At 49.2% G+C, this 121896-nt stretch overlaps 2 long non-coding RNA genes and 2 pseudogenes across 8 annotated transcripts; 1 reads left to right on the forward strand and 3 right to left on the reverse strand.

Annotated features, from left to right (window-relative positions):
• The first annotated feature begins 53445 nt into the window (after positions 1 to 53445).
• LOC309805672 lies at positions 53446 to 106815 on the forward strand. Of its 5 annotated transcripts, none has more exons than XR_014294282.1 (6): positions 53446 to 53636; positions 99030 to 99106; positions 99645 to 99762; positions 104183 to 104425; positions 105182 to 105717; positions 106635 to 106815. It is a non-coding gene; the product is annotated as an uncharacterized lncRNA (long non-coding RNA). The 5 variants fall into 5 exon arrangements; XR_014294283.1 differs by lacking the exon at positions 106635 to 106815 and adding an exon at positions 54785 to 54881 and having other exon boundaries at positions 105182 to 106615; XR_014294284.1 differs by lacking the exon at positions 106635 to 106815 and having other exon boundaries at positions 104186 to 104425; positions 105182 to 106615.
• Positions 90251 to 112556, reverse strand: LOC309805683. Its single transcript, XR_014294288.1, has 3 exons — positions 112252 to 112556; positions 104207 to 104401; positions 90251 to 91264 (listed from the first exon to the last, which is right to left on the reverse strand). It is a non-coding gene; the product is annotated as an uncharacterized lncRNA (long non-coding RNA).
• Positions 91181 to 97111, reverse strand: LOC309805665 (putative ATP-dependent RNA helicase DDX28; annotated as a pseudogene). Its single transcript, XR_014296172.1, has 2 exons — positions 95232 to 97111; positions 91181 to 91267 (listed from the first exon to the last, which is right to left on the reverse strand). The product of XR_014296172.1 is annotated as a putative ATP-dependent RNA helicase DDX28 (transcript).
• Positions 112557 to 114900: 2344 nt separating the features above from the next.
• On the reverse strand, positions 114901 to 116413 carry LOC309801926 (phosphoethanolamine/phosphocholine phosphatase-like; annotated as a pseudogene). The gene is made up of 2 exons: positions 116167 to 116413; positions 114901 to 116121 (listed from the first exon to the last, which is right to left on the reverse strand). The product of its transcript is annotated as a phosphoethanolamine/phosphocholine phosphatase-like (transcript).
• Positions 116414 to 121896: the final 5483 nt, after the last annotated feature.

A 121896-nucleotide genomic window follows, 5' to 3' on the forward strand; every position in this document is an offset into this window, starting at 1 on the left:
GTGGCTGTGGCTGGGGCTGGGACACGGGCTGGGACTGCGGCTAGGGCTAGGGATGGGGCTAGGGCTGGGGCTGGGGCTGCGGCTACGTTTAGGGCTAGGGCCTTAGGAATAGGGTCAAGACCTTACTTGAGGACTGTGTCAGGGCAAGGCCTAGGAGGAGCATAAAGGCCTCTGTAGGATCAGCATCAGGGGCTGGGGCTGCGGCTCGCGCTGGACCTGGGGCCTTAGTTAGAAATAGTGTCAACGCCTTAGTTACCACATTGTCAGGGGAAGGCCTAGGAGGATCACAAGGGCCTCTATAGGATCAGCGTAAGGGGCTAGAAATGGGGCTGGGGCTGGGGCTGGGGTTGGGGCTAGGGTTGGAAAGCAGCTGCGGCTAGGGCTGGGGCTGGGGCTAGGGCTGGGGCTGGGGCTGGGGCTAGTGCTGGGGCTGGGGCTGGGGCTGGGGCTGGGGCTAGTGCTGGGGCTGGGGCTGGGGCTGGGGCTGGGGCTGGGGCTAGGGCTAGGGCTGGGGCTGGTGCTGGGGCTGGGGCTGGGGCTAGGGCTAGGGCTGTGGTTGGGGCTTGGGTTCGAGCTGGGGCTAGGGCTGGGGCTGGGGGTGGGGCTGGGACTGGGGCTAGGGCTGCGGCTGGGGCTGGGGCTGGGACTGGGGCTAGGGCTAGGGCTGCGGCTTCGGCTGGTGTTTGGGCTGGGGCTGGGGCTAGGGCTGAGGCTAGGGCTGGGGCTGAGGCTGGGGCTAGGGCTGAGGCTGGGGCTAGGGCTGGGGCTGGGGCTAGTTCTGGGGCTGGGGCTGGGGCTGTGACTGGGGCTAGGGCTGGGGCTGCGGCTGGGGCTGGGGCTGGGGCTGGGACTGGGGCTGGGGCTGGGGCTGGGACTGGGGCTGGGGCTGGGCCTGGGGCTGGGGCTAGGGCTGGAGCTGGGCTGAGGCTAAGGCTAGGGTTGTGTCTGGAGCTAGGGCTGGGGCTGGGGCTGGGCCTGGCGCTAGGGCTGGGGCTGGGGCTGGGGCTGCGGCTAAGGCTAGGGCTGGGGCTGGGTCTAGTGCTGGGACTGCGGCTGATTCTAGGGCTAGGGCTGGGGCCAGGGCTTGGCCTCGGCCTCGAGCTGGGGCTAGGGATGTGGCTGGGGCTGGGGCTAGTGCTGTGGCTGGGGCTGGGGCTGGGGCTAGGGCTGGGGCTGGGGCTGGGACTGCAGCTGCGGCTAGGGCTGGGGCTGGGGCTTGGGCTCGGGCTGGGGCTGGGGCTAGGGCTGGGGCTGGGGCTAGGGCTGGGTCTGGAGCTAGGGCTGGGGCTGGGGCTGGTGTTGGGACTGGGTCTGGGACTGGGGCTAGGTCTGGTGCTGGGGCTGTGGCTGGGGCTGGGGCTGAGGCTGGGGCTGGGGCTGGGGCTGGGGCTGAGGCTAGGGCTGGGACTGGGTCTGGGACTGGGGCTAGGTCTGGGGCTGGGGCTGTGACTGGGGCTAGGGCTAGGGCTGGGGCTGGGGTTGAGGCTAGGGCTGGGGCTGGGGCTAGGGCAGGGGCTAGTGCTGGGGCTGGGACTGGGGCTGGGGCTGGGGCTTGCGCTCGGTCTAGGGCTGGGGCTAGGGCTGGTGCTAGGCCTGGGGCTGGGGCTAGGGCTGGGGTTAGGGTTGGGGCTGGGACTTGGGCTGGGGCTGGGCCTGGGACTGGGGCTAGGGCTAGGGCTAGGGTTGCGGCTACGGATGGGGCTTGGGCTAGTGCTGGGGCTGGGGCTGGGGATGGGACTGGGGCTAGGGCTAGGGCTTGGGCTGGGGCTAATGCTGGGGCTGGGGCTGGGGCTGGGACTGGGGCTGGGGCTGGGGCTGGGGCTGGGGCTGGGACTGGGGCTGGGGCTGGAGCTGGGCTGAGGCTAAGGCTAGGGTTGTGTCTGGAGCTAGGGCTGGGGCTGGGGCTGGGCCTGGCGCTAGGGCTGGGGCTGGGGCTGCGGCTAAGGCTAGGGCTGGGGCTGGGTCTAGTGCTGGGACTGCGGCTGATTCTAGGGCTAGGGCTGGGGCCAGGGCTTGGCCTCGGCCTCGAGCTGGGGCTAGGGATGTGGCTGGGGCTGGGGCTAGTGCTGTGGCTGGGGCTGGGGCTGGGGCTGGGGCTGGGACTGGGGCTGGGACTGCAGCTGCGGCTAGGGCTGGGGCTGGGGCTTGGGCTCGGGCTGGGGCTGGGGCTAGGGCTGGGGCTGGGGCTAGGGCTGGGTCTGGAGCTAGGGCTGGGGCTGGGGCTGGTGTTGGGACTGGGTCTGGGACTGGGGCTAGGTCTGGTGCTGGGGCTGTGGCTGGGGCTGGGGCTGGGGCTGGGGCTGAGGCTAGGGCTGGGACTGGGTCTGGGACTGGGGCTAGGTCTGGGGCTGGGGCTGTGACTGGGGCTAGGGCTAGGGCTGGGGCTGGGGTTGAGGCTAGGGCTGGGGCTGGGGCTAGGGCAGGGGCTAGTGCTGGGGCTGGGACTGGGGCTGGGGCTGGGGCTTGCGCTCGGTCTAGGGCTGGGGCTAGGGCTGGTGCTAGGCCTGGGGCTGGGGCTAGGGCTGGGGTTAGGGTTGGGGCTGGGACTTGGGCTGGGGCTGGGCCTGGGACTGGGGCTAGGGCTAGGGCTAGGGTTGCGGCTACGGATGGGGCTTGGGCTAGTGCTGGGGCTGGGGCTGGGGATGGGACTGGGGCTAGGGCTTGGGCTGGGGCTAATGCTGGGGCTGGGGCTGGGGCTGGGACTGGGGCTGGGGCTGGGGCTGGGGCTGGGGCTGGGGCTGGGACTGGGGCTGGGGCTAGGGCTGGGCCTCTGGCTAGTGCTGGGACTGCGGCTGCGGCTAGGGCTGGGGCTGGGGCTTGGCCTCGGCCTGGGGCTAGTGCTATGGCTGGGGCTGGGGGTGGGGCTGGGGCTTGGGCTAGGGCTGGAGCTGGGCTGAGGCTAAGGCTAGGGCTGGGGCTGGGGCTAGTGTTAGGGCTGGGGCTGCGGCTACGGCTAGGGCTGGGGCTGGGACTGGGACTGCGGCTAGGGCTGGGGCTAGGGCTGGGGCAGGGGCTAGGGCTGGGGCAGGGGCTAGTGCTGGGGCTGCGAATGGGGCTGGGGCTGGGGTTGGGGCTTGGGCTCGGTCTAGGGCTGGGGCTAGGGCTGGGGCTGGGGCTGGGGCTGGGGCTGGGGCTTGGGCTAGGGCTGGAGCTGGGCTGAGGCTAAGGCTAGGGCTAGGGCTGGGGCTGGGGCTGGGGCTGGGGCTGGGGCTGGGGCTAGGGCTGGGGCTGGGGCTGGGGCTAGGGTTGGGGCTGGGGCTAAGTTTAGGGCTAGGCCCTTAGTTAGGAATAGAGTCAAGGCCTTACTTAAGGACAGTGTCAGGGCAAGGCCTAGGAGGAGCATAAAGGCCTCTATAGGATCAGCATCAGGGGCTGGGGCTGCGGCTCGCGCTGGACCTGGGGCCTTAGTTAGAAATACTGTCAAGGCCTTAGTTACCACATTGTCAGGGGAAGGTCTAGGAGGATCGCAAGGGCCTCTATAGGATCAGCATAAGGGGCTAGGAATGGGGCTGGGGCTGGGGCTAGGGCTGGGACTGCAGCTGCGGCTAGGGCTGGGGCTTGGGCAAGGGCTGGGGCTGGGCCTAGGGCTGCGGCTAGGGTTAGGGCTGGGTCTGGGGCTAGTGCTGTGGCTGTGGCTGGGGCTGGGACACGGGCTGGGACTGCGGCTAGGGATGGGGCTAGGGCTGGGGCTGGGGCTGCGGCTACGTTTAGGGCTAGGGCCTTAGGAATAGGGTCAAGGCCTTACTTGAGGACTGTGTCAGGGCAAGGCCTAGGAGGAGCATAAAGGCCTCTGTAGGATCAGCATCAGGGGCTGGGGCTGCGGCTCGCGCTGGACCTGGGGCCTTAGTTAGAAATAGTGTCAACGCCTTAGTTACCACATTGTCAGGGGAAGGCCTAGGAGGATCACAAGGGCCTCTATAGGATCAGCGTAAGGGGCTAGAAATGGGGCTGGGGCTGGGGCTGGGGTTGGGGCTAGGGTTGGAAAGCAGCTGCGGCTAGGGCTGGGGCTGGGGCTGGGGCTAGTGCTGGGGCTGGGGCTGGGGCTGGGGCTGGGGCTGGGGCTAGGGCTAGGGCTGTGGTTGGGGCTTGGGTTCGAGCTGGGGCTAGGGCTGGGGCTGGGGGTGGGGCTGGGACTGGGGCTAGGGCTGCGGCTGGGGCTGGGGCTGGGACTGGGGCTAGGGCTAGGGCTGCGGCTTCGGCTGGTGTTTTGGCTGGGGCTGGGGCTAGGGCTGAGGCTAGGGCTGGGGCTGAGGCTGGGGCTAGGGCTGGGGCTGGGGCTAGTTCTGGGGCTGGGGCTGGGGCTGTGACTGGGGCTAGGGCTGGGGCTGCGGCTAGGGCTGGGGCTGGGGCTGGGCCTGGGGCTGGGGCTGGGGCTGGGGCTGGGGCTGGGGCTGGGGCTGGGGCTGGGGCTGGGGCTGGGGCTTGGGCTCGGTCTAGGGCTGGGGCTAGGGCTGGGGTTAGGGCTGGGGCTGGGGCTGGGGCTGGGGCTGGGGCTAGGGCTGGGGCTGGGGCTAGTGCTGTGGCTGGGGCTGGGGTTGGTACTGGGGCTAGGGCTGGGGCTGGGGCTGGGGCTGGGGCTAGGGCTGGAGCTGGGCTGAGGCTAAGGCTAGGGTTGTGTCTGGAGCTAGGGCTGGGGCTGGGGCTGGGGCTGGGGTTAGGGCTGGGGCTGGGGCTGGGGCTGGGGCTGGGGCTCGACCTGGGGCTGGGGCTGGGTCTGGGGCTAGTGCTGGGGCTTGGGCTGGGGCTGGGACTAGTGCTGGGGCTGGGGCTAGGGCTGCGGCTTAGCCTGGGGCTGGGGCTGGGGCTGGGGCTGGGGCTAGGCCTGAGGCTAGGGCTAGGGCTGAGGCTGGGGCTGGGGCTGGGGCTGGGGCTGGGGCTGGGGCTGGGGCTAGTGCTGGGGCTGGGGCTGGGGCTAGTGCTGGGGCTGGGGCTTGGGCTGGGGCTGGGGCTGGGGCTGAGGCTGAGGCTGGGGCTGGGACTGGGGCTGGGGCTGGGGCTGGGGCTAGGGCTGGGGCAGGGGCTAGTGCTGGGCCTGGGACTGGGGCTGGGGCTGGGACTGGGGCTGGGGCTAGGGCTGCGGCTAGGGCTGGTGCTCGGGCTAGTGCTAGGGCTGGGGCTGGGGCTAGGGCTAGGGCTTGGGCTGGGGCTAGAGCTAGGGCTGGGGCTGGGACGGGGCTAGAGCTAGGGCTGGGGCTGGGACTGGGCCTGGCGCTAGGGCTGGGGCTGGGGCTGCGGCTGCGGCTAAGGCTAGGGCTGGGGCTGGGGCTGGGTCTAGTGCTGGGACTGCGGCTGATGCTAGGGCTAGGGCTGGGGCCAGGGCTTGGCCTTGGCCTCGAGCTGGGGCTAGGGATGGGGATGGGGCTGGGGCTGGGGATGGGGCTGGGGCTGGGGCTGGGGCTGGGGCTAGTGCTGTGGCTGGGGCTGGGGCTGGGGCTGGGGCTAGGGCTAGGGCTGGGGCTGGGGCTGGGACTGCAGCTGCGGCTAGGGCTGGGGCTGGGGCTTGGGCTCGGGCTGGGGCTGGGGCTAGGGCTGGGTCTGGAGCAAGGGCTGTGACTGGGGCTGGGGCTGGTGTTGGGACTGGGTCTGGGACTGGGGATAGGTCTGGGGCTGGGGCTGGGGCTGTGACTGGGGCTAGGGCTAGGGCTGCCGCTAGGGCTGGGGCTGGGGCTGAGGCTAGGGCTGGGGCTGGGGCTAGGGCTGGGGCTAGGGCTGGGTCTGGGGCTAGTGCTGTGGCGGGGGCTGGGGCTGTGGCTGGGGCTGGGACTGCGGCTAGGGCTGGGGATAGGGCTGGGGCAGGGGCTAGGGCTGGGGCAGGGGCTAGTGCTGGGGCTGCGAATGGGGCTGGGGCTGGGGCTGGGGCTTGCGCTAGGGCTGGGGCTAGGGCTGGGGCTGGGGCTGGGGCTTGGGCTAGGGCTGGAGCTGGGCTGAGGCTAAGGCTAGGGCTGTGTCTGGAGCTGGGGCTGGGGCTGGGGCTGGGGCTTGGGCTCGAGCTGGGGCTGGGGCTGGGGCTGGGACTGGGACTGGAGCTAGGGCTGGGTCTGCGGCTGGGAGTGGGGCTGGGAGTGGGGCTGGGACTGGGGCTAGGGCTGCGGCTTAGGCTGGGGCTGGGGCTGGGGCTAGGCCTGAGGCTAGGGCTGGGGCTGAGGCTGGGGCTGGGACGTGGGCTGGGGCTGGGGCTGGTGCTGGGGATGGGGCTGGGGCTCTGACTGGGGCTAGGGCTGGGGCTGCGGCTGGGCCTGGGGCTGCGACTGGGGCTAGGGCTAGGGCTGAGGTTAGGACTGGGGCTGGGGCTGGGGCTGGGGCTGGGGCTGGGGCTGCGGCTAAGGCTAGGGCTGGGGCTGGGTCTAGTGCTGGGACTGCGGCTGATTCTAGGGCTAGGGCCGGGGCCAGGGCTTGGCCTCGGCCTAGAGCTGGGGATAGGGATGGGGCTGGGGCTGGGGCTGGGGCTAGTGCTGTGGCTGGGGCTGGGGCTGGGGCTAGGGCTAGGGCTGGGGCTGGGGCTGGGGCTGGGGCTTGGGCTCAGGCTGGGGCTGGGGCTAGGGCTGGGGCTGGGGCTAGGGCTGGGTCTGGAGCTAGGGCTGGGGCTGGGGCTGGTGTTGGGACTGGGTCTGGGACTGGGGCTAGGTCTGGTGCTGGGGCTGGGGCTGAGGCTGGGGCTGGGGCTGGGGCTGGGGCTGAGGCTAGGGCTGGGACTGGGTCTGGGACTGGGGCTAGGTCTGGGGCTGGGGCTGTGACTGGGGCTAGGGCTAGGGCTGGGGCTGGGGTTGAGGCTGGGGTTGAGGCTAGGGCTGGGGCTGGGGCTAGGGCAGGGGCTAGTGCTGGGGCTGGGACTGGGGCTGGGGCTGGGGCTTGCGCTCGGTCTAGGGCTGGGGCTAGGGCTGGTGCTAGGCCTGGGGCTGGGGCTAGGGCTGGGGTTAGGGTTGGGGCTGGGACTTGGGCTGGGGCTGGGCCTGGGACTGGGGCTAGGGCTAGGGTTGCGGCTATGGATGGAGCTTGGGCTAGTGCTGGGGCTGGGGCTGGGGATGGGACTGGGGCTAGGGCTAGGGCTTGGGCTGGGGCTAATGCTGGGGCTGGGGCTGGGGCTGGGACTGGGGCTGGGGCTGGGGCTGGGGCTGGGACTGGGGCTGGGGCTGGGGCTGGGGCTAGGGCTAGGGCTGGGGCTCTGGCTAGCGCTGGGACTGCGGCTGCGGCTAGGGCTGGGGCTGGGGCTTGGCCTCGGCCTGGGGCTGGGGCTAGGGATGGGGCTGGGGGTGGGGCTCGACCTGGGGCTGGGGCTGGGGCTAGTGCTGGGGCTTGGGCTGGGGCTGGGACTAGTGCTGGGGCTGGGGCTAGGGCTGCGGCTTAGCCTGGGGCTGGGGCTGGGGCTGGGGCTAGGCCTGAGGCTAGGGCTAGGGCTGAGGCTGGGGCTGGGGCTGGGGCTGGGGCTGGGGCTGGGGCTAGTGCTGTGGCTGGGGCTGTGGCTGGGGCTGGGGCTAGGGCTAGGGCTGGGGCTGGGGCTGGGACTGCAGCTGCGGCTAGGGCTGGGGCTGGGGCTGGGGCTTGGGCTCGGGCTGGGGCTGGGGCTAGGGCTGGGTCTGGAGCAAGGGCTGTGACTGGGGCTGGGGCTGGGGCTGGTGTTGGGACTGGGTCTGGGACTGGGGATAGGTCTGGGGCTGGGGCTGGGGCTGGGGCTGGGGCTAGTGCTAGGGCTGGGGCTGTGACTGGGGCTAGGGCTAGGGCTGCCGCTAGGGCTGGGGCTGGGGCTGAGGCTAGGGCTGGGGCTGGGGCTAGGGCTGGGGCTAGGGCTGGGTCTGGGGCTAGTGCTGTGGCTGGGGCTGGGGCTGTGGCTGGGGCTGGGGCTGTGGCTGGGGCTGGGACTGCGGCTAGGGCTGGGGATAGGGCTGGGGCAGGGGCTAGGGCTGGGGCAGGGGCTAGTGCTGGGGCTGCGAATGGGGCTGGGGCTGGGGCTAGGGCTGGGGCTGGGGCTGGGGCTGGGGCTTGGGCTAGGGCTGGAGCTGGGCTGAGGCTAAGGCTAGGGCTGTGTCTGGAGCTGGGGCTGGGGCTGGGGCTGGGGCTGGGGCTCGAGCTGGGGCTGGGGCTGGGGCTGGGGCTGGGGCTGGGACTGGAGCTAGGGCTGGGTCTGCGGCTGGGCTTGGGGCTGGGAGTGGGGCTGGGACTGGGGCTAGGGCTAGGGCTGGGGCTTAGGCTGGGGCTGGGGCTGGGGCTGGGGCTAGGCCTGAGGCTAGGGCTGGGGCTGAGGCTGGGGCTTGGACGTGGGCTGGGGCTGGGGCTGGGGCTGGGGATGGGGCTGGGGCTCTGACTGGGGCTAGGGCTGGGGCTGCGGCTGGGCCTGGGGCTGCGACTGGGGCTAGGGCTAGGGCTGAGGTTAGGACTGGGGCTGTGGCTGGGGCTGGGGCTGGGGCTGGGGCTGCGGCTAAGGCTAGGGCTGGGGCTGGGTCTAGTGCTGGGACTGCGGCTGATTCTAGGGCTAGGGCTGGGGCCAGGGCTTGGCCTCGGCCTAGAGCTGGGGATAGGGATGGGGCTGGGGCTGGGGCTGGGGCTAGTGCTGTGGCTGGGGCTGGGGCTGGGGCTAGGGCTAGGGCTGGGGCTGGGGCTGGGGCTGGGGCTGGGGCTCGGGCTGGGGCTGGGGCTGGGGCTAGGGCTGGGGCTGGGGCTAGGGCTGGGTCTGGAGCTAGGGCTGGGGCTGGGGCTGGGGCTGGGGCTGGGGCTAGGGCTAGGGCTGCGGCTTAGGCTGGGTCTGGGGCTGGGGCTGGGGCTAGGCCTGAGGCTAGGGCTGGGGCTGAGGCTGGGGCTGGGACTGCGGCTGGGGCTGGGGCTAGTGCTGGGGATGGGGCTGGGGCTGTGACTGGGGCTAGGGCTACGGCTACGGCTGGGCCTGGGACTGGGACTGGGGCTAGGGCTAGGGCTGCGGCTTAGGCTGGGGCTGGGGCTGGGGCTGGGGCTGGGGCTGGGGCTGGGGCTAGGGCTGGGATTCTGGCTAGTGCTGGGACTGCGGCTGCGGCTAGGCCTGGGGCTGGGGCTAGGGATGGGGCTGGGGTTGGGGCTGGGGCTAGTGCTATGGCTGGGGCTGGGGCTGGGGCTTGGGCTCGGGCTGGGGCTGGGGCTGGGGCTGGGGCTTGGGCTCGGGCTGGGACTGGGGCTAGGGCTAGGGCTAGGGCTGAGGCTAGGACTGGGGCTGGGGATGGGGCTAGTGCTGGGGCTGGGGCTGGGAGTGGGGCTAGGTCTGGGGCTGGGACTGGGGCTAGTGCTGGGACTGAGGCTGCGGCTAGGGCTAGGGCTGGGGCTTAGGCTGGGGCTGGGGCTGGGGCTGGGGCTGGGGCTGGGGCTGGGGCTAGGGCTGGGATTCTGGCTAGTGCTGGGACTGCGGCTGCGGCTAGGCCTGGGGCTGGGGCTAGGGATGGGGCTGGGGTTGGGGCTGGGGCTAGTGCTATGGCTGGGGCTGGGGCTGGGGCTGGGGCTGGGGCTGGGGCTGGGGCTGTGACTGGGGCTGGGGCTGCGGCTGGGCCTGGGACTGGGGCTAGGGCTGGGGCTGCGGCTGGGCCTGGGGCTGGGACAGGGGCTAGGGCTAGGGCTGCGGCTTAGGCTGGGGCTGGGGCTGGGGCTGGGGCTAGGCCTGAGGCTAGGGCTGGGGCTGGGACTGGGACTGGGGCTGGGGCTGGGGCTAGTGCTGGGGCTGGGGCTGGGGCTGGGGCTGGGGCTGGGGCTAGGGCTGCCGCTAGGGCTGGGGCTGGGGCTGGGTCTTGGGCTCGAGCTGGGCCTGGGGCTGGGGCTGGGACTGGGGCTAGGGCTGGGGCTGCGGCTGGGGCTGGGGTTGGGACTGGGGCTAGGGCTAGGGCTGCGGCTTAGGCTGGGGCTGGGGCTGGGGCTAGGCCTGAGCCTAGGGATGGGGCTGAGGCTGGGGCTGGGAATGGGGCTGGGGCTGGGGCTGGGGCTAGGGCTGGGGCAGGGGCTAGTGCTGGGGCTGGGACTGGGGCTGGGGCTGGGGCTGGGCCTGGGACTGGGGCTAGGGCTAGGGCTGCGGCTAGGGCTGGTGCTCGGGCTAGTGCTAGGGCTGGGGCTGGGGCTAGGGCTAGGGCTGGGGCTGGGGCTAGGGCTAGGGCTGGGGCTGGGACTGGGCCTCGCGCTAGGGCTGGGGCTGGGGCTGGGGCTGCGGCTAAGGCTAGGGCTGGGGCTGGGTCTAGTGCTGGGACTGCGGCTGATGCTAGGGCTAGGGCTGGGGCCAGGGCTTGGCCTTGGCCTCGAGCTGGGGCTAGGGATGGGGATGGGGCTGGGGATGGGGCTGGGGCTGGGGCTGGGGCTGGGGCTAGTGCTGTGGCTGGGGCTGGGGCTGGGGCTGGGGCTGGGGCTAGGGCTAGGGCTGGGGCTGGGGCTGGGACTGCAGCTGCGGCTAGGGCTGGGGCTGGGGCTTGGGCTCGGGCTGGGGCTGGGGCTAGGGCTGGGTCTGGAGCAAGGGCTGTGACTGGGGCTGGGGCTGGGGCTGGTGTTGGGACTGGGTCTGGGACTGGGGATAGGTCGGGCTGGGGCTGGGGCTGGGGCTGGGGCTATTGCTGGGGCTGGGGCTGTGACTGGGGCTAGGGCTAGGGCTGCCGCTAGGGCTGGGGCTGGGGCTGGGGCTAGGGCTGGGGCTAGGGCTGGGTCTGGGGCTAGTGCTGTGGCTGGGGCTGGGGCTGTGGCTGGGGCTGGGACTGCGGCTAGGGCTGGGGATAGGGCTGGGGCAGGGGCTAGGGCTGGGGCAGGGGCTAGTGCTGGGGCTGCGAATGGGGCTGGGGCTGGGGCTGGGGCTTGCGCTAGGGCTGGGGCTAGGGCTGGGGCTGGGGCTGGGGCTTGGGCTAGGGCTGGAGCTGGGCTGAGGCTAAGGCTAGGGCTGTGTCTGGAGCTGGGGCTGGGGCTGGGGCTGGGGCTGGGGCTCGAGCTGGGGCTGGGGCTGGGGCTGGGGCTGGGGCTGGGGCTGGGGCTGGGACTGGAGCTAGGGCTGGGTCTGCGGCTGGGCTTGGGGCTGGGAGTGGGGCTGGGACTGGGGCTAGGGCTAGGGCTGCGGCTTAGGCTGGGGCTGGGGCTGGGGCTGGGGCTAGGCCTGAGGCTAGGGCTGGGGCTGGGGCTGGGGCTGGGACGTGGGCTGGGGCTGGGGCTGGGGATGGGGCTGGGGCTCTGACTGGGGCTAGGGCTGGGGCTGCGGCTGGGCCTGGGGCTGCGACTGGGGCTAGGGCTAGGGCTGAGGTTAGGACTGGGGCTGTGGCTGGGGCTGGGGCTGGGGCTGCGGCTAAGGCTAAGGCTAGGGCTGGGGCTGGGTCTAGTGCTGGGACTGCGGCTGATTCTAGGGCTAGGGCTGGGGCCAGGGCTTGGCCTCGGCCTAGAGCTGGGGATAGGGATGGGGCTGGGGCTGGGGCTGGGGCTAGTGCTGTGGCTGGGGCTGGGGCTGGGGCTAGGGCTAGGGCTGGGGCTGGGGCTGGGGCTGGGGCTTGGGCTCAGGCTGGGGCTGGGGCTAGGGCTGGGGCTGGGGCTAGGGCTGGGTCTGGAGCTAGGGCTGGGGCTGGGGCTGGGGCTGGGGCTGGGGCTGGGGCTAGGGCTAGGGCTAGGGCTGCGGCTTAGGCTGGGTCTGGGGCTGGGGCTGGGGCTAGGCCTGAGGCTAGGGCTGGGGCTGAGGCTGGGGCTGGGAATGGGGCTGGGGCTGGGGCTAGGCCTGAGGCTAGGGATGGGGCTGAGGCTGGGGCTGGGAATGGGGCTGGGGCTGGGGCTGGGGCTAGGGCTGGGGCTAGGGCTAGGGCTGCGGCTAGGGCTGGTGCTCGGGCTAGTGCTAGGGCTGGGGCTGGGGCTAGGGCTAGGGCTGGGGCTGGGGCTAGGGCTAGGGCTGGGGCTGGGACTGGGCCTGGCGCTAGGGCTGGGGCTGGGGCTGGGGCTGCGGCTAAGACTAGGGCTGGGGCTGGGTCTAGTGCTGGGACTGGGGCTGATTCTAGGGCTAGGGCTGGGGCCAGGGCTTGGCCTCGGCCTCGAGCTGGGGCTAGGGATGGGGCTGGGGCTGGGGCTGGGGCTGGGGCTAGTGCTGTGGCTGTGGCTGGGGCAGGGGCTAGGGCTAGGGCTGGGGCTGGGACTGCAGCTGCGGCTAGGGCTGGGGCTGGGGCTTTGGCTCGGGCTGGGGCTGGTGCTAGGGCCGGGTCTGGAGCTAGGGCTGGGGCTGGGGCTGGGGCTGGGGCTGGTGTTGGGACTGGGTCTGGGACTGGGGCTAGTTCTGGGGCTGGGGCTGGGGCTGGGGCTGGGGCTGGGGCTCGGACGGGAGCTAGGGCTGGGGCTGCGGCTGGGCCTGGGGCTGGGACTGGGGCTAGGGCTAAGGCTGCGGCTTAGGCTGGGGCTGTGGCTAGGCCTGAAGCTAGGGCTGAGGCTGGGGCTGGGGCTGGGGCTGGGGCTGGGGCTGGGGCTGGGGCTAGGGCTGGGGCTAGGGCTGGGGCTGGGGCTAGGGCTGGGGCTAGGGCTGGGGCTAGGGCTGGGGCTGGGGCTGGGGCTAGGGCAGGGGCTGGGGCTGGGTTTGGGACTGGGGCTAGGGCTAGGGCTAGGGTTGCGGCTAGGGATGGGGCTGGGGCTAGTGCTGGGGCTGGGGCTGGGGATGGGACTGGGGCTAGGGCTGGGGCTGGGGCTAGGGCTGGGGCTAGGGCTGGGGCAGGGGCTAGTGCTGGGGCTGGGACTGGGGCTGGGGCTGGGCCTGGGACTGGGGCTAGGGCTAGGGCTGCGGCTAGGGCTGGTGCTCGGGCTAGTGGTAGGGCTGGGGCTTGGGCTAGGGCTAGGGCTCGGGCTGGGGCTAGGGCTAGGGCTGGGGCTGGGACTGGGCCTGGCGCTAGGGCTGGGGCTGGGGCTGCGGCTAAGGCTGGGCCTGGGGCTGGGTCTAGTGCTGGGACTGCGGCTGATTCTAGGAATAGGGCTGGGGCCAGGGCTTGGCCTTGGCCTCGAGCTGGGGCTAGGGATGGGGCTGGGGCTGGGGCTGGGGCTACTGCTGTGGCTGGGGATGGGGCTAGGGCTAGGGCTAGGGCTAGGGCTGGGGCTGGGACTGCAGCTGCGGCTAGGGCTGGGGCTGGGGCTTGGGCTCGGGCTGGGGCTGGGGCTAGGGCTAGGGCTGGGGCTGGGGCTGGGGCTGGGGCTGGTGTTGGGACTGGGTGTGGGACTGGGGCTAGGTCTGGGGCTGGGGCTGGGGCTGGGGCTAGTGCTGGGGCTGGGGATGTGACTGGGGCTAGGGCTAGGGCTGCCGCTGGGGCTGGGGGTGGGGCTGGGGCTGAGGCTAGGGCTGGGGCCGGGGCTAGTACTGGGGCTGGGACTGGGGCTGGGGCTGGGGTTGGGGCTTGCGCTCGGTCTAGGGCTGGGGCTAGGGCTGGGGCTAGGGCTGGGGCTGGGGCTAGGGCTGGGGCTAGGGCTAGGGCTGGGACTGGGGCTAGGGCTGGGGCTGGGGCTGGACCTGGGGCCTTAGTTAGAAATACTGTCAAGGCCTTAGTTACCACATTGTCAGGGGAAGGTCTAGGAGGATCGCAAGGGCCTCTATACGGTCAGCATAAGGGGCTAGGAATGGGGCTGGGGCTGGGGCTGGGGCTAGGGCTGGGACTGCAGCTGCGGCTAGGGCTGGGGCTTGGGCAAGGGCTGGGGCTAGGGCTGCGGCTAGGGCTAGGGCTGGGTCTGGGGCTAGTGCTGTGGCTGGGGCTGGGGCTGGGACACGGGCTGGGACTGCGGCTCGGGCTAGGGCTGGGGCTAGGGCTGGGGCTGGGGCTGCGGCTAGGTTTAGGGCTAGGGCCTTAGTTAGGAATAGGGTCAAGGCCTTACTTGAGGACTGTGTCAGGGCAAGGCCTAGGAGGATCACAAGGGCCTCTATAGGATCAGCATAAGGGGCTAGAAATGGGGCTGGGGCTGGGGCTGGGGTTGGGGCTAGGGTTGGAATGCAGCTGCGGCTAGGGCTAGGGCTGGGGCTGGGGCTGGGTCTGGGGCTAGTGCTGTGGCTGGGGCTGGGGCTGGGGCTGGGGCTGGGACTGCGGCTAGGGCTGGGGCTGGGGCTGGGACTGCGGCTAGGGCTGGGGCTAGGGCTGGGGCAGGGGCTAGGGCTGGGGCAGGGGCTAGGGCTGGGGCAGGGGCTAGTGCTGGGGCTGCGAATTGGGCTGGGGCTGGGACTGGGGCTTGGGCTCGGTCTAGGGCTGGGGCTAGGGCTGGGGCTGGGGCTGGGGCTGGGGCTGGGGCCGGGGCTGGGGCTTGGGCTAGGACTGGAGCTGGGCTGAGGCTAAGGCTAGGGCTGGGTCTGGAGCTGGAGCTGGGGCTGGGGCTGGGGCTGGGGCTGGGGCTGGGGCTTGGGCTCGAGCTGGGGCTGGGGCTGGGGCTGGTGCTGGGGCTGGGACTGGAGCTAGGGCTGGGGCTGCGGCTGGGCCTGAGGCTGGGACTGGGGCTAGGGCTGCGGCTTAGGCTGGGGCTGGGGCTGGGGCTGGGGCTAGGCCTGAGGCTAGGGCTGGGGCTGAGGCTGGGGCTGGGACTGGGGCTGGGGCTGGGGCTAGTGCTGGGGATGGGGCTGGGGCTGTGACTGGGGCTAGGGCTGGGCCTGCGGCTGGGCCTGGGGCTGGGACTGGGGCTAGGGCTAGGGCTGCGGCTTAGGCTGGGGCTGGGGCTGGGACTGGGGCTGGGGCTGGGGCTGGGACTGGGGCTGGGGCTGGGGCTAGGGCTGGGGCTCTGGCTAGTGCTGGGACTGCGGCTGCGGCTAGGCCTGGGGCTGGGGCTGGGGCTTGGGCTGGGGCTAGTGCTATGGCTGGGGCTGGGGCTGGGGCTGGGGCTGTGACTGGGGCTAGGGCTAGGGCTGCCGCTACGGCTGGGGCTGGGGCTCGGGCTCGGGCTGGGGCTGGGGTTAGGCCTGAGGCTAGGGCTGGGGCTGGGACTGGGGCTGGGGCTGGGGCTGGGGCTAGTGCTGGGGCTGGGGCTGGGGCTGTGACTGGGGCTAGGGCTAGGGCTGCCGCTACGGCTGGGGCTGGGGCTGGGGCTGGGGCTAGGGCTAGGGCTGGGGCTGGGGCTGGGGCTTGGGCTCGAGCTGGGGCTGGGGCTGGGGCTGGGGCTGGGGCTGGGGCTGGGACTGGGGCTGGGGCTGGGGCTGGGACTGGGGCTAGGGCTAGGGCTGCGGCTTAGGCTGGGGCTGGGGCTAGGCCTGAGGCTAGGGATGGGGCTGAGGCTGGGGCTGGGAATGGGGCTGGGGCTGGGGCTAGGGCTGGGGCAGGGGCTAGTGCTGGGGCTGGGGCTGGGGCTGGGGCTGGGGCTGGGGCTGGGGCTGGGCCTGGGACTGGGGCTAGGGCTAGGGCTGCGGCTAGGGCTGGTGCTCGGGATAGTGCTAGGGCTGGGGCTGGGGCTAGGTCTAGGGCTAGGGCTGGGGCTGGGGCTAGGGCTAGGGCTGGGGCTGGGACTGGGCCTGGCGCTAGGGCTGGGGCTGGGGCTGCGGCTAAGGCTAAGGCTAGGGCTGGGGCTGGGTCTAGTGCTGGGACTGCGGCTGATTCTAGGGCTAGGGCTGGGGCCAGGGCTTGGCCTCGGCCTCGAGCTGGGGCTAGGGATGGGGCTGGGGCTGGGGCTGGGGCTAGTGCTGGGGCTGGGGCTGGGGCTAGGGCTAGGGCTGGGGCTGGGACTGCAGCTGCGGCTAGGGCTGGGGCTGGGGCTTGGGCTCGGGCTGGGGCTGGGGCTAGGGCTGCGGCTGGGGCTAGGGCTGGGTCTGGAGCTAGGGCTGGGGCTGGGGCTGGGGCTGGGGCTGGGGCTGGGGCTGGTGTTGGGACTGGGTCTGGGACTGGGGCTAGGGCTGGGGCTGGGGCTGGGGCTGTGACTCGGGCTAGGGCTGGGGCTGGGGCTGAGGCTAGGGCTGGGGCTAGGGCTGGGGCAGGGGCTAGTGCTGGGGCTGGGATTGGGGCTGGGGCTGGGGCTTGCGCTCGGTCTAGGGCTTGGGCTAGGGCTGGTGCTAGGGCTGGGGCTGGGGCTAGGGCTGGGGCTAGGGTTGGGGCTGGGAGTTGGGCTGGGGCTGGGACTGGGGCTAGGGCTAGGACTAGGGTTGCGGCTAGGGATGGGGCTGGGGCTAGTGCTGGGGCTGGGGCTGGGGATGGGACTGGGGCTAGGGCTAGGGCTTGGGCTGGGGCTAATGCTGGGGCTGGGGCTGGGGCTGGGGCTGGGACTGGGGCTGGGGCTGGGGCTGGGCCTGGGGCTGGGACTGGGACTGGGGCTGGGGCTAGGGCTGGGGCTCTGGCTAGTGCTGGGACTGCGGCTGCGGCTAGGGCTGGGGCTGGGGCTTGGCCTCGGCCTGGGGCTGGGGCTAGGGATGGGGCTGGGGGTGGGGCTGGGGCTGGGTCTAGTGCTATGGCTGGGGCTGGGGCTGCGGCTGCGGCTGGGGCTGGGACTGGGGTTGGGCTAGGGCTAGGGCTGCGGCTCGGCCTGGGGCTGGGGCTAAGTTTAGGGCTAGGCCCTTAGTTAGGAATAGGGTCAAGGCCTTACTTAAGGACAGTGTCAGGGCAAGGCCTAGGAGGAGCATAAAGGCCTCTATAGGATCAGCATCAGGGGCTGGGGCTGCGGCTGGGGCTGGACCTGGGGCCTTAGTTACAAATACTGTCAAGGCCTTAGTTACCACATTGTCAGGGGAAGGTCTAGGAGGATCGCAAGGGCCTCTATAGGATCAGCATAAGGGGCTAGGAATGGGGCTGGGGCTGGGGCTAGGGCTGGGACTGCAGCTGCGGCTAGGGCTGGGGCTGGGGCTTGGGCAAGGGCTGGGGCTGGGGCTAGGGCTGCGGCTAGGGTTAGGGCTGGGTCTGGGGCTAGTGCTGTGGCTGTGGCTGGGGCTGGGACACGGGCTGGGACTGCGGCTAGGGCTAGGGATGGGGCTAGGGCTGGGGCTGGGGCTGCGGCTAGGTTTAGGGCTGGGGCCTTAGGAATAGGGTCAAGGCCTTACTTGAGGACTGTGTCAGGGCAAGGCCTAGGAGGAGCATAAAGGCCTCTGTAGGATCAGCATCAGGGGCTGGGGCTGCGGCTCGCGCTGGACCTGGGGCCTTAGTTAGAAATAGTGTCAAGGCCTTAGTTACCACATTGTCAGGGGAAGGCCTAGGAGGATCACAAGGGCCTCTATAGGATCAGCGTAAGGGGCTAGGAATGGGGCTGGGGCTGGGGCTGGGGCTGGGGTTGGGGCTAGGGTTGGAATGCAGCTGCGGCTAGGGCTGGGGCTGGGGCTAGGGCTGGGGCTGGGGCTAGTGCTGGGGCTGGGGCTGGGGCTGGGGCTAGTGCTGGGGCTGGCGCTGGGACTGGGGCTGGGGATGGGGCTGGGGCTTGCGCTCGGTCTAGGGCTGGGGCTGGGGCTGGGGCTGGGGCTAGGGCTGGGGCTGGGTCTGGGGCTAGTGCTGGGGCTGGGGCTGGGGCTGAGGCTGAGGCTGGGACTGGGGCTAGGGCTAGGGCTGCGGCTGGGGCTTGGGATCGGGCTGGGGCTGGGGCTAGCGCTGGGGCTGGGGCTGGCGCTGCGGCTGCGGCTGGGGCTGGGGCTAGGTTTAGGGCTAGGCCCTTAGTTAGGAATAGGGTCAAGGCCTTACTTAAGGACAGTATCAGGGCAAGGCCTAGGAGGAGCATAAAGGCCTCTATAGGATCAGCATCAGGGGCTGGGGCTGCGGCTGGGGCTGGACCTGGGGCCTTAGTTAGAAATACTGTCAAGGCCTTAGTTACCACATTGTCACGGGAAGGTCTAGGAGGATCGCAAGGGCCTCTATAGGATCAGCATAAGGGGCTAGGAATGGGGTTGGGGCTGTGGCGGGGGTTGGGGCTAGGGCTGGGACTGCAGCTGTGGCTAGGGCTAGGGCTGGGCTGGGGCTGGGGCTGGGGCTCGGGCTCGGGCTGGGGCTAGGGCTGGGGCTAGGGCTGGGTCTGGGCTAGTGCTGTGGCTGTGGCCGTGGCTGGGGCAGGGGCTAGGACTGCGGCTGGGGCTAGGGCTGGGGCTGGGGCTGGGCTAGGTTTAGGGCTAGGGCCTTAGTTAGGAATAGGGTCAAGGCCTTACTTAAGGACTGTGTCAGGGCAAGGCCTAGGAGGAGCATAAAGGCCTCTATAGGATCAGCATCAGGGGCTGGGGCTGCGGCTGGGGCTGGACCTGGGGCCTTAGTTACAAATAGTGTCAAAGCCTTAGTTACCACATTGTCAGGAGAAGGCCTAGGAGGATCATAAGGGCCTCTATAGGATCAGCATCAGGGGCTAGGGCTGGGGCTGGGTTTGGGGCTAGGGCTGGGACTGCGGCTGCGGCTGGGGCTGGGGCTACGGCTGGGGCTGGGTCTGGGGCTAGTGCTGTGGCAGGGGCTGGGGCCACGGCTGGGGCTAGGACTGGGGCTAGGGCTGGGCCTGGGCCTGGGGCTAGGGCTGGGGCTGGGGCTTGGGCTGGGGCTGCGGCTAGGGCTAGGGCTACGCCCTTAGTTAGGAATAGTGTGAAGGCCTTAGTTAGGGTCACAGTCAGGGCCTTACTTAGGGTTAGCGTCAGAGCCTACGTTAGGTATAATGTCAGGGCATGAGTTAGAAGTAGTGTCAGGGCCTTAGTGAGGGACCGTATCGGGGCCTCGGATAGGACGAGCGTCAGAGCTTTTTTTATGTATAATGGCAGGGCCAGAGTTAGGAGGACATCCAGTCCCTTAGGGACACTGTCAGGGCCTTAGTTAGGGACAGTATCACAGCCTGAGTTCTTAGTAGTGTCAAGGCCTGAGTTAAGGACAGTGTCAGGGCAAGGCCTAGGAGGAGCATAAGGGCCTCTGTAGGATCAGGATCAGGGGCTGGCGCTGGGGCTGGGGCCTTAGTGAGAAATAGCGTCAAGTCCTTAGTTAAGGACATTGACAGGGCAAGGCCTAGGAGCTTCATAATGGCCTCTGTAGGATAATCATCTGGGGCTGGAGCTGGTTCTGGGGCTGGGACTCGGGCTAGGCCTGGGGCTGTAGCTGGGAAACTCAGTCATGGTTCCAGAAAAAGAAAACGGGATCAGAATGGAAAAAGACATTTTCATACCGTTCGGACAGTAGGTGAAGGTTGAAGTGGGGCTGAGTATTAAATTATAATGTGGACATCAGGATTTCTTCATTTAGGGGTTATGTGCTGGTGCCTTGGGCAAAACACACTGAGCATTTTGCGTCAAGTGGCAAATGTGAGTACTTTTTGACATTATTGCAACTTTTCTGTACATTTTAAATGACTGGAAAGTAAATTACTTTTCTAGACAACCATGTCAGGATCATGCCAGAAAATCAGAGAAGACAGACATCAAATTTTTCTTATAGAGGCCAAGACTTACCCAGACCACGTTCAACCAAATTTGTGATACTTATTTCCCTTGTAGGAGTCCGCACGGTATTAAGAGGCACCGTGGGAAGAGTGTATTAGTAGCTACCATGTCGTGGGTCCTGTGGATCACCTGGGGGGCAGTAGAAACGGTGAGATTTTAGTCTTGCAATTTTTCACATGACTTCAAAAAATATGTTTAAAACTAAATTCAGTAAAGTTGCAAAATATGCACTCAATATACACAAATCAGTTTCGTTTCTATACACTAATAATGAACCACCAGCAAGAAACATTAAGAAAACAATCCCATTTACAATTCCATCCAAAAGAACGAACTATTTAGCAATAAATTTAACCAAGGACACGAAAGACCTATACTCAGAAAACTATAAAGCACTCGTAAAGAAACTGAAGGCACAATAGGAAACAATATTCCATGCTCATGCGTCAGAAAAATTACTATTATTAAAATGTTTGGGAGAGGGGGAAGATGGCGGAAGAGTAAGACACGCAGATCACCTTCCTCTCCACAGATACATCAGAAATACAGCTACACGGGGAACCACCACTACAGAACACCTACTGAACGCTGGCCGAAGACCTCAGACCTCCCAAAAGGCAAGAAACTCCCCACGGGGCTTCCCTGGTGGCGCAGTGGTTCAGAGTCCGCCTGCCGATGCAGGGGACATGGGTTCGTGCCCTGGTCTGGGAAGATCCCACATGCCGCGGAGCGGCTAGGCCCGTGAGCCATGGCCGCTGAGCCTGCGCGTCCAGAGCCTGTGCTCCGCAACGGGAGAGGCCACAACAGTGAGAGGCCCGTGTACCGAAAAAAAAAAAAAAAAGAAAAGAAACTCCCCACGTACCTGGGTAGGGCAAAAGAAAACAGAATAAACAGAGACAAAAGGATAGGGCCGGGACCTGCACCCGTGGGAGGGAGCCGTGAAGGAGAAACGGTTTCCACACACTAGGAGCCCCTTCGCGGGCGGAGACTGCGGGTGGCGGAGGGGGAAAGCTTCGGAGCCGCGGAGGAGAGCACAGCCACAGGGGTACGGAGGGCAAAGCAGAGAGATTCCCGCACGGAGGACCGGTGCCGACCGCCACTCACCAGCCCGAGAGGCTTGTTCTCCTCACCCGCCGGGGCGGGCGGGGCTGGGAGCTGAGGCTCGGGCTTCGGTCAGAGCGCACTGGCGGCGTGAACACAGCCTGAAGGGAGTTAGTGCGCCACGGCCGGCCGGGAGGGAGTCCGGGGAACAGTCTGGAGCTGCCGAAGAGGCAAGAGACTTTTCCTTCCCTCTTTGTTTCCTGGTGCGTGAGGAGCGGGGATTCAGAGCGCCGCTGAAAGGAGGAGCTCCAGAGACGGGCGCGAGGCGCGGCTGAAAGCGCGGACCCCAGAGACGGGCGTGGGACGCTGGGGCTGCTGCCGCCGCCACCAAGAAGCCCGTGTGCGAGCGCAGGTCACTCTCCACACCTCCCCTCCCGGGAGCCTGTGCTGCCCGCCACCGCCACGGTCCCGGGCTCCACAGACAACATCCCCGGGAGAACGCACGGGCGCGCCTCGGGCTGACGCAACGTCACGCCGGCCTCCGCCGACGCACGCTCGCCCCGCCTCCGTGCCCCTCCCTCCCCCGCGGCCTGAAGGAGCCAGAGCGCCCGAATCAGCGGCTCCTTTAACCCCGTCCTGTCTGAGCGAAGAACAGACGTCCTCCGGCGACCTACACGCAGAGGCGGGGCCGAATCCAAAGCTGAGCCCCGGGAGCTGTGCGAACAAAGAAGAGAACGGGGAATCTCTCCCAGCAGCCTCAGAAGCAGCGGATTAAAGCTCCGCAATCAACTTGATGTACCCTGCGTCTGTGGAATACCTGAAGAGACAACGAATCATCCCAAATTGAGGAGGTGGACTTTGAGAGCAAGATTTATGATTTTTTTCCCCTTTCCCTCTTTTTGTGAGTGTGTACGTGTATGCTTCTGTGTGAGATTTTGTCTGTAGACCTTTGCTTTCACCATTTGTCCTAGGGTTCTATCCGCCCGTTTTTGGGGGGTTTTGTTTTTCTTACTTAAAAAATTTTTTCTTAATAATTCTTTATTTTAATAACTTTATTTTATTTGACCTTACTTTATTTTCTTTTATCCTCTTTCTTTCTTTCTTTCTTTCTTTCTGCTTTTTCTCCCTTTTATTCTGAGCCGTGTGGATGAAAGGCTCTTGGTGCTGCAGCCAGGAGTCAGTGCTGTGCCTCTGAGGTGGGAGAGCCAACTTCAGGACACGGGTCCAAAAGAGACCTCCGAGCTCCACGTAATATCCAACGGCGAAAATCTCCCAGAGATCTCCATCTCAACACCAACACCCAGCTTATCTCAATGACCAGCAAGCTACAGTGCTGGACTCCCTATGCCAAACAACTAGCAAGACAGGAACACAACCCCACCCATTAGCAGAGAGGCTGCCTAAAATCATAATAAGTCCAAGACACCCCAAAACACACCACCAGACGTGGACCTGCCCACCAGAAAGACAAGATCCAGCCTCATCCACCAGAACACAGGCACCCTCCACCAGGAAGCCTACACAACCCACTGAACCAACTTTAGCCACTGGGGACAGACACCAAAAACGACGGGAACTACGAACCTGCAGCCTGCAAAAAGGAGACCCCCAAGCACAGTAAGAGAAGCAAAATGAGAAGACAGAAAAACACACAGCAGATGAAGGAGCAAGATGAAAACCCACCAGACCTAACAAATGAAGAGGAAATAGGCAGTCTCCCTGAAAAAGAATTCAGAATAATGATAGTAAAGATGATCCAAAATCTTGGAAATGGAATAGAGAAAATGCAAGAAACATTTAACAAGGACCTAGAAGAACTAAAGATGAAACAAGCAACGATGAACAACACAATAAAAGAAATTAAAAATACTCTAGAAGGGATCAATAGCAGAATAACCAAGGCAGAAGAACGGATAAGTGACCTGGAAGATAAAATAGTGGAAATAACTACTGCAGAGCAGAATAGAGAAAAAAGAATGAAAAGAACTGAGGACAGTCTCAGAGACCTCTGGGACAACATTAAACGCACCAACATTTGAATTATAGGGGTTCCAGAAGAAGAAGAGAAAAGGAAAGGGACTGAGAAAATATTTGAGGAGATTATAGTTGAAAACTTCCCTAATATGGGAAAGGAAATAGTTACTCAAGTCCAGGAAGCACAGAGAGTACCATACAGGGTAAATCCAAGGAGAAACATGCCAAGACACATATTAATCAAACTGTCAAAAATTAAATGCAAAGAAAACATATTAAAAGCAGCAAGGGAAAAACAACACATAACACACAAGGGAATCCCCATAAGGTTAACAGCTGATCTTTCAGCAGAAACTCTGCAAGCCAGAAGGGACTGGCAGGACATATTTAAAGTGATGAAGGAGAACAACCTACAGCCAAGATTACTCTACCCAGCAAGGATCTCATTCAGATTGGATGGAGAAATTAAAACCTTCACAGACAAGCAAAAGCTGAGAGAGTTCAGCACCACCAAACTAGCTTTACAACAAATGCTAAAGGATCTTCTCTAGGCAAGAAACACAAGAGAAGGAAAAGACCTATAATAACAAACCCACGCACATATGGTCACCTTATCTTTGATAAAGTGGCAGGAATGTACAGTGGAGAAAGGACAGCCTCTTCAATAAGTGGTGCTGGGAAAACTGGACAGGTACGTGTAAAAGTAGGAGATTAGATCACTCCCTAACACCATACACAAAAATAAGCTCAAAATGGACTAAAGACCTAAAGGTAAGGCCAGACACTATCAAACTCTTAGGGGAAAAACATAGGCAGAACACTCTATGACATAAATCACATCAAGATCCTATGTGACCCACCTCCTAGAGAAATGGAAATAAAAACAAAAACAAACAAATGGGACCTAATGAAACTTCAAAGCTTTTGCACAGCAAAGGAAACCATAAACAAGATGAAAAGACAACCCTCAGAATGGGAGAAAATATTTGCAAATGAAGCAACTGACAAAGGATTAATCTCCAAAATTTACAAGCAGCTCATGCAGCTCAATAACAAAAAAACAAACAACCCAATCCAAAAATGGGCAGAAGACCTAAATAGACATTTCTCCAAAGAAGATATACAGACTGCCAACAAACACACGAAAGAATGCTCAACATCATTAATGATTAGAGAAATGCAAATCAAAACTAGAATGAGATATCACCTCACACCAGTCAGAATGGCCATCATCAAAAAATCTAGACACAGTAAATGCTGCAGAGGATGTGGAGAAAAGGGAACACTCTTGCACTGCTGGTGGGAATGTGAATTGGCACAGCCACTATGGCGAACAGTATGGAGGTTCCTTAAAAAACTACAAATAGAACTACCATATGACCCAGCAATCCAACTACTGGGCATATACCCTGAGAAAACCATAATTCAAAAAGAGTCATGTACCAAAATATTCACTGCAGCTCTATTTACAATAGCCCGGAGATAGAAACAACCTAAGTGTCCATCATCGGATGAATGGATAAAGAAGACGTGGCACATATATACAATGGGATATTACTCAGCCACAAAAAGAAACGAAATTGAGCTATTTGTAATGAGGTGGATGGAGCTAGAGTCTATCATACAGAGTGAAGTCAGTCAGAAAGAGAAAGACAAATACCGTATGCTGACACATATATATGGAATTTAAGGGAAAAAAATGTCATGAAGAACCTAGGGTTAAGACAGGAATAAAGACACAGACCTACTAGAGAATGGACTTGAGGATATGGGGAGGGGGAAGGGTAAGCTGTGACAAAGTGAGAGAGTGGCTTGGACACATATACAGTACCAAACGTAAAACAGATAGCTAGTGGGAAGCAGCCGCGTAGCACAGGGAGATCAGCTTGGTGCTCTGTGACCACCTAGAGGGGTGGGATAGGGAGGGTGGGAGGGAGGGAGATGCAACAGGGAAGAGATATGGGGACATATGTATATGTATAACTGATTCACTCTGTTATAAAGCAGAAACTAACACACCATTGTAAAGCAATTAGACTCCAATAAAGATGTTAAAAAAATGATTCTTTGGCAAAATCCTGCACCTTGCTGCTACTTGTTCATTCCTCATTGCTTTCAATTCCTAGCAAGTATCTTTGCAAGGCAACATGGACATTCACACCTGTATGACGCTGTTTCTACAGAAGGCCCTGACACTGCCCCTAAATAACGGCCTGACACTGGTCCCAAGTATGGACCTGATCCTGTCCATAACTAAGGCCCTGAAGATGTCCCTCATGAAGTCTTTGACACTGCCCTTAATAAGCCCCTGACACTGTCCCTAGCTAATGGCCTCAGCTATAACTTACAAAGTCCCTAACACTATCCCCAGGACGCTGACACCCTCCCTGAGGCTTTGATGCTGTCCCTTAGTGCCTAAGCGGTGACAAAATAACACCCTGATTCTATTACTAAGGCCCTGAATATATCCCCAAGAAAGTCTCTGAAGTGTCCCTAACTAACGGCCTGAACTGTCTCTTACGAAGGCCCTCAAGTGATCTCTGAGGGCCTGACAACACTGTCCCTAACTAAGGCCCCGTTGCTGGCCCTAACTAACGTCCTGATGCTGAACCTAACTGAGGCCCTGTTGCTCTTCCTAACTAAGGCCTTGATGCCCATTCTACCTGAGGCCCTAAAACTGTCTGTAACTAATGACCTGACTCTTTTCCTAACTAACACCCTCATTTTGTCCCTCATTAATGCCCTGACACTGGTCGACACCACAGCCCTGATGCTGGCCCAATCTAAGGCCTTGACGATGTCCCTAATAGTCTTAGATGTCCCTCACCGTTGTCCTGACCCTGTCCCTCACCAAGGCCCTGACCCTCTTCCTAACTAAGGCCCGGATGCTGTCTCTACCTCAGAATCTGAAATTCTCATGTCCCGACTCTCCCTAACATCCTGATGCTGCCCCTAAGTGAGGCCCTGACACTCTTCTTAACTAAGGACTTGCCGCTGTCCCCACCTAAAACCCTGACACTGTCTGTAACTAATGACCTGACTCGTTCCCTAACTAACACCACAGTTTAGGCCCTACCTAACACCCTCACACTGGTTCTAATTATGGCCATGATGCTGGCTCTAAGGCCCTGAAGAGACCCCTAAGTAACAGCCCAAACTGTGTCTAGCTAAGGCTCTCACGTTCTCTCTAACTGAAGCACTGACACTGTCCCTAACTTAGGCCCTGATGCTGTCCCCTATAGTCTCAGCTGTCACTAAATAATGCCCTGATCCTGTCCACAACTAAGGCCCTGAATATGTCCCTAAGTGCATCTCTGACGATGTCCTTAACAGCCTGAACTCTCTTCAGGTTATCTCTGAGGCTCTGACACTGGCCCTTCCTAAGGCCTCACCCCGGGGTTGTCCCAGGCTGCTGGGCAGTTTTCTCTTGTCCGCATCTCTGGCCAGCTGCCTGCCATTGGCCACTCTTAAGATTCTGCGATGCAGTGGTCCCACGTGGGATGTGCCTGTGTAGGCTCACCTGTGGGAGGAGAGTCATGGCCACTCCGCCCTCCAGGGGACTGCGGCTCAGGGTAGGAATCTCTCAGCCAGTGTCTGGAGAACGGGTTCTGTGTCCTTGTTTGTTGTAAATCCCTTGGAGTTACCTCTAACATTTTTTAAATGGATATCCCCCTCAGGATAATTTGATAATAATTTGATTATATCAATAACCAAATTACTGATAAATAATATAAATTACTTACCACATAAAAATTCAGGAATGACATTATTAGAATGAGCAGGAAAACACCGGATGCCCCCCACCCCCAATGATCTATTACTTGCAGGATTTAAAATTCTAATGAGAAAACACTCACTCTCCTCACCCTCTTGGGTGTCAGCACAAGGCGGGAATCAGCTGCATCCCTTATTTATCCCTCTGATTTTCCAGAACCTTTCCTTCAAGGAGAAATCTCTGGGCTCTGCGGGAGCTGTGAGTGGTGACCATCAGGTAAATCTGAGACTGAAAAGCAAGAGGAAAAGAGATAGAGGAGGAGATGAGAATCGGTGATGGGGAGAAGCAGGGGCATCCCCGTTCAATCGCAGGCCGAGGGTCTGGGTTAATCTCCAACGAAGCTAAGGACCACCAGGATCTGGCCCCACTGGCCTTGTCACCTGGTGTGGGGACTGGGGACAGCCAAACCACCATGGCCACTCTCAGAGAAATAAAGAAGGTGGGAGGGCACCCCGAGAGCCAGATTGAAAATGGTCATGCTGTGAGATAGTAAGATGCCCTTTTCAGAAAAGTGAAGACTGTTCTCTTGGCTCTCAAAGACTTGCAAATACTCTGTGTCCTTCTGGAGGCATGCTGAAGGCTTCAGCCTTTGAGGGCAGTAATGGGAGTGCATCGGGGCTCAAAACCATCCAGCACTCACTCACTCCTTGAGGGTGCCGAGGATGACCAGTGACCACCCCTCGGGTGCCGTGGGGCCTGAAATTCCCTGATCACCGAGGAGGGGAGGGGCCGCACAGACACTCCACTGGACCACCGGGGGCTTGGCCGGTGGGCTACATACAGTCCTTTATCAGATACATGGTTTGCAAACACCCTGCGCCATTTTGGATGGTGGATTATCTTATTCCTTGCTCCTTTTATACACAACTCCTTTTCATTTTGAGGAAGTCTAATTCATCTATTTTGTCTTTTGTTGCTTGTGCTTTCGGTAGATCTAAGATATCATGACCAAATCCAAGGTCATGAAGATTTACTCTTATGTTTTCTTCTACGAGTTTTATAATTTTGGCTCTTGCACCTAGGCCTTTGGTCCATTTTGTGTTGATTTTGTATATGGGGTGGGGGGAGGTAAGGGTCCAACTTTACTCTTCTGCATGTGGGTATCCAGTTGTTCCACTACCTGTGCTAACCGTTTGGGAGAAAATACCTGCAAATGATGCGACCAACAAGGTCTTAATTCTAAAATATACAAACGGCTCATACAGCTCAAAAAAGAAAAAAAAATCAAAAAATAAGCAGAAGGTCTAAACAGACATTTCTCCAAAGACATACAGATAGCCAATAGGCACATGAAAAGATGCTCCACATCGCTAATTATTAGAGAACGCAAATCAAAACTACAGTGAGTTATCACCTCATAGTGGTCAGAATGGCCATCATTAAAATGTCTAGAAAGAAATGCTGGAAGGGGTGTGGTGTACTATATACACTACTGGTGGGAATGTAAACTGATGCAGCCACTATGGAAAACAGTACGGAGGCTCCTCAAAAACTAAAACTAGAATTACCATATGACCCAGCAATCCCACTCCTGGGCACATATCCAGACAGAACTATAATTCGAAAAGATACATGCACCCCAGCATTCACAGCAGCACTATTCACAATAGCCAAGACATGGAAGCAACCTGGATGTCCCTCAGCAGAGGAATGGATATAGAAGATGTGGTACATATATACAACGGAATATTACTCAGCCATAAAACAGAATGAAATAATGCCACTTGCAGCTACATGGATGGACCTAGAGATTATCATACAAAGTGAAGTAAGTCAGACAGAGAACAACAAATACCATATGATATCACTTATATGTGGATTATAAAGTGAGACCCAAATGAACCTATCTACAGAACAAAAACAGACTCACAAATAGAGAAAACAGACTTGTGGTTGTCAAGGGGAAGACAGGGGAGAGGGATGGATTGGGAGTTTGGTATTAGTAGATGCAAATTATTATATATAGGATGGATACATAAGGTCTTCCTGTACAGCACAGGGAACTGTATTCAATACCCTGTAATGAACCATAATGGAAAAGAATATGAAAAATATGTACATATGTATGTACGTATATATGAATCACTTTGCTGTGCAGCAGAAATTAACACAACATTGTAGGTTAACTATACTTCAGTATCAATTAGTTTGAAGGCACTTTTATAAATTAGGTCTTAGTTCTCTTGTCCTTTCATCCTGGGACAAATGTATAACAGAAACTAACCTGGATTACTCCCGGATGAACTCATATCACACAGACCTTTAACTGTTGAACAAACCGTGAATACCAGTTACACCAGGGGATGTCCTGATCCAATATGAAGCTTGTAAACCTTGTAACAAGCCTGCAGAATCCACTAAATTTGGAAATTCAAACTGAAATGAAGCCACCTATCCCATGACTTCTCCACAACTAGTTATACAACATCAATTGGAAACCATATACAATCAAATGAATGTAGACAGAAACAACTATAGCCTTCCTTTTTTTCCCTTTCAGATGAATACGGTATTTAAGGTGATGTCTTGGGCCGTTTCAGGGTGTTACTCCATTTCCTGGGTATCTGCCATGCACACAGGAGGTACACATGTTAGTTAACTTGTTTGTGCAACTAAATGAAGGTAGTTAATACCACAAAACTGTATACATAAAGTGAATTAAATGCTAAAGTCGTGTTTTGTATTTTTAATGACAATGAAAAAAAAACTGTAGCACTGATATTTGTTACAAAAATGAACGTTAAAAACATTCTTAGTGAAAAAAGCCATACAGAAAAGGCCCCCTAGATCCCATACTCATCTTATCTTGTCTGCTTCAAATCCATCAAGGTTGTCCAAATGAGGGAGAAACTCAGTCATGGTTCCAGAAAAAGAAAACGGGATCAGGATGGAAAAAGACATTTTCATACCGTTCGGACAGTAGGTGAAGGTTGAAGTGGGGCTGAGTATTAAATTATAATGTGGACATCAGGATTTCTTCATTTAGGGGTTATTTTTATGTGCTGGTGCCTTGGGCAAAACACACTGAGCATTTTGCGTCAAGTGGCAAATGTGAGTACTTTTTGACATTATTGCAACTTTTCTGTACATTTTAAATGACTGGAAAGTAAATTACTTTTCTAGACAACCATGTCAGGATCATGCCAGAAAATCAGAGAAGACAGACATCAAATTTTTCTTATAGAGGCCAAGACTTACCCAGACCACGTTCAACCAAATTTGTGATACTTATTTCCCTTGTAGGAGTCCGCACGGTATTAAGAGGCACCGTGGGAAGAGTGTATTAGTAGCTACCATGTCGTGGGTCCTGTGGATCACCTGGGGGGCAGTAGAAACGGTGAGATTTTAGTCTTGCAATTTTTCACATGACTTCAAAAAATATGTTTAAAACTAAATTCAGTAAAGTTGCAAAATATGCACTCAATATACACAAATCAGTTTCGTTTCTATACACTAATAATGAACCACCAGCAAGAAACATTAAGAAAACAATCCCATTTACAATTCCATCCAAAAGAACGAACTATTTAGCAATGAATTTAACCAAGGACACGAAAGACCTATACTCAGAAAACTATAAAGCACTCGTAAAGAAACTGAAGGCACAATAGGAAACAATATTCCATGCTCATGCGTCAGAAAAATTACTATTATTAAAATGTTTGGGAGAGGGGGAAGATGGCGGAAGAGTACGACACGCAGATCACCTTCCTCTCCACAGATACATCCGAAATACAGCTACACGGGGAACCACCACTACAGAACACCTACTGAACGCTGGCCGAAGACCTCAGACCTCCCAAAAGGCAAGAAACTCCCCACGGGGCTTCCCTGGTGGCGCAGTGGTTCAGAGTCCGCCTGCCGATGCAGGGGACACGGGTTCGTGCCCCGGGCCGGGAAGATCCCACATGCCGCGGAGCGGCTAGGCCCGTGAGCCATGGCCGCTGAGCCTGCGCGTCCGGAGCCTGTGCTCCGCAACGGGAGAGGCCACAACAGTGAGAGGCCCGTGTACCGAAAGAAAAAAAAAAAAGAAAAGAAAAGAAACTCCCCACGTACCTGGGTAGGGCAAAAGAAAACAGAATAAACAGAGACAAAAGGATAGGGCCGGGACCTGCACCCGTGGGAGGGAGCCGTGAAGGAGAAACGGTTTCCACACACTAGGAGCCCCTTCGCGGGCGGAGACTGCGGGTGGCGGAGGGGGAAAGCTTCGGAGCCGCGGAGGAGACCGCAGCCACAGGGGTACGGAGGGCAAAGCAGAGAGATTCCCGCACAGAGGACCGGTGCCGACCGCCACTCACCAGCCCGAGAGGCTTGTTCTCCTCACCCGCCGGGGCGGGCGGGGCTGGGAGCTGAGGCTCGGGCTTCGGTCAGAGCGCACTGGCGGCGTGAACACAGCCTGAAGGGAGTTAGTGCGCCACGGCCTCCGGGGAACAGTCTGGAGCTGCCGAAGAGGCAAGAGACTTTTCCTTCCCTCTTTGTTTCCTGGTGCGTGAGGAGAGGGGATTCAGAGTGCCGCTGAAAGGAGGAGCTCCAGAGACGGGCGCGAGGCGCGCCTGAAAGCGCGGACCCCAGAGACTGGCGTGGGACGCTGGGGCTGCTGCCGCCGCCACCAAGAAGCCCGTGTGCGAGCGCAGGTCACTCTCCACACCTCCCCTCCCGGGAGCCTGTGCTGCCCGCCACCGCCACGGTCCCGGGCTCCACAGACAACATCCCCGGGAGAACGCACGGGCGCGCCTCGTGCTGACGCAACGTCACGCCGGCCTCCGCCGACGCACGCTCGCCCCGCCTCCGTGCCCCTCCCTCCCCCGCGGCCTGAAGGAGCCAGAGCGCCCGAATCAGCGGCTCCTTTAACCCCGTCCTGTCTGAGCGAAGAACAGACGTCCTCCGGTGACCTACACCCAGAGGCGGGGCCGAATCCAAAGCTGAGCCCCGGGAGCTGTGCGAACAAAGAAGACAAAGGGGAATCTCTCCCAGCAGCCTCAGAAGCAGCGGATTAAAGCTCCGCAATCAACTTGATGTACCCTGCGTCTGTGGAATACCTGAAGAGACAACGAATCATCCCAAATTGAGGAGGTGGACTTTGAGAGCAAGATTTATGATTTTTTTCCCCTTTCCCTCTTTTTGTGAGTGTGTACGTGTATGCTTCTGTGTGAGATTTTGTCTGTAGACCTTTGCTTTCACCATTTGTCCTAGGGTTCTATCCGCCCGTTTTTGGGGGGTTTTGTTTTTCTTACTTAAAAAATTTTTTCTTAATAATTCTTTATTTAAATAACTTTATTTTATTTGACCTTACTTTATTTTCTTTTATCCTCTTTCTTTCTTTCTTTCTTTCTTTCTGCTTTTTCTCCCTTTTATTCTGAGCCGTGTGGATGAAAGGCTCTTGGTGCTGCAGCCAGGAGTCAGTGCTGTGCCTCTGAGGTGGGAGAGCCAACTTCAGGACACGGGTCCAAAAGAGACCTCCGAGCTCCACGTAATATCCAACGGCGAAAATCTCCCAGAGATCTCCATCTCAACACCAACACCCAGCTTATCTCAATGACCAGCAAGCTACAGTGCTGGACTCCCTATGCCAAACAACTAGCAAGACAGGAACACAACCCCACCCATTAGCAGAGAGGCTGCCTAAAATCATAATAAGTCCAAGACACCCCAAAACACACCACCAGACGTGGACCTGCCCACCAGAAAGACAAGATCCAGCCTCATCCACCAGAACACAGGCACCCTCCACCAGGAAGCCTACACAACCCACTGAACCAACTTTAGCCACTGGGGACAGACACCAAAAACGACGGGAACTACGAACCTGCAGCCTGCAAAAAGGAGACCCCCAAGCACAGTAAGAGAAGCAAAATGAGAAGACAGAAAAACACACAGCAGATGAAGGAGCAAGATGAAAACCCACCAGACCTAACAAATGAAGAGGAAATAGGCAGTCTCCCTGAAAAAGAATTCAGAATAATGATAGTAAAGATGATCCAAAATCTTGGAAATGGAATAGAGAAAATGCAAGAAACATTTAACAAGGACCTAGAAGCACTAAAGATGAAACAAGCAACGATGAACAACACAATAAAAGAAATTAAAAATACTCTAGAAGGGATCAATAGCAGAATAACCGAGGCAGAAGAACGGATAAGTGACCTGGAAGATAAAATAGTGGAAATAACTACTGCAGAGCAGAATAGAGAAAAAAGAATGAAAAGAACTGAGGACAGTCTCAGAGACCTCTGGGACAACATTAAACGCACCAACATTTGAATTATAGGGGTTCCAGAAGAAGAAGAGAAAAGGAAAGGGACTGAGAAAATATTTGAAGAGATTATAGTTGAAAACTTCCCTAATATGGGAAAGGAAATAGTTAATCAAGTCCAGGAAGCACAGAGAGTACCATACAGGATAAATCCAAGGAGAAACATGCCAAGACACATATTAATCAAACTGTCAAAAATTAAATGCAAAGAAAACATATTAAAAGCAGCAAGGGAAAAACAACAAATAACACACAAGGGAATCCCCATAAGGTTAACAGCTGATCTTTCAGCAGAAACTCTGCAAGCCAGAAGGGACTGGCAGGACATATTTAAAGTGATGAAGGAGAACAACCTACAGCCAAGATTACTCTACCCAGCAAGGATCTCATTCAGATTGGATGGAGAAATTAAAACCTTCACAGACAAGCAAAAGCTGAGAGAGTTCAGCACCACCAAACCAGCTTTACAACAAATGCTAAAGGATCTTCTCTAGGCAAGAAACACAAGAGAAGGAAAAGACCTATAATAACAGACCCACGCACATATGGTCACCTTATCTTTGATAAAGTGGCAGGAATGTACAGTGGAGAAAGGACAGCCTCTTCAATAAGTGGTGCTGGGAAAACTGGACAGGTACGTGTAAAAGTAGGAGATTAGATCACTCCCTAACACCATACACAAAAATAAGCTCAAAATGGACTAAAGACCTAAAGGTAAGGCCAGACACTATCAAACTCTTAGGGGAAAAACATAGGCAGAACACTCTATGACATAAATCACATCAAGATCCTATGTGACCCACCTCCTAGAGAAATGGAAATAAAAACAAAAATAAACACATGGGACCTAATGAAACTTCAAAGCTTTTGCACAGCAAAGGAAACCATAAACAACCATAAACCCTCAGAATGGGAGAAAATATTTGCAAATGAAGCAACTGACAAAGGATTAATCTCCATAATTTACAAGTAGCTCATGCAGCTCAATAACAAAAAAACAAACAACCCAATCCAAAAATGGGCAGAAGACCTAGACATTTCTCCAAAGAAGATATACAGACTGCCAACAAACACACGAAAGAATGCTCAACATCATTAATGATTAGAGAAATGCAAATCAAAACTAGAATGAGATATCACCTCACACCAGTCAGAATGGCCATCATCAAAAAATCTAGAAACAATAAATGTTGGAGAGGATGTGGAGAAAAGGGAACACTCTTGCACTGCTGGTGGGAATGTGAATTGGCACAGCCACTATGGCGAGCAGTATGGAGGTTCCTTAAATAACTACAAATAGAACTACCATATGACCCAGCAATCCAACTACTGGGCATATACCCTGAGAAAACCATAATTCAAAAAGAGTCATGTACCAAAATGTTCACTGCAGCTCTATTTACAATAGCCCGGAGATGGAATCAACCTAAGTGTCCATCATCAGATGAATGGATAAAGAAGATGGGGCTCATATATACAGTGGAATATTACTCAGCCACAAAAAGAAATGAAATTGAGCTATTTGTAATGAGGTGGATGGAGCTAGAGTCTGTCATACAGAGTGAAGTCAGTCAGAAAGAGAAAGACAAATACCGTATGCTGACACATATATATGGAATTTAAGGGGAAAAAATGTCATGAAGAACCTAGGGTTAAGACAGGAATAAAGACACAGACCTACTAGAGAATGGACTTGAGGATATGGGGAGGGGGAAGGGTAAGCTGTGACAAAGTGAGAGAGTGGCTTGGACATATATACACTACCAAACGTAAAATAGATAGCTAGTGGGAAGCAGCCGCATAGCACAGGGAGATCAGCTTGGTGCTTTGTGACCACCTAGAGGGGTGGGATAGGGAGGGTGGGAGGGAGGGAGACGCAAGAGGGAAGAGATATGGGAACATATGTATATGTTTTACCGATTCACTTTGTTATAAAGCAGAAACTAACACACCATTGTAAAGCAGTTATACTCCAATAAAGTTGTAAAAAAATGTTTATTCTACCTAAAGCCATCAACAACCAGTGCCTGGAAAACTAGACACCGGACTCCAAAGAACGACAGTGGTCACCATCTACACTGCATATAAAGCTAACTAAAAGCACACAGTATTCCACATTAAACTCTTTCTCTCCTGAGTCCCCTGAAGATGCACCCCACCCAGCCAGCAGTCAGTTGCACAGGAAGATTCTCCACACTTGCTCATTTTTTCCTCTTGTGGAGTCTCCTCACCAGTGGCTCCTGAGAAAACCCAGCTCCTGTCAGTGTGGACAATGCCTCATGTTCCAGAAACCTAAGCCCTGACAGGAGACAAAGCTCCCATCTGCTTGTCACAGAGCAAAGTCTGTGGGCAGGGTGCACCTGTGCCCCCAGGGTCAGACAGGTTGGTTTGGCGCCCCCTGTGGGACGTGAGAAAAGTGCCGGGAGTGCCGCACTCACAAACCCAGAGGCCTCATCCGGAAGGCAGTTCTGCTGTATATACTAAGTTTGGAAATCCAAACTGAAATGGAGCCAAGTGTCTCACTGTATCTTCTCTAAAATTGGTTAAGGAGCAATTAATTACAAACCATATGTAATGAAATGAATGTAGACACAAACATTACAACTTAAACCAAAATTCACTCAAAATTGCCCATAGAGAAATTTAAATTACCAAACTATAAAAATCCTAGACAAAAAAAGATAATCTACATGACTTTGGGTCTGGTGACCTTATTCAGAAAACAGGAAGACAAACCACAAACTGCAAGAAACTATTTCCAAAACACATATCTGTTAAAGGATTTGTACTCAAATTATGTCAACAGTGCCATTAAAATTTAGTAAAGATTGAAACACACACCTAGCCCAGGAAGATAAACAGGCAGTAAATAAGCATACAAGAATATACTCAAGATGCTGGTGGAATGCATGTACAACCAACTTTGGAAGACAGTTTGGCAGTTTTTTCCAAATCTAAAAAGTCTCACCTTAGGATCCAAGAAGTGTACCTCTTGTATTTAGACAACTGCTTTGAAAAACTGTGTTCAAACCAAAACTAGCATCAAGTAATGCACAGCAGCTCTATTCATAATGGCTAAAAACTTAAGATATCAGGATGTCCTTCTGTAGATGAATTCATAAGCAAATTAGGGCACATACATGTCAAGGGGAGCAGAATACACCACCCCAAAATATGCCTATTTGACAAAGGGATTATTTTGGACTGATTAACTTAAGAAACAGCAGACCCAGGAGAATCTTTCAAAACCAAGTAGATGGCTTCCCTGGTGGCACAGTGGTTGAGAGTCTGCCTGCCGATGCAGGGACACGGGTTCGTGCCCTAGTGTGGGAAGATCCCACATGCCGCGGAGTGGTTGGGCCCATGAGCCATGGCCGCTGAGCCTGCACGTCCAGAGCCTGTGCTCCGCAACGGGAGAGGCCACAACAGTGAGAGGCCCATGTACCGCAAAAAAAAAAATAAATAAATAAAGTAGAATCTGCCCTTTTAGGAGGTAAATTTCCATTTATTAAGGATATCTCCATTTGTAAGGGTATGTCCCTCTTTGGACCAGGAATTGAAAGATGACTAAATATCAAGAAAAGTTTGTTGGGACTTCCCTGCTGGTCCAGTGGTTAAGACTCCACACTCCCAATGCAGGGGACCAGGGTTCAATCCCTGGTCAGGGAACTAGATCCCACATGCTGCATTTAAGGAACCGCATGCCGCCACTAAAGATTACACAGGCTGCAACTAAGACCCAGTGCAGCCAAATAAATAAATGTTTAAAAAAAAAAAAACAAAGCTTGTCAATGAAATAGGCCTGGATGTAAATCTGTGTAACAACCATACCCTTGTTTACTGGGCTTTGACTAATAACATCCCTTAAATGGCTTCCTCCATTCCCTAACATCTTTCTTTTGTTCTCAGCAGAAGATAGCATTTAAGGTAATGGCTTGGGCCATTTCAGGGAGTGACTCAGTTTTCCTGGGTATCTTTCAAGTATACAGGAGGTACGCATGGTATATATTAAACTTCTAATTGTTTTCTCCAGTTCGTCTCTTTTTCATTACAAGGGAGATCTCAATAAAGAACATAGAAGTGTAGAGGGAAAATTATTTTTCCTCTCCTATACATGCAGTGCAATAGTATTCAGAGATATAAAGGAATAGATCATCAACCCATGCAAATATATATAGATAGATATAGATGCAACTAACACGTACATTGCTAAGTGAAAGAATCCAGTCTGAAGTGCTACACACTGTATGACCTCATTTATATGACATTCTAGAAAAGGTAAAACTGACACTGGTAAACAGTTTAAGGAATATGTGGTAGAAATAGTCCATATGATACTTTAGTGGTGAATACCTGTCACTATGCATTTGTCTACACCCACAGATTTTTACAACCCAACAAGTAATTTACAATCTACTCAAACTTAGCTACTTAGGATATGGGAGTGTCAAAGACTGGAATACAGAATGTAACAAAGAATCTAACTGTTTCAGAAATATATGGAAAAACTCACTGTTGGTAGTGGGACAAATGGGCTGACTTAAGTTAACTTTGGAAATGTACAGAATCTGTAGGCCAAAGACAAAATGTGCCATACATACACAGTGGACTCTAAGTTCTTTCCCATGAGGGGTAGTAGCTAAGAGTACTGAAACTACTATATCAGTAATTGAATGGAACAAGCACTGAATTTAATAAATGACAAATGGTGGAAGCCAGGTTTCTTACCACTGGAGTGGGATGTTACAGTCAAACAAAGGGAAAAGGTTACGATATCCATGTCATAACAGATCCGGTTGGAGACATCGGTATAAACTATCTTTAGCCTACACATAGTTCCATATGGATATCTTTATAATTATGTGTATATGCATCGGCTGGGATACATGCATGTATTTCTATGTACTGTCAGCTGAGCATATTGAGCTCCCACATGTAAGTTTTTAATACCATTCTCTAATAAAAGGAACAAGGGCTCTTTGAAGAAAGGGCTGATGCTAGGACTGAGACAGTAAATATATGAAGCAGCGTAATCTTAAAATATCAGAAAGTAAAGAAGTACCCAAAATTTTAAAAACCCACAAAAGGAAAATTATGTAAAATGAAAACAGGAGCAAATGGAAAAAGCTCAACAGCCAAAGCAAGAATGAACTAAGCAGTCTAATAATGTAGTGCTGGATTATAAACAAAAGTTTACAATAATCATTCACGTGTCCAAACTGGTAAAAATAAATTACATAGTTTTCGATGAATGGTGTTAAATAGAAATCTCCTATGCACAAAGCTTCTAAACAATTCATATAGACACTCAGCTGTCCATCAAGGATGTGAAGCTAACCCCTCTCTCCTCAAGTGTGGCTTCTGCATTATGACTTCCTCCTAAATAAGACACACAGGATGGACACGGGAAAAAATTAACCTGTGGGAAAACTTGACAAACACTACTTCAGCTAGGTGACCAAAGTTAAGAATATAAGTGAGAAGTTTCCTTAAGAGCCTGTCCTCTTGATATATAGTGAAGAGGAAGCACTTCACCTCTGTGATCTGATTTTTCAAAGCCAAGTCTAACCACGACAAAAACACCAAGCAAATCCCAGTGCCCGGCAGTCTATAAAATACCTGACCAGTCCTCCTCCACACTGTCAAGGTCATGGAAACAAGGAGAGTCTGAGCAACTGTCAGAGCCCAGAAGAGACTAAACAGACATGATGACCCCATGTCCTTTGAGACCCTGGAACAAGGAAAGGTATAACAAAGGAACGTGAATAAGGACTTCAGTTAATAGTAAAGTATCAGTATTTGTTCATTATTTGTCATGATTCTGTAGAAAATTAGACAGGAAAAAGTAAACATCAAATAAGAGAAACCTACTGTAACAAACTGGAAACCTAGAGGAAAAGGGGGATTTCTTTGTAAAAACACATTACCAAAATGGTCCCTAAATTAAGGAAAACACAAAAAGGCCAATTAATCACTGAGGAACCTCTTCCTCTACTGGTTATCCTATCACTCTTCCAGGGTTTCCCTCTCCTGGGACAGGGAAGGAGCAGGGACAGAGATGTCTGGCAGCTACCCTAGTATATGACCCCACCCAGTGTCTTCACCTCCCCCAGCCACGCCTACCCAGTGAGGACACCTGAGGAAGGATCAGGGATTATTGACTCAGATGTATCAACCAGGACTTTTTCTTTTCCCAGCGACTGGACACACTTACGGAAGTAAAATAAATTAGTATTTATTGTAAGGGTAGAAATACATTAATACTTGCAAGTGACAAGTTGAAGAATGGGTTTGGACCTGGCAGGTCCAGCGGCTCACTCTGTCTCAGTGTGATCTTGCTTCTCTCCAAATCTTTGTCCCGCTCAGTGCCTTTGGGGGACCCCATTCACAGGCACAGGCTCTCTCACTGCCCTTGGGCCAACAGCAGTTCTAGGCTGACAACCACTCACCATCCATTTTCCGAGAAAGAGTTTCTCCTTTTCTTGGATTCCAAAAAGTCATGGTTTTAAATGCCTTTGATCTGGCGTGGGTTGCATTCTCATCATTGACCCAACACCAGAAGATGGAAAATGGGACTGGCTAGATGTGGGTTGTAAACCCTTCTTCGAGCTGGGTGGAACATGGGGTCATCCTTCTGCAACTGTTTGGACTGGAAGCAGCTGAGATGTAATTCCCAAAGGAAAACTGAGGCACTTGGGCCTGAGAACAGATGCTGGCTGGGAGAAAGCAACAGATTCTAAGTCAATGACAGCTCACTGCACAGCACAGAATCTGACACAAAAGGAAGAAAGGGGTTCACTTAGGGTCAGGGGCTGCAGCTATGTATCCAGTGCTCTTACTGTCCCTCCCAAGACTGCAAGAAGTTCTTTCACTTGCTGAAAAGTCAGGATCATTGGTGGTGGTAAACTCAAGTCTCTTTCCTTGGGCATCAGGTCCTCACATCTCAGAGGCTGGCCCAGAACAGCCCATGTGCCCTCAGAAGACCCACAGACCTCATTCCTGCCCCTGAGATGTGGGAGCCCGTGAGTTAAGCCATCTCCCTGGCCATATTAACTACCCATCCCTGAAAAACAATACTGCTCCTTTTCCAGTTTCTTCTCTCTCCTTTTCCAAGGGAAGAAACCAAATGCTAGGGTGGTAAGGAAACTCTTGTGCAATGAAGTAACGGGAGGCTCAAGAATTATTCCATGCCATGGAACCCATAATTGGCAGGCTTCCAGAGGCCACATGGATGCATATGGCTCTCCAAGACAATGGCAGTGTCAGTGTAAACCTCCCACTGGGAGGTCCAGGTGCTCCCATATCTTTGATTCTTAATGAATATGCATGTCAAAAGTTTCTAACAACTGAAAGGACAAAGGATTGCAGGGCCATGGTCTACTGTATGGGTGTTGTGTCAGGGACACACTCCAATGTTTAGAGGATTATTACTTCTCTTGGCAGCCTATGAGGCTGTGAGCGGGAAGCCTTTTTCTCAGCCACATGCATGTTAGTAGTTGAAACTTCTCAAAGAAATGTCTACACTGCCCAGGTAGCTCTTGAATTGCCCAGCATCATGGTCAGCTCCGTAACTGTACATGAGGGCCTGACAATGCCCAGGCTGGACTGAGCTAGAGGACCACAGATGCCTGCCTGGATAGTCAGAGGTCAAAGGCTGTCCTGCCTGAGACTTGATCATCTATTCATGCCCACTCAGATGGAACAAAGGATGCCTCCAGGGCCAGGAGGGCCCCACCAGCCCTTAAGAAGGCGGCATCTGGGGGCTGGCAGGTCACTACCCCCAGTCCTGTATAAATCCACACGTGTCCGCTGAGTGCCCTCCTGTCTTGGCTGTGCTGGAACCTGGGGCTGCCCAGGCAGAGTAGGGCCAGCATCACCCTTCCCAGGTAGGAGGGCAGAAGGAAACCATACATGACTTCTGACACCCTCCCCAATCCTTGACAGAGGTTGAGTTGGATAAGAAACAGTCCGAGACAAGAACAGACATTTCATTCTTCTCTCAGAGCCCAGGACTGGGGGAAGGGAGGCCAGAAAAACAGTTATTGACCTCAGCTCCCTGACTCCTGTTTGACCCTGGGCAAGTCCTATCCATTCTGGAGGCTTCAGAGAGAAAGAGAGGGGAGGGCAATGAGGGCCAATTGTGCTTAAACCTAACTCTAACCTTTACCCTAATAACCCTAACCTCTAACCGTAACCCCCTAACAACCCTAGCCCCAGACCCCTAGACCCTTGCCCTGACCCCTAAACTCTAACCCCCGACCCTTTAGCCACAGCCCTCTACCAGGACGCTCCAACAATGGCCCCTAACCCTAAACCGTGACCCCTGAACCCTCACACTGACTCAAACCTAGGCCTAAAGCCTGGCCTAGTGGGTACCGAGGGATGACTGTATGAACTCTCAAATAAACCAAGGAATTAAATCTTCCTGACCATGAATTTAGCAATGGTTTCTTAGATTTGACAGTAAAGCATAAGAAATGAAAGAAAAAAATAGATAAATTGGATTTCCTCAAAATGACAAACCTTTGTGCATCAAAAGAGGCTATCCAGAAAGGAAGAAGACAGCCCACAGAATGGAAGACAATATTGGCACATTCTATATCTGATAAGACTCTTTACCTAGAATATACCCAGGACTTTTCCAACTCATCAACAAAAAGACAATAACATTTTTGAAACAGACAAATGGCTGCATGGACTGCTCTCCAGGCAAGACATACAAATGGTCAACAAGGACATGGAAAGATGTCAAACGTCAGTAGTCATGATGAAAATGCAAATGAAAGCCACAGTGTGATGCCCCTTCACACACACTAGAATAAAAATAAACTTTAAAATCAATTTTAAAATATATAAATAAAAATAACAAATGTTGGCAGCAATGCAGAGAAATTGGAACCCTTAAAAGTTACTTGTGGGGCTTCCCTGGTGGCGCAGTGGTTGAGAGTCTGCCTGCCAATGCAGGGGACACGGGTTCGAGCCCTGGTCTGGGAAGATCCCACATGCCGTGGAGCAACTAGGCCCGTGCGCCACAACTACTGAGCCTGCGCGTCTGAAGCTTGTGCTCCGCAACAAGAGAGGCCGCGATAGTGAGAGGCCCGCGCACCGCGATGAAGAGTGGCCCCCGCTCGCCACAACTGGAGAAAGCCCACGCACAGAAACGAAGACCCAACACAGCCATGAATAAATGAATGAATGAATGAATAAATAAATAAATAAATAAATAAATAAAAAATTTTTTTAAAAGTTACTTGTGGAGATGCACAATGGTGCACAATGGTGCAGTCTATGCGTACAAACCTTTACCATTTACTTAAAAATATAAAATATAATTACCATGTGGTTCAACAACTCCACTCCTAGATATATACCAAAAAAATGGAAAACAGGCATTCAAACAAAAACTTGTACACCAGTTATTCATAGCAGCACTGTTCACAATAGCCCAGGGTAGAAAAGATTTAAATGTCCATCAGCAGGTAAACGGATAAGCAAAATAAGGTAGATTCATAAGCTACATTATTCTGTCATATAAAGGAATAAAGTAAAATTATACAGCCGCTGTGGAAAACTGTATGCTGGCTCCTAAAAAACATGGATGTGGTCCCTTGATTCCACTCCAGGGTGTACACCCAGAATATTAGAAAGCAAGGGCTGGAACAGACATTTGTACCCCATATTCATAGCAACATTATTCACAATAGCCAAAAGGTGGAAGCAACACAACACATCCTTCAACAGATGAATGGATAAGTACAGTGTAGTATATACACAATGGAATATGATTCAACCTTTAAAACTAAGGTAATTCTCACACATGCTACAATGTGGATGAACCTTGAAGTCATTATGCTAAGTGAAACCAGCCAGACACAAAAAGGACAAATGTTCTATGATTCCACTAGTATGAGGTATCCAGATAAGTCAAACTCAAAGACAAAGTAGAATAAGGTTGCCAGGGGTTGAGATGAGTTCGTGTTTAATGGTTACGATTTCACATGGGGAAAATAAAGCTCTGGAGATGGATGGTGAGGATATTTTTACAACAATGTGAATGTAGTTAATGCCACAGAACTGTGTACTTACAAATGGTTTAAATGGGGCTTTCCCCATGGCACAGTAGTTAAGAATCTGCCTGCCAATGCAGGGGACACAAGTTCAAGCACTGGTCCTGGAAGATCCCACATGCCACAGAGCAACTAAGCCCGTGAGCCACAGCTACTGAGCCCTTGTGCCACAACTACTGAAACCTGTGCGCCTAGAGCCCGTGCTCCGTAACAAGAGAAGCCACTGCAATGAGAAGCCTGAACACAGCAACGAAGAGTAGCCCCGCTCGCCGCAACTAGAGAAAGCCTGCGTGCAGCAACAAAGACCCGACACAGCCAAAAAATAGAAAATAAAATAAAATAATTTTTAAAAAAGTTTTTAAAAAATGATTTAAATGGTAAATGTTATGTGTTTTTAATCACAATGGAAAAAATGAATGAAATAATGATCAATGTTACAATGTGGATAAACACTGAAAACATCCTAAGTGAAAGAAGCCATACAGAAAAACCACCCAGATCATGCTCATCTTGTACACTTTAAACCCAGCAAGGTTTTTTAAGTGAGGAAAAGCCCCAGTGATGGTTCCAAGAAAAGAAAACTGGATTCGAATAGAAAAATACATTTCCACAAAGCTGGGGCAGCTGGTGAAAGTTGAAGCAGGTCTGTAGATAGGATTATAATGTGGAAACCATAATTCTTCCTCATTTTGGGGTTATGTGCTCATTCCCTGGGAGAGTGGCCCTCCTACTCTCACAGGGTAAAACAAACTGTAGTATTTTGTAAATGTGGAAAACTTTATACTGCTATTTAAAGTTTTTTATACACTTGAAATTTACTAGAAAATAAAGTACTTATCAAAACAGCCATGTCATACCATGCCAGAAATACAGACAGAGCTATAGGGACTTGCCTGGGGGCGCGGTGGTTAAGAATCCAACTGCCAATGCAGAGGACATGGGTTCGAGCCCTGGTCCAGAAAGATAACACATGCTGCGGAGCAACTAAGCCCGTGCACCACAACTACTGAGCCTGTGCTGTAGAGCCCGTGAGCCACAACTACTGAAGCCCGAAGCCTAGAGCCCATGCTCTGCAAGAAGTGAAGCCACTGAAATGAGAAGCCCATGCACTTCAACGAAGAGTAGCCCCAACTTGCTGCAACTACAGAAAGCCCACGTGCAATAACAAAGACCCAACACAGGCCAAAAAACTTAATTAATTAAAAACAATAGAGCTACAGAGCACACAGCACTTCCACTCCGGGGTGTACATCTCGGGAGAACCATGGATCCATAGGACACAGGCACTTCAACTGTTAGTGCAGCCCTTTGCAGGAGCCTCGACTTAGAAACAATATAAATGTCCTTGGAAGGAAAAAATGGATAAAGAAGATATGGTACTTATGTACAATGGAATATTACTCAGCCATGAGATCTATGAAATAAGGCCAGTTGCAGCAACTCAGGTGAACTTAGGTACAATCATTCTAAGTGATATAAGTCAGACACAAAAAGACACTTAGCATAAGATATCACTTATAGGTGGAATCTAAAAATGGCTACACATGAACTAAATTACAAAAGAGAGTCACACATTTAGAAAACAAACTTAAGGCTGCTAAAGGGGAAAGGTGGGGTGGGGCGAGGCATAAACCAGAGGGTTGAAATGAGCACAGATAGGGTTCCAAAGACCAAATAGGTAATTGACAAGACCTACTCTATAGCTCAAAAAACTAAACTGGGCACACTCTAGTCACCATAAAAGAATATATACGACTGGTAAGTATCTGAAAAAGAATTTATGGATGTCTCTCTGTAAGTGAATCAAGTGGATGTGCAGCAGCATTGAAAATCAGCTATACCCCATTATAAAAATAAATTACAAAAAAAAAAAAAAAAAACCAAGGAGAAACTGTTACAAAATTCGTTCAGGGGCTGTGATGAAACCTGCATTGACCCCATCTAGATCCACAGCGAAACAGGACAAGAGCAGAGGGCTCCATCTCTGTCTTTACGTTTACAGTCTAATGCGAGCTCAAGTCATTTTACCTCTGTTCGTACACTGCTGATTATTTTCAACAAATCACGAAGATATCGGTGTTTTATATTTACTATTTGGTGCTTGAGCTGGAGTAGCAGGCAGCGCCTTGAGGATATTAACCCTGGCTGAGCTATGCTAACCTGGAGCGCTGCTTGGAGATGCCCAAATCTTTAACGTAGTCGTAACAGTCCCTGCACTTGTAATAATTCTCTTTGTAGTTGAACCCATTACACTGCAGGGTTCAGAAACTGACTTGGGCCACTAATAACTGGGACACCTGAGGTAGCATTTCCCCAAATAAATCGTGTCAACTTTTGACTACTTCCCCCATCATTCTTACTCCTACTCATATTACCAATAGTAGAAGCTGGTTCTGGTAAAAGTGGAACTGTATATTCAGCTGTAGCCTGCAATCTGGCCCACGCAGGAGCCTCTGTCGACCTAACCATTTCCTCCTTACCTTTAGCAGGTGTCTCTTCAATTCTTCGTGCTATTTCTTGTATTACTATAGTCTTTAATCCAAAACCAGCAGTCAAATCCCAATACCAAACACCATTATTTGTTTAGTCTTCCCTAACTATAGCCATATTACTATAATTACCACTCTCAGTCCAAGCAGCCAGAATTGCCAGACTGCTAAGAGATAGAAATCTCAACACTACATTCTTTGACCCTGCAGGAGGAAACCGAATCCTATAGCAACACCTAGTTTGATTCTTTGGTCACCCTGAAGTGTGTGTATTCATGGCCTACCAGGGTTTGTTATAATTTCACATATCATTACATACGATTTAGGACAAAAACTGTCTTTCAGCTATTTGGGAATATTATGAGTCATGTCCACTGGCCTTTTAGGATTTCTCTGTGGGCCCATCTTATATTTACCATAAGGATAGCTGTCGACTCAGTAGCATACTTTGCATCAGCTACCATAATTACTTCTATCCCTACAGGAGTAAAAGTATCTAGCCGATTAGAAACTCTTTATTTAATTTTTTTATTTTTTTATTTTTGGCTGCGTTGGGTCTTCGTTGCTGCGCACCGGCTTTCTCTCGTTGCGGTGAGCGGGAGCTACTCTTCGTCGCCATGCGCAGGCTTCTCATGGCGGTGGCTTCTCTTGTTGCAGAGCACAGGCTCTAGGCATGTGGCCTTCAGTAGTTGTGGCTCACGGGCTCTAGAGGGCAGGCTCAGTAGTTGTGGCGCACGGGCTTTTTGCTCCGCGGCATGTGGAATCTTCCTGGACCGGGGATCAAACCCGTTTCACCTATATTGGCAGGCCAATTCTTTACCACTGCATCACCAGGGAAGTCCCTGATTAGCAACTCTTCACGGAGGTAATATTATATGAGATCCCACTCTATTATGAGTTTTAGGCTTTATTTTCCTTTTTACAGTAGGTGGTTTGACAGGAATCATCTTAGCCAACTCATCCCCAGACATTGTCCTCCAGGATACATACTATGTAGTAGCACACTTCCATGACGTAGTGTCCATGGGAGCAGTCTTCACTATTATAGGAGACTTCCTACACTGATTCCCACTATTCTCAGGTTACACAGTTAACTCAGCAGTAGCAAAACTCACTTCACAGGTATATTTGTAGTAGTAAATATGACTTCCTGCAGCACTTTCTTGGCCTCTCAGGGAGGTTACTACATTCCTCTGAGGCACACACAACATGAAATATTTTGTCTTTAGGCTCATTCGTCTCAGTAGCAGCAGTAATGCTAATAATCTTCATACTGTGAAAACCATTTGTGTCCAAACGAGAAGTCTCAGCAGTGGAAACTGCTGCTCCTAACCTAGAATGGTTGCACGGATGCCCTCCACCATATCCTATATTTGAAGTCCTACCTATGTAAATGTAAAATAAGGTAGGACTCAAGTCCTTTTCAAGCAGTTTGAAGCCAACAGCATAACAATTATGTCTTTCTCAATAAATGAGATAAAAGTAAAAAGTGATGTAAAATTTTCAAAGTGAAATCATAGGCTAAAATAGTGTATATCACGAAGGCATATCAATTTCATCTAAGCTCTCAAGATACAACATCACCGATTATGGAAATACTTTTACATTTTCATCACACACATTAATAGTGATTTTTAAAAGAAGTTCTCTAGTCTTCTATATTATTTCACTAATATTGACAATTAAACTAACTCATATATGTACAATAGATGCACAGGTAGAGAAAATTTGAACATTTTACCAGCCATTACTGTAATCTTAGCTGCTCTATCATCATTGTGAATCCTTTACATGATACATGAAATCAATAACTCTTCCCAAAGCATAAAAACTATGGGTCAGTAATGATACTGATGCTACAAATACACAGATTAAGAAGATTTAAATGTTGACTGCTCTGTAATCCCCACATCAGAGCTAAAACCAGGAGAACAGTGATTAATAGAAGTCAACAACCTAGCACTATAGAGATAGTCATTGAATATTAGTTTCATCTGAAATTGTTGTACACTCCTGAGCTGTTCCTTCTCAGGCCTAAAAAGAGCTGCTATCCCAGGACGCCTAAATTAAAGAATCCTAATACAGACAGGACCAGGCCTATGTTGTGGACAAGAGAGCTCGTTTTCCTGAGGTCAAAGACAGGACAGAGGGATATGGCTGAGATATGGGGTGAATCTGGAGCCCATGGGGATGCACCCTCCAAGCTCCAGGATAGGAATGGGGCCTCTGGGGTCCCAGGCCACCCACCACGCCCTCCCGAGCAGCATCTTGGCAACATTCCCTGTCAGTGATGAGGCAGCCCTAGCACTTGTCACGCCCCAATGCTGTGTCCTATGTGGGTCCCATGCTGTTGGGACCACACCCACACTCTGCAGGTCCACGCTGCAGGGTCCTTCCTGCCTCAGGAGTAAAGACCCCACAGCAAGCAGTTTCCTCCCCAACCAGCAGGAGGAGGGGAGGAGAGCAGGGGCACCAGGGGAATCTCACTCAGACAGCACCCCAGGTGTGCCAGCGGGAACAGTGATGATGCAGATGAGGCACAGACCAAGAGATGGATCCAGAGGACCCAAAAGGCAGCTCGTCAGGTCCTGGCTCATCTGCACCCCAGACACCTTTGTCCCTCATACAGCCCCTTCCTCATACACCCTCTCCTTAAATGCAGATTCTTCAGATGCAAACAGGCAGAGCTTCAGGCTGAAAGTCAGCTCTTCCAAAGTGACCCCTCAGCAAACACGGCAGGATTCCACTCCAGTGGGTGCCCTGGAGTCCACAACTCAGGGACTGAAGTGGATATCGGTGCCAGGGGCAGTGGGAGAGAATGGGGAGTGAGACGTTCGTGGTTGTGGAACTTTGGTTTTGCAAGATGAAAAGTCCTAGGAATGGTGGTGATGGCTCCACGAGAAAGTGAATAGATCTGATGCCTCAGAAACGTGCACTTAAAATGGTGAAGATGGTAAAGGGTATGTGACGTGTGTTTTATTTCACTTAAAATAAATTCTTAAAATAATGTCTTGTTCACTGTGATTCCATTTCGACTCCCCTTCATCACAGATGTCGGAGGCCCAGACACAGTCCACTACCTTAGGGGCCATCACGGTACCCTCACATGGCACATGGGAGACCATTCTTAGGGGGGGCTAGTCTGTGCTCACCTGACCTCTGTCCAGGGGGACCCAGGCAGTGGTGACCCCCATAGATTAGACATATGATATGATATGTTATTAATACGATACCACCAAGCATTGTCACTCACCAGAACACAGAGCAGCAACCCACTCAAACATGCCTGACCTCACATGAATGTGAGAAGACTAAGAGAAGAAAAGGTACCACAGGTTAATCAGGTCAACACCCTTAATGCAGAGGTTGGAAATCTCAAAGGGGAAAAGACACACTGCAGGCAAAGAGCACATATGGGCTCTCCCCATACATGTGATCCTGACCCATGCAGATGTGGTGAGAGCCACACAGTCCCCACACCCTTTACCTGGGGTCGCACGTCCACACTCACCACGGTGACCCCACCTCCCTAGACCCTGCACCTAAAGTCACACGTTCTCTCTCAACAGGTGACCCCTCCTACCCAGACCTCTCCACCTGAGTCACATGTCCACAGTCCCAGGGTGAACCGCCCTCCCCAGACTCCCCCAACTGGGGTCACACGTGCACAGTCTCCAGGGTGACCTCACCTCCCCAGACCCTGCACCTGGGGTGACATGTCCCCTTGGTCAGGACACCATGGCTCTGCTGGTGGCTCCCCTCATGTGGAAACAAGCTGTGTTCCTGGGGCCTCCTGGGATGGGAGAATGTGGCAGGTGGGTCTCCTCTCCCCACACTTGTCCCAGAGAAGTCCTCCTCTTTTCAGTTTGATTCTGTTGATTTTACCTGTTTTTAAAGCTTTCATGCTAAAGTTGAACACACTACTTGGTTCTGGCAGGCTCAGTCCTTTCTTGTCTCACATGCTTGTTGAGATAACTCACAGGACAGCAGGGCTGAAAGCAGAGGGGCAGCTCTGGACGCTTCTGAGTAGGGACGGTAGAATGGAAGGAGAGCTCAGCAGCAGCCTCAGCTGTTACCCATCGGGCTTTTGCCCGATCTGCGTGCCCTGCAATCAATTCACCAGCTAAACCTGCCTCCCTACGCACCATGCACGTGCTGGTGAATTGGAATTATTGCCAGGTAGCCCTCCTGTGGATTCTCCACGAGCCCCAGGGAAGGTGAACCTTACAGGGATTAAGACTAAGGCCCCGACCACAGCACTGACCCTTGGGAGGACCAAGTAACCACACTCAGAAGAGAGGCTGTTACTTAGAGAAGCCCACCTTAGTTCCAGACCCCAGACATTTAAGCACTCACCTTCAGATGCAGGCACGGAGCTTCCCAGTCCTGAGGCCAGGCCGGGTTTCTACCCAGGTTCCCATAGTCCTAGCGTACACAGAACATGGTCAGGCCTAAATCTTCTTCTTATAGACAACACATGGTCAGCTCTGAACATAATCAGTAGAAAGGACATGCAGAGGTCTAAATCTACCATGTAGACAGAACTTGACCATGTTTAAACTAGCTTAGGGCTGATCTCATAGGAGGTACAGATCACACACATGGGTCTCTCATCTTTGGACACCCACATCAGGAAACTGAACAAAATCTTTGTCATTAAACATTTCAACAGGCAAAACAGAAATGTTACCAGTTTCTCTGGCCACCTGATGGTCAGGATCCATGGGTGAGCCATGAACTTCTAATGGATGAATGGAGAAGAAAAACATGGTCCATCAATACAAGGGAATGTTATTCAGCCTAAAAGGGAAGGCAATTCTGACACAGGCTGCAGCAGGGATGATCCTTGAGGGCATTAATGCTCAGTGATGTAAGCTAGACACAAACAAACAAACAGTGCTTGATCCATTCATACAAGGCCCCTAGAGCAGTCGGAAACATAGAGACAGAAAGTAGGATGGTGAGTGCCAGGGGCTGAGGGAGGGACAATGGTGACTGAGTGTTTAATGGGGACTGTTTCAATTTTGCAGGATGAAAAAATTCTGGAGGGCGATGGTGGTCAAGTTTGCACAACAGTGCGAATTACTTCTGGACCCTGAAATGTGCACTTAAAAATGGTTAAGATAGTAAAGTTTATGTTTTGTGTATTGGACCACAATTTTTAAAACTTTAAAAAAAAAACAACAGGAAGTAGTCCGTGAATAACACAAGATGCACAACTTCACTAACAACTGAGGGATTAAAACCGTAAGAAAACTACTGTGCACACACCTACCAGAATGGCAGACATGAAGACACAGTATCAAATATCAGCAGGATGTGGAGCAATGGAAAGCCTGGTGCGCAGCGGGGGGTGCAACCACTTCTGAAACAATCGGGCCTCAGAGAGCGAAGTCCGTGCACACAGACCCACAGTGTTCCTCCCAGCTGAACACAACCCCCCCAGCCCTGCACCAGGACACACGGACATGGACTCTGCAGCCACAGGAGCCAAACGTGAAAGAACCTGAAGACCATCACAAGCAGATGCAGAAATGAACCATGCACGCTCCTATGAAGGAATATTCCACAGCAATGGAGTACATTTTGCTTAAAGGCAGTAAAACTATAAAAAATTATTTTAAAAAAAAACTATATTCACAAGATGAAAGAATCTATAATTCTGGCACCTAAGGATTGTCGAATGCTCCTAAAAATAGATTGTTGTGGAAACGTTTATTATAAGGAAATTAACATATTCTCTAGGAAGGACGGGGTGAATGGGCCTGCTACATTTTCTACATTGAAGACATATACAGGTTTTGATTCTACTTCTGTTAACTCAAGTGGGGCTTCATTGGATTTCTGCTACTGCGGAGATAATCAAATTCTGGGTAGGGGTCAGGAGAAAACTAGTCATAGGCGTTCTCGTGTAATAATTACTGTTGAAAGTGTAAATGATCCATTTATCAGTACGACTGAGAATAGAATAACTGCTACATTACTTCATATGAGATTGTGTGTGCTACTGTCCCTAGGGCTCCAGTGAGTGAGTATTTTGAATGTGAAGCTCATCCAGATCTGAGGATGGAATCAATGGCTAGGTGTGATATGGCTAATATAAATAATATGCCAACATTTATATTAATTAGTGGGTAAGATATGGGAAGAGGAATTCATGTTTTGAGAGCCAGGGTTAAGGTTAGCATTGGGGCAATAATATATAAATTGATGATGTTGATGGACATAGTGGTTCTTTAATAAGTAATTTGTATGCCTCAGCAATGGTTTCTAATCATCCATGGGGGCTGAGGATTGTTGGCCCTTTCTGGATTTTTATATAGCCTAGGATTTTCCATTTAATTAATATGAGGAATGCTATGGTGAATTAAATTGGGTCATTTGTGAAAGAATGTTGATTATAAACATATCCTTAGGAAGAGGACTTGAACCAGTGCAGATCAAGGTTTCAGTTTTACATAATTACTGGGTTCTGCCACCGTAACAAACCCTGTTCTACAGTAGGGTATGTATAAATTAATTGAATGTAGATTATATCATCATTTAGTTTCCAGACATTTTGTAAAGTAAGCCGTAATGCTCTTGTCCTTTCCTACTGGCAGAAATCTGCAATAGACAGAAAGCAACCAGGATGACTCCAGTCTGAACTCAGATCACGTGAGACTTTAATCGTTGAACAATTAAAAGCAGTTATACCATTGAAATGTCGTGATCCAGCATCAAGGTCATAAACCATATTGCCGCTATGAACTCCAGAATACAATTACACTGTTATCCCTAGTAAAACTTGTTCTGATGATCAGTGTTTTAGAACAGGTGATAAAGCATTTTGACTAGTTGGTCTAAATTTTGAGGTGGTTGCTTCTCCAAAAAATAAATGACACACGGGCCCAAGGCGCACCAGCTTCAGTAGTTGTGGCACACAGGCTCAGTAGTTGTAGCCCACTGGCTTAGTTGCTCTGTGGCAAGTGGGATCTTCCCAGACCAGGGATCGAACCCGTGTCCCCTGCATTGGCAGGCGAATTCTTAAGCACTTCATCACCAGGGAAGTCCCAGAATTGCAGTCTCCCTTTTAGTATACCTTAAGCCCAAAGAATCCATGGAGAATTGTTACAGAAAATAAGACAATAAAATATTGTAAGGACTGTAACAGAAGCATATAGTACACAGTTCATATAGACACAGCCCAAGCAGTTACAAAGTATATTAAAAGGGAGGCTGCAATTTTATTTTATTATTTTTATTATTTTTTAACATCTTTATTGGAGTATAATTCCTTTACAATGATGTGTTATTTTCTGCTTTATAACAAAGTGAGTCAGTTATACATAAGCATATGTTCCCATATTTCTTCCCTCTTGCATCTCCCTCCCTCCCACCCTCCCTATCCCACCCCTCTAGGTGGTCACAAAGCACCGAGCTGGTCTCCCTGTGCTATGTGGCTGAGGGAGGCTGCAATGTTAAAAGAATAAGATAAATTATACCCACAAACTCCCAATCTTTCCTGAAACGTTGCAATCTGGAACCCTATTGTAGGAAGCAGAAGATTCCAGGAGACATTCTACAAATGAAGGACTCTAAACCCTGTGGTTGGATAAGGAATTCTGGAAGGAAGGTATCCTCACCCGAGGAGAGCAGGTTCCTATACTTGTCTAACATCACATACCTGGACAGTTCCCACTGATCTTGGTCCAGGCATTGCCTGTCCTCTTGAGAGAAAACTATGGCCATATCCTGGAATGTCAGCAGTCCCTGAAATTAAAAGTACACATACCGTGTGGCCACGGGAAGAGTTCATAATGTGACCCAAGAAGAAAAGAGCAAGTTAAGAGGACTGGTTTTAATTTAGAAGAGTGTCTTCAATTACCCACTAATATATATATATATATATATATATATATTTTTTTACAAAGTAAGTTTCTCTATCTTATTTCTAACTACAAGAAAAGAGTGTGGCATGTGATCCACAAAACCAGTATAGAGACTATACTTATCTGGAAAAGAAATGATAAAATGATGGTTTCAACACAGGCATATGCATTTTTGTGTTTTATTTATATCAAATTGGATAAAATGTGTGTATTTCTCAGACAGAAAAGACGTGTCGAAGTAGAAATGTACCTTTCAACTATTCATGGGTACACAAGGACACTGGGGAGATTGTAAAAGTTCAGATTGTGATTCAGTAGGTCCGGTGGGCCTGAGTTCTATTTTTTTAACAAGCTCACTTTTAACTAGTGATGCCAGTCTCTGATTCATTAACGACAATTGTGAATAGCAGAGACATAATTAGAAAGGTAAAAATTCATATTTAATTTTGAACTTAAAGTGTTTTATGGATTTTACACCTTTAATAGGATAGTAAGCACAGCAGCAACAATCATTTGTGAATATTTACTATAGACCGTGTATCTTTCTAACTTTGTAGTGTAGGACTCCAGGAAAAATGCCTGGGCTGCGGTCACAGTGGGCGGGGCCCTCAGGCCGGGCCGCCCCTCCAGGACCCCCGACGGGGCCCTGCGCTCCTGGCGGCTCCCTCCCCCGGCGCCTCCGTCCCTCCCAGAAGGCCCTGGGGCAGAGCGGTCCCACCCGCTGCGCCCAGAACGGAGCCCGCGTTTCCGCAGAGCTGGAGCTCCCGGCTCGGGGTCTCTTCCCTCCGCCTTCACGGAACTGCCCCGGAGCCCGCGGCGAGGGCGGCCTCACTGACGCTGCCGGCTCTGGAGGGGCCCCGGAGGCCGAAGCCGCGACAGTCGTGCGGACGGCGGGCCGGGTAAGTGGGCGCCGACCCTCCGCCTGGTACGGTGCCCTGGCGGCAGGGCAAGACCAGCTTCTGAGGGGCAGGGGTTCGCCGCCACCCGCCGCTGCTGTGCAGAAAGGGCGGCCCCCAGCGTCTGGTCCCGGGAACTTCGGTCCCTCCTCTCGCCCCTGCCCTCGGCCTGGCTCGCGGGGCCTGGGGGGCGTGGGGAGGGGGTCGGCCTGAGTGTCCTGAGGGGAAACGGGGCAAGGGAGGCGCAGGGCCCGGCTGCAGCGTCAGCGCGCCTCCCCCCGACTGCGGGGAAGGCGGCTAAAAACTCCTCCCGAGGCTCGCAGGCCCCTTATTCAGCGGAGTCCCTCAGCGCTCCTTCCTCCCTGAGCTAAAGGACCGGGGGGAAGGGACAGGGCAGGGCACTGGGGCAGGTAATGGGGACCATCAGCAGGTGATTGTTAACTAAGGAAAACCGGCTCTCCCAACGTGAGGAATGCAGCGCTTTTCTTTGTTTGCGGAGATGCCAGAGGCTGGGCTCCCTGAATTCCTTCCTTTCATATGCACCTCAGCGCTCTGGGGCCTGCATTCTGTATTTGCATATCCTGAGATCCTCAGGGCTCGCGGCTCACACTGGAGGGCTGCAAGGGCTGATGACTGTGATATCCTTTGTTTACTGAGATGGCAAGAAATATTCCATTTCTCACAGGCTTGAGGGGCACAGAGTGAAAAGGGTAGGAGAATCTCACTCGGCATGTACTTCGGTTTACACGTAGATAATATGTACACTTAACTGTGTTACTAGAGGTTCTCAAGTGCGATCAATTGTACCACTGCCCTCTATGGATTAACTTCATGAATATCATAAGATACATGCCTATAGAATTGACTTAATCCATTTAAATAGGATAATGGTCTTTAAAGGAAACATGATAGAAATATAACAACAAATCCCTTACCACTAAAGGCTGGGTCTGGAGCAACCTAAATAAATGTTCCATTGTTAAAATATTGAAAGATGTATTCAATGGAAATATCAACAAAAATGACAAATAATGAGGGCAGCAGAATGTTGAAATGTTATATCTTTATCATTAAAGTGGCAGAACATCATGTATTAGTAGGCGCTGGGGGCAGAAGATGCCTGATTTTATACCTTTGTCATATTTGTACAGTTGTTTCAACAAGTAACTTAAAGACCAAATGGAAAAAAAGGAGGTTTGTGCCTGAGATCATGTTGATGTGAAACCAGGGATGGCCACCTTGTCCCAGGTGAGTTAAGTTTACCTGGCAGGTAGACCCCAGAGCTCCTGAGAAGCAAGGGTTGGAATTTTTCTGCTGGGTGCCCCTTAGGTTCTGTGACTTGACTGATTGTGAGTCATGTTTCGGGAAAGACCTGATCACAGGAAAAGGGTGGGGAAGAGTGATTTGGGGAGCAGCTAACAACATGCATCACGGCTCATGGCTTGAATGAATTTTAAAGAAACAGGAAAACAAATGCTTCTTATGGAATCAGAGAATGTCCAGCCGGACAATCCCAGAAAATGAGGAACACCTATCCCATTTTCCAGATGAGAAAACAGAGGCCCAGCAAGGTGAAATCCCTCACCCAAGTTGCACCCGTCTCTCCTCCCCACTACATGGTTCATGAAAGCACGACTTTTCCTGTCGTGATCACTGCTGAACCCCAAAAAGGACCAGGCATCTAGCCGCTGCTCCAAAAATTTTGGTTGACTGTAGGAACAATGCTATTTCTTTCTTTCTCACTCTTATTCAGGATTGTGCCAAGAACTCCCCAGGCTGCAATGTAATTCGATAAATGTAAATATTAATTGAGTTTTGTTGTGATGAGGACTTAGGCTTTGGAGGTAACAGTCTTGGTTCAGATATTGGTTCTGCCACTCAATAGCTGTTTGGCTTTGGGAAAATTACTAAACCTCTCTGAGCTTATTTCCTCCTTTGTAAAGTGGGGATAAATGTATCTGAGCCAGCAGAGCACCTGCATGAGAGATGTGCACTAAATATTGGTCTTTCTCACTCTCCCACGCCATCTCTGTTCTTCCCAGAGAAGTTGTACAGAAGGATATAGTACTTTTTAAAATTAATTAGTTAATTAATTAATTTTTGGCTGTGTTGGGTCTTCGTTGCTGTGCGCGGGCTTTCTCCAGTTGCGGCGAGCGGGGGCTACTCTTTGTTGTGGTGCGCGGGCTTCTCATTGCAGTGGCTTCTCTTGCTGCGCTTGTTGTGGAACACTGGCTCTAGGCCCACGGGCTTCAGTAGTTGTGGCCTGCAGGTTCACTAGTTGTGGCGCATGGGCATAGCTGCTCCCCAGCATGTGAGATCTTCCCTGACCAGGGCTCGAACCCATGTCCCCTGCGTTGGCAGGCATATTCTTAACCACTGCGCCACCAGGGAAGTCCAATATAGTACTTTATAAAGAGGGGTTTTAATTGATTTCAGATAGTATACATGTTTCTTGTAGAAAAGATTTTTCCACTATAGAAACATTAACATGCAATACCACTACAAATGTGGTATTCTATGGGTTAGATATTATCAGTAAATTTTATAAGTAATTGGGCAAATGCCAAAGCACTAGGTGCTGGGGAGTAAGAAGACTCAAATCTGAGGTGCCCCCCCACCCCAATTTCAAGAGCAGGGTGTGTTTTTCAAATCCATATTTCATCTGGTCTTTGTTTCTCATCCATCCTCTGTGTCTGCCTTTCACAAAAGGCTCAGATCCTCCACTTTCACACCCTCCCGGCTGGCTGTGCCCCAGCTCCCGTCCTGGAACCTCTGCACGCATGGGTGTGCCTGCTCTCCCTGGGCCTCACCAGCTTTGCCAGGGAGCTGCTGTACCGTGCACTGGCAGCTGTACCCCAGGGTGCCTGGACCCTTCTGGTACATGAAGTGCACCCTCATCACCATGAGTGCACGCCCATCCCCTTACCTTATATCCTGCCTCTAAGCCAGGCTTGGGGGTGACTAGTGTGCCTTCAGCTATGTGAGGTGCTGGGATCAAAGTGAAGTTCCCAACTTTTGAAGTTGCAGGCTTGAGGGGCACACAGGGATTTAAAGTCGGGTCACCTGACTTAAAGGGGGGGCTGATTGCTTTAAAGCCAGGGCAGCTGGCTTAAACCCTGCGTCCCTCCGCTGCAGGATGAGACCAACTTTGGCGGTGCTCGGGTTTGCTCCAAGCCGGCACTGCTGTGCAGGAAGAGCTTCCAGTAGCGCCTTAGTGCAGGGGGACTTGGTCCGTTGTCTTGCCGCTGCCCTCAGAGCGGGACCACCTGCTCTTCTGGAGGAGAATCAGGGAGGGGGAAGTGCAGAGTCCCGGCTGGAGTTGCGGCACCCCTTGTCTGATGGCAGGGAAGGGGGGACGGGGCTGTGTGGTGTCCTGGGGCTGGACTCACCAGGTCGACTCAGCCTCTCAGCCTCCTAACCTCACCCCACACACCCCACAAGAGTCTTCAATAATATGTAATTGTGCCTTAGGTTCTCGGTCTTCAAACTCATACCCAGGCTCCCAGGTCCCTTGATTTAGCCAATTCCTCTGTGCTCTTTCTTCAATTAGATACAGTCCCAGAGGGAGGGGCTGGGGGATGGGACTGGAGGGACCCCGGCAGCACTGGCCTAGGCTGACTAAAGAGATCCAGGGCCTGCGCTATGACACATGTGCGAGGACCCTTAAGGCGCAATCGAGGGGGCCAGTTAGAGGCAGTCCTTGTTGCCTCAAGTGAGTATGGATCACCGTCGGGTGGGGAGCATGCTGACCCCTGAGAAGTACTGTTAGAAGGATGTGTTCCTCCCTCGGCTTCAAGGACGTGGGTGGGCTTCAGGGCTCCATTTCCCCTCCAGACCTCCAGGGCTGACTGCACCCCAGCGGCCTTGCAGACCTGGCTTCCTGTCCCAGAACTTGCCAGGCTCCAGGAAGAATCCAGACTGCAGAGATGGTGCTTGAGCGCTCCAGCTTAAGAAGTGCTGTCCCTGGGGACCCAACAGTGGAGGGAGGAAGGGTGAAGGGAGTAGGGGGGTGGGGTTGGGAGGGGTGGCTGTCCTGGGAGACGTTGAGAGAGAAATATCACCCCCCACACCCCCTGCCCCCTGCAACTGACTGACCCACTGATGCCATAGGATCTCAGGCCCTTTTAGTCAGAGATGCCTCGGTTTCTTTACTCTTCAAAACTATGCAAAACCAACTCTTCATCCTCTTGCTGCCTGGCCAGGACTTGTAAAGCACTGTTCTTTTGGAGCACTCGTTCCCTAAACTGCAGTTTGGAGCTGTCCCAGCTATTTAAAGGTGTTCTCCTTAAACTGAGACTAAATCCTACTCTTTTGGAAAAACGCCCTGCACTTCCGAGGAGATCATGTTTTCTGCCCATTCCTTCCTTCTACTTCCCTCTTAAGAAGCCCTGTGCTCAAAGGGCTTGGTGACTTATTTTTTGCTTGATGTCAGAAAGAAACCTTGCCCATGCACCGCAAAAATCTTTCCTGGAGCATAGGTGTTTCAAAACCGTGACCGTGTTTTGCAGTCAGTATACACTGGGTAGACTGCCTAGCAGTCCCTGGAAGAGCCAGAGGTGAGCGTAATCAACGTATCTGATTGGATGCCCTTCAAGTTTAGGAAGGTCCCATTCTTATGCCCCAGCAGATAAGACAGGGCCCTGGATGGCTGTGGCTGTGATTAGATAACTTCTGATGATTTTATTTCCCTTACTGAGCTGCTGCTTCTAGGTTAAATTCATTTTATTACCTGTCCTTTTTTTTTTTTTTTTTTTTTGCGGTACTTGGGCCGCTCACTGTTGTGGTTTCTCCCGTCGTGGAACACAGGCTCCGGACGCACAGGCTCAGCGGCCATGGCTCATGGGCCTAGCCGCTCCGCGGCATGTGGGATCCTCCCGTACTGGGGCATGAACCTGTGTCCCCCGCATTGCAGGCGGACTCTCAACCACTGCGCCGCCAGAGAAGCCCTACCTGTACATTTTTAAAGAAAGACTGAAAAAGTCACTGTAATAGGTCAGGAGTCTGAGCTCAGGGTTAATCAAAGGTACTCACAGGGAGGAAGGTGGATAAACATAGGTGCGTAAAATAGGAGGGTTGGCAAGTACAACCAGGACAACCGGGCTCACCGTGTGCACTAATAAAGGCCAGAATCTCCTCATTTATCTCTGGTGGGAAGTTCTGATGGTTTCTCAGGATCAAACTCAAATCATATTCAAACTAGGGGGCTTCCCAAAAGGTGCTGAAGCACCGGCAGAGCCCACCTGTGCTCCCACCTTGGCACTCCAGGATCAGAGTTGGGTTTGGAGATGGGGTTGCTGTAACCCCAAGGAGGTGAGCAGAGAGGAGGAGTTGATTACCGGTCTCCTCTGACTCTCTGGCCCAAATTGCCTGGCTTCACGGGGTGGGGGGCAGAGTTTTGCTTTGAGCAACTTATGGGGCACTTCCAGACTGGTGGGGTTGCCCAGTGGCCCGACAGTCTGACAGGCTGGCTGCGGTGTGACCGCCCTTTGTTTCTTCAGAATCTGTTCATCAGGAGGTGCATGGTTGCGGAAGCCCATTCACCGCCCCCCCCCCGAGGGTGATGGCACCTTCCCTCTCTGTACCCTATGATCACCAGGTACTTGAAATGAATGCAAGGTTTTGACTTCAAGGAAGAGCTCATATAACACCTTCTGCCTCATAATGTGTGGGATTTACTATAATGGAAGGACATTATAAAGAACAGGTAGAAAACTCACCTGTTGGTCTCCATGTAGGAGTTTATTTTGCATGAATCTCTCCTACGTGAGTAGATAGCAGAGGTTTATTTTTGTTCCCGTGTGTGTAGTTGTGGCAGAGGACATAGGTATGGTGGTTTGAAGCCCTCAAAGAAAAATTCTCAGAATTCTCAAGACTTCTCTTGATTGGAACCGAAAGAGACCTGGAAAAGGAGGAAAAGCAAAGGAGGAGGGAGAACGAGTGGCTGTTTCTCAGTAAATTCACCTTCCTGGTTGATTTTTCTGTCTTCTCATTTCTTTTAACTTCTATGTATGTCTAATGGAATGATGTAGAAAGGCTGATTTTTATGCTTTAAAAGATTTTACATCACAAAGAAACTAGAAGTGGCTAACAGAACTTATTCACATCAATGTTACATAGAGACTTTGATATTAAATTTGTATACTAAAATGGGTTAATCCAAATTTTCTCTTTCTTCTTGAGTGAACATTTGTAACATATTTTTGTAGATAATAATTTATCCTAGACATACAAAAGTGTGAGAATGGGTACCATTTTTCACCACTTAAATGATTTCTTTTAAATGAACAGATCGTACACTTTAAAGGCCAATGTTGTCTTACATGTTGTTTTTTAATTCCTTGATTTCCGAAACTTGTGTTTATTTAATTGATTTCTATCTAATAATCTGTCTCTCCTTTATTGTTTCTTACTTTATATTTTATTGATCTATAGTAAATTTACATTATTATATTAGTTTCAGAGGTACAACATGGTGACTCATAAATGTTTAGGTTCTTCTCCATTTATACTTATTATAAAAGAGTGGCTCTATTCCCCAGGCTATACAGAACGTCACTGTAGGTTATTGATTTTATACATAGTGGGTTCTTCCTCAGAACCTCCTACCACTATTTTGCTGCTCCGCCCTGTCTCTCGCTGCTGGTAACCACTAGTCTGTTCTTTAATCCGTGAGTCTGCTTCATTGTTGTTGTTGTTTTATTCAATGTTTTAGATGCCACGTGTAAGTGATAACCTACCAGGCTTGTTTCCTCTGCGGCTTATTTTACTAAGCACAATACCCTCCAAGTCCATCCATGTTCTTGCAAATAGCAAAATTTCATTTTTTGCTGAAGTCATCATAAATATCATTTTTTATCCCCTAACCTACTGATGAACACTTAGTTTGACTCTATATCTTGGCTATGGCAAATAACACTGTTATGAACATTGGTGTGCAGTTATTTTTTTTTAAATAGTGTTTTTGTTTTCTTCTGATATACCCAAGAGGGAAATTGCTGGATATTATGGTAGTTCTATTTTTAGTTTTTGGTGGAACCTCCATTCTTCTTTCCACAGTAGCTGCACTACTTCACATTCACATCAAGAGTTTACAAGAGTTTCCCTTTCTCCACATCCTCACTAACCTTTGTTATTTGTGACCTTTTTGATGACAGCCATTCTGACAAGACTGAGGTGATATATCTCATAGTTTTGATTTGCATTTTATTGCCGATTAGCTATGTTTAGCATCTTTGTGCATTCTGGCTGTCTATCTGTATTTTTTCCTTGGAAAAATGTCTATTTAGGTCTTCTCATTTTTAAAAAAAATATTTTGGGTGCAGTTCTGATATTGAGTTGTATGTGCTGTTTCTGTAGTTTAGATATGAACCCTTGGTTGGTCATCTTTTTGGTGTTAACCTCTTATCATGTGCAAATATTGTCTCTCCTTCAGCAGGTTGTCTTTTCATTTTGTCTTTGGTTTCCTTTGCTGTGCAAAATCTTTTAAGTTTAGTGAAGTCCCATTTGTTTATTTTTGCTTTTGTTTCATTTGCCTTAGTAGACTGAACGCAAAACTGTTGCTATCATTTATGTTGAAGAATGTTCTGTATTTTCCTCTCGGGGTTTTATGGTCCTACATTTAGGTCTTTATTCAGTTTTGCGTTAATTTTATATACGGTGTGCTAAAATACTCTAATTTTATTCTTTTCCATGTAGCTGACCAGTTTTCCTAGTACCACTTATTGAAGAGACAGTTCTTTCTCCATATTGCCTGCTTTGTCATAAATCAATTAAATATACGTGTGTGGGCTTATTTCTGGGATCTCTATTCTATTCCAGTGATCTTTGTGTCTGTTTTTGCTCCAGTTCGATTCTCTTTGATTACTGTCGCTTTGCAGTATAATCTGAAGTCAAGGTGCGTGATGCCTCCAGCTCTGTACTTTCTCAAGATTGTTTGGCTATTTGGGGTCTTTGTGTTTCTATACAAATTTTAAAATTACTTTTTCAGGTTTTGTGAAAATGCTTTGGTATTCTGATAGGGATTGCATTAAATCTGTAGATTGTCTTTGGCAGTATGGTTATTTTAACAGTATTAATTCTTCCAGTCCATGCACCTGCTATATTTTCCCATCTTTTTCTGTTGCCTTCAACTTCTTTCACCAATGGCTGATACATTTCTGAGTACATGTCTTTTACCTGCTTAGGTGTGTTTGTTCCTAGGTATCTTATTCTTTTTGGTGTGATTGCATATGGTATTGTTTTCTTAATTTTTTTTTTCTTTCTGACAGCTTTGAGTTTTGTTTTTTTCTTCTTTTTCTAATTCCTTCAGGTGTAATGTTAGGTTGTTTATTTGATATTTTTCTTGTTTCCTAAGAATAAGCTTGTATCACTATAACTTCCCCCTGTGAACTGCGTTGGCTGTGTCCCATCGATTTTGGATCACTGTGTGTTCATTTTCATTTCTCTTGGGTATTTTTAGAATCCCTCTTTAATTTCTTCACTGTTCCTTTCTTCCCCTTTTATTCATCTGTGATGTGAGGACTCTCTTTAATATGATGTTTGGATTTCTTTCAGGTGTGTGTGTGTGTGTGTGTGTGTGATTATTTCAGTTGCTGAGCTCTTAGTTTCACGTGGACACTAACAAACCTGCATTGTTAATCTGCTCCCCCACAGTTACTGAATTTGACCTTATATTTTACATCTACTTGTTTTGTGTGTCCCTTAACTTCTTATTGTGAATACAGATGATTTTTTTACTGTTTTCTTTCATCCTTCCTATTAGCTGTGTACATGGTTGATTTACTGCCTTTGTTGAATATTTGCCTTATCCAATGAGGTTTTTCCGTTTGTAAGTTTCCTTTTCTAATTTTTATGTTTCAGTCATGGCCTTTTCTTTTTCACTGAGAAAAGCCCCTTTAAGATTTCTCATAAAGCTGGTTTGGTGATGCTGTGCTCTTTTAGTTTTGCTTCTCTGTAAAACTTTAGATCTCACCATCAAATCTGAAGGAGAGCCTTGCTGGGTAGAGTATTTTTGGTTATAGGCTTTTCCCTTTCATGACTTTAAATATACCATGCCACTCCCTTCTGGCATGCAGAGGTTATCCTGAAAAGTCAGCTGATAACTTAATGCAAGTTCGCATGTTTGTAACTTGTTGCTTTTCCTTTGCTCCTTTTAATAGTGTCTTTTTATCTTTATTTTTTTGCCATTTTAATTACAATGAGTCTTGGTGTGGTCCTCTTTGGGTTGATCCTGTTTTGGCCTTACTGTGTTTACTGGACTTGGATGTCTGTTTTCTTTCCCAGGTTATGGAAGTTTTCAGCTCTTATGTCTTCAGGTATGCTCTACACTGCTTTCTCTTTCCTTTTTGCTTCTGGGACCAGTATAATGCAAATATTAGTACACCCGATGTTTCACATGTCTGTTCAACTTTCTTCATTTCATTTTAATCTATTGTTTTACAGTTCATCTTCAGTGATTGCCAGTACTCTGTCCTTCAGTTTTCTGATTCATTCCTCTGTGTCATTTAGTCTACAGTAGTTTCCTTTTAGTGTATTTTTCATTTCAGTTATTGTATTCCTCATCTCTGTTTTGTTGTTCTTTAATGCTCTAACTCTTTTTAAAAAAATTCTACCTTCTTACTCTGGTCGTCCATTCTTCTCCTGAGTTCTTTGATCATCTTTATAGTCATTACCTTGAACTATTTTTTGAGGAGATTGGTTACCTCCACTTCACTTAGATCTTCTTCTGAGTTCTTATCTTGTTCCTTCATTTGGATCGTGTTTCAGTGTCACCTCATTTTTCTTAACTTGCTGTTTTTATTGCTATGTATGTAGTAGGTTCGTTACATTTCCTGACCTTCTAGAAGTGGCCTTTTGTAGGAGAGGTCCTATGTGTCCCAGAAGCCCACTGTCCCCTGGTCACTAGAACTATATGTTCTAGGTGTACCCCCTATGTTGGCTACTTGGGCTCTTCTATTGTGGTGGGCTGACTGCTGTGGGTGGTCTGGTAGGCTTGGCTGCCCCCAGACTGCTTGTTTGACAGACTCTGCCTTGTATGGAGGCTGTCTGTGCTGCTTGGTGAGGCTAAATCATAAGGCAGTTGGCTGCACGACTCTGTGGGACACCAAATCTAGTGCTGGTTCACTTATGGGTAGAATTGCAGTCCAGGTGATATCAGGGCTAGTGCCCAGTCACTGGGGTGATGCTGGCTACTGGGAGGAAGACACAGGTCCTGAGTTCTGGCTGCAGGGCCCAGGAGTCTCAGAGTTGGTGTTGGATCACTGTTCCTCACACAGCTATCTGCAGGGTCTGGGGTATCCCTAATCTTGTGCTGTCATTCTGATGGGCAGGGTCAAGACCCAAGTGAGTCCATGGCCGCTCTGGCCTGCAAGTGAGTGTTCTGGTCACACAGGCTGCTGGGCTGTGGTATTCCTGGAGCTGGTGTGTGCCTGTTGGTGTATGAGGCTGATCCCACTGCTAGAGCAGATTTGCTGTTGGGTAGGTCCAAGCTCCATCCAGTCCCTGTGCAGTAATCACCTGCCGACGGTGAGACTGATTCCAAGGCCAGAGCAGGCTCACTTGTCAGAGGGGCCAAGGACTCTGGGGCTGGTGCCTCTCCACTTAGGTGTGGAGGCTGGTCCTGGGGCTTTTGGTTGCTGGGCCCATGTCCAGCAGCAGCTGTGCATTGAGAGGGTCTGAAAGCAGCCTGTTTGCTGGTGGATGGGGCTATGCCCCTGCTCAGTTAGTTGCTTGGCCTGCAGCATCCTAGTACTTGTGTGTATAGTCTGGTGGAAATAGGTAGGGCTAGACCCTGAGGCTAAAAAGATAGAGGGAGGACTCTGAAATTATGCTTGCTGGTACCAGTGGCCACGAGGTAGAAGGAGCTCCCCCAAGTGGCTGCTGCCAGTGTCTATGTCCCTGAGGCTGTGCTGTAGTTGCCTCTGGACTCTCTGGGAGACTCTCCAAGACCAGGAGGTAGGTGTGACCCAGGATCCGTTCAAATGACTGCTTCTGTTCTGATTCTCGGGTCATGTGGGATTTTGTGAGCATTTTTTTTTTTTTTTCAGTACGCGGGCCTCTCACTGCTGTGGCCTCTCCTGTTGCGGAGCACAGGCTCCGGACGTGCAGGCTCAGCGGCCATGGCTCACGGGCCCAACCGCCCCGCAGCATGTGGGATCCTCCCGGAACGGGGCACGAACCCGTGTCCCCTGCATCAGCAGGTGGACTCTCAACCACTGAGCCACCAGGGAAGCCCTGTGAGCATCTTTTAAGTGTGGAATCTCTATTTCCCACAACCCTCTGGCTCTCTGGAAAATAAGCACCACTGGTCTTCAAAGCCCAACTTTCTGGGAACCCTTCTTTCCAGAACAGGGTCCCTGGGCTTGGGAGCCTGATGTTGGGTTCATACCCCTTGCCACCTGGGTGCACCTCAGAAATTGTAATTATTTACCCATCTGTGGGCCACCCACCTGGAGGGATGGGTCTTGACTCCTGTCTTGCCGAGGTGCCTTCCTTATATCTTTAGCTCTAAAACATCTTTTATGGTAGGTCCCGGCCTTTTTCATCAATTGCTGTTCTGTAAACACTTGTGACTTTGGTGTGCCCATGAGAGGCATCAAGCTCTGGGTCTTTGAATGCTACCATCTTAGACAATCTCTCCACTTCATTCTTAAATCATATTATTTAATTTTTCTTAGTATCTTATTTGACTACTGACAGTTTAAAATTTATTATCACTCATGTTTACTTCTCCTGTTTTTAAAAAAATTGAATAGTGCATTCATTCATTTTGAAATGAAGGTAATGACCTGTGAATTTCCATACCTCAAAAATCAAGGATAGAACAAAAGCATTTTCTACCGGTTTTACCCTCAAACTCTGCACCCCACACCAGACTGGGGATTAACCTCTTGCACCCATGCTCACCTTCTTTTTTTGGACCGTTAACCATCGCTGCATCTGTATGTGTGTTGACAAAGTGAACTCTAGTCTTTCCAGTTTTTGTGTTTTGTTTTTTGGATTAGGGAACAGTCCTACTATGAATGTACATTTACTGGTCTGCTGAAGTTCATATTAAACCTGTCAAGCACATTACCAGAATTGGAATTGCTTGTATATACACTTTGATAAATTTTAGAGACAATGGTAGAACAGAAGTAAATTGTATTTCAAATCCCACAATATTCTCACACCATGAAAACCCTTCCCTTTTTAATATATTTGTGTGTAGTTTATCTTTTTGCCTATACTGTATTTCCCAGAGATGGGTAAGTGTTACATTTCTTGCTAGCACATTTACGGTATTGTTCAAAGTCATGCGTTTAGTGATTTAACATGATCATATTTCCATGAACTTGCAAGTACAAGATCTTCTCTCACACTGTCTTTTACTCCCTGCTTTTTTATATTGCCCTCCTAATTCTCAGTCCTGGTCTTTCTTTATGTTCTTCATCAACCTGGATAGGTTATACTATTTTTTCCCTTATTCAAGACCAACAGAATAGAATAGAACACCCAGAAATAAACCCTGATATATGGCCAAATGGGTTTTGACAAGTTGCCAAGTCTTTTCAAAGTAGAAAGGATAGTATTTTCAACAAATGATGCTGAGAAGTCTTGTTGTCAACATGCAAAAGAAGGAAGACGGACCCTTACCTAACATCATATGCAAAAATTAATGAAAACATATCAAAAAACTAAATATAAGACCTAATAAAATAAAAAGTCTTAGAAGAAGACACAGGAGAAGAGCTTCATGACATTGTATTTGGCAGTTATTTCCTCAATATGAAACGAAGGAACAACAAAGGTACAGCTAACAAAAAAATAAACAATTTGCAGTACATATTTAAAAAAATGTGTATCAAAGGAATGTAAACAGAATAAAATGGCAACCCACAAGATGGGAGAAAATATTTGAAAGCCATCTATCTGACAAGAGATTTCTATTCAGAATATACAGAGAACTCCTACAACTCAACAAGAAGCAAACACCCTGATTCAAAAATGGATAAAAGACTTGAATAGATGGTTCTTCAAAAAGATGTACAAATGACTAAGCACTTGAATAGATGCTCCATATCATTAAATGCATGTTTATATATTTGTGTGCATGCATACACACACAAACACACACACACATACACAAGCAGAAAACAAGTATTGGTGAGGATGTGAGGGAGTTGGAAGCATTGTGCTCTGTCAGTGGGAATGTAGAATGATACAGCTGCTTTGCAAAAGAGTATGGCAATTTTTCAGATATTGAAAAATAGAATTACTACATGATCCAGGAAATTTTTACTATGAGGTATACCCAAAGGAATTGAAATCAGGGTCTTAAAGTAATATTTGTACTCCAGTGTATAGAGCAGTAATAATCACAGTAGCTAAAATATGAAAGCAACCTAAATGTTCATCCACTAGTTCCTGGATAAGCAAAGTGTGGTATACCCATATAATACAATATTATTCAGTGTTAAGAAGGAAAAGATCTAGGAATATGCTACAACATGGATGAATCCTGAGGAAATTTAGCTACCAAATATGCCATTTTTGTGACTTTTAGTGAGTCATAACAATGCAACTACTTATTTCAATTATATGGGGTACTTAGTGTAGTGAAAACCATAGAAATTGGGAGGGTAATGATGCTTTTCAGGTGGTTATGGAACAAAAAGGAAAGTTATGTTTAAAGGATATACAGTTACAGTTTTAAAACGTAGAAAAGATTAGAAAGATAAATGGCGATGTTGATCGCCCAATAATATGAATGTATTTAATATCACTGAACGGTGCACTTTATAATAATTAACATGTTATACTTTATGTTATTTGATGTTACTAACATACAAAATTGGGAAAGAATGTAATATCAGGAAAGGGAGTGGCCCTGGGATACAGCAGAGAGTAATCAGAAGGGTGAGACACTGCATATGTTGAAGAAGAAGAGCTGAGAGTCTTCATTGGACAGAAGAGACTTTATACAAAAGAAAAAAAATTACTCTGAAGGTGCATTAAATAGATATCTGTGGGTGTACTGCTATCTCCCATGGGTTATCTTTAAGAGTCTTTACTAAAGTCCATAAGGCTTGCTGAGGCTTTTTTAAAAACTGGATTCCCTAGGAGATAATTAGAAGGTGGTACTTAAGTCTATGTCTAGGTTGACAGATTTTGCAGGGAAGACGAACCTGAGAACAGTGGAGGTCCTGAGAGTGTAAGTACATGGAAATTGGGAAAAATAATAATAAAGGGAATTAGGAAAACTTTTGACTTCGAAGGTCATGTATTACTGAGTCAGACCTGAGGTTTCTAAGGAGTTATATACACAGTTGCTATTTGGATTGCTTGTTGATGAAGATCAGTGGAAAAACTAGAGTTGTTTCCAAGTGTAGGTAAGATATAATGAGAGGATGGAGGTGGGAAGTAGGGAGGCCCAGAGAAAAGTGGGAAGGTCATACTGGGCCAAGATGGTGGTAATATCCAGCAGAACGGATGGTAGGGCAGACTGTGGATTCATCTTTTTTATTTCGGCTCCCCACCTCATCCTTAATAATTCTTTGGGAATATTTCATTGCTCTGTGATGCAGGTACAGAATTCGAGTGAGGAGACTACACCCTCAGCGTCCAGCTGTCTGAGTCCTCAGTGTGCTTCAAATGATGGAGAACTATTGCTCCTTTATGAGAAGAGTTAGTACCTCGTAGCTAAGCTTTAGCTGGAGCTTATGCAGGATTGATTCCAATTTATATATACTGTTGGCATGGAGGTTCCTCCTCCTCTTTTCTTGACCGTTATGAAATGAATCTATATTTCTCAATGTTTGTGTATATCAGATAAATACATTAAGTAAAGGAATCTTATATATTGCTCCCTGCATAGTTTGCTCTTTCTTGTTTCTCTTTTACCTTTACTAAATTAGCACAGTGAGAGACCGTGCAATGTTCTAATCAGGAGAGATTAGAACATCATATTTCTAGAGAGGTTGGTGGGACAGAGCAGGGGCCCCAGTGAGAATCAAAGCTTCTGTTTCTACTTGGAAGTGTACCTGTATAGAGTAGAGGGTTCCAGGAAATATCCTAGATTATTGCAATGTCCCTGCGGGAGATCATTAAGAGAGGCAGGATCTGGTACCAGATCAGTGCACTATGACATGTTTGTCAGTCATCTGGTGTGAGATTCTCAGAGCCAATCCCATATGGTAAGGCTGAGTGCAGAGTATGAAGAACCTGTGAAAGCCTTTGATTGAATGTTAAAGATGAAGCTCTGATTTTGGGGAGAATTTTCTTACCTGACTGAATGTCACCCTTCTGTGGGGATGAGATTCTGTGCTTTTCTTCTCTTGATGACCACTGACTGAAAGTCATTAGAGGATCATGTCTAGACAGCATTCTTTATTTAATTTCTTAAAGAAGAAAACATAGAAAACATTTTTATCCACTTTCAAATTGAGGATCAAGGGGAATGACATCAGTGAAAATGTCAGAGTAGGGAGCTCTAGCTTGTGTCCATCACCAGAAACACTGACATACGTGGTAAAACCTGTCAGAATGATCTTAGCAACACATGTAAGTTTTCTTTTCTTTTCACCCTGTAGATTTATCTTTCACTGAAACTTAACTTACTACAAGATGTGGAGAATAAACAGGGAAGTAGAAACTGCATTTCCTGATGAGAGAATCACTAAGTCACATTAGTTGTTCTGAGCTATGTCTTACTCACCGTGACTGTAATTAAAACAAACAAACAAACAAAACACTTTTTTTTTGGTAAGTCAGTTCTGACATTTCCTCGTTAAAGACAAGGTAACAGATACAGATTTAGATCTACCAGAATTGAGCAAAATGTTGATTGTACCTGTGCTGCATGTATGAGCATGACCTGCTACAAATCTTCATTATACTTATTGCCACAACTGACAAATTCAGTTTGGCCCCTCCTGATATGTTGCATGTAAGGAATGCATAGGACACTAACCCCAGCTGGTCACAGGTAAACTCTGCCACGTGGATTACTGCATGTTTTCCTGCTGGAAGACCACACATTCTCGAGTATCATGACTGCAGAGTATGTGGGCTCTTCTTTTTTCTGGATAAAGGTTAGATAATCACCTAATTTTATGAGAAATATATAAATTGTATTTGCATATTCTTAAGGTTTTTATTTATCCATTCTCTTTCAAGTCCTAAGTGCAAATATTAAAGTGATTTCCAAGAGGGTGGTAAATAAGACAGCTATGTTTATGCTCCAAAATTAGCAATAAAGCATAATACAATTGTAAATGCATTAATGTGTGATTAATATGTAGATACTATGTAAATGCAATTTTAGTAATGCTTTGTGGAGAGCTTCAGAATCTAGGTATTTTAAAAAAAAAAGAAGAAGGAGTTTTTGAAACTCTCAGGGAATTATATAGAAGTCTTTGTGTCTATAATTATCAATCTGGAATAATGCATTTTCTCAGAAATAAACTAGGCATAAAATTGTAGGAAAAAACTTCATGAAATGAAAGAGCATGTGAGATGGGCATACAAGAAAAAGAATATTCTCAGAGAATAATGAACAGTGTGAAGTTCAGCAGAAGTGTAATACAGATTCAAAGAGTAAAATTTTGGAGAGCCTAATTATGAGTTCTTCATATTGCATCTTTGGAGAGACGGTAGTCATTTGAAATATGATGTTATAAGATGACGTTAACATACTTAAATACTTTCGTTTAGAAATGACCACTTAGAACCAGAATAAATGAAAGAGCACAAAATTATGTTTTTGTTGATTTTTGAAGATCTCAGGTGAGTGCTGATAATTTCAATATATATGATGTCGGGCTTCCCTGGTGGTGCAGTGGTTGAGAGTCCGCCTGCCGATGCAGGGGACACGGGTTCGTGCCCCGGTCCAGGAAGATCCCACATGCCATGAAGCGGCTAGGCCCGTGAGCCATGGCCGCTGAGCCTGCACGTCCGGAGCCTATGCTCCACAATGGGAGAGCCCACAACACTGATAGGCCCGCGTACTGCAAAAAAAAAAAAAAAAAAAAAAAAAAAATGATGTCTTTCACTGCAAAATAAAGGAGCTGTGGAGGATTCCTGGACTGAATGTCAATATTATGACAATAGTACGAGTGTGTTTCGTGTTTGGGAATTACAATCATTGTTGCTTTTGCTGTGGTCATCCATTTACAATGTTTGGTGTCAGTTGATTTTTCTCTTGTAAAAATAAAATGCAGTCTGTGTGTGTGGAAAAAAAACATACATGATGTCATGATAAAGTTGTATGTAATTTGAGATCTGGCAAAAAGCATTTCTTTTCTGTAATGCTAGGATGCTAATTGGACATTTTTGCAAGAAAGAGATTTCAGGCTGCAAATCTCGTGTCTCTAACGTGGGAAGCCAGTTCATGGTGGAACATTCTATTAAACTTGTGTGAGTGCAGAAATATTTCTTTGGAAGAAAGAGGTCATGAATCCCTTTTTAACAGTTAGTGGTTTGTAGTATACCGAATGAGCAAAATGGGTATTTCTGAACTTTAGAAAAAAATAATATAGTTTTTCTGCATTTATATTATGCAGCTGATGTAGAATATCAAAAATTCTTTATTTTGAAAAACAATGTAATCAATTTGACATAATTCATATATATTGAACCTGTGGTACACACACACAATAAAACATACGTTCAAAAAATCTTTTTCACTTAAGAAATATTTTCTAGTGTAGTTGATTTACAACGTTGTGGTATTTTAAAATACATGTTTATTAGAGTATAATTGCTTTATAACACTGTATTAGTTTCTGCTTTACAACAAAGTGAATCACCTATATGTATACAAATATCCCCATATCCCCCCGTCTTGAGGCTCCCTCCCAGACTCCCTATCCCACCCCTGTGGGGGACATAAAGCACCGAGCTGATCTCCCTGTGCTATGCGGCAGCTTACCACTAGCTCTTTTACATTTGGTCGTGTATATATGTCAGTGCTACTCTCTCACCACGTCCCTGTCTCCCCTTCAGCCCTGTGTCCTGAAGTCCGTTCTCTACATCTGTGTCTTTATTCCTGCCCTGTCACTAGGTTCGTCAGTACCATTTTTCTGAATTCCATATATATGTGTTCACATACAGTATTTGTTTTTCTCTTTCTGACGTACTTCACTCTGTATGACAGACTCTAGGTCCAACCACCTCACTACAAATAACTCAATTTTATTCCTTTTTCTGGCTGAGTAATACTCCATTATATATATAGGCCATATCTTCTTTCTATATTCATCTGTCGATGGGCATTTAGGTTGGTTCTATGTCCTGGCTATTGTAAATAGTGCTACAGTGAATATTGTGATACATGTATCTTTTTGAATTATGGTTTTCTCCGGGTATATGCCCAGTAGTGGGATTGCTGGGTCATATGGTAGTTCTATTTTTAGCTTTTAAGGAACCTCCATATTGTTCTCCATAGTGGCTGTATCAGTTTACATTCCCACCAACAGTGCAGGAGGGTTCCCTTTTCTCCACACCCTCTGCAGCCTTTATACATTATTGTATTAATTTCTGCTGTTCAGCAAAGTGATTCAGTCATATATATATATATATATTCTTTTCCATTATGGTTTATCACAGGATACTGAATATAGTTTCCTCTGCTGTACAGTAGGTCTTTGTGGCTTGTCCATCCTATGTAGAATAGTTTGCTTCTGCTATTCCAAAACTCCCAATCTTTCCATCACTCTCTCCTTGGCAACCACAACTCTGTTTTCTATATCTGTGTGTTTGTTTCTGTTTTGCTGACATGTTCATTTGTGTCCTGTTTTCGATTCCACATGTAAGTGATATTATATGGTATTTGTCTTTCTCTTTATGACTTACCTCAGTTAGTATCATTATCTCTATGTCCATCCATGTTGCTGCAAATGGCATTATTTCATTCTTTTTTATGTCTGAGTAATATCTATTGTATACGTATACCACACTTTCTTTATACATTCATTTTTAATGAACATTTAGGTTGTTTCCATGTCTTGGCTATTATAAATAGTGCTTCTATGAACATAGGGTTTTATATATTTTTTTGAATTATAATTTTGTCTAGATATATGTCCAGAAGTGGGATTGCTAGATCATATGGCAACTCTCTTTATAGTTTTTTTGTGGAACCTCCATACTGTTTTCCATAGTGGCTGCACCAACTTACATGGCCACCAACAGTGCTGAAGGGTTCCCTTTTCTCCATACCCCATCCAGCATTTGTTAATTGTAGATTTTTTTTAATGATGGCCATTCTGATCAGTGTGAAGTGATACCTCATTGTAATTTGGATTTGCATTTCTCTAATAATTAGTGATGATTAGCATCTTTTCATGTGCCTATTGGCTATCTGTATGTTTTCTTTAGAGAAATGTTTATTTAGGTCTTCTACCCATTTTTCCATTGAGTTATTTGTTATATTGTTATTGAGTTGTAGGAGCTGTTTGTATAGTTTGTAAATTAAGCCGTTGTCAGTCTCATCATTTGCTAATATTTTCTCCCAGCCCATAGGTTGTATTTTCATTTTGATTATGGTTTCCTTTGCTGTGCAAAAGCTTATAAGTTTGATTAGTTCCTGTTTCTTTTTTGCTTTTACTGTAAGTCCACTACGTATGAACAAGTTCTGTTCCAAGAGTGCGTTTGTAAGTCCAATTTGTTTGTAAGTCCAACAAAGTTAGCCGAGGTACCCGGGTTACACAGTCGGCTATATGGTATTGTACCATAATAGGTTTATAATACTTTTCACACAAACAGTATATAAGAAACAAACACAAAAACAAAGAAGACATTTTTAGTCTTACAGTACAGTAACTTGAAAAGTACAGTAATACAGTACAACAGCTGGGATACTGGGGCTGGCGTCGAGGGAACAGGCGAGAAGAGTTACTGATTGGAGGAGGGAGAGGAGGTGGGAGATGGTAGAGGTGAAGGATTATCAGCAGTGGGAGACAGGGGGCAAGCTCCAATTTCACTCATACCTGACATTGATGACACAGGTTCTGGTTCCTTGCTGGATTTAATTCTATCTACCCTCTTGAAAAAATGATCCATTGATGTCTGGGTTGTAGCTCGTTTCTTCTCATCATAGATGATGACGTGGTAGCACTGGTTTGCGTTCTGAATGGCTGCTGCCACCTTTGGGTACCATTGTAGGTTCGAGCCCTGTGCCTCAAAAACTAACAGTGCCTCCTCAAATTTAGAAGATTCCCTTGGCATTTTCTGTGTCATGAATCTCTTCAGTTCTTCAGTTACTTCTTCTTCCTCCTGTCCCTCTTCATCCTTTCTCTGAGCCTCCAATTCCATCAGTAAGCTCCTCATGTTGCACAGCAAGGAGTTCAATGAAATCGTCCTCTTGCAGATCTAGCTCCAGCTTCTCGCTGAGGGTCACTACGTTGCTGAAGACCTCTTCAGACTTCTGATCTGCCTTCTCAAATCCACAAACATCATGAACAAACTGTGGGCATAGGTTCTTCCAAACCCCATTCATGGTGACCAACATACACTCACACCATGCAAAGTCAATGTTTTTTTATGGCCTTGTAGATGTTATAGTCCTTCCAAAATTGTCCCTAGGTTCTTCCTGATTTCTCACTTACCTTTACTGCCTGACAAAAAGTGTGACATAAATAATATTTCTTGAAAGTCGCTATAACTTCCTGGTCCATAGGATGGATGAGCAATGCAGTATTCGGTGACAGATGCACTACTTTGACGTTGGGAAAAGTCATCCATGAAAGGGGGGTGGCCCAGAGCATTGTCAAGCAGCAAAAGAATGTTTTTCTGGGACGTCCTTCTCCGAGCAATATTTCTCTACATCTGGGATAAAGTGTTGGCAAAACCAGTCCTGGAACGTGTCCTGTGTAATCCAGGATTTGAGGTTACGCTTCCACACAATAGGAAGAGAGTCATTGGCTATGTTTTTAAGGGTTCTTGGGTTCTCTGAATGATAAACTAAGAGAGGCTTCAGCTTCATATCACTGGAAGAATTGCCACCAAACAACAGTTAGCCTATCCTTTGCTGCTTTACAGCCCGGCATCAACTTTTCCTTCTTACTGATGTAACTTCGGTCTGGCATCTTCTTCCAGTACAGTTGTGTCTCATCCACATTAAACACCTGGTTGGGTAAATGCACACCATTATCAATAATTTCTCAAAGTGTTTCAGGAAGTTCCTGGACAGCTACCCTATCTGCACCTGCTGCCTCTCCACTTACTTTTACCTTGTTGAGGTTGGCTCTACCCTTGAACCGATGAAACCAGCCATGGCTGGCATTAAAATTATGCCCTCTGATTCTTTCCCGTGTTTCTTCTTCAAGTCTTCATAAAGGCTTTTAGCTTTCTCTTGAATCACCATTAAGCTGAGCAGGATTTAGCACTGATGTTGATCCTGCACCTGCACACTGAGAAGTTTCTCCATCTCCTCCATCACTTTTCCGTGCTTCTTTGATATTTTGTCATGAGCATTGAGTATTATATTGGCTGTGGGTTTGTCATAAATAGCTTTTATTATGTTGAGATATGTTTCCTTTATACCCATTTTGGTAAGCGTTTTTATCATGAATGGATGTTGAAGTTTCTCAAATGCTTTTTCGGCATCTATTGAGATGATCATTTGTTTTGTGTTTTTCCTTTGTTGATGGAGTGTATCATGTTGATTGATTTGCATATGTTGAAACAACTTTGTGACACGGGGGTGAATCAAATTCGATCATGGTGTATGATCCTCTTATGTGTTGTCAGATTCGGTTTTCTAATATTCAGTTGAGAATTTTTGCATCCATATTTATCAGAGATATTGGCCTGCAATTTTCTTTTTTGGTAGTGTCTTTCTCTGTGTTGTTTTTTTTAAAGTCTTTATTGAATTTGTTACAGTATTGCTTCTGTTTTATGTTTTGGTTTCTTATTTGTGAGGCATGTGGGATCTTAGCTCCACCACTAGGGATTGAACCCACACCCCCTGCACTGGAAGGCGAAATCTTAACTGCAGGACCGACCACCAGAAAAGTCCCCATCTGTGGTTTTTTTTCAGTAAATTTCTTTCTTTCTTTATTTTTGGATGCATTGGGTGTTCGTTGCTGTGAACGGGCTCTCTCTAGTTGTGACAAGTATGGGTTACTCTTCGTTGTGGTGTGTGGGCTGTTCACTGCACTGGCTTCTTTTTTGCAGAGCATGGGCTCTAGGTGTGTGGGCTTCAGTAGTTGTGGCTGTCAGGCTCAGTAGTTGTGGCTCGTGGGCTGTAGAGCACAGGCTCAGTTGTTGTGGCACACAGGCTTAGTTGCTCCACGGCATGTGAGATCTTCCCGGACCAGGGCTTGAAACTATGTCCTCTGCATTGGCAGATGGATTCTTAACCACTGTGCCACCAGGGAAGTCTCCCCCATCTGGTTTTGATATCAGGGTGATGGTGGCTTCATAGAATGTCATTGGATGTATTCCTTACTCTTCAATCTTTTCGAAGAGTTTGAGAAGAATCAGTGTAAGTTTTGCTTTGTATATTTGGTAGAATTTGCCTGTGAAACCATCTGATCCTGGATTTTTGTTGGTAGGGAGTTTTTGTAAATTACAGTTTCTATTTTGCTTTTAGTGATCAGTCTGTTCAAGTTATCTATTTCTTCTTGATTCAGTTTTGTTTGGCTGTAAAAAACAACATATATTTTTAAGTTATGTTAGCAGCTAAATACTTACCATGTATTAGACCACAAAAGAGCAAAGCGGGCCTCCCTGGTGGCGCAGTGGTTGAGAGTCCGCCTGCCGATGCAGGGGATACGGGTTCGTGCCCCGGTCTGGGAGGATCCCATATGCCGCGGAGCGGCTGGGCCCGTGAGCCATGGCCGCTGAGCCTGCGCATCCGGAGCCTGTGCTCCGCAACGGGAGAGGCCACAACAGTGAGAGGCCCGCGTACGGAAAAAAAAAAAAAAAAAAAAAAAAAAGAGCAAAGAAAAAAATATTAAAGTATTTTTTCAAATAGAAAAAGTATTAAAATATTTTTAAGAAATTGGGATAATAATACTAGTTACAATAATGACAAATTGTTCTGAAATTAAACACTACTTTATCTAAGATGCATATCATATGCTTATCGTTTTACTGTTTTTAAATACATAAATGTTTTCACCTTTCTAAAGTAATTCTTTTATTTTACCTGTATATTGGGAAAAATTTTAGTTGCACATAATATAAAAAATTACACTTTAATAGGAGACATTAATCCATTTACCTTTGCTGTAGTATTGAAAATACTTAGGTTTAGAGTTGTTACCATGTTATTGAGTACTCTTTTTTATTTATTTATTTTTAAAAAGATTTAATTTGGGGGAGGTATAAATTATTTATTTATTTATTTATTTATAGCATCTTTATTGGACTATAATTGCTTTACAATGGTGTGTTAGTTTCTGCTGTATAACAAAGTGAATCAGCTATACATATAAATATATCCCGATTTCTCCTCCCTCTTGCATCTCCCTCCCACCCTCCCTATCCCGCCTCTCTAAGTGGTCACAAAGCACTGAGCTGATCTCCCCATGCTATGCAGCTGTTTCCTACTAGCTATCTATTTTACATTTGATAGTATATATAAGTTCATGCCACTCTCTCACTTCATCCTGGCTTACCCTTCCCCCTCCCCATGTCCTCAAGTCCATTCTCTACATCTGCGTCTGTATTCCTGTCCTGTCCGTAGTTTCTTCCCAACCATTTTTTTCTCTTTTTTTAGATTCCATATATATGTGTTAGCATACAGCATTTGTTTTTGTCTTTCTGGCTTACTTCACTCTGTATGACAGACTCTAGGTCCATCCGCCTCACTATAAATAACTCAATTTCATTTATTTTTATGGCTGATAATATTCCATTTTATATTGAAGATGTGCAAAATCTTTTTTATCCATTCATCAGTTGATGGACACTTACGTTGCTTCCATGTCCTGGCTATTGCAAATAGAGTTGCAATGAACATTGTGGAACATGATTCTTTTTGAATTATGGTTTTCTCCAGGTATATGCCAAGTAGTGGGATTTCTGTGTCATATGGTAGCTCTATTTTTAGTTTTTTAAGGAACCTCCATTCTGTTCTCCATAGTGTCTGTGTATCAATTTACATTCCCACCAGTGGTGCAAGAGGGTTCCCTTTTCTCCACACCTCTGCAGCATTTATTGTTTGTAGATTTTTTGAATGATGGCCATTCTTACCTGTGTGGGATGATACCTCATTGTAATTTTGATTTGCAATTCTCTAATGATCAGTGATGTTGAGCATTCTTTCATGTGTTTCCTGGCAATCTGTATATCTTCTTTGGAGAAATGTCTAATAGGTCTTCTGCCCAGGTATGGATTGGCTTGTTTGTTTCTTTGATATTGAGCTGCAGGGGGTGCTTGTAAAGTTTGGAGATTAATCCTTTGTCAGTTGCTTCATTGGCAAATATTTTCTCCCATTCTGGGGGTTGTCTTTTCGTCTTGTTTACGTTTTCCTCTGCTGTGCAAAAGCTTTTAAGTCTCATTAGGTCCCATGTTTTTATTTTCATTTTTATTTCCATTTCTCTAGGAGGTGGGTCAAAAAGGATCTTGCTGTGATTGATGTCATAGTGTTCTGCCTATGTTTTCCTCTAAGAATTTTATAGTGTCTGGCTTTACATTAAGTCTTTTATCCATTTTGAGTTTATTTTTGTGTATGGTGTTAGGGAGTCTTCTAATTTCATTCTTTTACCTGTAGCTGTCCAGTTTTCCCAGCACCACTTATTGAAGAGGCCGTGATTTCTCCATTGTATATTCTTGCCTCCTTTATCAAAAATAAGGTGACCATATGTGTCTGGGTTTATCTCTGGGCTTTCTCTCCTGTTCCATTGATATATATTTCTGTTTTTGTGCCAGTACCATACTGTCTTGATTACTGTAGCTTTGTAGTATAGTCTGAAGTCAGGGATCCTGATTGCTCCAGCTCTGTTTTTCTTCTCAAGTTTGCTTTAGCTGTTCGGGGTCTTTTGTGTTTCCATACAAATTGGGAAATATTTTCTTGTAGTTTTCTGAAAAATGCCATTGGTATTTTGATAGGGATTGCATTGAGTCTGTAGATTGCTTTGTGTAGTATAGTCATTTCACAATGTTGATTCTTCCAATCCAAGAACATGGTATATCTCTCCACCTGTTTGTGTCATCTTTGATTTATTTCATCAGTGTCTTATAGTTTTCTGAGTAAAAGTCTTTTATAAAGACTCTTTATAATAAACCTCTCCTTAGGTTGGTTAATTCCTAGGTATTTTATTCCTTTTGTTGCATGGGTAAATGGGAGTGTTTCCTTAATTTCTCTTTCAGACTTTTCATCTTTAGTGTATGGGAATGAAAGGGATATCTGTACATTAATTTTGTATCCTGCAGCCTTACAAACTTCATTGATTAACTCTAGTAGGTTTCTGGTAGCACCTTTAGGATTCTCTATGTATAGTATCATGTCATCTAGTGGCAAACAGTGACAGCTTAACTTCTTCTTTTCCGATTTGGATTCCTTTTATTTCTTTTTCTTATCTGATTGTTGTAGGTAAAAATTCCAAAAGTGTGTTGAATAATAGTGGTAAGAGTGGTCAACCTTGTCTTGTTCCTGATCTTAGTGGAAATGGTTTCACTTTTTCACCATTGAGAACAATGTTGACTGTGGGTTTGTCATATATGGCCTTTACTATGTTGAGGAAAGTTCCCTTTATGCCTACTTTCTAGAGGGTTATCATAAATGGCTGTTTAATATTGTCAAAAGCATTTTCTGCATGTATTGAGATGATCATATGGTTTTTATCTTTCAGGTTTTTTAATATGGTGTATCACATGTATTTGCATATATTGAAGAATCCTTGCATCCCTGGGATAAACCCAGCTTGATTATGGTGTATGATCCTTTTAATGTGCTGTTGGATTCTTTTTGCTAGTATTTTGCTGAGGATTTTTGCATGTATGTTCATCAGTAATATTGGCCTGTAGTTTTCATTCTTTGTGACATCTTTGTCTGGTTTTGGTATCAGGGAGATGGTGGTCTCATAGAATAAGTTTGGGAGAGTTCCTCCCTCTGCTATATTTTGGAAGAGTTTGAGAAGGTTAGGTGTTAACTCTTCTCTAAATATTTGATAGAATTTGCCTTTGAAGCCATCTGGTCCTGGGCTTTTGTTTGTTGGAAGATTTTAATGACAGTCTCAATTTCAGTGCTTCGGATTGGTTTGTTTATAGTTTCTATTTCTTCCTGGTTCAGTCTTGGCAGGTTGTGCATTTCTAAGAATTTGTCCATTTCTTCCAGGTTGTCCATTTTATTGGCATATAGTTGCTTGCAGTAACCTCTCATAATCCTTTGTATTTCTGCAGTGTCAGTTGTTACTTCTCCTTTTTCATTTGTAATTCTGTTGATTTGAGTCTTCCTTTTTTTCTTGATGACTCTGGCTAATGGTTTTATCAATTTTGTTTATCTTCTCAAAGAATCAGCTTTTAGTGTTTTTGATCTCTGCTGTTGTTTCCTTCATTTCTTTTTCATTTATTTCTGATCTGACCGTTATGATTTCTTTCCTCTGCTGACTTTGGGTTTTTTTTTTTTTTCTTTCTCTAATTGCTTTAGGTGTAAGGTTAGCTTGTTTATTTGAGATGTTTCTTGTTTCTTGAGGCAGGATTGTATTGCTATAAACTTCCCTGTTAGAACTGTTTTTGCTGCATCCCATAGGTTTGGGGTCGTCATGTTTTCATTGTCATTTGTTTCTAGGTATTTTTTAATTTCCTCTTTGATTTCTTCAGTGATCTCTTGGTTATTAAGTAGTGTATTGTTTAGCGTCCATGTGTTTGTATTCTTTTACAGATTTTTTCCTGTAATTGATATCTAGTCTGATAGCGTTGTCGGAAAAGATACATGATACAATTTCAATTTTTGTAAACTTACCAATGCTTGATTTGTGACCCAAGATATGATCTATCCTGAAGAATGTTCCTCGAGCACTTGAGAAAGAGTGTATTCTGTTGTTTTTGGATGGAATGTCCTATAAATATCAATTAAGTCCATCTTGTTTAATGTATCATTTAAAGCTTGTGTTTCCCTATTTATTTTCATTTTGGATGATCTGTTCATTGGTGAAAGAGGGGTGTTAAAGTCCCCTACTACGATTGTGTTACTGTCGATTTCCCCTTTTATGGCTGTTAGCCTTTTCCTTATGTATGGAGGTGCTCCTATATTGGGTGCATAAATATGTACAATTGTTATATCTTCTTAGGTTGATCCCTTGATGATTATGTAGTGTCCTTCTTTGTCTCCTGTAATAGTCTTTATTTTAAAGTCTCTTTTGTCTGATATGAGAATTGCTACTCTAGCTTTCTTCTGATTTCCATTTGCATGGAATATTTTATTCCATCCCCTCACTTTCAGTCTGTATGTATCCCTAGGTCTGAAGTGGGTCTCTTGTAGACCGCATATATACCGGTCGTGTTTTCAGATCCATTCAGCCAGTCTATGTCTTTTGGTTGGAGCATTTAATCCATTTACATTTAAGGTAATTATTGATATGTATGTTCTTATTACCATTTTCTTAATTGTTTTGGGTTTGTTATTGTACGTCTTTTCCTTCTCTTGTGTTTCCTGCCTAGAGAAGTTCCTTTAGCATTTGTTGTAAAGCTGGTTTGGTGGTGCTGCATTCTCTTAGGTTTTGCTTGTCTGTAAAGGTTTTAATTTATCTGTTGAATATGAATGAGATCCTTGCTGGGTAAGTAATCTTGGTTGTAGCTTTTTCCCTTTCTTCACTTTAAATATGTCCTGCCTGTCCCTTCTGGCTTGCAGAGTTTCTGCTGAAAGATCAGCTGTTAACCTTATGGGGATTCCCTTGTATGTTATTTGTTGTTTTTCCCTTGCTGCTTTTAATATTATTTCTTTGTATTTATTTTTTGATAGTTTGATTAATATATGTTTTGGCATGTTTCTCCTTGGGTGTATCTTGTATGGGACTCTCTGAGCCTCCTGGACTTGATTAACGATTTCCTTTCACATATTAGCGAAGTTTTCAACTATAATCTCTTCAAATATTTTCTCTGTCTCTTTCTTTTTCTCTTCTACTTCTGTGACCCCTGTATTCGAATGTTGGTGTGTTTAACGTTGTCCCAGAAGTGTCTCAGATTGTCCTCAATTCTTTTCATTCTTTTTTCTTTATTCTGCTCTGTGGTAGTTATTTCCACTATTTTATCTTCCAGGTCATTTATCTATTCTTCTGCCTCAGTTATTCTGCTATTGTTTCCTTCTAGAGAATTTTTAATTCCATTTACTGTGTTCATCATTGTTTGTTTGCTCTTTCGTTCTTCTAGGTCCTTGTTAAACGTGTGTTTTGTATTCTCCATTCCAGTTCCAAGATTTGGGATCATATTTAGTATCATTACTCTGAATTCTTTTTCAGGTAGACTGCCTATTTCCTCTACATTTGTTTGGTCTGGTGGGTTTTTACCTTGTTCCTTCATCTGCTGTGTGTTTCTCTGTCTTCTCATTTGGCTTTGGAGACGGTGTTTGGGGTCTCCTTTACACAGGCTGAAGATTCGTAGTTCCCGCTGTTTTGGGTGTATGCCCCCAGTGGCTAAGGTTGGTTCAGTGGGTTGTGTAGGCTGACTGGTGCCTGTGTTCTGGTGGGTTTGTCTGGATCTTGTCTTTCTGTTGGGCAGGTCCGCATCTGATGGTGTGTTTTGGGGTGTCTGTGACCTTATTAGGATTTTAGGCAGCCTCTCTGATAATGGGTGGGCCTGCATTCCTGTCTTGCAAGTTGTTTGGCATTGGATGTCCAGCACGGGATCTTACTGGTCTTTGAGTGGAGCTGGGTCTTAACGTTGAGATGGATATCTCTGGGAGGCTTTTGCCGTTTTGATGTTACAAGGTGCCGGAGGTCTCTGGTAGACCAATATTCTGAACTCTGCTCTCCCAACTCAGAGGCACAGGCCTGACACCCGGTCGGAGCACCAAGACCCTCTCAGCCACACAGCTGGGGGTGAGAGCAAGAGCTAGCTTTGGTACATCTCAAAGAACACCAATGAGATTCACTCACCATTTTCTCTCCATCAGCGAAGAAAACAAAATTCAGTGTTCGGTGAGTCAGCCACTTTGGTAGCCCGCCTCCAAGATGGCCCTAATCATAGCCTAATTATCTTCCAGTCGTCAAGTGTGCCTCCTCACACTTGAAAAGGGCTGACATTTTAAGCCAGCTGCCATGTGCCTCCTCACACTTGAAAAGGGCTGACATTTTAACTAATAAGACATTGCAGAAATGACAAAGTGCAGCTTCCAAAGGTATAAAAGATATTGGAGCTTCTGCTTTGGTTTCTGCTAGATCACTCATCCTGGGGTAAGCCAGCTGCCATGTCATGAGGACACTCAAGCAGCCCTAAGGAGAGATTCATGTGGCAAGGAGCTGAGGCCTCTTACTTACAGCCACATGAGTGAGTCATCTCACAAGTCACAATACTTAATTTTATTTATTTTTGGTTGCATTGGGTCTTTGATGCTGCACAGGGTTTCTCTAGTTGTGTCGAGCAGGGGCTACTCATCATTGTGGTGCACGGGTTTCTCCTTGTGGTGGTTTCTCTTCTTGTGGAGTATGGGCTCTAGGTGCATGGACTTCAGTAGTTGTGTCACGCAGGCTCAGTAGTTGTTGCTTGCAGGCTCTAGAGCACAGGCCAAGTAGTTGTGGCACACGGGCTTAGTTGCTCTGCAGCATGTGGGATCTTCCCAGACCAGGGATTGAACCCCTGTCCCCTGCATTGGCAGGCAAATTCTTACCCACTGAGCCACCAGGGAAGTCCAGTGTGCTCTTTTTTAAACCTAGTCTGTTTTCATTATTTTTTATCTTAACTATTCTATATTAAATAAAAATAATAATACTCTTTTCTACCCCTCATCTTTGAGGATTATATATGAAGAAGTATGTCTTATTTATTAATCTGAAATTTTCACCTTACTTTTAAGAAGTAATCACAATGTCAAGTATTTAATACCTTTCACTTCCACCTTGAAAAGCATGGATATTAAAGTGCTAATATAATTACCTTCCCTAGTCTATCATTTTTACTTTTTGTTATGTATAAAAAACAACTAAAAACATGCATGGTTTGTAAGGAAATGACAAATTTCAGAAAATTCAGAATCTGCATACACTCTATACATAGCTTCTAGATACAGACACAGAAAATTGCCAGATACTCAGAGTCCCCCTTGTCCAATTCTAGTGACTCCCCTTAAGGTTTAATATTGTTCTGGTATCTAACAAAAAGATCACTTTACCTGTATTTTGTATTTTATATAAATGTAATGGCACAGTAGAATCACTTTTGGATTGGGCTTTTTTATTTTATGTTGTTTATGAATATGCCTATATGGTTGCCTGTTGTTGTTGTCATGCATTGACACTGTTGCATAGGATTCCATAGTGTAAATATTTAACTATTAATTATTTTTTTCCAAAGTGTATTACAATATGAGTGATTTTCAGTTTGGGTCTATTGAGAATTGCACTTGTATATAAATACTAGAACTTGAGCTTTGGTGGTATGTGTATAAATTATTGTTCAATATACATGTAGTAGTAAAATTTTTGACTCATAGCTTTCATCTGTTTATCTTTTTAGATATTTCTAAATATTTTCAAAACATTTGTATGATTTATCACCCTCAGCAGCAGTGAATGAGATTCAAGGATTACACACATTCTTGTCAAACTTGATAATACCTGTCATTTTCATTTGAACTTTCTGGTTGGTGAGTGATAATTCCAGGTATGACTTGTTTGCATTTAATTGACTACTAAGAAGCCAAGCATCTTTTGATATGTTTACTTAACATTCTGTACTCTCTTTCTTGAAATATCTTTTGGTATATTTTTCCCATCTTTGCTATTACATTATCTTCTTATTGAAGACTTTTTTTTTAACATCTGAAGACTTCTTATTTAAGAGTTTTAAATATATACTTGATATAAGTTCTTCTGTCTTTCTGTCTCTCCTCTTTCTTTAGATGAGTGTCAGTTTTTAATGTTAATAACATCTAATTTGTTATTTTCCTCTATTTAGTCTTATTTCTATTTATTTATGTAATCTTCTTATCTGTTGCAGAACACATTATATATTCTAAACCACAAATATGTTTTCGTTTCTTCAATAAATCTAATTGTTAAGCTTTAAATTTAAGTTAACTTTCTGAACTAAGTATGTTGTATCATAGTGAGCATTAATTTGTCTGTGACAGCTGAAAGGTTACATTTATTCAGAAAATGTTGTATTCAGCTTTCTTTTCATTTGCTCCTACTTCTCATTGATTCACAGAGGTAAACATCACTTCATCCATGGATCTGACTTTTCTTGATTTCTCATGGTCATTCTCATTAATTCTTCTTGCCTCATGAAATCTTTAGGCATTGCATTATTCCACAAAAGCAAAAAGCTTCCTTGGGCCTTTTTCCTCAGGAGATTGATTATTCCCACATTTTAAATGGGAGATTGCAATAAGTTAGGAGAAAATGCCACAGGGGTCTCTCTCTTTTTTTTTTTCTTTCACATCTTGTATCAGCCTCTGCTTGCACTCTGTGTTCAAAGATTTTTGTACAACACATTGATAGAAGTGCCAGGTGTTTCTCTCCTTGGGGCAAAAGACAGATTAATTACCTGACAAATAAAATAAAGATAGTGTCCTTCTCTGTTCACATGTTGGAAAGGATTGCTTGCATCCTAATTTAAAAGTTTCAGGTGAGTGAAGCTTAAGATTCCAAAGCTTTAATCCATATTTGCACCATGCACAGCATCCAACAGGACTGCTTTACATAACCCCATGAGACTTTTGTGTGCAAGTGAAATAGATAAAAATATAAAACTATTGCTGTCTTTTTGGGTCATAAAAAAGATTTTTTGTCTCATTTAAAATATTTTTTTTTCTAAAATCCAAAAACGTGTCAGGCTAAAATATTGGAATTTCAAACATGGTAAAACCCCTTTTGAACGATGCGAAGTGAGACTTCTTTGAAGTGCTGATTTGCATTGCCCACTTGCTTGGTTGGCCAAAAAGGGCCTACGCGTTTTTTCCTGAATATATTCAGGAAAAAAAAAACGTACGCCCATTGTCATTGTCGAAGTTCTGCCGCTTTTCATGTGCTTTAAAGGCGACTCCGATCTACCTCTTGAAAACGGTTTCCTGCAATTCTGCCTTGTTTTCAAATCCTCTTCGTTGCCTTACCTCAATAAGGTACGAAAGTTATCATTTATTATCCTGCAGGTTTGTGAATTTTAGTGCCTCTGAGATTCATTTTTCAACTCGCCTTTTTGGGAGCTGGCCTCCAAACCGCAGGATTGCTTCAGGCCGTATTCTGGTTCCGGGGGGGCAGGCAGAGCCTTTGGTTAATTCTTCTTCCTGATTGGAAATTAGAGTGACATGTGTCTGTCCAAACACCTAGAGCTGATCTCTTATTGGTTCCCCCTCTACCCGTTCAACCTCTGGACAAACTGCAAACTGTACGAAACAGGAGGTTAAAGGTGCTGATTTTCCAAGTGGGGAGATTGTTGGTAAAGCAGCTGGAATGGCAAACCCGAGCACCACGAGATGAAAAATGAGGTGCGTTTTAGAAACGTTTCCCGATCATATGGTGTACCATCCTCTGGGTTTCCCATGCATGTTTTAGCTGTAGGAAGATTCCCTTGAACCTGGAGATTTCTGACCCATGGAATGGGTAGCACGCAGTATTACTTTAAAGGGTCTGCATTTGCTCACGCAACCTCACCAATCCGGTCGCCCCCAAGAGTGTCCAGCCTTATGTCTCTTCCAGCTGTGGGTCTAGATGTGGTCAATCCAGGTTGCATCACAGCCACTGAACAAATTTTGTAAGAATTTCTCTCTCTTTCACTATCTTTGCTTTTTTTTGTAATTTGTATTTATAATGGGATTTAGCTGATTTTCAATGCTGTGTTTGTGCCCCTTTACACCCACTATATTCACTTACCGAGAAATATCAATAAATACTTTTTAAGATTCTTACTACGCGGATATATTCTTCTGTGGTGAATAAGGTGTGTTGAGTCCAGTTCACTGAGCAATGAGTATGTCTTCTCTATTACATATTCGGTTGATTGAACGGTATCTGTGCTAATTTCAAACTGTTGTTTTATGCATCACCCCACCTCACCTTTCCCCTTAAGCAGCCATAAGTGTTTTCTAAATGTGTGACTCTGTTCTGTTTTGTAATTTAGTTCATATAGCGATTTTTACATTCCGTCTATAACTGATATCTTATGATAAGTTTCTTTATCTGTGTGACGTATTTCTCTTCAAATCATTGTACCTAAACCCACTCATTATGCTGCTACTAGCCTTAGGACATTGATTTCATGGCTGAGTGATATTCCATTGTACATAAGTACTACAACTTGTTTATCCATTTTTCTCTTTCATGAGATACTTAAGGTGTACCCAAGTCGAGGATTTTGTGAACACTGCAGCCCTAAAATTTGGGGTGCCTGTGTCCTGTCGATTTTTGGTTTTCTCAAGATATAAGCCCATGAGTGGAAGTGCCCTGTGCTCTGTAGCTCTGTTTTTTAGATGTTTTAGGAAACACCATACAATTTTCGAGAGTGGCCGTTGGCAATTTATATCACGCCCATCAGCGTAAAAAAGCTCCCTTTTCTCCTTGACTTGCCCTGCATTTCTGGTTTTTACACTTTTTCAGCATGGCCCTTTTGACCAATGCCTAGTGAGACTTCTTTGCAGTGTTGATTTGCATTGCCCGCTTGTTTGGTTGGCCAAAAAGGGCGAATGCGTTTTTTCCTGAATATATTCAGGTGCTCACCAGGGCGTGTAGCAGGTGTGGGTGAGTGTCACGTAGCGCACACCCAGCGCATAGAAGGTACGCAGGATGGAGAGGCTACTGTCCAGTGAGTGGCCGCCCTCCACACCAGTAAGGCAAGCCAACTTCCGGGTATTGTTGAGAGCTGGGGGCACGTAGGTCAGATGATCATTTTCAGAGGCAGGGGTAGCTTACTGAAGTCCCTAACACCCACTACCACCAGTCTGTTTACCTTTTTTTTTGGCCGTGCCACGCAGCATGAGGGCTCTTAGTTCCCCCACCGGGAATCAAACCCGACCCCCCTGCAGTGGAAGCGTGGAGTCTTAACCTCTAGACTACCAGGGAAGTCCCCCGTCTAACTTTAACTGAGGTCACAAGCTCCAGCTCAGAATAGGAGGCACACATGAGGCGGATGAGGTCAATTTGTTCCAGGATGAGGCACACAGCATCCCGTTCGTGGGTCTGGCATGGGACGTAGGCTGACCAGAACTGAGGGAAGGCCAGGGCTTAGTTTGGGCTTTGGAACTCCTTGGGCTTCTCATAGCCTCCTCAGCTGGCACAGCACTTACTGTGCCCAGAAGTCACATGTAATGCGTTGCTTTTTCTGTGGTACTTGGAAGCCCGTCAGGTGGGCTCACTGTGACCCCTGTAGCCCCCAGCATCCATGGCATGGCACTTTCTAGGTCACTATGGTAACTTCGTTCCAATGTGACTAACCTGTGGTCTCTGTGGCCCCCAAACTGCCCCACATTCCCCAGCAGCCATGGTGGCACCTTGTGTGTCCCTTTGGTACCTGGCCACCCACGAGACCGTCTTTCAGCCTGTCCAAGCTGGTCTAGCCATGGCTGAAATTGCGCAGATTACCATGCTATAGCCCATTGTGGTAAAACTGCCTCAGGACCAGGGGCATGTTGTTGTGGCTGGAGGGAGGTCAAGGCAAATGGGTGGGCTCCTTAGGTCTTGGGATCGGGCAGGACACATTGCCTGGCCTGGGCCAGCCTGGGGGTCCCCCACCTCACACTGTCACACAGACTATACTAGGAGCAGCTGAGGCCTGGGCTGAGGGTTTCCCACCAGGGAGGGGATGACAGAGAAGGGGAAGGACATCCATAGATGATGGAGAGGACATCCAGGGGTGGTGTGAGGGAGCCTCCCCACTAGCGCTACATGCTCCGGACCTCCTCCCCTGCCCAGGGCCAGGCTAGGCCCCCACCAGCCCCCAGCAGCCCGCACACACTGCAGCCACCCTTCCACAAGCGGGAAGCCCCGCATCAGGGCCCGCGTGCGCTCCCGCGGACTTGGGGTGCTGGAGGTGCCCAGCGTGGTCTGCACGAGGGTTACCGGCCGCAGCAGCAGACCCAGCAGGAGCAGCAGGCACAGCAGAGGCCGCTGGCTGCATGCGCGGGGACCTTCGAGGCCCCCGGGCCGCAAGCTGCGCAGGGCAAGGCAGGCGGGCAGAGGCGGGTCTGATAGGGGCGGGCGACGGGGTTCTGCCCGTCGACACAGGCCACCCAGCGGCGCGGCCTCGCGAGGGGGGCGGGGTGAGGGAGGGGATACAGAGTCACAGGACCCTGCGACCCGTGTGCGGAGAGCCGCGATCCGGGAAGCCCGGCAGCCACAGGGCGGCACTGCCCTCCCGCCGCCTGCTCAGAGGCAGCTCCTGTGGGCTAAGCTGGCCTCTGCTGAGAGCCCACTCGCCTCCCATCGCGGGTTCCCTCCGCCCCCGCCCCTCTTCCCACACCCACTGCTCCGAGGGGGCGCCCTAGGGTGCTCTCCCCCGCCTCTAACCTTCCTGTCCAAAATGGGGTGCTTCTCTCAGAGGGCCACCTGCAGCCCGTGGCCTCTCGGGAGCACACCTCGTCCCCATCTGCCTGCAGCCGGCCCCGCCCACCCCGAGGGCTGCGTGCGAGGGTCTCTGTGGCCACAAGTGCTCTGGGCTCCCGGTTTCCCGGTACTGGGCCATGGGGGCTGGTGTGGGGGAAGAGATAATTTCTGGAAATAGGGGGGTAACCTTGTGAGCTCTGGATTCAGGAGGGGGCCCTCTGCCCCCGACCTTCTCTCTCCTCCTACTTGACTCCCCAACCTGCATGACCATTCTCTGGGGACTTGAAACAGCGCCTGGGAACTATCAGGAACCTCCCCCACTTCTGTCAGCCAGCCTCAGGAGAGCGCCCTCAGGAGCTGCTACACCTCCCCAGGGCCTGAATAGAGGGACTTTTGGGATGTGAACTGAACAACCTTCTGGGGAGACTCAACACCCTTTTACTCAACAGAGCAGGAACTCAGTCAGTAGGCTATTTGTGTGGAAGGAAATGAAGTCGCTTTCATGGCAGAAGAGCCCCCACCGCAGCAACCTTCGTCCCAGAGTTGCTGGCTGACCTTCTGGCCAGGATCCCTCCTACCTCAGCGTGGAAGGCCCGGCCTCGTGGAGAAGTGTAGGTTCTGAAGAAAGACCTGGCACCTGGGTTCTGCTGCTACACTTGCCTTATCTCGTGGCCCTTGTGGCTCTAGCTTTCCCAGAAACCTCAAGGGCTAAGTGCCTGTGCTTGTTCAGAAGCCGCACGCCATTCCCCATTTCCAGCCTCAGGCCCTCCCGCTAGCTGCCTCCTCTAGGGACCCCCTCCCCCCAACACACACACACAGACACACACGCACGCACACTGGGGATGTGCCTTCTCACAGAAGCTCAACCACTGAGATGATTTAGGGACTGTGCCCAAACTCCTGCATCCCCAGCCTCTCAAGTTTTTGCTCTGATCCCTGGCACCCCCTGGAGCTGTTCCACCTTTGGAACCTTTCCTAGGTGGCAGGAGTGCCTAGCACAGGGGTAGTGACCTAAGTCTGAGCACTGGCGACCCTACAAATCTGTTACAGAAAAACATTTTATTGAGCAGTAAGGGACCCCACTGGGGACAGAAAGGGCTGGCAATAAAGGAGCATGTGAACCTCGGGGCGGGGTGCGTGCTGCTTGACTCTCCATCCTGTTCTTGCTTCAGGGAGCAGGGCTTCCTGGGCCTCTCTGTCCTGCCTCCTGAGACCCCAGGCAGGAGGCTCTTTGCGAAGCCACAGATTGCTGCTTTCAGTTTCAAAAAGCCCAGCTCCCCCCTGGTTTGTGGTGGTGGCCGCTGACAATGGCTCAGGGCAGGAGCCCATGTGGTAGACTGCTAAGGCTTCTCTGCACCCTGTCTCTGCTCCTGCATCCTCCTCGGCTCGCAGAGTGCAGACTTCACTTTCTCCAGCTCACAAAGGGGCCCCTGAGGATTGAGCAGAGGAATGCCAGGTTTTCTTCCAGGCCAGCTTCCGCCCTGGGATGTTCAGGGCAGACTCTCATTTCAAACCTCACTTTCTGAGGCTCCTGGCTTATGGCCATTTAGTGTGCAGGGAGGCTCCTGGCTGAGGAAGGCTCAGACAGAACGACGCAGGTTCTAATCTGTGGTAGTGGGCAGTGGGGGGGGGGGGCGGGAGGGGTCACTGCAGGAAGAGGCATTCGCTGTCTTAGGCAGTTAAACCATTGCCCCGTCTTCAGAATGGTTCAGCCAGCAAGATTCTGTGGAGTCCGCCTCCTGGCACCATGCTACAATCGCCGGATTTTGGGTCTGGAGCAACCGAGATCTTCGTCCGACTCTTCCAGAGTGTGCTTTCTCTCGGGAGCACATCTGGGGACTAGCTTCTCGGCTTCCGCCTTTGCTGGCATGGCCAAAGGAGCATCCCCGTAGGCCCGGTAGCCACCAACCAGGCAGTATGTCTCCCCATGCCGGCCCAACTGCGTTTCTCCACACCCTCGGTTGAGGACATGGTAGTGACCAGGTTTAGGAGGAGAAATGGGAGCCACAGCTGCTGCAAAGAAAATCAGAACTGATCAGTCACTTCTGCTGTACACAGTCTCCTGCCAGAATTTCCCTCTCTCATGTCTCTCCCAGTTTCTGGCTGAAGACCTTTAATCTACTTGACATCCAAAACACAGACTTGGCCCATCACCTCTATGAGTCCCTAGAGAAGGGACACTGGCTGCAAAAGCAATTCCTAGAGCCTACGGCTGCATCAGGTGAGGTAGTCTCTTCACCGTTGCCAGGGAAAACAGTAGAACCCGAAAGAAATTGCAATCATGATCCTCTCCATCTCTCCCTTCCACAACAGAGAAAACATTTCTTGCAGTGTGTCACTTCTGAGGCTTTAATGGAAACGTCTTTCAAGTTTTGGAAAAAGATAACCTAATATAAATTGGTTAAGGACCCCTCCCACCTTGGCAACCCCTCTTGGGCCCCATTTATAATGCCTGTTACAACCACACTGAACTCTAGCCCTCTGATACTTTTATCTAGATTAGAACAAGGCCAAGTACTGAGGCAGAGTGATCAGGAGACTCAGAACCGGGTTCTGGGTACCAAGTGTAGGCTCACATCCACCCAGCCTCCTGGGACACCATCTGCTCAGCCCTCCAGTCTCACTAGCACTTCATCACACCCCTTGGTTCTTCCGGTCTTCCCATGAATAAGGCACCACCCTCTCCCCTAGTACTCAGCAGCTCAGTATGGGATGTGTCTGAGGGGACCAATATAGATGTGTACATGACAGCACAGAGGTGCCTGGGTTTGAAGGTGCGGTTCAAGAGTGGCCCTCTTCCTCAAACTGCTCCGTTTACCATCTGCCAACAAAAACGCACTTGCCTTTTGCTAAGAGGCCAATCAGGAAAGGGTCTGAATGGAAGCATCCTGTAGCCCAAAGCGGAAGGCAACATTTATAAAGATCAGAAGCTTCCTGAACACTAGTTCAGGGATGACCTTTCACTTGTCCTCAGCAGTGAGCACTGTGGGACCCTGAAGGTGTCCCAGGTCACTGGTATTACTTACAGCTGGGAAAGTGCTGAGGTTTACGTAGTGGGCAAGCCCCACAGGAACATGTGGCAGCCAGGTGAGGTTGTGTGTACACCATGCCTCTTCTACAGATGCCCGGTCTCGGTGTACCTGCTGCACTGCCCAGCCAGGGAACAGAGCACAGGTTTGAGTAAATATAGACGATCCGGTCAGACATTCTCTCTCAGACAACCAAAGAGATTGGTATCTGGTGGAGATCTGGTAGGGAAGTTTCTCTGAGGGCAGCACGTTTCCATAGTTACACTGCCATGGAAATTGTGAGAAGGCCTGTGAGGTCATCACTACCCAGTGAGGTCATAATAAGGAACCTGTGACTTGCGGTCAGGCTTCAGGAGGAGGGGCAGTTTTGTGGAGGAGAGCAGGGTGGAGGCAGAGGTACTCTGCCTGGTCCCTCACCCCTGGGCTTCCCCACCCATGCCCTAGTCTAGTAGACACCCCACGTGGGGCGTGCAGGTGGGCTGGTACAGCCCCAGGGGCCCCAGGAGGGCAAGAGAGACCCACATTCTGAAATTGGCTTGAGAGGCAAGATTAACGTTAAGAGACAGCTAGGTTGTATGGCACTGACCCTAAGAGGCAGAGAATTGTGTGGACTGGGGAATCAGGGAAGGCTCCTTGGCAGTGGGCCTGAAGGACAAGTGAGATCTGGACCCATGGGGAAGAGAGGGAAGACATTCCAGTTTGGAAGAATACAAGCAAAGACACACACTTCTCGACCTTGTCCTGCCCCAAATATAAATTCATAGAACCCTCACATTTTTACACCTGAGGGCTTAGAAAAACCAAGATGTTAAGGAGCCTACCCAGTGTTACACAGCTAGTGGAGAGGGGTTCTGCTCAATGGTTACGTTCATGTCGGGGCTCCGGATTTACAGCTGATAGGAATGTGAGGACGAGCTCATGCCGTTTCAAACATTTCCAAGTGATACTGAGAGAGATGTTAAAGGTGCAAAATGAGGGTGCTGAATGACCTCACAAAGTGGGAATGGTGGGCCCATTTTAATATGAAATTCAAAACAAATTCATGACAAAAGGACATAATACAAAATGACAACATAATCATTACACTCCCCTCTCCCCTAGAAGTAAAAATCATTATAATCCTCTCTCTCTCCACCATGAAAGGATGAGATAAAGGCTCAGCAGCAGCCCCTGTGAAAATCATGGTCAACACTGTGAAGAGGGGTTAGTAAGACAACTTGGTCCGACTCAGAGAAGGAAAGAGACAACTCTGCCCTTAGCCTGATCAGGCCCACAGGAAGGAACCACATTTGGGGCAGCTTTTGATAGTGTGGCAATGAGAGAGAACCTTCTTTAGGAGGGGCTCCCTGTTGCCGACCTTGAGAAAGCAAAGATGGGACCTTCGTTTACTGGGGCTGTTGCAGAGGGGATGTGCCCAGGAGGTAGAGACTGCTTGGACTACCCTTTTAGAGGTTGGGCCACCCTGGTTGAGAACCACAGCATCTTCTATCCCTAAACTGCTTGAATCAGTGGGTGCCCGTTAGGACAGACGAAGTCAGGCCTCATTGGAGCAGACTGCCTTTGGGAGTGGTAGAAGGTAAAATGTGAAGGGGAATGCTCTGGCGGAGGTTTGTCACGGCAGGTGGGCCAGCATGAGACCATTCAGAATCTCCAAGGCTCCGGAGATTACTTGGCTGGGAGCATCCCTCTGATGTGGTGTGGGGACTCCTACCTTAACAGGACCTGGCTGGGCATCTGGGGGAGGCAGAATAAACGGTTTATTAACTTAAGAGAGCGAGAGAATCACCTGGGGGGTTCCACCAAATCACTTAAAAAGCCTTGTACCTGGATTCTTGAGCCAACCCTCAGAAAACTTATCTAGATCTGGAGTAGGGCTCAGGAAGCTGCACTTTTCATAAGCTTCCTGGGCAGTCCCACCACAGTGGTCCATGGATAGAGAGACCAAATTATTGTGTATTCTCGGTTGCTTTTGGGAGTCAAAGTGGGCAATATTAAAAACTGCAGCAGGCATATGTATAAACAGGGAATATTCAAGGCAAGCAGAGGTGTATAGTTATTCTATGCATGAATCAGATTTGAGAAAAGCTAGCCTGGTGGTTAAAGAACACAAGCCTGAGGACAGACAAACCAGATTCTTTCCTACTGACTTGTGTGATTTTGACCAAGTTCTTTTATCCTTCTGACTGTTTCTTCATATGGAAAAGAGCTATGACTGTACATTTAGCACAATATTCTCTTTCGGCAAAGGTTGCTCTGGGTCCATTTGTGTTCTCTGCAACTTAACCCTTTCCAGTGCGCAAGCATTTTTAAGTTGTTTGGTGAAGTATTACATTTGACTTTCAACAGTTCATTACTTTGGGCAAAGCTTATATAATGCTGCAGAGACTAGAACCTATGCAGAGATAGTGAGAGGATGTTATAAGCTTATTCTGCTGGTTTATAAAAAAGTTTAACCTTTTCTTCTCTTCCTCCACCTGCCACCAAGAGATGAGAAAGAAGGCAGAGCCTGGAAATGCACACCAAGCAATATTTCTGTGTCAGTTTGCCTTTTATTCCTCTGCCAGTACTTCCCAGAGAGATTCCACCAAAAGTGCCTAAGCTTGCCATGGCCATTGTTGTGAAGAAAATTTCTCTTTATTGCTAGTCACATCCCCTTTTCCTTCTCCTGGGGGCTTAATGGATGTTTGGGGGCAGGAAACAAAATTTAAACTAAAACATCAATTGAAAGAGCCTTCGTCCTAAGTGTGGTAGTTTGGAGTGTGAATCTTCTCAGAGTCTACTGAATTCTGCCGCAGTGGAAACTGTTATTAAGGGGCACCCATAGAAACATCGCTTATTGTTAGAAACCATGACATAATACAGAGCCAAGATCGACATTATTCTCCACGTGAAAGACTACAGAGAGCCGAGCTCAGTAGTTCACCCTCAAGTGTTGTCCAGCAACTTACCTTTTGAAGCCAGACAGCAGCCCGGGTCTTCAGAAGGTGACTAGGCAGCCCAGAGCACCCTACTGACAAGTGTGCTCACCCGTCCAGCACAGAGGGAACGGTCCCTGTTACGGCATCATATATAAGCCTGCTGCAATAAGGTTTGCTGGTGCAAAGGCTCTCTCACTGAGGACCCCAGTCCCGGAAGGCTTCTCCTCCGGCGAGCTGCCAGTTCAATCTTCTGAGCCAGGCTCACGTCCCAGGGATGGGTCACAAAGCTGACGACGGTGCCTGGCACCTCGCTCCCCACCCGGCCCACCCTCCCTGCTCTGTGGATGTAGTCTTGCAGGGTGAGAGGGAAATCATAATTGATGACTAGCTCCACCTGGGTGCTGTCCAGGCCCCGAGAGGCAATGTCTGTGCAGAGAAGAATGTCTCGGGAGCCCTTCTGGAAGGACTGGAAGATGCCTGCTCTCATTGAGGCTGGCATCTGTCCCTGCAGTCTTAAGTGTTGGATTTTGTGGTCATCCAGAATATATACCCCAGCCAGTTCACAGTGCTGGAGCAATTACAGAACACCAGAACAGTTCCTGTGGGGCCAATCCTATATGCTCTGTCATGCTGCCTGAGGATCTGCACCAACCCAGTCACCTTCTCTGTTCCCTTCAGCCTCATGAATGTCTGTCTGACATGAGGCATGATGCAGTGGAGCTTGTCACTGGTAACGGTGGTTAGAGAGTCTAAGCTGGCAACTTTACTCAGCAGCTGGCCTACACCTTCGGGAAATGTGGCCCCCACCAGCACTAACTGAGCTTTGGGATTGAAGGGGTCTTTTAAGTCAGCTGGGCCTTCTGCTGTATTAAGTCAGCTGGGCCTTCTGCTGTATGGCTCCCCTCCAAAATGTAATCCACCAGTTCCAGGAAGCTTTCATCCAACACCAAGAAGGAGAGCGGCTCCAGGCTGATCAGTTGAGTTTTCAGGGCCTTCCACAGAGCCCCCGGAGTGGCCACCAGAATATCTGCTGGAGGTTGTTTGGACAGTTGCAGCCGGATCCTCCTCATGCCATGGCCTCCCCCTAACTCCCGCACCTGGAGGTCCAAGGAGCTGCCCAAGGCCTGGGCCACAGCACACACCAGTTCGGCTAATTCTCGAGAAGGCACAAGAGCCAGGCCTCGAGGAGCAGGGATACGACAGGGGTCCAGCCTTGGATGGCCCAACAGCCGTTGAAGGAGAGGTAGCATGTAGCTGAGAGTTTTGCCACTGCCGGTTTCTGCGGCGCAGAGAATGTGGCGGCCGCGAAGAAGTGGGGGAATGGTACTCGACTGCACGTTTGTGGGCCGAACAACTTCGGGAGCAGCCTCCTGTAGCGCGCTCAGAACGGGGAGCTCCAGACACACTTCAGTGCAGCTGCACTTGGGCGAAAGGTTCCGCAGCGCTGGAGCCTCATGTTGCGCGCACTCGATGGAGAAATGGTCCGCGTGGGTGCACCGATTCCTCCAGCCGCGCGAAGAGAGTGGCGCGGGTTCCAAGAGCCCAGCGTGAGGTGAGCCGGCTGATTCAAATCGGGTCGCCGCACTGACATCAGCGTCAGCCCAGGACGCGCCAGCATCGGCCGCGGGGGGGCTACGCTGGCCGCTATGCCGCTCTTCCTGCCGCCGCTGTAGAGCCCGCAGGATGCGCACCACGGGCAGGGGCTCGATGGGACCGCAGACCGTCAGGTCCCGGCGAGGCGCCAGAAGCAACCGAGCCGCGAGCGACAACAGCCGCAGCCGCCGTGCGAGAGCCATACACCCCTCGTTGCGGGAGAGGCGCACGACAGTGACGTCACAGGCGCGCCAAGGCCTCGCGGACGGTGGCCGGCGCGGCTCAGTAAGGCCCGCGGACTCGGTGAACTGCGTGGAAGGAGCGGGATGTGTAGAGCTCAGCAGCGGCGAGGTGTGTAGGTCCGAACCGGGGATGGTGACTCCAGACCCCCGCCAACCTTGGGGAAGGGTGCGCGACGGAGGCAGGACCGGGGTCCGGCGATGCGCGGCGATGGGGCCCTGGCATTACGAACCAGGAGGGCGGAGGGCTTCTGGCGATCCGATGTCCGATCCCTGCCGTGCTCTTTTGTCGCCCTCACAGCTCCTGTCATGGCTTGGCCAGTTCGGGTCTCCCCCTGTGACTTACGATGAGGGTGCGGCGGTGTTTTCCCAGATGTGGTCCCCGTGTAAGGTCTTTGAATACAAGTATGTATTGAGAGTCTGAGTGAATGGGTCAGGCCTGGGGGCCGAGACCAGGAGTCCGGGAGTCGTAGGTCCAGGCTCACCCTTCCCTTAGAGCTCCCCAGAGAGCTGAGGGCCCCGAGGGCAAGCTGATGGCTTTCAGCGTATCTTCTCTTCAGTCAAGAGAACTCACCTCTTGGTACTTTGCCCCTTTCTTTTCAGCTGAGGTTCATTCTCCCCTCCCTTGTCACCCTTTCCAAATTCTCATCCTGAACCCACTGCTTTCTTGGGTAGTTCACCTCCAACGGCTTTCCAGTCAGATACCTCAATTCCGTAAACAGCAGAGAGGAGGGTCCTGCTACAGGTTTGTGTCTTGTCTCACAAAGCCACGGTCAGGCAGAATATTTTACTTTAATTCAGTTGTTCAGGTTGCCAAAAAGCCTTAGACAACAGGTACTTCCTGAACGGATACCGAAAATGGGTGTCCGATCACTTCTGTAATTTCCAGTGTCTTGGGTAGGAGATAAGGTAAACGTGGATTAATCACCTGGGAGGTTCTTAACATCTGGCGAAAGGGTTTTACTTTCATCAGACACCGTTATAGAGATAAATACTATCAAATTTCAAATAGCATTTTGATACACGATAGACGTTCTGGAGAGTTGAATGCTAAGCCAGCAGAGGAGAGGGTTTTGAGTCCTCATGGGTGAACAGAGTCATTGGAAAGAGCAGTGGCTCTTGAGTGAGGGTGATTTTGCCATCACCCGTCCTCCAGAACGTTTGACAATGGCTGGAGACAGTTTTCTTTGTCACATCCGGGGTGTGGGGGCGGGTGGGGTGGTGCTGCAGACATCTAGTGGGTAGTGGCCAGGATTCTACTACATATCGTACAAGGCATAGGACAGCCCTCCCCACCACCCCAAAAGAATTATCTGGCCCAAAATGTCAATAGCGTGCTATGGAGAAACCTTGGATAGAGGCTGAGGACTGAAGAGAGGCTGAGGTTCTCACATGTACTCTCCCTTCAGGTTGTCAGTCACATTTGCCAGACCCTTGTGTGGCCCTGCCCCTTTCCTAGAATCTGTAGCAGGCACACTGATGCCATTGCTTGTCATGGCCTTGGGATGAGAAAACCTTGGGGGCTCCTCAAAGTCATAAACACAGGAAGGAAGGAGTGATTTAGGAGGGTGACGTGGGAGAAGAGAGCTTTAGGAAGAACAGAATTGTCCTCATGTGTTTGGGAAATGTGCCAGATGGAAAAGAGATGAGGTGTGCCATGGAGTGTACCGTTGCAGAAGTCAGACTGGGACTAATGCGCGACAGGGAGTCAGATTCTGAATTTGACATAGGCTGCTGTAGCAACTAGAAGTGCCTAGACCTGTCTAGACAGTGCTGGGTTTTCTGTCACTGCAAAGTTCATGTATAGGCTGATGACCAGTGACTGGTGATATGCAAGAGGGGATTTCATATAAAGGATGCTCTAAGATATTGTGATTCTACACTACTTTTACGATTCTTTCCCAGAACTCGGAGCTCCTCGTTCGTTAGCTGAAGAGCTCCTTGGATGTCTGCTCTGACAAGTCTCATCCATTTACATGTGCCACTCATTTTTCAGGTACAAAACAAAGAATCGCTTTGCACAAAGCCAGAAGGGCTACACTGAAAGAATGATCAGAAAAGAAGAATACATAGGTATGTATTTGCATTGACTTTCTCCAAATATTTGAGACAGGGTAGCTGGTTAGTGGCTGCTTTCTCGTGCTCGAGCCCTTACAACGTGATCTCCTCAGAATGTCATAGTGATAGGAGCCTGACTGAGCCTGTCTGTCTCTGCCCATGGACCCTAGTTTCTTCTTGTCATTGCTTTAAGTACTGTGTAAGGCCCTTCTGTTTTCCTCCCACTCACAGCAGACACTGAGTAACCTCTAGTTGTGACTGAGATGCATATTTCACAGTATAGTACTTTAGAAATGAGAAAGGTTTACTTATTGTGGAAACAAATGTAGGCTCCTGGGAGTGTTAGTGTCACTTGGTAATGTTTTTCCCAGGGCTGCCATGGTAACTGACTTTGCCTGGTTACTCCCTACGTTTTCCATTCGACGCAGCAGGCCCACTGCTAGGCCTCTCACTTGAGAAGTCCAGAATCGGGAAGACACAGGCTGTATCAGTTGCACTGCGGCCTTATTCACAACAGCCAAGATGGTGAAGCAACCCAAATGTCCATCAACAGGTGAATGGATAAAGAAGAAGAGGTCCATGTACACAATGGAATATTCACCATGGAGAACAATGAATTACTGCTCTTTGAGGCACCACAGATGAGCCTAGAGATAATCATGGAACATGAGGTAAGTTGGAAATCAAAAGACCTATATCCTATGATATTACTTATAGGCGTTATCTAATAACTGACCCACAGGAAGATATTTCCACAGAGAAAGACACTCACAGATGTAGGAAAAAACTATACTTATCTAAAAGGAAAGGTGGGAGGAATGGATAAATTAAGATCAGTGTTACATATACCAATACATATTATATACATGTGTCACAAAGACCGACCATATAGCAAGGGAGGTCTACGGAACACTGTGTAATATTTTGCATGGGAAGAGGATCTGTATATGAATAGACATATATAATGTACAAATGAGCCAGATTGTGTACAACTAGGGCAAACAATATTCTAATCATTACCCCGATTACAAAAATTAAGACAACCAATAAGAAGTAATGAGACATAAAATTATGGGGGTTTCTCCTGGCACATTCCATTCTAATTTACAACCTAGGAACACGACTTCCAGAAAGGCTCTCCTGCCCTACTACCCAGATTGGGGAATGAAGAAATGCTGCCTCCTTGTGACCGTTTCACACAACAGCAGCTTTAAACCCACTGCTCATGGTCACTAACTATTCACCAAACGTGCAGTTCTGTAATGGCACCTGTCCACCAAAAAATTCCTGGGGTCGAAAACCGAATAAGAAATTCAAAAGAGGGCAACCTTCCAAGAAGACAATTTCAAGAGGTATATTGTATGCACACTTTGTTCTCCTTTTTTTTAAACAGAAACAAAAACGGCTTGGAAAAATGATGAATTTTTGGTATTTGTAAAGACACGTAAACCCAAATTACAAAAACCTATCAGCTCACAGCAGTCAGAATGGCCATTAGCAAAAATGCTGCAAGCAATAAATGCTGAAGCGATTGTGGAGAAGTGCGTACCCTCCGTTCTAAGGGGGATGTGGTAAGGGCCACTAATGAAAACACAATGGAGGTGCTTTGAAAAGGGAAACATTGCGCTACCAGGCAATCAGTCATACCCACTGCTGGACCTGTCACCTGAGAAAATGAGAATCAAAACCTCACAGACTGGCAATTCTGCACTCCAGCAATACTTACCATAGCCAACACTTGGAAGCAACGAAAATGTCCATCAACAGAGGAGTGCACCAAGAAGCAGTGGTCCATGTACACAATGGAATATTACTCCAATAAAAAGTTTAAATTAAATTTAAAAACAAACATAAGTAAGGAGACGTAAGCATTTGGGGGTTTATCTGGGCACATTCTTCTCTAATTTATAACCGAGGAACACCACTGGCAGGAAGGTCTGTTTCCCTAGTACCAGCGTGGGGAACTTAGAAAGGCTGCCACCCTCTGGCCGTTACCTGCAAAAGCAGCTTTAAAGCCTGTGCTAATGGTCACTTCATGTGAACAAGTACTGCAGGGCTGTAAATGAAACCTGCCCTCAAAATGTCTTGAGGGAGGTAATGGCCAAAAAATTTCAAAATGTGACACATACTTTAAAAAACACTTTGAAGAGCTAAGCTGTAATCACAGCTTGAAAAATAAGAAGGACATGCCTTAAAGCTTAATGTCAAGGGATTATGAGACACACGGAAATTCAACCACAAAGAGGTATCAGTTCACACCCCTCAGAATAACCTTCAGCACGAAACCCATAATCAATAAATGCTGGGGCTTCCCTGGTGGCGCAGTGGTTGAGAGTCCACCTGCGATGCAGGGGACGCGGGTTCGTACTCCGTTCTGGGAAGATCCCACATGCCGCGGGTGCCTGTGCTCTGCAACGGGAGAGGCCACAACAGTGAGAGGCCCGTGTACCGCAAAACAAACAAACGAAAATAAATAAATAAATGAATGAATGAATGAATGCATGCATGCTGAAGGTGTTGTGGAGAAATGCATACCCTCAACTTTCAGTGGGATGTACCCTGGAAAGAGCCACTAATGAGAACAGAATGGAGATGCCTTTAAAAGGTACACATTGAGCTACAATATCATTCAGCAGGCCCATTCCTGGACCTATAACCAAAGAAGACAGAATTGGAAAGGCACAGGAAGGCAAATGTGCACTGCACAGTATTACAATAGCCAAGATATGGAAGTAACCAAAAAGTCCAGCAACAGATGAGTGGACAAAGAAGAACTGGTACAAGTACAGACAAAATATTAGCCAAGGAAAAAAAGGACACATTGCCCTGTGCAGCACCGTAGATGATTCTAGATGTAATCACACAACCTGGAGTAAGTCAGAAAGAGAAAGACACATATCGTATGATATCACTTATAGGTGTTACCTAAAAATTGATACCAGTGAAGATATTCCCACAGAGAAGGGCTATCAGAGATTCATTAAACAAATTTATGGTTCACCAATGGAAAGGTGTGAGGATTGGATACATTAGGATATTGGGGTTAACAGACGTATACAAACACAGGTGAAATATATAATCACCAAAGACCTACGGAATACCAAGAGAAGACTACTCAACATTCTGTCATAACGTACATGGGAAAAGGATCCCAGCAAGAACAGACATATGTATATGTGTAAAAGAACCACATCTTGCACACCTACAACAAGCCAAACGTTGTAATCAAACTTGCTGTAATAAAAAATAAAAAATTAAATTAAAAACACGAACAAGAAGTAGTGAGACAAACTTGAGGGGCTTTCTCCTGGCACATTCCATTCTAAATTACAATCTAGAACGCGACTTCCATTGAGGCTCTGCTGCCCTAGTAACCAGATTTGGTAAGGGAGAACTGCTGCCACCTTGTGGCCGTTCCACACAACAGCAGCTTTAATCCCAGCACTAATGGTCAGTGGATATTCAAAATCATTGCAGGCCTGTAAATGACACCTGCCCTGAAAACAAATCCTGGGGTCATATATCGACCAAAAAATTCAAAAGACGTCCATATTTCAAAACGACAGTTTCAAGAGGCATAATTTATGCACATCTGGCTTCTGTTTCTTTTCCTTTCCTTTTTTGTTAAAAAAATGGGAACGGAAAAAGGCTGAACATCAGGAATTAATAAAGCCATGCAAGTCCAGTGTACGAAAACGTTCACCTCACAGCCATCAGAATGATTATCAGCAAAAAAAGTCTACAAGAATAAATGCTGAAGGCGTTTTAGAGAACTGTGTACCCTTTAGCTGCTGGTGGGATGAAACCTGGTAACAGCCAGTAGTGAGACCAGATTGGAGGTGCGTTTAAGGGTAAAAATGGAGCTACCATGTGATCTGGTAGGCCCACTCATGGGCCTATCACATGAGTAGACCAGAATCAAAAAGACACAGGCTGGCAATCCTGCACTGCAGCAACATGTACCATCCCAAGACCTGGAAGAAACCAAAATATCCATCAACAGAAAAATGCACCAAGAAGAAGTCGTCCATGTACACGATGGAATATTAGCCATGAAAAAGCATGGAACAGTGCCGTTGGCACCACCATAGAAGGATCTACAGATAATCACCCAACATGAAGTAAGATAGAAACCGAAAGACAGACATCCTATGACATCACTTACAGGTGTTACCTAAAAATTGATACCCATGAAATAATTTCCAAGAGAAGGACACACATAGATTCAGAAAACCAAATTATGTTTAACCAAATGGAAAGGTGTAAGGAATGTAGGAATTAGGATATGGGGGTTAACAGACATGTACTAATACATATGAAATATATAATCACCAAGTACCTATGGGATACGAAGAGAGGTCTACTCAACACTCTATAATATACACGGGAAAGGATCCAAAGAGGAATAGACAGATACATTGATAGGATGAACCAGAGACTGTACACCTAGGAGAATCTACATTTTTATCAAATTTGCTCTGATAATTAATAAAAATTAAATTTAAAAAACAAACAATAATTTAGGAGATATAAACTCTTGGGGCTTTTCGCTGGCACATTCCACTCTAATTTGCTGCTTACTAACACAATTTCCAGGAAAGCTCTGTTGCCCAAAAACCCAGAGTTGGAAATGTAGAAATGCTGCCGCCTTGTGGCTGTTTCCCACAAGAGCAACTTTAAACCCACAGCTAATGGTCACTTAACATTCCCAAGGACTCAGGGCTGTAAAGGACACCTGCCCTAAACAATTGTGCGGAGGTAGGGAATGGCCAAAAAAATTCAAAACTGGCAAATTTTCAAGGAGATAGTATGGAGGGGTAAGTTTTACTCACTCATTTTCAAAAAAGAGGAAAATGGGTAAAAGCTCAACATCAGGAATTATTAGACTCATGCAAGTCTAACCTCCAAAAATTTTCAACTCACACATGTCAACTACCATCAGCAAAAAGTCTACAAGCAATAAATGCTGAAGGGGTTTTAGAGAACTCTGTACCCTCTAGCTTCTGGTGAGATGTAAAGTGGTAACAGCAAATAATGAGAAGAGAAAGGAGCTGCGTTTAAACGTAAAAATTGAGCCACCATTCCATTCAGCAGGCCCACTGCTGAGCCTCTCACCTGAGAAGTCCAGAGTCGAGAAGGCACAGGCTTCAACAGCTGCACTACAGGAATTTTCACAATAACCAAGACATGGAAGTAACCAAAATGTCCATCACCAGATGAGTGGAAAAAGAAGGAGTGGTCCATGTACAAAATGGAATATTCGCCGTGGAAAACAATGAAACACTGCTCTTTGAGGCACCATAGTTGATCCTGGAGATAATCACATAACATGAGGTAAGTCGGAAAGCAAAAGACATATCCTATGATACCACTTATAGGCGTTATCTAACAACTGACACAAATGAACATATTTCCACAGAGAAAGACACTCACAGACTTAGAAAACAAACTATGCTTATCTAAAAGGAATGGTGGGGTGAATGGAAAAATTAAGATTAGGGTTACCATACGTGTACAAATACCTATTAAATACATATATTAAAAAGACCGACCATATAGCAAGGGAGGTCTATGGAACACTCTGCAATAATTTACATGGGAATTGGCTCTGTACAGGAATATATATATATATATATATATATTGCACAAATGAACCAGATTGTGTACACCTAGGACAAACAATATTCTAATCATTACCCTGATTAAAAAACTAAAACAACGAACAAGAATTAATGTAAGATTAACTTATGGGGGTTTCTCCTGGCACATTCCATTTTAATTTACAACCTAGGCACAGGACTTCCAGAAAGGCTCTGCTGCCCTAGTAACCAGATTTGGGAATGGAAAAATGCTGCCGCCTTGTGGCCGTTTCCCACAACAGCAGCTTTAATCCCAGCGCTAATGGTCAGTTGATATTCAAAATAAGTGCAGGCCTGTAAATCACACCTGCCCTGAAAACAAATCCTGGGGTCGTATATCGACCAAAAAATTCAAAAGACGTCCACATTTCAAAACGACAGTTTCAAGAGGCATATTTTACGCACATTTGTTTTCTGTTTCTTTTTCTTTCTTTTTTTGTTAAAAAAACAGGAATGGAAAAAGGCTGAACATCAGGAATTAATAAAGCCATGCAAATCCAGTGTACAAAAACTTTCACCTCACAGCCTTCAGGATGATCATCAGCAAAAAAAAAAGTCTACAAAGAATAAATGCTGAAGGGGTTTTAGAGAACTGTGTACCCTTTAGCTGCTGGTGGGATGTAACCTGGTAACAGCCAGTAGTGAGAACACAATGGAGGTGCGTTTAAGGGTAAAAATGGAGCTACCATGTGATCTGGTAGGCCCACTCATGGGCCTATCGCATGAGTAGACCAGAATCAAAAAGACACAGGCTGGCAATCCTGCACTGCAGCAACATGTACCATAGCCAAGACCTGGAAGAAACCAAAATGTCCATCAACAGAAAAATGCACCAAGAAGAAGTCGTCCATGTACACGATGGAATATTAGCCATGAAAAAGCATGGAACAGTGCCGTTGGCACCACCATAGAAGGATCTACAGATAATCACCCAACTTGAAGTAAGAAAGAAACCGAAAGACAGACATCCTATGACATCACTTACAGGTGTTACCTAAAAATTGATACCCATGAAATAATTTCCAAGAGAAGGACACACATAGATTCAGAAAACCAAATTATGTTTAACCAAATGGAAAGGTGTAAGGAATGTATGAATTAGGATATGGGGGTTAACAGACATGTACTAATACATATGAAATACATAATCACACAATACCTATGGAATACGAAGAGAGGTCTACTCAACACTCTATAATATACACGGGAAAGGATCCAAAGAGGAATAGATACATTGATAGGATGAATCAGAAACTGTACACCTAGGAGAATCTACATTTTTATCAAATTTGCTCTGATAATTAATAAAAATTAAATTTAAAAAGCAAACAATTTAGGATATATATGCTCTTGGGGCTTTGCGCTGGCACATTCCACTCTAATTTGCTGCTTACTAACACAATTTCCAGGAAAGCTCTGTTGCCCAAAAACCCAGAGTTGGAAACGTAGAAATGCTGCCGCCTTGTGGCCGTTTCCCACAAGAGCGGCTTTAAACCCACAGCTAATGGTCACTTAACATTCCCAAGGACTCAGGGCTGTAAAGGACACCTGCCCTAAACAACTGTGCGGAGGTAGGGAATGGCCAAAAAAATTCAAAACTGCAAATTTTTCAAGAAAATAATATGAAGAGGTTAATTTGGCTCACTCTCTTTTAAAAAAAGGAAAATGGATAAAAGCTCAACCTCAGTAATTATTAGACTCATGCAAATCTAATCTACAAAAAGGTTTCAACTCACACCAGTCAACTGGCCATCAGCAAAAAGACTACAAACAATAAATATTGAAGGGGTTTTAGAGAACTGTGTACCCTCTAGCTTCTGGTGAGATGTAAAGTGGTAACAGCCAATAATGAGAACAGAAGGGAGCTGCAATTAAGATAAAAATTGAGGTACCATTCAATCCAGCAGTCACACCACTGGGCCTCTCACCTGAGACCTGAATCGAGAAGACCCGGGCTGCAAAATCTGCACTGCAGCCTTATTCACAATAGCCAAGACAGTGAAGCAACCAAAAGGTCCATCAACAGATGAACAGATAAAGAAGAAGTGGTCTATTTATACAACAGGATATTAGCCATGGAAAACAATGAAACACTGCTATTTGAGGCACCGTAGATGAGCTTGGAGATAATCACAGAACATGAGGTAAGTCAGAAAGCAAAAACCTATATCCTATGGTATCACTTATAGGTGTTAACTAATAACTAACACAAATGAACATATTTCCACAGAGAAAGACACTCACAGACTTAGAAGTATGCTTATCTAAAAGGATAGGTGGGGTGAATGGAAAAATTAAGATTAGGGTTACCATACGTGTACAAATACCTATTAAATACATATATCAAAAGACCGACCATATAGCAAGTGAGGTCTATGGAACTGTGGAGACGTCCCAATCACCTGACTGCCCTCCGACCTGCCGTGAATTGGAGACTGAGACCAGGCACGCCTCTCTCCTTCTCCATTCACTCAAGGACAGACTGGGGGTCATGGGAACCTCAGAATCGAAACCAGATTCTAAGACACCCCTGGGGTGTCTCCTAGCCAATTTTACAGCCCTCGGTTTCTCCCAAGTTCTCCGTTGCCGACGGCTTATTTTCTATTCCACTGTGGCCAGGCCACAATATCCTCTAGACAATCAATCCAAATGGCCTCCTGAAGGGACTTTCAATTTTAACATCCTCTGTGATCTAGATAATTACTGCCGCAGGATGGGCAAATGATCCGAGGTCCCCTATGTTCAGGCCTTCTGGTATTTACGCTCCCGCCCCTCCCTCTACATCGATTGTTCCACTTCCCAGATCTTTCTTGCCAAACAGACATCTCCTACATCCAAGCCCCTAATTTCCTTTGATGATGACTCCTCTCCACTAGGCGACCCACCCGAATCTCTCGCCTCTCCCCCCTCCAGAGCTCCTCTCCAGCCTCCACCCAACCCTGAAGCGGTCCCTCCTCATCCCGCAGCCGCTCTGGCCCATCCAACCGCTCCCTCGCCTCCCTCAACGGTTTCTCCTGCCACGCCCCTTGCTTCGCCAATTAGTGCACATACACGCTCTCCCGACTCCCAAGATCCAAATCTCTGCCCTCTGAGGGAGGTAGAAGGAGCGGAAGGATTAGTTACAGTTCATGTTCCCTTTTCCCTCCAAGTTCTCTCTCAAATAGAAACGCGATTAGGCTCCTTTTCGGCGGACTCTTCCCGCTACATCAAATAATTTCGCTACCTCTCTCAAGCTTACGATCTAACCTGGTATGATATCTCTGTGATCCTATCTTCTACTCTGACTCCTGATGAGAGGGAAAGAGAATTCAAACTGCTGCCCGAAACCATGCAGATCAGGTTCACCTTACCGACAACTCCATGCCTGTCGGAGTGACTGCTGTACCTGGTACCAATCCAGGCTGGACTTATCAGGATGGCCAAGATGGCCGTCATAAACACGACCTCATGATCCAGTGCCTCCTGGCTGGCATGCAGGCTGCTGCTCATAAGGTAGTCCATTTTGAAAAACTAAAAGAGATAATCCAAGAACCTAACGAAAATCCAGCTATCTTTCTCAATCGCCTTACAGCGGCCTTAACTTTCTACACCCAACTGGATCCTGACACCCTGGCAGGGGCAGCGGTCCTAGCCACCCATTTTATCACCCAATCAGCCCCGGACATCCGAAAGAAATTAAAACGGGCAGAAGACGGCCCTCAAACCCCTATTCGAGATCTGGTAAAGATGGCCTTTAAAGTCTACAATGGCCCTGAGGATTTGGCAGGATCCAGCTGACAGGCTCGGATGCACCAGAAGGTGGCCCTCCAAACCCAACCTCTTGTAGCCGCCCTAAGGCCAGCCATCTCCCATGTATCACAGCATCCATGGGGTCCGCAAAAGGAAACCCCGCCGGGGGCCTGCTTCAAATGCAGAAAAGAAAGCCACTGGGCTCGCCAATGTCCCAATCCCCGACCTCCTAAGTCCTGTCCCAGCTGCGGGTTAATGGGCCACTGGAAGAGTGACTGCCCTACGACTGGCCCTCCCTCAGCATCTCCACGTGGGGGGCAGGCCGACCCAATGGCATTACCACTCGAACTGCTGGGATTGGCTGACGACTGACGGCACCCGGACTCGAAGACCCCCATCACCCTCACCGAGCCCAGGGTAACGCTACAGGTAGCGGATAAGTCCATTTCACTTCTGGTGGACACAGGGGCTGCCTATTCGGTCCTGCCTACTTATTCCGAGCCAGTTTCTCCTTCCCAGATCTCGGTCATGGGTATTGATGGCAAACCATCCTTCCCACTCCAGACCGGTCGACTCCCATGTCATATCAAAGGACTCCCTTTTACTCATTCCTTCTTAGTCATACCATCCTGCCCAGTTCCCTTGCTGGGCCGAGATGTCCTTTTCCACTTAGGGGCCTCCCTCCAGCTGGACAGACTTGACCCTAAGGTCCCCTCCTCCCAACTCCTGCTTCCTCTTCTCGGCCTGTCTCTAGAACCCTCCCCCTCTACCCCCCTCTTCCAATCACACGGAACCCAATCAATCCCCATGTCTGGGATGCTTCTAAGCCCATAATAGCAACACACCATTCCCCCCGTCCTCATCCGCCTAAAGGACCCCTCCAAATTTCCATCAAGGCCCCAGTTTCCCATCTCTGAGACTCACCTTAGGGGCCTACAACCTATTATCACAGGACTCCTAAACCAGGGACTCCTTATCCCCAGTGACTCTCCCTGAAACACCCCCATCCTGCCTGTCTGCAAGGCCTCTGGGGATTATCACCTAGTCCAGGACCTCCTACTAACCAATGAAGCCATAATCCCTCTCCACCCAGTAGTACCAAACCCATACACCTTGCTCTCCCATATCCCCCCATCCACAACCCACATTACGGTTCTGGATCTCAAAGATGCCTTTTTCACTATCCACCTACATCCCGGCTCCTATTTCCTCTTCGTCTTTACCTGGACGGATCCGGATACTCATACTTCCAGTCAGCTCACCTGGACAGTTCTTCCCCAGGGCTTCCGCGAGAGTCCTCACCTCTTCGATCAGGCGCTGGCACAAGACCTCACTTCCTGCTCCCGTACCCCCAGCACACTCCTTCAATATGTAGATGACCTCCTCCTTTGTAGCCCATCTCTCAGCCTCTCAAGACAACATACTGCAGATCTCCTCAATCACCTTGGCTCTCGCGGTTATCGGGTCTCCCCAGCCAAGGCTCAGTTATCTGTATCTTCTGTAACCTACCTGGGGCTCCACCTTACCCCTACCACAAAAGATATAACAGCCGATCGCACCCGGATTATCTGTGAACTCCAGCCTCCGGAAACAGCGGAACAAATTCTCTCCTTTTTGGGCCTTATAGGATTTTTCCTACACTGAATCCCTAACTTTGCTCTCCTCGCTAAACCCTTATATCTAGCCGCTAAGGAAACCCCTCAAGGACCCCTCACCTCTCCTTCCGCCGTTCAACAGGCCTTTCTCACCCTCCGTAACGCTCTGATATCTTCTCCTCCCCTTTCTCTGCCCAACCCAAACCGACCTTTTCACCTTTTTGTGGATGAACGGGCCTCAATAGCCACTGGACTCCTTGCCCAGCCTGTAGAGCCTTCCTACCGCCCCGTGGCTTACCTCTCCAAACAGCTAGACCCAACCATTCAGGGATGGCAACCATGCCTTCGGGCCCTAGCAGCAGCAGCCGAACTGACCAAACAAACACTACAGATACTCAACCACACAGGAATAGGTAACATCTCCGACTGCTTTCTATGTGCCTCGCTTGGCCGGCCACCCTTGGCTGCTGTCCCACTCGACCAGCCCTTCAATTCTACTTCCTACACCTCCCCAAACTCACCTTTTTCCCCGTGAAAAGTCCCCATATTCCTTGATTCAAAAATCTCACCATCTATTACGGCAGCCGCCCAAATCTAGCTGATACTGGGTTTCTTTGCAACCCATCCCTCACGGTAAACACATCAATTGAAGCACCACCAGGCATGTTTTTCTGGTGCAATGGTTCCCTCACAAAAGAGATCAATTCTCCCTCCCCCTTCCCATGTATCCCCGTTACTCTCGTCCCACAACTCACACTGTATAGCCAAGCCAAATCTTCCTCGCTAATCACGCCGCCCTTTACCCGACAGAAAAGAGCCATCTTTCTTCCTCTGGTCGCAGGATCATCTCTCTCGCCTCCTCCCTGGTCGCTGCAGGCCGGGGTGGGGGGGGGAGGGCGGGGAGCTCTAACACATAGTGTTTCAACATCCCGCGACTTAGAACATAAACTCCAGCTAGCCATTGAAGGCTCCGCCACCTCCATCTCCTCTCTCCAGCGCCAAATCACCTCCATAGCCCGAGTCGCTCTCCAGAATCGACGAGCCCTGGATCTCCTGACGTCCGACCAAGGAGGTACCTGCCTCTTCCTACAGGAGGAATGCTGCTGTAAACGCCCTCCATCGCTTAAGAGAAGAACTCCAACGCAAACACCAACAGTCCGCCTCCCCAATTCCGATTGGTGGCGATCCACCCTCTATACCTGGCTAACACCAATCTGAGGCCCCTTAATTCTCATCTGTATCTTGCTCATGTTTGCCCCCTGTTTTCTTAGGTTCCTTCGCAGGCGCATGGAGGACGTCTCTCGGGTGGCCACAAACCAAATGTTCCTCGGTCCTTACACCTTGCTTCCTACAGAACCCCCCACTGGTCTCCCCTAAGCCTCGGACCTCTGGTCGCCCGACTCCCCTTTCGACGCCCCCATTCAGCATGAAGTAGTCAGAGATCAGAACGCCGCCCCATTACACCAAAGATGTCGGGATGTAAGGCCAACTGGCCCGAGGCAGGGGAACGCAATCAGATTCACAGGTTGCATCAGACCAAAACTCTCCGGACCACCCACTTCCAGAAACTGACCTGGAGACATTCCGGACCACCCAGTTCCAGGAACTGACCTGGGGGCTTTCCACCCGTCCCAGCCTTCCCGCCTTTCGAGGGGCGGGACTAGCGGTCCCAAGACTGATGGAACCGGCACCAGATAGTGCCACGACACCCCAAGAGACCACCAGATAAGGAATTCCCTGCGCCCTCCCAGGTTCACCACACCCCTTTCCCTTCTTCCCCTATAAAATCTTGCCCAGCCCTCGCCCGGGTGCGACTTCTCTGGCCCCTTTCTCTCGGACCAGTGAACCTCGCCCGGGAGCGCCCCCTAATAAAGCTCACTTGAAGCTTTCCTCTGTTTCGCGATGCCGTTTGTTAAGATCCGACCTTACACTTACACATCAAGGATGGCTCTGAGCTGAATTTCTGCAAAACAAGACTATCCCGTGCAAAGAACAACCCAGTAGAGCTTTGTATCCCATCAGCTACAGGAAGAGAATGGCTGCCGGCTACTGAAAGCCAGCAGCATTTACAACTTAACTCCCATGGCCTCTGCAGTGGTACGTCTGAGTTTTCTGTTTCTGCGACTGTACCAAACAGCTCTGGTGTAATTTCGTCGTTCCTTCCTCCACCCACCCCCACCAACCCCTGTCCCCTTACCTGCGGTCCGCAGCCCTCCGCTCCGCGCTCGGATGCCGCTGGGGTGCCAGGGACCCACGGGACGGGTCGTTCCCAGCCGCCGGGCGCTGGCTCCCTAGACTCCCCGCCGGCTCGCGTGGCGCCGACGGCTAGGAGCCCCGAGGACGCCCCGCGCCATGTGCGCTCTGGCCGGGACGCCCACTTCCGGGACACTCTCTTCCGGGAGAGGCGCGCAGACCGCCGCCGCGCTCAGGTGAGCCGCAGCCAATGCCGAGCAAGACCCGCCCCGGCGGCGCCGCGTTCGCGCGGCGCAGCACGATCTCGGCGCTCCAGGCACGGGCGCCGGGGGGCTGGGCGTATCCTATCCTGAGAAGCCGCTTGGGATGCCCCGGGGCGCGGGCCCCTGCGGCGCGGAGACCACTCCAGGCTGGACTCACCGACACCAACGCCGCCAGGAGGAGCGCTTGGCGGGACTCGGCAAACAACCCAATGTTTTAAATGGAAAAAGGACATGAAAAGACCCTTCTCCAGATAAGACATACAAATGGTCAGCAAGCACATGAAGAGATGTTAATCGTCATCAGTCGTGATGAAATGCAAGTTAACACCACAACGCCGACCCCTCCACACACTAGAAGGCCTACAATCAAGAAAGCTAAAAATAACAAATGTTGGCAAAAACTTAGAGAAACTGATACAGAATTTCCCATAGGGAAAATGAATAAGTTCCAGAGGTGCATGCTGAGAATATTTGTACAACAACGTGAATGTAGTTAATGCCATAGAACGGTATCCTCAAAATGATTTAAATGGTAAATGTTATATTATGTGGGAGGTTTTAACACAATTTAGCCCCTGCTCTATACCAGACCCCAGAGTCAAAGCTTCTCATCCATTTTCTCACTTTTACTTAACCTCCTAGGATCTTCACACTCCCATTTAACAGACGAAGCTGAGCCTGAGAGGTTAAACTAAGTGACTTGCCCAAGGCTCACTCGGCCAAGTCTACACTGTTCAATGTTGCTGTATTTACTGAGCACCTACCAGAGCACCTACTGAGCAATACCTCCAGCACCTGCCAGAGACATTGTGGGAAGACCAGGATGAACGGGGGCTGAAAGCAGATTACAAAACATGGGTAGATCCTGGGGCCCTGCTCTCAAACACTGAAGTTTCTTGGAGTGGAGGGGATGGCCTGTGTCACCCTTGTGGAGCCTTTTATTCCACCCCACCGCACCCCCACAGAGGAGGGAAGCAGCTGGCCTGATACTGAATATTAGCTCAGCTGGGGAGGAGTCCTGGGGCTTTGAAGAAGGCATCTCCTGCCCCACTCCCCACATTGCCCCCTAGAGTCCAGTATGTGGGCACAAGCATCCCTATGGCGGGGCAGGAGGCACATCTCATGGCACCCCTCTCCTCCCGCCCTGCAGTAATGACACTGTACCCATACACCCGCCAGAAGGACAACAAACTCTCCTTCTCTGAGGGCACCATTAGCTGCATCACCCACCACTACTCCGATGGCTGCTGTGAGGGCATCGGCTCAGAGGGGTCTGGATTCTTCCCCGGGAACTATGTGCAGCCCAGCTGCTGACAGCCTGGGATCTCTGGGATGCTGACCCAAGCACCACCTTGAGTGACCCTCTTGAGTCCCATACCAAAGCCTGCTCCAGTCAAGACTGGACCAGTCCGGCATGCCTCCTGGGCTGTGAGCTGTGTCTGTTCCTTCCCGCCATTTCAGTGGGAAGGGGTCCTGGTAAAGACAGAGGAGGTACCCAGATGCCTGCTGGAGACAGGAAAGAACTGGAAGCCAAGGAGTTTGGTGACCTTATCCACAGGGGACCCTTACGCCATGCAAGACAGGGTCTCCAGCTGCAAGTGCCAACTTTGAATAAAATTCTGATGACCTCCTGATGATTGCCCTGCAGGGCTAGCGGGCCGAGGGACTGAAAGGCAACCCACCTGTAAGGCTCCCGCTAATTGAGCCTCCTCTGCCTGCCCTAAGCAGCAGTATCTCCCATCTCCTCGGTGCTCACTGAGCCCTCCACACTAGACCCCTGTGCCCCTCTGCGAAGGTGGGCCGCACCCTGCTCTTTTGCCTGTTGCCTGCTTTGTTATGTATTCAGTCTTGGTTCCCCAGGCTGGGCACTCCTCCCAGGGTGGGGACCAGCTCCCTCACTTAGGTGGGGCTCTCTGAGAGCAGAGCTCACTTCGCCCTCATCCCCCAGACGGCAGCGTGAGACATCTCGCTCACCTCCGCCCCTTCACCTCCTTTACAGCTCTGAAACTCCAGAAGAGGGAGGTGGGCCTTGGGTTTCCACTGGCTCTGCTTTACAGCATCATGGCTTTCTGTTCCATACGGGAGGAGGGGGGCTCAAAAGGCCCAGTCAGTGGGGCGACTTTGGTTAAGTCCCTGGTTTCTTGCTGCATAGATGAGGCTGGGGTGCAAGGAGACATCTTCGGGCTCTGTGAGGTCCCTGGCTGGCCAGACCCGAGCCCCGGAACAGTGTGCTACCTCTTTCCACCAACAGGAGGTGACTGTTCCCTCTAGCTTTTTATCCTGTGGGGATGCTGAGAGGGGTGGGGGTGGGGGCAAGGAGTGTACTGTAGAGTGAAAGTAGGTAAAGCAAGATCTAGGCCTGGGACCGTCGGCAGGGAGCACCACCTCTCTCCGTGGGGAGCCCGGTGCGGGGGAGGTTGGGGGGGGTACATTTCAGGGCCTCGGTCCCCTGGACAGAAGACTGGAGGAGGGAGGCCACGCAGCCCAAGGCAACAGTTAACCACAACGCGGCAGGACATTGTTCCTTCTCTACCCTGACAGGGAACCCCGTCCTCCCAACTGAGAGGACAAGGTTTGTGGAAACACTGCTGCCTGCTCAGATATGCGCGCCACCCTGGTGCGGCCAGACTCCAGAATTCGCTTGCAGTGGAACTGGGGGAGGCAGCTGAGCTGGGTTAACTGCACAGATGGGGACAGCTCCCAACTCCCTCCTCCAGTCCCCAAATGGACCAACCTGGGATTCTGGGAAATCCCGGAGGGATATACCAAAACGAAAGGGAAAGGGAATAATAAAACTAGCTTTCTCGGGCTTCCCTGGTGGCGCAGTGGTTGAGAGTCCGCCTGCCGAGGCAGAGGACACGGGTTCGTGCCCCGGTTCAGGAAGATCCCACATGCCGCGGAGCGGCTGGGCCCGTGAGCCATGGCCGCTGAGCCTGCGCGTCCGGAGCCTGTTTTCCGCAACGGGAGAGGCCACAACAGTGAGAGGCCCGTGTACCGCAAAAAAAAAATAAATAAATAAAATAAAACTAGCTTTCTCTTTCCCGACCCCCACCGCCCCACCCCCTCCCCGCCCGGGTGCCCCCTGCAGGCCACGTCCTCAGCACCTGATGCAGGTGTAGGCGCACTTCGGTGGAGGTTTCCCAGGGCACCACCCTGGCGCGGAAGGAGCTGGGCTCGGCCTTCTGCGCCTCCTGCATAAGGCAGTGCATGGGGTAGCGGCGGCGCAGGAAGGCCACGTCGCCGCCTGCCAGCAGCCCCATGGGGCAGAAGTCGTTGTTGCCATCGCTCACGTAGAAAAGGCGCTCGAAGGGCACGCCGTCGTGGGCCCACTCGCGCAGGTAGTCGCTGAGCACCTTGTGCTGGCACATGTTGGCGGGGCAGCGAGCGCAGCTGTGCGCGTGGAAGGGCCGCAGCGCCAGCAGCCCCCAAGGGTCGGGCCCCGACGGGTTGCTGAAGATGCGGCAGAACAGGCCGTGGTGGCCGGCGGCGCACAGCGCACTCTCCACGCCAAAGGTGTTGGCGTCTGAGATGAGAATAACCTCAAAGCAGGCGCCCTGCTTGGCCACAAACTGCAGCAGCTCGCCCGTCCCCGGCTGCCGCCACCAAGAAGCCTGTGTGCGAGCACAGGCCACTGTCCACACCTCCCCTCCCAGGAGCCTGTGCAGCGACAGGCCTCGTAGATGGCGTGCAGGTCCCGCGGCTGCACGCCCTGCTCGCCCAGGTACTGGAAGACGCGCTGCATGTACTCGTCATAGAAGCCCTCGCGCTAGGTGGCACGCAGGCTCTCAGGCAGCCACTGGCCCGCCGCGGCGCACGCACGATGGAGTCTTCGCTGTTTTCGTCCACGATAGTCTCGTCAAAGTCGAAGGTCAGGAGGAAGCGCGGCCCGCCGGGCGCAGCCATCCCGCTGTCCCCTACCAGCTTTGTCCTGAGCGATCAAATCCTTTTGTGGTCACCAAAAAGAGTCCCTCAGAGGAAAGGGAGACAGTACCTCTGAGCTTCTCCTGCAGGGTGGGGAGCGGCGGCTGCGGAGGTCTGTCCCGGCTGAGTCTGGAGTGTCAAGAGTGGGGAGAGGGCCTAGCTGAGGTATTTGGGCACAGGATGGAGCAAGGGGTGCTCACGGGAATTGGAGGGGATGCTGCATCTTATCCGTCCCCGGATTTCTGGGCTCCGGCTCTCACGAGTCCCTCCAGTCCAGAGGGTCCGTGAATGGTGTGCATCTGGGCCGTTCCCTCCACTTGCCCCCCCATCCCCATGTTATGTATTTTTAACCACAATAAAAAAAATGAATGAAGCACTGATAATACATGTTACAACATGGATAAACATTGAAAACATTCTAAGTCAAAGAAGTCATACTGAAAAGGCCACTCATATCACAACCATCTTGTGTGCTTTAAATCCATAGCAGTTTTGAAAATGAGGGGATGGGACTTCCCTGGTGGTCCAGTGGTTAAGACTCTGCGCTCCCAATGTAGGGGGCACAGGTTCAATCCTTGGTCGGGGAACTAAAATCCCACGTGCACAGCACGGCCAAAAAATAAAATAAAATAAGCGTCATTGGCCTGGTTTGGGGTCATAGCATCGTCCTTGAACCCATCAGAGCACCCATAGGGTGGAACATGGGATTGGCTAAATGTGGATCATATGCCCATCTTCAAGGTGGGTGGAACGTAGCATCAGCCCTCTGGAACTGTTTGGACTGGAAACAGGTAAGAAGTTCCCAAAGGAAAGCTGAGGTTCTGGACTTTGTCCTGAGAACAGATGCTGGCTTGGGGAAAGCGGCAGATTCCACATCACTGACGGCCCACTGCACAGCTGTGGGATCTGAAGGCCAAGGAAGGAAGGGGCTGAGTTAGGGTCAGGGGCTGCAGCCACCCATCCAGTGCTCTTGCTGTCCGCCCACAACAGCAAGAACCTCTTCCTCTTGCAAAAGGCACAGCCCTCCTTGATGTCTCTGGTGGTGGGAGCCCAGGAGTCACACCTGCCCCCTGGCCACATGACTCACCCATCCCCCAAGAACAATATTGCTCATTTATCCAGTCTCCTCGCTCCTTTACAAAGAGCAGAGACTAAATGCTATGGTGGTTAGGAAATTCTTGCTCAATGAAGCAGTGGGAGGCTCAAGGATTATGCCGTATCATGGAATCCATAATTGGCAGCTTTCAGAGACCACATGGGTGCACGTGGCTCTCCAAGACTATGCAGCCTCAGTGTGAAACTGTCCATTGGGTGGCCCAGTTGCCCCTGTATCTTTCACTCTTAATGAGTATGAATATCAAAAGTTTGGGACGAGGGGAAGATGGCAGAAGAGTAAGACGCGGAGATCACCTTCCTCCCCACAGATACACCAGAAATACATCTACACGTGGAACAACTCCTACAGAACACCTACTGAACGCTGGCAGAAGACATCAGACCTCCCAAAAGGCAAGAAACTCCCCACGTACCTGGGTAGGGCAAAAGAAAAAAGAATAAACAGAGACAAAAGAATAGGGACGGGACCTGCACCAGTGGGAGGGAGCCGTGTAGGAGGAAAGGTTTCCACACACTAGGAAGCCCCTTCGCGGGCAGAGACTGCGGGTGGCGGAGGGAGGGAGCGTTGGAGCTGCTGAGGAGAGCGCAGCAACAGGGCTTCGGAGGGCAAAGCAGAGAGATTCCCGCACAGAGGATCGGGGCCGACCGCCACTCACCAGCCCGAGAGGCTTGTCTGCTCAACAGCCAGGGTGGGCGGGGCTGGGAGCTGAGGATCGGGCTTCGGTGGGAGCGCAGGGAGAGGACTGGGGTTGGCGGCGTGAACACAGCCTGAAGGGGCTAATGCGCCACGGCTGGCCGGGAGGCAGTCCGGCAAAAAGTCTGGACCTGCCGAAGAGGCAAGAGACTTTTTCTTACCTCTTTGTTTCCTGTTGGGCGAGGAGAGGGGATTCAGAGCGCTGCTTAAAGGAGCTCCAGAGACGGGCGCGAGCCAACGCAGACCCCAGAGACGGGCGTGGGACGCTGGGGCTGCTGCTGCCGCCACCAAGAAGCCTGTGTGCAAGCACAGGTCACTGTCCACACCTCCCCTCCCGGGAGCCTGTGCAGCCCGCCACCGCCGGGGTCCCGGGATCCACGGACAACTTCCCGGGGAGAACGCACGGCGCGCCTCATGCTGGCGCAACGTCACGCCGGCCTCTGCCGCCGGTGCACGCTCGCCCCGCCTCCGTGCCCCTCCCTCCCGCCGGCCTGAGTGAGCCAGAGCCCCCGAATCAGCGGCTCCTTTAACCCCGTCCTTTCTGAGCGAAGAACAGATGCCCTCCGGCGACCTACATGCAGAGGCGAGGCCAAATCCAAAGCTGAGCCCCGGGAGCTGTGCGAACAAAGAAGAGAAAGGGGAATCTCTCCCAGCAGCCTCAGAAGCAGCAAATTAAAGCTCCACAATCAACTTGATGTACCCTGCATCTGTGGAATACATGAATAGACAACAAATCATCCCAAATTGAGGAGGTGGGCTTTGAGAGCAAGATTTATTATTTTTTCCCCTTTTCCTCTTTTTGTGTGTGTATGTGTATGCTTCTGTGTGAGATTTTGTCTGTATAGCTTTGCTTCCACCATTTGTCCTAGGGTTCTATCCGTCTGTTTTTGGTTTTTTGTTTTTGTTTTTCTTTTAAAAAAATTTCTTTCTTAATAATTATTTTTTATTTTAATAACTTTATTTTCTCTTACTTTATTTTACTTTATTTTATCTTCTTTCTTTCTTTCCTTCCTTCCCTCCTTCCTTCCTCCCTCCCTCCCTCCTTTCTTACTTTCTTTCTTTCTTTCTTTCTTTCTACCTTTTCTCCCTTTTATTCTGAGTCGTGTGGATGAAAGGCTCTTGGTGCTGCAGCCAGGAGTCAGTGCTGTGCCTCTGAGGTGGGAGAGCCAACTTCAGGACACTGGTCTACAAGAGACCTACCAACCTCACATAATATCAAACGGCGAAAATCTCACAGAAATCTCCATCTCAACACCAGCACCCAGCTTCACTCAACGACCAGCAAGCTACAGTGCTGGACATCCTATGCCAAACAACTAGCAAGACAGGAACACAACCCCACCCATTAGCAGAGAGGCGGCCTAAAATCATAATAAGTCCACAGACACCCCAAAACACACCACCAGACGTGGACCTGCCCACGAGATAGAAAAGATCCAGCCTCATCCACCAGAACACAAGCACTAGTCCCCTCCACCAGGAAGCCTACACAACCCACTGAACCAACTTTAGCCACTGGGGACAGACACCAAAAATGACGGGAAATATGAACCTGCAGCCTGCAAAAAGGAGACCCCAAACACAGTAAGATAAGCAAAATGAGAAGACAGAAAAACACACAGCAGATGAAAGAGCAAGATAAAAACCCACCAGACCTAACAAATGAAGAGGAAATAGGCAGTCTACCTGAAAAAGAATTCAGAGTAATGATAGTAAAGATGATCCAAAATCTTGGAAGTACAATAGACGAAATGCAAGAACCATTTAACAAGGACCTAGAAGAACAAAAAATGAAACAAGCAACGATGAACAACACAATAAATGAAATTAAAAACACTCTAGATGGGATCAATAGCAGAATAACTGAGGCAGAAGAACGGATAAGTGACCTGGAAGATAAAATAGTGGAAATAACTACTGCAGAACAGAATAAAGAAAAAAGAATGAAAAGAACTGAGGACAGTCTCAGAGACCTCTGGGACAACATTAAACGCACCAACATTCGAATTATATGGGTTCCAGAAGAAGAAGAGAAAAAGAAAGGGACTGAGAAAATATTTGAAGAGATTATAGTTGAACACTTCCCTAATATGGGAAAGGAAATAGTTAATCAAGTCCAGGAAGCACGGAGAGTCCCATACAGGATAAATCCAAGGAGAAACATGCCAAGACACATATTAATCAAACTGTCAATTAAATACAAAGAAAACATATTAAAAGCAGCAAAGGAAAAACAACAAATAACACACAAAGGAATCCCCATAAGGTTAACAGTTGATCTTTCAGCAGAAACTCTACAAACCAGAAGGGAGTGGCAGGACATATTTAAAGTGATGAAGGAGAACAACCTACAACCAAGATTACTCTACCCAGCAAGGATCTCATTCAGATTTGATGGAGAAATTAAAACGTTTACAGACAAGCAAAATCTAAGAGAGTTCAGCACCACCAAACCAGCTTTACAACAAATGCTAAAGGAACTTCTCTAGGCAAGAAACACAAGAGAAGGAAAACACCTACAATAACGAACCCAAAACAATTAAGAAAATGGGAATAGGGGCTTCCCTGGTGGCGCAGTGGTTGAGAGTCTGCCTCCCAATGCAGGGGACACGGGTTCAAGCCCTGGTCTGGGAGAATCCCACGTGCCGTGGAGCGACTGGGCCTGTGAGCCACAACTGCTGAGCCCGCGCATCTGGAGCCTGTGCTCCGACAAGAGAGGCCGTGATAGTGAGAGCCCCGCACACCACGATGAAGAGCGGCCCCCACTTGCTGCAGCTGGAGAAAGCCCTTGCACAGAAATGAAGACCCAACACAGCCAAAAATAAAAGAAAAGAAAAGAAAATAATTTTTTAAAAAAAGAAAATGGGAATAGGAACATACATATCGATAATTACCTTAAATGTAAATGGATTAAATGCTCCCACCAAAAGACACAGATTGGCTGAATGGATACAAAAACAAGACCCATATATATGCTGTCTACAAGAGACCCACCTCAGACCTAGAGACACATACAGACTGAAAGTAAGGGGATGGAAAAGGATGTTCCATGCAAATGGAAACCAAAAGAAAGCTGGAGTAGCAATTCTCATATCAGACAAAACAGACTTTAAAATAAAGACTATTAGGGCCTCCCTGGTGGCGCAGTGGTTGAGAGTCCGCCTGCCGATGCAGGGGATACGGGTTCGTGCCCCGGTCTGGGAGGATCCCATATGCCGCGGAGCGGCTGGGCCCGTGAGCCATGGCCGCTGGGCCTGCGCGTCCGGAGCCTGTGCTCCGCAACGGGAGAGGCCACAGCAGTGAGAGGCCCGCATATCGCAAAAAGAAAAAAAAAAAAAAAAAAATAAAGACTATTAGAAGAGACAAAGAAGGACACTACATAATGATCAAGGGATCGATCCAAGAAGAAGATATAACAATTGTAAACATTTATGCACTCAACATAGGAGCACCTCAATACATAAGGCAAATACTAACAGCCATAAAAGGGGAAATCAACAGTAACACATTCATAGTAGGGGACTTTAACACCCCACTTTCACCAATGGACAGATCATCCAACATGAAAATAAATAAGGAAACACAAGCTTTAAATGATACATTAAACAAGATGGACTTAATTGATATTTATAGGACATTCCATCCAAAAACAACA

This window comes from Mesoplodon mirus, assembly GCF_964341445.2.
Source record: "Mesoplodon mirus genome assembly, chromosome: 1".
NCBI classification, from domain to species: Eukaryota; Metazoa; Chordata; class Mammalia; order Artiodactyla; family Ziphiidae; genus Mesoplodon; species Mesoplodon mirus.